At 29.5% G+C, this 144,179-nt stretch overlaps 9 protein-coding genes and 2 pseudogenes across 9 annotated transcripts; all 11 read left to right on the forward strand.

The window, feature by feature from the left end:
• The first annotated feature begins 8,761 nt into the window (after positions 1–8,761).
• LOC124922366 (cytochrome P450 78A5-like) lies at positions 8,762–10,848 on the forward strand. Its single transcript, XM_047463100.1, has 3 exons — positions 8,762–9,319; positions 9,404–9,805; positions 10,228–10,848. The coding sequence occupies exons 1-3, from the start codon at positions 8,777–8,779 to the stop codon at positions 10,825–10,827; spliced, it is 1,545 nt and encodes a 514-aa protein (XP_047319056.1). The 5' UTR covers positions 8,762–8,776; the 3' UTR covers positions 10,828–10,848.
• An 8,341-nt stretch (positions 10,849–19,189) lies between these two features.
• LOC124936902 (cytochrome P450 78A5-like) lies at positions 19,190–21,242 on the forward strand. The gene is made up of 3 exons (XM_047477434.1): positions 19,190–19,732; positions 19,818–20,219; positions 20,622–21,242. The coding sequence occupies exons 1-3, from the start codon at positions 19,190–19,192 to the stop codon at positions 21,219–21,221; spliced, it is 1,545 nt and encodes a 514-aa protein (XP_047333390.1). The 3' UTR covers positions 21,222–21,242.
• A 12,540-nt stretch (positions 21,243–33,782) lies between these two features.
• LOC124936908 (cytochrome P450 78A5-like) lies at positions 33,783–35,814 on the forward strand. The gene is made up of 3 exons (XM_047477442.1): positions 33,783–34,325; positions 34,410–34,811; positions 35,209–35,814. The coding sequence occupies exons 1-3, from the start codon at positions 33,783–33,785 to the stop codon at positions 35,812–35,814; spliced, it is 1,551 nt and encodes a 516-aa protein (XP_047333398.1).
• A 9,393-nt stretch (positions 35,815–45,207) lies between these two features.
• On the forward strand, positions 45,208–47,188 carry LOC124922367 (cytochrome P450 78A5-like). Its single transcript, XM_047463101.1, has 3 exons — positions 45,208–45,678; positions 45,764–46,165; positions 46,568–47,188. The coding sequence occupies exons 1-3, from the start codon at positions 45,349–45,351 to the stop codon at positions 47,165–47,167; spliced, it is 1,332 nt and encodes a 443-aa protein (XP_047319057.1). The 5' UTR covers positions 45,208–45,348; the 3' UTR covers positions 47,168–47,188.
• An 8,303-nt stretch (positions 47,189–55,491) lies between these two features.
• On the forward strand, positions 55,492–57,474 carry LOC124922368 (cytochrome P450 78A5-like). Its single transcript, XM_047463102.1, has 3 exons — positions 55,492–55,964; positions 56,050–56,451; positions 56,854–57,474. Exons 1-3 carry the CDS (start codon positions 55,635–55,637, stop codon positions 57,451–57,453), a joined length of 1,332 nt encoding a protein of 443 aa, XP_047319058.1. The 5' UTR covers positions 55,492–55,634; the 3' UTR covers positions 57,454–57,474.
• A 12,718-nt stretch (positions 57,475–70,192) lies between these two features.
• Positions 70,193–72,174, forward strand: LOC124922370 (cytochrome P450 78A5-like). Its single transcript, XM_047463103.1, has 3 exons — positions 70,193–70,664; positions 70,750–71,151; positions 71,554–72,174. Exons 1-3 carry the CDS (start codon positions 70,335–70,337, stop codon positions 72,151–72,153), a joined length of 1,332 nt encoding a protein of 443 aa, XP_047319059.1. The 5' UTR covers positions 70,193–70,334; the 3' UTR covers positions 72,154–72,174.
• A 9,328-nt stretch (positions 72,175–81,502) lies between these two features.
• Positions 81,503–83,573, forward strand: LOC124936918 (annotated as a pseudogene).
• A 9,374-nt stretch (positions 83,574–92,947) lies between these two features.
• On the forward strand, positions 92,948–94,887 carry LOC124922371 (annotated as a pseudogene).
• Positions 94,888–104,501: 9,614 nt separating this feature from the next.
• LOC124936929 (cytochrome P450 78A5-like) lies at positions 104,502–106,179 on the forward strand. Its single transcript, XM_047477462.1, has 4 exons — positions 104,502–104,736; positions 104,853–105,100; positions 105,652–105,783; positions 105,859–106,179. Exons 1-4 carry the CDS (start codon positions 104,502–104,504, stop codon positions 106,177–106,179), a joined length of 936 nt encoding a protein of 311 aa, XP_047333418.1.
• Positions 106,180–115,549: 9,370 nt separating this feature from the next.
• On the forward strand, positions 115,550–117,619 carry LOC124936940 (cytochrome P450 78A5-like). The gene is made up of 3 exons (XM_047477471.1): positions 115,550–116,110; positions 116,195–116,596; positions 116,999–117,619. Exons 1-3 carry the CDS (start codon positions 115,550–115,552, stop codon positions 117,596–117,598), a joined length of 1,563 nt encoding a protein of 520 aa, XP_047333427.1. The 3' UTR covers positions 117,599–117,619.
• An 8,241-nt stretch (positions 117,620–125,860) lies between these two features.
• On the forward strand, positions 125,861–127,913 carry LOC124936950 (cytochrome P450 78A5-like). Its single transcript, XM_047477478.1, has 3 exons — positions 125,861–126,403; positions 126,489–126,890; positions 127,293–127,913. The coding sequence occupies exons 1-3, from the start codon at positions 125,861–125,863 to the stop codon at positions 127,890–127,892; spliced, it is 1,545 nt and encodes a 514-aa protein (XP_047333434.1). The 3' UTR covers positions 127,893–127,913.
• The last annotated feature ends 16,266 nt before the right edge of the window (positions 127,914–144,179 follow it).

The raw sequence follows: 144,179 nt of genomic DNA on the forward strand, positions 1-144,179 counted from the left end.
AAATGTTCTTGACCTTATCATCACATCTAAACTCGTCTCACTCTACAAAATAGATACATAATCAAATATTAGATTCATGGAGAAGTTTGTTACCTTTAATATCGAACTAATTCTTAAATTTTATGTCATTTTTCTTTTTCTTTATGTTTCTTTCGTATTGATAGAAAAAATACTTAGAATATTATCTTATATTTAGTGGATAAAGAATTTAATTTGGCAATTTTCATATATTATTTTATTCCTTAATTTTATTTCATTAGTAGTTAAATATATTTATTCACCATCCTACTTAATCAATCTCCCTATTTTGTTTTATTTTTTTATTTAACACAAATAATTAATAAATTAATTAATCAACCATTTATTTTTATTTTTGTTATAAAATATTTTGAAGGAACTATATGATTGATTTAAAAAGTTTATTGTAAGGTGAAACATAAAATAATTATAACAACTTAATTATCAAACTTCCAAGTTAAGCCTCATTATCACACACATGATTAATAAATAAATTAATCGATCATTCATTTTTATGTGTGTTATAAAATATTTTGAAGAAATTCTATGGTTATTCAAATGGTTCATTATAAATCGTTATATAAAATATTTTGATAACTTGATTATCAAACCTTCATATTGAATCCCAATATTTTTTATAAACAAGATATGAATATATACGGAACCTTATGCTTGTATATATGATGAAAACATTATAGTTAAAGTGTGAGATAGTGTCTTATAAATAATTTTAGAAAGATTTTTCGCATTATTATACTTTTCTGATAATATCATAAATATAAAAAAAATTGTTTTTCTTATGAAAATAAGAAATAGACGATTAGATTGCTCCTACCGTTCATAAAGAAAACATTATTTTAAATATTAATTTATAAAGATAAAGATGGTTCCTCTTTTCTTAAGCATAATTAATGTTCATAAATTCCATAATCATAAATATTATTTTTTTATACTTTATAATTTTAATCTTTAGTTCCGAAATATCGCATTTAATATTAAATATATTTTAAATTTAATAAAAATGTGTATTACATTAATTATGAATCTACAAACATATCATGATTACCCATGTAAATCATGTTTAACAATAAATTTATTGACAAAAAAATGCATTAAGATTAAATTTTGTATTAAACCACGTTAATTTTTTTAACAAAATCATTTTTTAATAATAATTCTAACGACAAATACTTGCATTTGACCTAAATTCTTATTCAATTAAAATTAATTAACAAAACCATATCATATCATAAATTTAGTGATAAAGAATTTACATGTGGGAAAAATTCTCATTCAATAATATTTATTTAACAAAATCATATTTTAATAAAAAATAACAGCAAATTAATGCGAAGTTTGTTATATTTAATATTGAACAATTTCTTAAACTTTATGTATCTCTTTATGTTTCTCTTGTATTGATAAAAATAAACTTAGATTTTCTTATATTTAATCGATAAAGAATTTAATTTGTCAATTTTTATATATTTTATTCTATTCATTAATTTTATTTAATGAGTAGTCAAATAAGTTTGTTCATCATCCTACATAATCAACCTCCCTATTTTTATTTTTTTATTTATGTAAAATATTTTAAAGGAACTGTATAATTGATTTAAAAAGTTCATTGTATAGTGAAACATAAAATAATTTTAACAAATTAATTATAAAACTTTAAAGTTAAGTCTTAATATCTTTATGCACATTATATGATCATGTATGCCTCTTATCTAATTGAGTTTCACATATATCTTTCTTTTTATTTATTTTACCCACATAATTAATAAATTAATTAATCAATCATTTATCTTCATATGTGTTATAAATTATTTTGAAGAGATGTATGGTTATTCAAATGGTTCATTATAAATAGTTACATAAAATATTTTGATAACTTAATTATCAAACTTTCATATTAAATCCAATATTCTTTATACACATGATAGGCATATGTATTGCTTCTTATGCTTGTAGGATGAAAACTTTATAATTAAAGTGTGATATGGAGTCTAACAAATAATTTTTAAAGATTTTTTGCATCATTATACTTTTCCGAAAAACCCACAAATATTATAAAAAAATATATATTTTTTTGTTTTTATTAACCTAACAGAAAGACGATTAGATTGCTCTCACGATTCATAAAGAAAATATCACCTTCAATACTAGTTTATGAAGATAAAGATGATTTCTCATTTCTTATCATAATTAATGTTCATCAATCCCATAATCTTAAATAATCTGTCTTTCCTATTTTATAATTTTAATCTTTTAATTCGAAAATATCGTATTTAGTATCAAATATATTCACAAATTGAATAAAAATAGGAATGTTTATTACATTAATTAAGACCCTAAATACAATAGCATGATAACCAATATAAATCATGTTTAATAATAAATTTATTGACAAAAACATGAATTATGATTAAAGTTGTATTAAACCACGTTAATTTATACAACAAAATCATGTTTTAATAATAATTCTAAAGAGAAATACTTGCATTTGACCTAAATTCTTATTCAATTAAAATTAATTAACAAAATCATATCTTAACATAAATTTAGTGATAAAGAATTTACCTGTGGACAAAATTCTCATTCAATAAGAATTATTTAACAAAATCATACTTTAATAATAAATCTAACGACAAATTAATGCGAAGTCGTAACACACTATTAACTTCTTGAACATATTTTCATTCTTATTTTCTAAATATATATATATATATATATATATATTTGCTTTTTTATCTATGTTTTTGATTTACTTAATCATTAATATTTAAGTCTTTCCATCCAAAACACTCATATTTTATATAGAGCAATCAATCTTCGAATCAAATGATAAATAAATTAAAAAAAAGCTAGTTATTAGTTGTTAATTTTCCATTGATGTTAGTAATATCGCAATGGAAGAAAAATGGAAGCCATGATGGCACAGTACGAGTCATTTCATCTTTTTGATGCATCCGCATTCTAGTTTAGGTAATATTTTTATGTTAAATTGTTTAATATTTATATATATTAATTCGAAGTACAATATTTTTGTCATTAAAACTTGTAAATAGTTTTAAGATAATATAGATGAGGAAGAAGACTAAACATGTATTCTTTATAACTATATTCTTGTATTTGATTTGTGTAACGCTTAAAATCAAACTTTTTTTAAAAAAAAATATTCTCTATCGAACTCTTAGATCGAGGTCTGTTAGTACATTACCTTACTCTTGGATCTCGAGTGGGATATGAATGATTTGCATCCATTAATTTAATATGGAATGACTAAATTTGGATTAGAATACTATGAAGATAATTTAATCCAAGAAGTTGTAGTACTTTTCTAAAAGTTAACTATGATTAATAGAGTTGTATATATATTGTATTATAATTGGGTCATATGTGAGGCCCACGCTAATTGTTATATTAAATAAAATGAAATGATAATTGATTATTAATATATAATAAATTATTAATATCAAATAATATTATTTATTTATGAATTAAAATTATATTTAATTAAACGAATTTAATTATAGAATTAAGATTTACAAATCTTTTATTTATTTATAAAATAAATAATATATAATTAAATGTGTTAATTATGTACTTAATATTTTAAAGAATATATTTTTTATTTATGAAATAAATTATTATATATATAATCAAAAAGTTAATTTAGAGAAAAGTTATGATTTTTGTATCTTCTCTTCTTAAATATTTTAAGCTTATTTATAAGATAGATAGATAATAACATTTTTAGTGTAAAAAATAATTAATTTCTAAAAGTTATTAACTTAGATATACACTATACATTTCTTTCTCGAAGTTTTTGGGAGAGAACACAAATATTACTTTATTTAAATAATTATGAGTTAAGACTATAATTAATTTACATGAGATAATCTATCTTTTCAACAAAGCAATATTGAGATTGTACGTGTGAAAGTGTGAGGTTACGAGATGAGAGGTCGATTGAGATTGATAATTGGTTTACCAATGAATAAGAGGCCAGTGACATTGTAATTGATGGTTAGTTTACTGAGCGATAAGAGGTCGATTAAGGTTGTCTGCTGAGAGATAAGAGATGTGTGTGTATGTGTGATTGGGATTGACGATTGATTTGTCGAGAGATAAGAGTCGTATGAAATTGTGACATCATACTATGAAGAGGTTCATTGAGATTGGTGGTTGGTTTGGTGAGAGATAAGAAACGTGTGGAAATAATTATGTCATGAGATGAGAGGTCAATTAGAATTGGTAGTTGGTTTGCCGAGGGATAAGAGGTTGGTAACAAAGAATCGTAAAGTCACGAAATTAGAGGTTAAGTGTGGTTGATAGTTGGTTTGTCGAGGGATTAAAAACATGTAAAATTATGAGGTCACGAAAAGAGAGGTCGATGAGATTAGTGGTTTGTTTTCCAAGCGATAAAAGGTCATTAAGATTGAGATTGTTGTTTGGTTTGTTGAGAGATAAGAAATCGGTAAAACAATGATCGAAAGATCACGAGATTAGAGGTCGATTGTGATTGGTGGTTAAAAATATATGTAAATGAGATGTTGATGGACCGAAGTGTGAGGTCATAATACTAGAGATCGATTGAGATTGGTGGTTGATTTTTCGAGAAATAAGAGGCGTCTGAATGTGTGAGGTCACGAGATTAATATGTCAATTGAGATTTTGATGGTTGGTTTGTCGAAGGATAAAAGACGTGTGAAAGTGTGTGAGGTCATAATATTAGAAATAAGAGTTGTCCATTGGGAAAAAGAATACTGGTGGTTAAATGTGTGACTGTGACGGGTGGCTGACCGGAGTGTGAAAGTGAGGTCATAAGATTAAAGGTCAATTGGATTAGTGGTTGGTTTGCAGAAGTGAGGATAAAGAGGTCGTGGTAATGATATGAGATGGTTGAGGTACAAAATACTCGAAGTGAGGTCACAAGATTAGTATCAGATGTTCATTGGAGAACAAAAAATATCGGTGGTTAAATATATGAATGAATTTGTTGGTTTACCGAAAAAATGAGGGTAAAGAAGTTGGTGATACGATGAGATGGTTGGTTTGATAAAAGTGATGGTAAAAGATATTGGTACTGTTGAAATATTGAGTGCAATAGTGAGGTCACAAGATTAGTAATATGAGAAGTCTATTAGTTATAAATGATATTGTTGTTTAACCAAGTAATGAGAGTAAGAGGTCGGTGCTGATGAGAAAAAATTTAAATGAATGTCTTCTTATCAAATTTATTATCATTTTTTTATTATGAATAACACAAACAACGATGATTGAGAGGAGGAAGATGTTCACTAGGTTGTCTCAACAATTGAAGCCCCTCATGTACAGACTTATAGATGTTGACGACGAAGAGGATAATGAAGACGATGAAAATTGTTATAATATAAAGATAATATACCTGTAAGATATTATCACGAATAATAAGTTGTGATAATATCAATATTATATTATTATATTAGTTTCCTTATATATCTAATCTATTGTCTATATAATAGACCTATTTATTTAACTCAAAATATATCATTTAATACAATATTCTACTCTTTATTCTAACATAGTATAAGAGCCTAATTTTATTGTTGAGCTACAAAATCTACTATTCCGCTATCTCCATCAATGATTACTTTAGTTAAAGGTGTTCAATATTTGGTATGAACCAAATATCCGACAGAATTTGAATTCACCAAATTCGAAAAAATTGAATTCGAATTTTATTTTTTATTTTTTATTTTCGAATCGAATTTTAAACCTATTCGAATTTAAATTAGGTTTTCGATTTGGTTTTTGAGTTGAGATTTAAGCTCGAAAACCAAATCGAAAACTGAATTTATTTTTTATGATTTATTTTAATTATATATTTTTACTACATATTATATAATTTATTATATATTATTAAATAATTATATATTTTATTATTAATTAATTTAGGTCATCCGCTAGTCCTCCATAATCTTTAAAACTCTAATCTCTCACTTCAACCGTCCACTTTTGAGTCTTGACCTATCTCTCTTTCTTTCTCGTCGAAAACACTTACCGTCATCATAAACACCTCTCCACTATCATATCTGGTGGTCGTCAACATTGTTTTACTTTTACTTTCGTCGTTCATCTGCCAAACATTGACGGTCAATCACTAAGCATAGTTTAAATGATTTATATTTTTTTTATAATTTTAGTAGATAAAATATCAAATAACTTGTTTATTCTGATAACTCTCTTAAGAATATTTCTTTCATATTATGGGTATGGGGTGTTCAATATTTGGTCTAAATCGAATATCTGATCAAATTTGAATAAACTGAATTCGAATAAACCGAATTTGAATTTTTTCAAATCGGTTTGATTTTCAAATTTTCTTAAAAAATAAAAATTCGAAGAACTCAAACCGAAAACTCAAATAATCTAAAAACCGAACTAATGAACACCCCTAACTTTAGTCATTGATGAAGGGCACTAATAATGCTCTATTATTTATTATTATATTTTAATAGTAATTTTTTCTTTCAAATAATTTTGTTAATATTATTATTTTCTTCGATAATTATATTCTCTGAGTTTTATTTTCAGTTGTTGTTTTACCTTAATAGTCAATATCTATATTTTTATTAGTCTTAATTCAATTATATGTAAATCTTTACTAGCTATTTAGTCAACACATTTTGTTATCCTTTCGTTATGATGAGTTTCTTTTCAGGTGTTATTTCATCCCAAATGACGACCACAAAGAGGTAATTATTGTTTATTTTAACTTTGAAATTGTGATTTTTATTTATCTATTATGCTATTATATATATCTGAATCTTCCAAATCATAGTTGAATATGATCATAAACTTTATCTTTATCCAGAATTGACCTTATCTAAGCTTTTTTCACGAAAACTCTCTTGCGAGTTTTGACCTTTTTGAATTTCTCTAGTATAACATTTTTCCTAAAAGTCTTAATGACTATGTTTGGTTGTACCATCAAACTTTCTTTCACATTTATAAGTTTTTCATTGAGAAATTGTACATCCTTCTTGATACATCTTCAACAATTAATATTCAACAATTATTATCGGACTACATATTCTTTTATTTTAATCTCCAAATATATTCACAACATATAGAAGTGTCATTATTTTGTGAAGAGTGGAGAGTATTGATATTCTTTCGAAGTCATGAATGTCAAACCAAGTAGTCATAGAATTAGATGGCCATCACAATTCACATATCAATCCAAAAGTGCTCCAAGGATTCATCAAGATTCTTCCATGAACTATTTTTCTAGTCATTCTTCTTCTCTTAAGCTCTGAAACCAAATATTTTAAATTTTTTAGTTTGACCAAAATGCTTACAACTACTAAAGACTAGACCAAGGCTCCTTCACTACATCATCATCAGTTATAAATATTGTTCATACAATGAAATGCTCACTCAATTTGTATTTGCCTTCATTCTAAAACTCAAGAAGCTCGGGCTCTCGTTAGCCAAAACTATCTTTGTTGTGTCCACCTTGAGTTGAGTTGAGTTTCGCATAAGAGAGGATCTAGGGACTAAAGTTGTGTATACATAATGTTGCATTGTGTTAAATATTTATCATTAGAGTTATAGAGTTATAAGACTTATAATAATAAAAAACTAACATAACTATAAACAAATCAATATATGGCTTGGTTGAAAAAACTAAACTTTTTAAGTAGTTCTGTGTTTAATCATTTTTTTTTAATTCATTTAAAAATTATTTTTGTTTTAAATATCTTATTGGGGTATTTATTTAAATGAAATAATATTATGAAATACACTTTAGTTATGTATATATTAACCAATGTAATAAAATTTATTCGTTAACTACATTATAACTCTAAGCGTTTCCAAACATGCCCATAATTTCAAGTTTATCTCTTTAACTTCGACCAAGTAATTATGAAGCATATTTCAATCATATATATTTGTATGTAATAAAATTAGTCCGGATTAATTAATTAGTATATGGAAAATCTTTAAATTGGATATACACAATATTCCGTTGATTTGATTCTAGCAAAAACCAGTACTTCATCCAACCTTTGAAGCCTATACTATAGTTCAGTAAATTGACATCAATATAGACTCTTCAAATGTTATAATTGATTTCAATCAATAAAACCTCCAAACCATCTTTGGTAGAATTTGCACCACCCACCTAGAGCTGAATCCGCCCATGGTAAATTAATGTGTGGGCCACAGTACATGACAAATGTTGTCATGCATGAAGAAAATTAACTACGTGCATCCTTGCATGTCTCTGCATTTTCAATTCAATACGTGCATCCTTGCATGGCTCTGCATTTTCAGAAAAATATTAAAATATTTGTATCCATTGCATGGCTCTGCTTTTTTCAGAGCTTTTAGTGAGTCCAAATAATAACAACGTGGAGCTGACTAGACTCTTAAGATTTTAAAGGAAATGAAAAATCCTTAATTTGTTGTGTTAAGAGATGTTTTAGTATGTTAATTTTTTCTGGTGGGTCTTCCAAAATTAATATATGGGTTTTCTAAGTTTGCATTTTCTTGGGATTTAGTTAATCATGCAACTTTTGAGTCAGTTCTCTTTTTAATATTACCTATATATAATTAAAATGTTTAGTTTAATTTCATTTTAAATAGATTGAATGTTATAAAATTTATTTTGTATGTTCTGCTTGCCCTCCCTACAAATACGAACACTCCATTCCTTCTTTCATCACCACTTCCTACTTTCATATCTCTCTCTTAACAAAAAAAAATGTCTTCGGGAATAGGCCTCTTTGTTCTACCAGATGACTCCTCCTCCACCTTGCTCAGCATCCAACTTTTCCTCTTTCTCGCTATCTTAACCGCTGTTTTCAGATTCTGGCTAGTCCCGGGTGGTCTTGCATGGGCTCTTTCCAAAGCAAAAACCGGTGCCCCCATTCCCGGACCATCTGGATTTCCCCTTATCGGACTCATTTTCACTTTCATGAGTTCTTTGACTCATAGAAAACTTGCAAACCTTTCTCAGACCTTAAAGGCAGTTCCACTAATGGCCTTTTCGGTTGGGTTCACCCGTTTCGTTATTTCAAGTGATCCGGGTTCGGCTAAGGACATTCTCAGTAGTTCTGCCTTCGCTGATCGTCCCATTAAGGAATCCGCTTACGAGCTCTTGTTTAATCGGGCAATGGGATTTGCTCCCTTTGGAGAATACTGGAGAGAGCTAAGAAGGATTTCAGCTACTTACATGTTTAGCCCGAAGAAAATAGCTTGTGCTGAAGGATTCCGTAAGAACATCTGTCATCAGATGATCACTCAAGTAAGAATACTCTTTTCATTTTTACTTTTAAATGATAATGAGTATAAAAGACAATTAGTTATAAACGAGTGTTTCTTTACGCAGGTAAAAACACAAATGGATCTAAAAGGGGATGTTGAGATCAAGCAAGTTCTTCACTATGGTTCATTGAATAACATGATGATGACTGTTTTTGGAAAGTATTATGATTTTGGTGAAAATGGGGACGGTTTGGAATTAGAGGGATTTGTTAGTGAAGGATACAAGTTACTAGGGACATTCAATTGGAGCGATCATTTCCCGATTCTAGGTTGGCTTGATGTTCAAGGTGTGAGAAGGAGAAGTAGGAAACTAGTTTCTAAAGTGGATGGGTTTGTTAGAAAGATCATAGACGATCACATCATGGTTACTGATCAGGACAATAATCATGGATACTTTGTTGATGTTCTTCTTGATCTTGAGAGAGAGAACAAGATCACCCGATCTGATATGGTCGCTGTTCTATGGGTAATGTTTTTTTTATATCTTTTCAAAATTTTCTAATTTATATTTTCTTACTTAGAATCCTCTTTCTTGACTTCACTAGTCAACCTTATTATCTACAAGATATGAAAAATATGTAGAAAGGAAAAATAGTTAGAACATTTTCGTAAATGAATGTACATGTTAAACCTCCTTTGGTGCATGTTAAATTTTATTAAACAAAAAACTAATTTTATTTCATGTGTTACTTTTGTCATGTTGACTCTTAGTTTCTTGTGACTACTTTGTTTCTCATTTTAACAAATTATTAATTTCTTGAAAATATTTGTATTCTCATTTTTTAAAAGATATTTATTTCTTTGCTTCTATATATAAGTTTTTTGATTTACATAATAATAATTGATGATGAAAACATTTATATAAATACTCTTTATCAATGAATGCAGGAAATGATCTTCAGAGGAACAGATACTATTGCAATTCTATTAGAATGGATTCTAGCAAGACTAGTTCTTCATCCAGACATTCAAGCCAAAGCTCTCGCCGAAATTGAAACAACTATTGGCTCTTCAAGGGCGGTAATGGAATCTGATATCCCAAACCTGCCATACCTCCAAGCCATCGTAAAAGAGACTCTAAGAATGCACCCTCCAGGCCCCCTCCTTTCATGGGCTCGTCTTGCAATCCACGACACACATGTTGGGCAGTACTTTGTCCCTGCAGGGACCACGGCCATGGTGAATATGTGGGCCATAGCACATGACAAAGGAATTTGGCCGGAGCCAGAAGAGTTCAGGCCAGAGAGATTCATTGACCAGGATGTGTCTGTCATGGGGTCTGACATGAGGCTCGCCCCTTTTGGTTCAGGAAGGAGGGTATGTCCCGGGAAAACTATGGGTCTAGCTACCGTTCATATTTGGTTGGCTGTGCTTCTTCAGAACTTTGAGTGGACCTCTAAGGATGATGTGGATTTGACTGAGGTTCTCAAGATGTCCATGGAAATGAAGAATCCCTTGGTGTGTAAAGCTGTTGCAAGGGTTTTTTGAGCATGCTTGTTGGCTCCTTCTGAAGAGAACTCCTAAACTATGTTATGTTGTTGTGTTTGTTTGATGCATGTTTTCTATGTTTGTGTTTGTTATGTTTTTTCAAAAACTATGTTATCTTGTTGTGTTTGTTTGATGCTTGTTTTCTAAGCTTGTGTTTTCTATGTTTTTCAAAAACTATGTTATGTTGTTGTGTTTGTTTAATGCATGTTTCTAAGCTTGTGTTTTCTATGTTTTTCAAGTTTGTGTGTTTTGTTTTATAAAATCTCATATCTTATAACTTTAACTTTATGAGATAAACTATAAATCATAATCCATATAACTAAATAAAAAAAATGTAGAAGTTATTAGAAAAACTTGAAATAATAGGTCTTTTCAAATACAAAATAAAATTATTATTTTAAACCAAAATGCTCTTGACCTTATCATCACGTCTAAACTCGTCTCACTCTACAAAATAGATACATAATCAAATATTAGATTCATGTAGAAGTTTGTTACCTTTAATATCGAACTAATTCTTAAATTTTATGTCATTTTTCTTTATCTTTATGTTTCTTTGGTATCGATAGAAAAAAACACTTAGAATATTATCTTATATTTAGTGGATAAAGAATTTAATTTGGCATTCTTTATATATTTTATTTTATTCATTAATTTTATTTCATTAGTAGTTAAATATATTTATTCACCATCCTACGTAATCAATCTCCCTATTTTTTTTTTTTTATTTAACACAAATGATTAATAAATTAATTAATCATTTATTTTTGTTTTCGTTATAAAATATTTTCAATGTTCATTGTAAGGTGAAACATAAAATAATTATGATAACTTAATTATCAAACTTCCAAGTTAAGTGTCATTATCACACATAATTAATAAATTAATTAATCGGTCATTTATTTTTATGTGTGTTATAAAATATTTTGAAGAAATTGTATGCATGGTTATTCAAATGGTTCATTATAAATCGTTATATAAAATATTTTGATAACTTAATCATCAAACTTTCATATTGAATCCCAATATTTTTTATACACAAGATATGAATATATATGTTCCCTTATGCTTGTATATATGAGAAAAACTTCATAGTTAAAGTGTGAGATAGTGTCTTATAAATAATTTTAGAAAGATTTTTCGCATTATTATACTTTTCCGATAATATCATAAATATAAAAAAAATTGTTTTTCTAATGAAAATAAGAAATAGACGATTATATTGCTTCTACCGTTCATAAAAAAAACATTACCTTAAATATTAATTTATAAAGATAAAGATGGTTCCTCTTTTCTTAAGCATAATTAATGTTCATCAATCCCATAATCATAAATATTATTTTTTTATACTTTATAATTTTAATCTTTAGTTCCGAAATATCGCATTTAATATTAAATATATTTTAAATTTAATAAAAATGTGTATGACATTAATTATGAATCTAAAAACATATCATGATTACCCATGTAAATCATGTTTAACAATAAATTTATTGACAAAAAAATGCATTAAGATTAAATTTTGTATTAAACCACGTTAATTTTTTTAACAAAATCATTTTTTAATAATAATTCTAACGACAAATACTTGCATTTGACCTAAATTCTTATTCAATTAAAATTAATTAACAAAACCATATCATATTATAAATTTAGTGATAAAGAATTTACATGTGGGAAAAATTCTCATTCAATAATATTTATTTAACAAAATCATATTTTAATCAAAAATAACAGCAAATTAATGCGAAGTTTGTTATATTTAATATTGAACAATTTCTTAAACTTTATGTATCTCTTTATGTTTCTCTTGTATTGATAAAAATAAACTTAGATTTTCTTATATTTAATCGATAAAAAATTTAATTTGTCAATTTTTATATATTTTATTCTATTCATTAATTTTATTTAATGAGTAGTCAAATAAGTTTGTTCATCATCCTACATAATCAACCTCCCTATTTTTATTTTTTTATTTATGTAAAATATTTTAAAGGAACTGTATAATTGATTTAAAAAGTTCATTGTATAGTGAAACATAAAATAATTTTAACAAATTAATTATAAAACTTTAAAATTAAGTCTTAATATCTTTATGCACATGATATGATCATGTATGCCTCTTATCTAATTAAGTTTAACATATATCTTTCTTTTTATTTATTTTACCCACATAATTAATAAATTAATTAATCAATCATTTATCTTTATATGTGTTATAAAATATTTTGAAGAGATGTATGATTATTCAAATGGTTCATTATAAATAGTTACATAAAATATTTTGATAACTTAATTATCAAACTTTCATATTGAATCCCAAAATATTCTTTATACACATGATAGAATATTCTTTATACACATGATAGACATATGTATTGCTTCTTATGCTTGTAGGATGAAAACTTTATAATTAGTGTGATATGGAGTCGAACAAATAATTTTTAAAGATTTTTTTGCATCATTATACTTTTCCGAAAAACCCACAAATATTATAAAAAATATTTTTTATTATTAACCTAACAGAAAGACGATTAGATTGCTCTCACGGTTCATAAAGAAAATATGACCTTCAATACTAGTTTATGAAGATAAAGATGGTTTCTCATTCCTTATCATAATTAATGTTCATCAATCCCATAATCTTAAATAATCTGTCTTTCCTATTTTATAATTTTAATCTTTTAATTCGAAAATATCGTATTTAGTATCAAATATATTCACAAATTGAATAAAAATAGGAATGTTTATTACATTAATTAAGACCCTAAATACAATAGCATGATAACCAATATAAATCATGTTTAATAATAAATTTATTGACAAAAACATGAATTATGATTAAAGTTGTATTAAACCACGTTAATTTATACAACAAAATCATGTTTTAATAATAATTCTAAAGAGAAATACTTGCATTTGACCTAAATTCTTATTCAATTAAAATTAATTAACTAAATCATATCTTAACATAAATTTAGTGATAAAGAATTTACATGTGGACAAAATTCTCATTCAATAAGAATTATTTAACAAAATCATACTTTAATAATAAATCTAACGACAAATTAATGCGAAGTCATAACACACTATTAACTTCTTGAACATATTTTCATTCTTATTTTCATATATATATATATATATATATATATATATATATATATATATATATATATATATATATATATAAATATATATCTTTGCTTTTGTATCTATGTTTTTGATTTACTTCATCATTAATGTTTAAGTCTTTCCACCCATAACACTCATATTTTTTATATAGAGCAATCAATCTTCAAATCAAATGATAAATAAATTTAAAAAAAAAAGCTAGTTATTAGTTGTTAATTTTCCATTGATGTTAGTAATATCGCAATGGAAGAAAAAATGGAAGCTGTGAAGGCACAATACAAGTCATTTCATCTTTTTGATGCATCGCATTCTAATTTAGGTAATATTTTAATGTTAAATTGTTTAATATTTATATATATTAATTCGAAGTACAATATTTTTGTCATTAAAACTTGTAAATAGTATTAAGATAATATAGATGAGGAAGAAGACTAAACATGTATGCTGTATAACTATATTCTTGTATTTGATTTGTGTAATGCTTAAAATCGACCTTTTTTTTAAAAAAAAAATTCTCTATCGAACTCTTAGATCGAGGTCCGTTAGTACATTACCTTACTCTTGGATCTCGAGTGAGATATAAATGATTTGCATCCATTAATTTAATATGGAATGACTAAATTTGGATTAGAAAACAATGAAGATAATTTAATCCAAGAAGTCTTAGTACTTTTCTACTAAGTTAACTATGATTAATAGAGTTGTATATATATTGTATTATAATTGGGTCATGTGTGAGGCCACGCTAATTGTTATATTAAATAAAATGAAATGATAATTCATTATTAATATATGATAAATTATTAATATCAAATAATATTATTTATTTATGAATTAAAGTTATATTTAATTAAACGAATTTAATTATAGAATTAAGATTTACAAATCTTTTATTTATTTATAAAATAAATAATATATAATTAAATGTGTTAATTATGTACTTAATATTTTAAAGAATATATTTTTTATTTATGAAATAAATTATTATATATATAATCAAAAAGTTAATTTAGAGAAAAGTTATGATTTTTGTATCTTCTCTTCTTAAATATTTTAAGCTTATTTATATGATAGATAGATAATAACATTTTTAGTGTAAAAAATAATTAATTTCTAAAAGTTATTAACTTAGATATACACTATACATTTCTTTCTCGAAGTTTTTGGGAGAGAACACAAATATTACTTTATTTAAATAATTATGAGTTAAGACTATAATTAATTTACATGAGATAATCTATCTTTTCAACAAAGCAATATTGAGATTGTACGTGTGAAAGTGTGAGGTTACAGGATGAGAGGTCGATTGAGATTGATAATTGGTTTACCAATGAATAAGATGTCAGTGACATTGTAATTGATGGTTAGTTTACTGAGCGATAAGAGGTCGATTAAGGTTGTCTGCTGAGAGATAAGAGATGTGTGCGTATGTGTGATTGGGATTGACGGTTGATTTGTCAAGAGATAAGAGTCGTATGAAATTGTGACGTCATACTATGAAGAGGTTCATTGAGATTGGTGGTTGGTTTGGTGAGAGATAAGAAGCGCGTAGAAATAATTATGTCATGAGATGAGAGGTCAATTAAAATTGGTAGTTGGTTTGCCGAGGGATAAGAGGTTGGTAACAAAGAATCGTAAAGTCACGAAATTAAAGGTTAAGTGTGGTTGATAGTTGGTTTGTCGAGGGATTAAAAACATGTAAAATTATGAGGTCACGAAAAGAGAGGTCGATGAGATTAGTGGTTTGTTTTCCAAGCGATAAAAGGTCATTAAGATTGAGATTGTTGTTTGGATTGCTGAGAGATAAGAAATCGGTAAAACAATGATCGAAAGATCACGAGATTAGAGGTCGATTGTGATTGGTGGTTAAAAATATATGTAAATGAGATGTTGATGGACCGAAGTGTGAGGTCATAATACTAGAGATCGACTGAGATTGGTGGTTGATTTTTCGAGAAATAAGAGGCGTCTGAATGTGTGAGGTCACGAGATTAATATGTCAATTGGGATTTTGATGGTTGGTTTGTCGAAGGATAAAAGACATGTGAAAGTGTGTGAGGTCATAATATTAGAAATAAGAGTTGTCCATTGGGAAAAAGAATACCGGTAGTTAAATGTGTGACTGAGACGGGTGGTTGACCGGAGTGTGAAAGTGAGGTCATAAGATTAAAGGTCGATTGGATTAGTGGTTGGTTTGCAAAAGTGAGGATAAAGAGGTCGTGGTAATGATATGAGATGGTTGAGGTACAAAATACTCGAAGTGAGGTCACAAGATTAGTATCAGATGTTCATTGGAGAACAAAAAATATTGGTGGTTAAATATATGAATGAATTTGTTGGTTTACTGAAAAAGTGAGGGTAAAGAAGTTGGTGATACGATGAGATGGTTGGTTTGATAAAAGTGATGGTAAAAGATATTGGTACTGTTGAAATATTGAGTGCAATAGTGAGGTCACAAGATTAGTAATATGAGAGGTCTATTAGTTATAAATGATATTGTTGGTTAACCAAGTAATGAGAGTAAGAGGTCGGTGCTGATGAGAAAAAATTTAAATAAATGTCTTTTTATCAAATTTATTATCCTTTTTTTATTGTGAATAACACAAACAACGATGATTGAGAGGAGGAAGATGTTCACTAGGTTGTCTCAACAATTGAAACCCCTCATGTACAGACTTATAGATGTTGACGACGAAGAGGATAATGAAGACGATGAAAATTGTTATAATATAAAGATAATTTATATACCTGTAAGATATTATCACAAATAATAAGTTTTGATAATATCAATATTATATTAGTTTCCTTATATATATAATCTATTGTCTATATAATATACCTATTTATTTAACTCAAAATGTATCATTCAATACAATATTCTACTCTTTATTCTAACATAGTATAAGAGCCTAATTTTATTGTTGAGCTACAAAATCTACTATTCCGCTATCTTCATCAACGATTACTTTAACTAAAGGTGTTCAATATTTGGTATGAACCAAATATCCGACAGAATTTGAATTCACCAAATTCGAAAAAATCGAATTCGAATTTTATTTTTTATTTTTTATTTTCGAATCGAATTTTAAACCTATTCGAATTTAAATTAGGTTTTCGATTTGGTTGAGATTTAAGCTCGAAAACCAAATCGAAAACTGAATTTATTTTTTATGATTTATTTTAATTATATATTTTACTACATATTATATAATTTATTATATATTATTAAATAATTATACATTTTATTATTAATTAATTTAGGTCATCCGCTAGTCCTCTATAATCTCTAAAACTCTAATCCCTCACTTCAACCGTCCACTTTTGAGACTTGACCTATCTCTCTTTCTTTCTCGTCGAATACACTTACCATCATCATAAACACCTTTCCACTATCATATCTGGTGGTCGTCAACATTGTTTTACTTTTACTTCCGCCGTTTATCTGTCGAACATTAACGGTCAATCACTAAGCATAGTTTAAATGATTTATATATTTTTTTATAATTTTAGTAGATAAGATATCAAATAACTTGTTTATTCTGATAACTCTCTTAAGAATATTTCTTTCATATTATGGGTATGGGGTGTTCAATATTTGGTCTAAATCGAATATCTGATCAAATTTGAATAAACTGAATTCTCTTTCTTTCTCGTCGAATACACTTACCATCATCATAAACACCTTTCCACCTATCAGTCCAAAAGTGCTCCAAGGATTCATCAAGATTCTTCCATGAACTAATTTTCTAGTCATTCTTCTTCTCTTAAGCTCTGAAACCAAATATTTTGAATTTTTTTAGTTTGACCAAAATGCTTACAACTACTAAAGACTAGACCAAGGCTCCTTCACTACATCATCATTAGTTATAAATACTGTTCATACAGTGAAATGCTCACTCAATTTGTATCTGCCTTCATTTTAAAATTCAAGAAGCTCGGGCTTTCGTTTGCCAAAACTATCTTTGTTGTGTCCACCTTGAGTTGAGTTTTGCATAAGAGAGGATCTAGAGACTAAAGTTGTGTATACATAATGTTGCATTGTGTTAAATATTTATCATTAGAGTTATAGAGTTATAAGACTTATAATAATATAAAAACTAACATAACTATAAATAAATCAATATATGGCTTGGTTGAAAAAACTAAACTTTTTAAGTATTGTTGTGTTTAATCATTTTTTTTAATTTATTTAAAAATTATTTTTGTTTTAGATATCTTAATGGGGTATTTATTTAAATGAAATAATATTATGAAATACACTTTAATTATGTATATATTAACCAATGTAATTAAATTTATTCGTTAACTACATTATAGCTCTAAGCGTTTCCAAACATGCTCATAATTTCAAGTATATCTCTTTGTCTTCGACCAAGTAATTATGAAGAATATTTCAATCATATATATATATATTTGTATGTAATAAAATTAGTCCTGATTAATTAGTATATGGAAAATCTTTAAATTGGATATGCACAATATTCCGTTGATTTGATTGTAGCAAAAACTAGTACTTCATCCAACCTTTTAAGCCTATACTATAGTTCAGTAAATTGACATCAATATAGACTCTTCAAATGTTATAATTGATTTCAATCAATAAAACCTCCAAACCATCTTTGGTAGAATTTGCACCACCCACCTAGAGCAGAATCCGCCCATGGTAAATTAATGTGTGGGCCACAGCACATGACAAATGTTGTCATGCATGAAGAAAATTAACTACGTGCATCCTTGCATGTCTCTGCATTTTCAATTCAATACGTGCATCCTTGCATGGCTCTGCATTTTCAGAAAAATATTAAAATATTTGTATCCATTGCATGGCTCTGCTTTTTTCAGAGCTTTTAGTGAGTCCAAATAATAACAACGTGGAGCTGACTAGACTCTTAAGATTTTAAAGGAAATGAAAAATCCTTAATTTGTTGTGTTAAGAGATGTTTTAGTATGTTAATTCTTTCTGGTGGGTCTTCCAAAATTAATATATGGGTTTTCTAAGTTTGCATTTTCTTGGGATTTAGTTAATCATGCAACTTTTGAGTCAGTTCTCTTTTTAATATTACCTATATATAATTAAAATGTTTAGTTTAATTTCATTTTAAATAGATTGAATGTTATAAAATTTATTTTGTATGTTTCTTCTTGCCCTCCCTACAAATACGAACACTCCATTCCTTCTTTCATCACCACTTCCTACTTTCATATCTCTCTCTTAACAAAAAAAAAAAAAATGTCTTCGGGAATAGGCCTCTTTGTTCTACCAGATGACTCCTCCTCCACCTTGCTCAGCATCCAACTTTTCCTCTTTCTCGCTATCTTAACCGCTGTTTTCAGATTCTGGCTAGTCCCGGGTGGTCTTGCATGGGCTCTTTCCAAAGCAAAAACCGGTGCCCCCATTCCCGGACCATCTGGATTTCCCCTTATCGGACTCATTTTCACTTTCATGAGTTCTTTGACTCATAGAAAACTTGCAAACCTTTCTCAGACCTTAAAGGCAGGTCCACTAATGGCCTTTTCGGTTGGGTTCACCCGTTTCGTTGTATCAAGTGATCCGGGTTCGGCTAAGGACATTCTCAGTAGTTCTGCCTTCGCTGATCGTCCCATTAAGGAATCCGCTTACGAGCTCTTGTTTAATCGGGCAATGGGATTTGCTCCCTTTGGAGAATACTGGAGAGAGCTAAGAAGGATTTCAGCTACTTACATGTTTAGCCCGAAGAAAATAGCTTGTGCTGAAGGATTCCGTAAGAACATCTGTCATCAGATGATCACACAAGTAAGAATACTCTTTTTTATTTTTACTTTTAAATGATAATGAGTATAAAAGACAATTAGTTATAAATGAGTGTTTCTTTACGCAGGTAAAAACACAAATGGATCTAAAAGGGGATGTTGAGATCAAGCAAGTTCTTCACTATGGTTCATTGAATAACATGATGATGACTGTTTTTGGAAAGTATTATGATTTTGGTGAAAATGGGGACGGTTTGGAATTAGAGGGATTTGTTAGTGAAGGATACAAGTTACTAGGGACATTCAATTGGAGCGATCATTTCCCGATTCTAGGTTGGCTTGATGTTCAAGGTGTGAGAAGGAGAAGTAGGAAACTAGTTTCTAAAGTGGATGGGTTTGTTAGAAAGATCATAGACGATCACAGCATGGTTACTGATCAGGACAATAATCATGGATACTTTGTTGATGTTCTTCTTGATCTTGAGAGAGAGAACAAGATCACCCGATCTGATATGGTCGTTGTTCTATGGGTAATGTTTTTTCTTATATCTTTTCAAAATTTTCTAATTTGTATTTTCTTACTTAGAATCCTCTTTCTTGACTTCACTAGCCAACCTTATTATCTACAAGATATGAAAAATATGTAGAAAGGAAAAATAGTTAGAACATTTTCGTAAATGAATGTACATGTTAAATTTTATTAAACAAAAAACTAATTTTATTTCATGTGTTACTTTTATCATGTCCGCCCTTAGTTTCCTGTGACTACTTTGTTTCTCATTTTAACAAATTATTAATTTCTTGAAAATATTTGTATTCTCATTTTTTAAAAGATATTTATTTCCTTGCTTCTATATATAAGTTTTTTGATTTACATAATAATAATTGATGATGAAAACATTTATATAAATACTCTTTATCAATGAATGCAGGAAATGATCTTCAGAGGAACAGATACTGTTGCAATTCTATTAGAATGGATTCTAGCAAGACTAGTTCTTCATCCAGACATTCAAGCCAAAGCTCTCGCCGAAATTGAAACAACTATTGGCTCTTCAAGGGCGGTAATGGAATCTGATATCCCAAACCTGCCATACCTCCAAGCCATCGTAAAAGAGACTCTAAGAATGCACCCTCCAGGCCCCCTCCTTTCATGGGCTCGTCTTGCAATCCACGACACACATGTTGGGCAGTACTTTGTCCCTGCAGGGACCACGGCCATGGTGAATATGTGGGCCATAGCACATGACAAAGGAATTTGGTCGGAGCCAGAAGAGTTCAGGCCAGAGAGATTCATTGAACAGGATGTGTCTGTCATGGGGTCTGACATGAGGCTCGCCCCTTTTGGTTCAGGAAGGAGGGTATGTCCCGGGAAAACTATGGGTCTAGCTACCGTTCATATTTGGTTGGCTGTGCTTCTTCAGAACTTTGAGTGGACCTCTAAGGATGATGTGGATTTGACTGAGGTTCTCAAGATGTCCATGGAAATGAAGAATCCCTTGGTGTGTAAAGCTGTTGCAAGGGTTTTTTGAGCATGCTTGTTGGCTCCTTCTGAAGAGAACTCCTAAACTATGTTATGTTGTTTGTGTTTGTTTGATGCATGTTTTCTATGTTTGTGTTTGTTATGTTTTTCAAAAACTATGTTATGTTGTTGTGTTTGTTTGATGCTTGTTTTCTAACCTTGTGTTTTCTATGTTTTTCAAAAACTATGTTATGTTTTTGTGTTTGTTTAATGCATGTTTCTAAGCTTGTGTTTTCTATGTTTTTCAATTTGTGTGTTTTGTTTTATAAAATCTCATATCTGATAACTTTAACTTTATGAGATAAACTATAAATCATAATCCGTTTATTAGAAAAACTTGAAATAATACGTATAAAATTATTATTTTAAACCAAAATGTTCTTGACCTTATCATCACATCTAAACTCGTCTCACTCTACAAAATAGATACATAATCAAATATTAGATTCATGTAGAAGTTTGTTACCTTTAATATCGAACTAATTCTTAAATTTTATGTCATTTTTCTTTTTCTTTATGTTTCTTTGGTATTGATAGAAAAAACACTTAGAAGATTATCTTATATTTAGTGGATAAAGAATTTAATTTGGCAATTTTCATATATTATTTTATTCCTTAATTTTATTTCATTAGTAGTTAAATATATTTATTCACCATCCTACTTAATCAATCTCCCTATTTTGTTTTATTTTTTTTATTTAACACAAATAATTGATAAATTAATTAATCAACCATTTATTTTTATTTTTGTTATAAAATATTTTGAAGGAACTATATGATTGATTTAAAAAGTTTATTGTAAGGTGAAACATAAAATAATTATAACAACTTAATTATCAAACTTCCAAGTTAAGCCTCAATATCACACACATGATTAATAAATAAATTAATCGATCATTCATTTTTATGTGTGTTATAAAATATTTTGAAGAAATTCTATGGTTATTCAAATGGTTCATTATAAATCGTTATATAAAATATTTTGATAACTTGATTATCAAACTTTCATATTGAATCCCAATATTTTTTATATACAAGATATGAATATATACGGACCCTTATGCTTGTATATATGATGAAAACTTTATAGTTAAAGTGTGAGATAGTGTCTTATAAATAATTTTAGAAAAGATTTTTCGCATTATTATACTTTTCCGATAATATCATAAATATAAAAATAAAATTGTTTTTTTTCTTATGAAAATAAGAAATAGACGATTAGATTGCTCCTACCCTTCATAAAGAAAACATTACCTTAAATATTAATTTATAAAGATAAAGATGGTTCCTCTTTTCTTAAGCATAATTAATGTTCATCAATCCCATAATCATAAATATTATTTTTTTATACTTTATAATTTTAATCTTTAGTTCCGAAATATCGCATTTAATATTAAATATATTTTAAATTTAATAAAAATGTGTATTACATTAATTATGAATCTAAAAACATATCATGATTACCCATGTTTAACAATAAATTTATTGACAAAAAAATGCATTAAGATTAAATTTTGTATTAAACCACGTTAATTTTTTTAACAAAATCATTTTTTAATAATAATTCTAACGACAAATACTTGCATTTGACCTAAATTCTTATTCAATTAAAATTAATTAACAAAACCATATCATATCATAAATTTAATGATAAAGAATTTACATGTGGGAAAAATTCTCATTCAATAATATTTATTTAACAAAATCATATTTTAATCAAAAATAACAGCAAATTAATGCGAAGTTTGTTATATTTAATATTGAACAATTTCTTAAACTTTATGTATCTCTTTATGTTTCTCTTGTATTGATAAAAATAAACTTAGATTTTCTTATATTTAATCGATAAAGAATTTAATTTGTCAATTTTTATATATTTTATTCTATTCATTAATTTTATTTAATAAGTAGTCAAATAAGTTTGTTCACCATCCTACATACTCAACCTCCCTATTTTTATTTTATTTATTTATTTATTTTTGTAAAATATTTTAAAGGAACTGTATAATTGATTTAAAAAGTTCATTGTATAGTGAAACATAAAATAATTTTAACAAATTAATTATAAAACTTTAAAATTAAGTCTTAATATCTTTATGCACATGATATGATCATGTATGCCTCTTATCTAATTAAGTTTAACATATATCTTTCTTTTTATTTATTTTACTCACATAATTAATAAATTAATTAATCAATCATTTATCTTTATATGTGTTATAAAATATTTTGAAGAGATGTATGGTTATTCAAATGGTTCATTATAAATAGTTACATAAAATATTTTGATAACTTAATTATCAAACTTTCATATTGAATCCCAAAATATTCTTTATACACATGATAGACATATGTATTGCTTCTTATGCTTGTAGGATGAAAACTTTATAATTAAAGTGTGATATGGAGTCGAACAAATAATTTTTAAAGATTTTTTTGCATCATTATACTTTTCCGAAAAACCCACAAATATTATAAAAAATATTTTTTATTATTAACCTAACAGAAAGACGATTAGATTGCTCTCACGGTTCATAAAGAAAATATGACCTTCAATACTAGTTTATGAAGATAAAGATGGTTTCTCATTCCTTATCATAATTAATGTTCATCAATCCCATAATCTTAAATAATCTGTCTTTCCTATTTTATAATTTTAATCTTTTAATTCGAAAAAATATCGTATTTAGTATCAAATATATTCACAAATTGAATAAAAATAGGAATGTTTATTACATTAATTAAGACCCTAAATACAATAGCATGATAACCAATATAAATCATGTTTAATAATAAATTTATTGACAAAAACATGAATTATGATTAAAGTTGTATTAAACCACGTTAATTTATACAACAAAATCATGTTTTAATAATAATTCTAAAGAGAAATACTTGCATTTGACCTAAATTCTTATTCAATTAAAATTAATTAACAAAATCATATCTTAACATAAATTTAGTGATAAAGAATTTACATGTGGACAAAATTCTCATTCAATAAGATTATTTAACAAAATCATACTTTAATAATAAATCTAACGACAAATTAATGCGAAGTCATAACACACTATTAACTTCTTGAACATATTTTCATTCTTATTTTCATATATATATATATATATATATATATATATATATATATATATATATATATATATATATATATTATATATATATATATAGATATATATATATATATATATATATATATATATATATATATATCTTTGCTTTTGTATCTATGTTTTTGATTTACTTAATCATTAATGTTTAAGTCTTTCCACCCAAAACACTCATATTTTATATAGAGCACTCAATCTTCAAATCAAATGATAAATAAATTAAAAAAAAAAGCTAGTTATTAGTTGTTAATTTTCCATTGATGTTAGTAATATCGCAATGGAAGAAAAAATGGAAGCCATGATGGCACAATACAAGTCATTTCATCTTTTTGAAGCATCGCATTCTAATTTAGGTAATATTTTATGTTAAATTGTTTAATATTTATATATATTAATTCGAAGTACAATATTTTTGTCATTAAAACTTATAAATAGTTTAAAGATAATATATATGAGGAAGAAGACTAAACATGTATTCTTTATAACTATATTCTTGTATTTGATTTGTGTAACGTTTAAAATCGACCTTTTTTTTAAAAAAAAAATTCTCTATCGAACTCTTAGATCGAGGTCCGTTAGTACATTACCTTACTCTTGGATCTCGAGTGGGATATAAATTAATTTAATATGGAATGACTAAACTTGGATTAGAAAACAATGAAGATAATTTAATCCAAGAAGTCTTAGTACTTTTCTACTAAGTTAACTATGATTAATAGAGTTGTATATATATTGTATTATAATTGGGTCATGTGTGAGGCCACACTAATTGTTATATTAATAAAATGAAATGATAATTCATTATTAATATATGATAAATTATTAATATCAATAATATTATTTATTTATGAATTAAAGTATATGTAATTAAACGAATTTAATTATAGAATTAAAATTTACAAATCTTTTATTTATTTATAAAATAAATAATATATAATTAAATGTGTTAATTATGTACTTAATATTTTAAAGAATATATTTTTTATTTATGAAATAAATTATTATATATATAATCAAAAGTTAATTTAGAGAAAAGTTATGATTTTTGTATCTTCTCTTCTTAAATATTTTAAGCTTATTTATATGATAGATAGATAATAACATTTTTAGTGTAAAAAATAATTAATTTCTAAAAGTTATTAACTTAGATATACACTATACATTTCTTTCTTCGAAGTTTTTGGGAGAGAACACAAATATTACTTTATTTAAATAATTATGAGTTAAGACTATAATTAATTTACATGAGATAATCTATCTTTTCAACAAAGCAATATTGAGATTGTACGTGTGAAGTGTGAGGTTACAGGATGAAAGGTCGATTGAGATTGATAATTGGTTTACCAATGAATAAGATGTCAGTGACATTGTAATTGATTGGTTTAGTTTACTGAGCGATAAGAGGTCGATTAGGTTGTCTGCTGAGAGATAAGAGATGTGTGCGTATGTGTGATTGGGATTGACGGTTGATTTGTCAAGAGATAAGAGTCGTATGAAATTGTGACGTCATACTATGAAGAGGTTCATTGAGATTGGTGGTTGGTTTGGTGAGAGATAAGAAGCGCGTGGAATAATTATGTCATGAGATGAGAGGTCATTAAAATTGGTAGTTGGTTTGCCGAGGGATAAGAGGTTGGTAACAAAGAATCGTAAAGTCACGAAATTAAAGGTTAAGTGTGGTTGATAGTTGGTTTGTCGAGGGATTAAAACATGTAAAATTATGAGGTCACGAAAAGAGAGGTCGATGAGATTAGTGGTTTGTTTTCCAAGCGATAAAAGGTCATTAAGATTGAGATTGTTGTTTGGATTGCTGAGAGATAAGAAATCGGTAAAACAATGATCGAAAGATCACGAGATTAGAGGTCGATTGTGATTGGTGGTTAAAAATATATGTAAATGAGATGTTGATGGACCGAAGTGTGAGGTCATAATACTAGAGATCGACTGAGATTGGTGGTTGATTTTTCGAGAAATAAGAGGCGTCTGAATGTGTGAGGTCACGAGATTAATATGTCAATTGGGATTTTGATGGTTGGTTTGTCGAAGGATAAAAGACATGTGAAAGTGTGTGAGGTCATAATATTAGAAATAAGAGTTGTCCATTGGGAAAAAGAATACCGGTAGTTAAATGTGTGACTGAGACGGGTGGTTGACCGGAGTGTGAAAGTGAGGTCCTAAGATTAAAGGTCGATTGGATTAGTGGTTGGTTTGCAAAAGTGAGGATAAAGAGGTCGTGGTAATGATATGAGATGGTTGAGGTACAAAATACTCGAAGTGAGGTCACAAGATTAGTATCAGATGTTCATGGGAGAACAAAAAATATCGGTGGTTAAATATATGAATGAATTTGTTGGTTTACCGAAAAAGTGAGGGTAAAGAAGTTGGTGATACGATGAGATGGTTGGTTTGATAAAAGTGATGGTAAAAGATATTGGTACTGTTGAAATATTGAGTGCAATAGTGAGGTCACAAGATAGTAATATGAGAGCTCTATTAGTTATAATGATATTGTGGTTAACCAAGTAAAGAGAGTAAGAGGTTGGTGCTGATGAAAAAAAATTTAAATGAATGTCTTCTTATCAAATTTATTATCCTTTTTTATTATGAATAACACAAACAACGATGATTGAGAGGAGGAAGATGTTCACTAGGTTGTCTCAACAATTGAAGCCCCTCATGTACAGACTTATAGATGTTGACGACGAAGAGGATAATGAAGACGATGAAAATTGTTATAATATAAAGAGTAATATACCTGTAAGATATTACACAAATAATAAGTTGTGATAATATCAATATTATATTCTTATATTAGTTTCCTTATATATCTAATCTATTGTCTATATAATAGACCTATTTATTTAACTCAAAATATATCATTCAATACAATATTCTACTCTTTATTCTAACATAGTATAAGAGCCTAATTTTATTGTTGAGCTACAAAATCTACCATTCCGCTATCTCCATCAATGATTACTTTAACTAAAAGTGTTCAATATTTGGTATGAACCAAATATCCGACAGAATTTGAATTCACCAAATTCGAAAAAAATCGAATTTGAATTTTATTTTTTATTTTTTATTTTCGAATAGAATTTTAAACCTATTCGAATTAAATTAGGTTTTCGATTTGGTTTTTGAGTTGAGATTTCAAGCTCGAAACCGTAAATCGAAAACTAAATTTATTTTTTATGATTTATTTAATTATATATTTTACTACATATTATATAATTTATTATATATTATTAAAAAATTATATATTTTTTTATTAATTAATTTAGGTCATCCGCTAGTCCTCCATAATCTCTAAAAACTCTAATCCCCTCACTTCAACCGCTCCACTTTTTGAGTCTTGGACCTATCTCTCTTCTTTCTTGTCGAAAACACTTACCATCATCATAAACACTCTCCACTATCATATCTGGTGGTCGTCAACATTGTTTTACTTTTACTTACGTCGTTCATCTGCCGAACATTGACGGTCAGCACTAAGCATAGTTTAAATGATTTTATATTTTTTTTATAATTTTAAGTAGATAAGATATCAAATAACTTGTTTATTCTGATAACTCTCTTAAGAATATTTCTTTCATATTATGGGTATGGGGTGTTCAATATTGTGGTCTAAATCGAATATCTGATCAAATTTGAATAAACTGAATTCGAATAAACCGAATTCGAATTTTTCAAATCGGTTTTGATTTTCAAATTTTTCTTAAAAATAAAAATTCGAAGAACTCAAACCGGAAAACTTAAATAATCTAAAAACCGAACTAATTAACACCCCTAACTTTAGTCATTGATGAAGGGCACTAATAATGCTCTATAATTATTATTATATGTCAATAGTAATTTTTTCTTTCAAATAATTTTGTTAATATATTATTTATTCTTCGATAATTATATTCTCTGAATTTTATTTTTCAGTTGTTGTTTTACCTTAGTAGTCAATATCTATATGTTTATTAGTCTTAATTCAATATATGTAAATCTTTACTAGTTATTTAGTCAACACATTTTGTAATCCTTTCGTAATGATGAGGTTTCTTTTCAGGTGTTATTTCATTCTAAATAACGACCACAAAGAGGTAATTATGTTTATTTTAACTTATAAATTGTGATTTTTATTTATCTATTATGCTATTATATATATATAATATATATATATATATATATATATATATATATATATATATATATATATAAAATTACTAGATCTAGATTAATGAGTGCTTTTAAAAAAAATAAAGGAAAATCTGAATCTTCCAAATCATAGTTGAATGATCAAAACTTTATCTGTATCCAGAATGGACATTATCTAAGCTTTTTTCACGAAGACTCTCTTGCCAGTTTTGACCTTTTTGAATTTCTCTAGTATAACATTTTTTCCTAAAGTCTTAATGAACTATGTTTGGTTGTACCATCAAACTCTCTTTCACATTTATAAGTTATCATTGAGAAATTGTACATCCTTCTTGATACATCTTCAACAATTAATATTCAACAATTATTATCGGACTACATATTCTTTTATTTTAATCTCCAAATATATTCACAACATATAGAAGTGTCATTATTTTGTGAAGAGTGGAGAGTATTGATAGTCTTTCGAAGTCATGACTGTCAAACCAAGTAGTCATAGAATTAGATGGCCATCACAAATTCACCTATCAGTCCAAAAGTGCTCCAAAGATTCATCAAGATTCTTCCATGAACTATTTTCTAGTCATTCTTCTCTCTAAGCTCTGAAAACCAAATATTTGAATTTTTTTTAGTTTGACCAAAATGCTTACAAACTACTAAAGACTAGACCAAGGCTCCTTCACTACATCATCATTAGTTCTAAATACTGTTCATACAATGAAATGAAATGCTCACTCAATTTGTATTCTATCTGCCTTCATTTTAAAATTCAAGAAGCTCGGGCTTTCGTTTGCCCAAAACTATCATTGTTGTGTCCACCTTGAGTGAGTTTTTGCATAAGAGAGGATCTAGAGACTAAAGTTGTGTATACATAATGTTGCATTGTGTTACATATTTATCATTAGAGTTATAGAGTTATAATGACTTATAATAATATAAAAACTAACATAACTATAAACAAATCAATATATGACTTGGTTGAAAAAACTAAACTTTTTTAAGTATTGTTGTGTTTAATCAGTTTTTTTAATTCATTTAAAATTATTTTTGTTTTAGATATCTTAATGGGTATTTATTTAAATGAAATCAATATTATGAATACACTTTAATTATGTATATGTTAACCAATGTAATTAAATTTATTCGTTAACTACATTATAGCTCTAAGCGTTTCCAACATGCTCATAATTTCAAGTATATCTCTTTGTCTTCGACCAAGTAATATGAAGAATATTTCAATCATATATATATATATTTGTATGTAATAAAATTAGTCCTGATTAATTAGTATATGGAAAATCTTTAAATTGGATATGCACCAATATTCCGTTGATTTGATTCTAGCAAAAACTAGTACTTCATCCAACCTTTTAAGCCTATACTATAGTTCAGTAAATTGACATCAATATAGCTCTTCAAATGTTATAATTGATTTCAATCAATAAAACCTCCAAACCATCTTTGGGAGAATTTGCACCACCCACCTAGAGCAGAATCCGCCCATGGTAAATTAATGTGTGGGTCACAGCACATGACAAAATGTTGTCATGCATGAAGAAAATTAACTACGTGCATCCTTGCATGTCTCTGTGATGCAGCGTGCGTGGCTAGGATGAATCTTTATCAAGATTCGTTGATTCTTACGAATACCGAAATTGATAGATATTGAGGAAAACCTCGTTTTCTGATTAATAATCTTCTTCTTCCTTACAATGGAATACCTTCAGGGTATTTATAGGACTTACACGTATTAAATTAGGAATTACGTCTAATTACAATTTAATTACACTAATTTAGGATATTCCTTCCATAACAAGAATATCCCTACCTAATTTAGAATATCCCTTGTAATCTCTTCCTTAATTAGAATATATATTATATCCTTTCCTTGATTAGAATATATCTTCCAATCCCTTCCTTAATTAGATTATCTTCCAATCTCTTCGACTCGCACCGCATCATTCCCCCCAGGGTAGAAAAGATTCGTCCTCGAATCTGGAACCGCATCATCCTCATCAGAAGAAGACTCACCCACAAAAGGAACAAGATGCTTCACATTGAACACATCAGAGGTACGCACATGGCTGGGAAGGCGTAAACGATAAGCATTGGGGTTGATCTTCTCCACAATCTCAACAGGACCAATCTTCTTAGCAGCAAGCTTGCTATATTCATGAGCTGGAAAACGATCCTTAGTCAGAATAGCCCACACAAAGTCACCAACTTCAAAATCAACAGCACGCCTTCTCGAATCAGCCTTCTCCTTGTACTTGGCAGTAGCAGCAACCAAGCGGTCATGAGTGGTCTGATGAACCTGAGCCAACTGACCAACAAATCCGCAGCAGTGGAATGAGGACGCACCTTGCTGGGCAGCGCTAACAAATCAAGAGGAGCACGCGGAGACAGCCCGTAAATCACATGGAAAGGGCTGAAACCAGTGGAGCGATTAACAGCATGATTGTGAGCAAACTCGGCCTGAGGCAGCTTCAGATCCCAAGCCTTAGGATGATCCCCAATTAAACTGCGCAGAAGGTTCCCCAAAGACCTATTAACAACTTCAGTTTGGCCATCAGTTTGCGGGTGATAGGCACTGCTAAAATTCAGCTGAGTATTAACCAAACGCCAAAGACTCCTCCAAAAGTGACTCACAAAGCGAGTGTCCCGATCAGAAACTATGGAGGCAGGAAGTCCATGAAGGCGATACACATCCCTGAAATAAAGTTGTGCAACAGCCACAACATCAGAGGTTTTCTTGCAGGGAATGAAATGAACCATCTTCGAGAATCGGTCAACCACCACAAAAATCGAATCAGAACCACGCTGGGTACGTGGCAGCCCAAGGACAAAATCCATACTGACATCAGACCATGGTTGAGTGGGGGCAGCACCCTTCTTGGGCTGATTTGGCATCAACACAATCTTGGTACCATGAAATAAGAACGTGTAGGTATTAGCACGCCCATCATGTATAACAGAATGATCAAACTGCCAAGGTCGACCAAGTAAAAGGTGACAAGCATCCATAGGAACCACATCACAATATACAGCATCACGATAATGGGAACCAATGGAAAAATTAACAAGTACGCGCTTGGAAACTGTAACATCCGTACCTTGACTCAGCCAGGACAGGCGATAAGGCTTGGGGTGAGGTTCAGTGGACAGACCCAGCTTCGAAACTGCAACCTCAGAAATCACATTCTCACAACTCCCAGCATCAATGATGAAGGTGCAAACTTTGCCACCGATGGTACAAGTGGAATGGAACAGATTATTGCGTAACCACTCGTTGTCAGGAGCACGAGGGGTTAAACATGATCGACGAATCACCAAAAGGGGGCCAACATCACCAGAAACATACTCCTCCGTTGCCTCATCATCATAAACATCATACACTGGGGCTGAATCTGAAGGAAGAGTAGAGTCAGGATCATCCACCTCAGTAAAAAGACCACGATTGGTGGACTTTGGGTTGCGACACTCTGCTTGGCGATGGCCAACTTCACCACAATTGAAACAACGCAAGCCCCCGGGACGTCCCTGCGGGGGGGCTGTAGTGCCGCGGGGGGGGGCTGGGGTGGGATGGGCCGACGGGAAGAAGAACCAATGCCACTAGTGGGGACAACCTGTTTTCCAAAGCTACCCGAACCGCGCCTGGCTAGCTGTTTCTCAGCCTGTGAAGCACGCTGATGTGCCTCAGAAACAGTCAAGGGATCAAACATATTCAAAATATCCTGCAACTGGAGGCGAAGGCCACCAATATAGCGAGAAACCAACTGGAGAGGGGACTCAGACAGGTCAACACGAGCCACAAAGGTGTAAAACTCAGTGGAATAGTCATCCACGGAACGAGAACCCTGACGAAGATTCTGGAACCGCTGGTACAGGTTACGTTCGTAATTATATGGTAGAAACGCAGCCCTAATATGCTTCCTGAATTTGTCCCAATTCGTGAGCTTTGCCTTACCATGACGAACACGTGTCTGTTTCAACTGCTGCCACCATGCTTGTGCACGACCATGTAAGCGGATCGTAACAAGGGGTACACGACGATCTGCAGGAACTTCCTTGAAATCCAAAATCTCTTCAACCTGAGAAAGCCAATCAATAAACTCTTCCGGTGATAGACTACCATCGAACTTAGGGATGTCCACCCTGAAAGCCTGCTCCCAACGATGATTGGGGCGTTCAGGGGATCGATTCCGAAGACCACCGAGAGGGTTTTCATCTGTCATCGTAACATCATCTTCAGGGTGGTGCATGTGCATAGATGCATCCATCCGTTGCGTCAACCATTCAACCTGCCGCCTCAAATCGTCGTTATCACGGCGAAATTCAGCGTTTTCACGTCGCAACTCAGCAAGGTCACCATCATCAGCACCAGGGTAGGGTTGCGGCTGTTCGGGGCGGCATACCTCAGGGTCGACTGGAAACTGATACCAACTGATGCAGCGTGCGTGGCTAGGATGAATCTTTATCAAGATTCGTTGATTCTTACGAATACCGAAATTGATAGATATTGAGGAAAACCTCGTTTTCTGATTAATAATCTTCTTCTTCCTTACAATGGAATACCTTCAGGGTATTTATAGGACTTACACGTATTAAATTAGGAATTACGTCTAATTACAATTTAATTACACTAATTTAGGATATTCCTTCCATAACAAGAATATCCCTACTTAATTTAGAATATCCCTTGTAATCTCTTCCTTAATTAGAATATATTTATAATCCTTTCCTTGATTAGAATATATCTTCCAATCCCTTCCTTAATTAGATTATCTTCCAATCTCTTCGACTCGCACCGCATCACTCTGCATTTTCAATTCAATACGTGCATCCTTGCATGGCTCTGCATTTTCAGAAAAATATTAAAATATTTGTATCCATTGCATGGCTCTGCTTTTTTCAGAGCTTTTAGTGAGTCCAAATAATAACAACGTGGAGCTGACTAGACTCTTAAGATTTTAAAGGAAATGAAAAATCCTTAATTTGTTGTGTTAAGAGATGTTTTAGTATGTTAATTCTTTCTGGTGGGTCTTCCAAAATTAATATATGGGTTTTCTAAGTTTGCATTTTCTTGGGATTTAGTTAATCATGCAACTTTTGAGTCAGTTCTCTTTTTAATATTACCTATATATAATTAAAATGTTTAGTTTAATTTCATTTTAAATAGATTGAATGTTATAAAATTTATTTTGTATGTTTCTTCTTGCCCTCCCTACAAATACGAACACTCCATTCCTTCTTTCATCACCACTTCCTACTTTCATATCTCTCTCTTAACAAAAAAAAAAATGTCTTCGGGAATAGGCCTCTTTGTTCTACCAGATGACTCCTCCTCCACCTTGCTCAGCATCCAACTTTTCCTCTTTCTCGCTATCTTAACCGCTGTTTTCAGATTCTGGCTAGTCCCGGGTGGTCTTGCATGGGCTCTTTCCAAAGCAAAAACCGGTGCCCCCATTCCCGGACCATCTGGATTTCCCCTTATCGGACTCATTTTCACTTTCATGAGTTCTTTGACTCATAGAAAACTTGCAAACCTTTCTCAGACCTTAAAGGCAGGTCCACTAATGGCCTTTTCGGTTGGGTTCACCCGTTTCGTTATTTCAAGTGATCCGGGTTCGGCTAAGGACATTCTCAGTAGTTCTGCCTTCGCTGATCGTCCCATTAAGGAATCCGCTTACGAGCTCTTGTTTAATCGGGCAATGGGATTTGCTCCCTTTGGAGAATACTGGAGAGAGCTAAGAAGGATTTCAGCTACTTACATGTTTAGCCCGAAGAAAATAGCTTGTGCTGAAGGATTCCGTAAGAACATCTGTCATCAGATGATCACACAAGTAAGAATACTCTTTTTATTTTTACTTTTAAATGATAATGAGTATAAAAGACAATTAGTTATAAATGAGTGTTTCTTTACGCAGGTAAAAACACAAATGGATCTAAAAGGGGATGTTGAGATCAAGCAAGTTCTTCACTATGGTTCATTGAATAACATGATGATGACTGTTTTTGGAAAGTATTATGATTTTGGTGAAAATGGGGACGGTTTGGAATTAGAGGGATTTGTTAGTGAAGGATACAAGTTACTAGGGACATTCAATTGGAGCGATCATTTCCCGATTCTAGGTTGGCTTGATGTTCAAGGTGTGAGAAGGAGAAGTAGGAAACTAGTTTCTAAAGTGGATGGGTTTGTTAGAAAGATCATAGACGATCACAGCATGGTTACTGATCAGGACAATAATCATGGATACTTTGTTGATGTTCTTCTTGATCTTGAGAGAGAGAACAAGATCACCCGATCTGATATGGTCGCTGTTCTATGGGTAATGTTTTTTCTTATATCTTTTCAAAATTTTCTAATTTGTATTTTCTTACTTAGAATCTCTTTCTTGACTTCACTAGCCAACCTTATTATCTACAAGATATGAAAAATATGTAGAAAGGAAAAATAGTTAGAACATTTTCGTAAATGAATGTACATGTTAAATTTTATTAAACAAAAAACTAATTTTATTTCATGTGTTACTTTTATCATGTCGGCCCTTAGTTTCCTGTGACTACTTTGTTTCTCATTTTAACAAATTATTAATTTCTTGAAAATATTTGTATTCTCATTTTTAAAAGATATTTATTTCCTTGCTTCTATATATAAGTTTTTGATTTACATAATAATAATTGATGATGAAAACATTTATAAATACTCTTTATCAATGAATGCAGGAAATGATCTTCAGAGGAACAGATACTGTTGCAATTCTATTAGAATGGATTCTAGCAAGACTAGTTCTTCATCCAGACATTCAAGCCAAAGCTCTCGCCGAAATTGAAACAACTATTGGCTCTTCAAGGGCGGTAATGGAATCTGATATCCCAAACCTGCCATACCTCCAAGCCATCGTAAAAGAGACTCTAAGAATGCACCCTCCAGGCCCCCTCCTTTCATGGGCTCGTCTTGCAATCCACGACACACATGTTGGGCAGTACTTTGTCCCTGCAGGGACCACGGCCATGGTGAATATGTGGGCCATAGCACATGACAAAGGAATTTGGTCGGAGCCAGAAGAGTTCAGGCCAGAGAGATTCATTGAACAGGATGTGTCTGTCATGGGGTCTGACATGAGGCTCGCCCCTTTTGGTTCAGGAAGGAGGGTATGTCCCGGGAAAACTATGGGTCTAGCTACCGTTCATATTTGGTTGGCTGTGCTTCTTCAGAACTTTGAGTGGACCTCTAAGGATGATGTGGATTTGACTGAGGTTCTCAAGATGTCCATGGAAATGAAGAATCCCTTGGTGTGTAAAGCGGTTGCAAGGGGTGTTTTTTCTTGAGCATAGGCTTGTTGCTCCGTCTGAAGAGAACTACCTAACTATGTTATGTTTGTTGTGTGTCTGTTTGCTGCAGGTCTTGTCGATGTGTGTGTTTGTTATATGTTTTTCAAAAATACTAATGTTATGTTGTTGTGTTTGTTTGAATGCTTGTTTCTAACCTTTGTGTTTTCTATGTTTTCAAAAACTATGTTATGTTTTTGTGTTTGTTTAATGCATCAGTTTCTAAGCTTGTGTTTTTCTATGTTTTTTCAATTTGTGTGGTTTGTTTTTATAAAATCTCATATCTGATAACTTTAACTTTATGAGAGGATAAACATAAATCATAATCCGTTTATTAGAAAAACTTGAAATAATACGTATAAAATTATTATTTTAAACCAAAATGTTCTTGACCTTATCATCACATCTAAACTCGTCTCACTCTACAAAATAGATACATAATCAAATATTAGATTCATGTAGAAGTTTGTTACCTTTAATATCGAACTAATTCTTAAATTTTATGTCATTTTTCTTTTCTTTATGTTTCTTTGGTATTGATAGAAAAAACACTTAGAAGATTATCTTATATTTAGTGGATAAAGAATTTAATTTGGCAATTTTCATATATTATTTTATTCCTTAATTTTATTTCATTAGTAGTTAAATATATTTATTCACCATCCTACTTAATCAATCTCCCTATTTTGTTTATTTTTGTTATTTAACACAATAATTAGATAAATTAATTAATCAACCCATTTATTTTATTTTTGTTATAAATATTTTGAAGGAACTATAAGATGATTTAAAAGTTTATTGTACAGGTGAAACATAAAATAATTATAACAACTTAATTATCTAACTTCCAAGTTAAGCCTCATATCACACACATGATAATACATAAATTAATCGATCATTCATTTTTATGGTGTTATAAAATATTTTGAAGAAATTCTATGGTTATTCAAATGGTTCATTATAAATCGTTATATAAAATATTTTGATAACTTGATTATCAAACGTTCATATTGAATCCAATATTTTTTATAAACAAGATATGAATATATACGGACCCTTATGCTTTGTATATATGATGAAAACTTTATAGTTAAAGTGTGAGATGTGTCTTATAAATAATTTTAGAAAAAATTCGCATTAATTATACTTTTCTGATAATATCATAAATATAAAAAAAAAATTATTTTTCCTTATGAAAATAGAATAGACGATTAGATTGCTCTCACGTTCATAAAGAAAACATTACCTTAAATATAATTTATAAAGATAAAGATGGTTCCTCTTTTCTTAAGCATAATTAATGTTCATCAATCCATATCATAAATATTATTTTTTTATACTTTATAATTTTAATCTTTAGTTCCGAATATCGCATTTAATATTAAATATATTTTAAATTTAATAAAAATGTGTATGACATTAATTATGAATCTAAAAACATATCATGATTACCCATGTAATCATGTTTAACAATAATTTATTGACAAAAAAATGCATTAAGATTAAATTTTGTATTAAACCACGTTAATATTTTTAACAAAATCATTTTTTAATAATAATTCTAACGACAAATACTTGCATTTGACCTAAATTCTTATTCAATTAAAATTAATTAACAAAACCATATCATATCATAAATTTAGTGATAAAGAATTTACATGTGGGAAAAATTCTCATTCAATAATATTATTTAACAAAATCATATTTAATCACAAATAACAGCAAATTAATGCGAAGTTTGTATATTTAATATTGAACAATTTCTTAAACTTTATGTATCTCTTTATGTTTCTCTTGTATTGATAAAAATAAACTTAGATTTTCTTATATTTAATCGATAAAGAATTTAATTTGTCAATTTTTATATATTTTATTCTATTCATTAATTTTATTTAATGAGTAGTCAAATAAGTTGTTCACCATCCTATATAATCAACCTCCCTATTTTTATTTTTTATTTATGTAAAATATTTTAAAGGAACTGTATAATTGATTAAAAAGTTCATTGTATAGTGAAACATAAAATAATTTTAACAAATTAATTATAAAACTTTAAAATTAAGTCTTAATATCTTTATGCACATGATATGATCATGTATGCCTCTTATCTAATTAAGTTTAACATATATCTTTCTTTTTATTTATTTTACTCACATAATTAATAAATTAATTAATCAATCATTTATCTTCATATGTGTTATAAATTATTTTGAAGAGATGTATGGTTATTCAAATGGTTCATTATAAATAGTTACATAAAATATTTTGATAACTTAATTATCAAACTTTCATATTAAATCCAATATTCTTAATATTCTTTATACACATGATAGGCATATGTATTGCTTCTTATGCTTGTAGGATGAAAACTTTATAATTAAAGTGTGATATGGAGTCTAACAAATAATTTTTAAAGATTTTTTGCATCATTATACTTTTCCGAAAAACCCACAAATATTATAAAAAAATATTTTTTATTATTAACCTAACAGAAAGACGATTAGATTGCTCTCACGGTTCATAAAGAAAATATGACCTTCAATACTAGTTTATGAAGATAAAGATGGTTTCTCATTCCTTATCATAATTAATGTTCATCAATCCCATAATCTTAAATAATCTGTCTTTCCTATTTTATAATTTTAATCTTTTAATTCGAAAAAATATCGTATTTAGTATCAAATATATTCACAAATTGAATAAAAATAGGAATGTTTATTACATTAATTAAGACCCTAAAAATACAATAGCATGATAACCAATATAAATCATGTTTAATAATAAATTTATTGACAAAAACATGAATTATGATTAAAGTTGTATTAAACCACGTTAATTTATACAACAAAATCATGTTTTAATAATAATTCTAAAGAGAAATACTTGCATTTGACCTAAATTCTTATTCAATTAAAATTAATTAACAAAATCATATCTTAACATAAATTTAGTGATAAAGAATTTACATGTGGACAAAATTCTCATTCAATAAGAATTATTTAACAAAATCATACTTTAATAATAAATCTAACGACAAATTAATGCGAAGTCATAACACACTATTAACTTCTTGAACATATTTTCATTCTTATTTTCATATATATATATATATATATATATATATATATATATATATATATATATATATATATATATATATATATATATATATATATATATATATATATATATATATATATATATATATATATCTTTGCTTTTGTATCTATGTTTTTGATTTACTTCATCATTAATGTTTAAGTCTTTCCACCCATAACACTCATATTTTTTATATAGAGCAATCAATCTTCAAATCAAATGATAAATAAATTTTAAAAAAAAAAGCTAGTTATTAGTTGTTAATTTTCCATTGATGTTAGTAATATCGCAATGGAAGAAAAAATGGAAGCCGTGAAGGCACAATACAAGTCATTTCATCTTTTTGATGCATCGCATTCTAATTTAGGTAATATTTTTATGTTAAATTGTTTAATATTTATATATATTAATTCGAAGTACAATATTTTTGTCATTAAAACTTGTAAATAGTATTAAGATAATATAGATGAGGAAGAAGACTAAACATGTATTCTGTATAACTATATTCTTGTATTTGATTTGTGTAATGCTTAAAATTGACCTTTTTTTTAAAAAAAAAATTCTCTATCGAACTCTTAGATCGAGGTCCGTTAGTACATTACCTTACTCTTGGATCTCGAGTGGGATATAAATTAATTTAATATGGAATGACTAAACTTGGATTAGAAAACAATGAAGATAATTTAATCCAAGAAGTCTTAGTACTTTTCTACTAAGTTAACTATGATTAATAGAGTTGTATATATATTGTATTATAATTGGGTCATGTGTGAGGCCACACTAATTGTTATATTAAATAAAATGAAATGATAATTCATTATTAATATATGATAAATTATTAATATCAAATAATATTATTTATTTATGAATTAAAGTTATATTTAATTAAACGAATTTAATTATAGAATTAAAATTTACAAATCTTTTATTTATTTATAAAATAAATAATATATAATTAAATGTGTTAATTATGTACTTAATATTTTAAAGAATATATTTTTTATTTATGAAATAAATTATTATATATATAATCAAAAAGTTAATTTAGAGAAAAGTTATGATTTTTGTATCTTCTCTTCTTAAATATTTTAAGCTTATTTATATGATAGATAGATAATAACATTTTTAGTGTAAAAAATAATTAATTTCTAAAAGTTATTAACTTAGATATACACTATACATTTCTTTCTCGAAGTTTTTGGGAGAGAACACAAATATTACTTTATTTAAATAATTATGAGTTAAGACTATAATTAATTTACATGAGATAATCTATCTTTTCAACAAAGCAATATTGAGATTGTACGTGTGAAAGTGTGAGGTTACAGGATGAGAGGTCGATTGAGATTGATAATTGGTTTACCAATGAATAAGATGTCAGTGACATTGTAATTGATGGTTAGTTTACTGAGCGATAAGAGGTCGATTAAGGTTGTCTGCTGAGAGATAAGAGATGTGTGCGTATGTGTGATTGGGATTGACGGTTGATTTGTCAAGAGATAAGAGTCGTATGAAATTGTGACGTCATACTATGAAGAGGTTCATTGAGATTGGTGGTTGGTTTGGTGAGAGATAAGAAGCGCGTGGAAATAATTATGTCATGAGATGAGAGGTCAATTAAAATTGGTAGTTGGTTTGCCGAGGGATAAGAGGTTGGTAACAAAGAATCGTAAAGTCACGAAATTAAAGGTTAAGTGTGGTTGATAGTTGGTTTGTCGAGGGATTAAAAACATGTAAAATTATGAGGTCACGAAAAGAGAGGTCGATGAGATTAGTGGTTTGTTTTCCAAGCGATAAAAGGTCATTAAGATTGAGATTGTTGTTTGGTTTGTTGAGAGATAAGAAATCGGTAAAACAATGATCGAAAGATCACGAGATTAGAGGTCGATTGTGATTGGTGGTTAAAATATATGTAAATGAGATGTTGATGGACCGAAGTGTGAGGTCATAATACTAGAGATCGATTGAGATTGGTGGTTGATTTTTCGAGAAATAAGAGGCGTCTGAATGTGTGAGGTCACGAGATTAATATGTCAATTGGGATTTTGATGGTTGGTTTGTCGAAGGATAAAAGACGTGTGAAAGTGTGTGAGGTCATAATATTAGAAATAAGAGTTGTCCATTGGGAAAAAGAATACCGGTAGTTAAATGTGTGACTGAGACGGGTGGTTGACCGGAGTGTGAAAGTGAGGTCATAAGATTAAAGGTCGATTGGATTAGTGGTTGGTTTGCAAAAGTGAGGATAAAGAGGTCGTGGTAATGATATGAGATGGTTGAGGTACAAAATACTCGAAGTGAGGTCACAAGATTAGTATCAGATGTTCATTGGAGAACAAAAAATATCGGTGGTTAAATATATGAATGAATTTGTTGGTTTACCGAAAAAGTGAGGGTAAAGAAGTTGGTGATACGATGAGATGGTTGGTTTGATAAAAGTGATGGTAAAAGATATTGGTACTGTTGAAATATTGAGTGCAATAGTGAGGTCACAAGATTAGTAATATGAGAGCTCTATTAGTTATAAATGATATTGTTGGTTAACCAAGTAAAGAGAGTAAGAGGTTGGTGCTGATGAAAAAAAATTTAAATGAATGTCTTCTTATCAAATTTATTATCCTTTTTTTATTATGAATAACACAAACAACGATGATTGAGAGGAGGAAGATGTTCACTAGGTTGTCTCAACAATTGAAGCCCCTCATGTACAGACTTATAGATGTTGACGACGAAGAGGATAATGAAGACGATGAAAATTGTTATAATATAAAGATAATATACCTGTAAGATATTACACAAATAATAAGTTGTGATAATATCAATATTATATTATTATATTAGTTTCCTTATATATCTAATCTATTGTCTATATAATAGACCTATTTATTTAACTCAAAATATATCATTCAATACAATATTCTACTCTTTATTCTAACATAGTATAAGAGCCTAATTTTATTGTTGAGCTACAAAATCTACCATTCCGCTATCTCCATCAATGATTACTTTAACTAAAAGTGTTCAATATTTGGTATGAACCAAATATCCGACAGAATTTGAATTCACCAAATTCGAAAAAATCGAATTTGAATTTTATTTTTTATTTTTTATTTTCGAATAGAATTTTAAACCTATTCGAATTTAAATTAGGTTTTCGATTTGGTTTTTGAGTTGAGATTTAAGCTCGAAAACTAAATCGAAAACTAAATTTATTTTTTATGATTTATTTTAATTATATATTTTACTACATATTATATAATTTATTATATATTATTAAAAAATTATATATTTTTTTATTAATTAATTTAGGTCATCCGCTAGTCCTCCATAATCTCTAAAACTCTAATCCCTCACTTCAACCGTCCACTTTTGAGTCTTGACCTATCTCTCTTTCTTTCTTGTCGAAAACACTTACCATCATCATAAACACCTCTCCACTATCATATCTGGTGGTCGTCAACATTGTTTTACTTTTACTTACGTCGTTCATCTGCCGAACATTGACGGTCAATCACTAAGCATAGTTTAAATGATTTATATTTTTTTTATAATTTTAGTAGATAAGATATCAAATAACTTGTTTATTCTGATAACTCTCTTAAGAATATTTCTTTCATATTATGGGTATGGGGTGTTCAATATTTGGTCTAAATCGAATATCTGATCAAATTTGAATAAACTGAATTCGAATAAACCGAATTCGAATTTTTCAAATCGGTTTGATTTTCAAATTTTCTTAAAAAATAAAAATTCGAAGAACTCAAACCGAAAACTTAAATAATCTAAAAACCGAACTAATTAACACCCCTAACTTTAGTCATTGATGAAGGGCACTAATAATGCTCTATTAATTATTATTATATTTCAATAGTAATTTTTTCTTTCAAATAATTTTGTTAATATTATTATTTTCTTCGATAATTATATTCTCTGAATTTTATTTTCAGTTGTTGTTTTACCTTAGTAGTCAATATCTATATTTTTATTAGTCTTAATTCAATTATATGTAAATCTTTACTAGTTATTTAGTCAACACATTTTGTAATCCTTTCGTAATGATGAGTTTCTTTTCAGGTGTTATTTCATTCTAAATAACGACCACAAAGAGGTAATTATTGTTTATTTTAACTTATAAATTGTGATTTTTATTTATCTATTATGCTATTATATATATATATATATATATATATATATATATATATATATATATATATATATATATAAAATTACTAGATCTAGATTAATGAGTGCTTTTAAAAAAAATAAAGGAAAATCTGAATCTTCCAAATCATAGTTGAATGATCATAAACTTTATCTGTATCCAGAATGGACATTATCTAAGCTTTTTTCACGAAGACTCTCTTGCCAGTTTTGACCTTTTTGAATTTCTCTAGTATAACATTTTTCCTAAAAGTCTTAATGACTATGTTTGGTTGTACCATCAAACTCTCTTTCACATTTATAAGTTTATCATTGAGAAATTGTACATCCTTCTTGATACATCTTCAACAATTAATATTCAACAATTATTATCGGACTACATATTCTTTTATTTTAATCTCCAAATATATTCACAACATATAGAAGTGTCATTATTTTGTGAAGAGTGGAGAGTATTGATAGTCTTTCGAAGTCATGAATGTCAAACCAAGTAGTCATAGAATTAGATGGCCATCACAATTCACCTATCAGTCCAAAAGTGCTCCAAAGATTCATCAAGATTCTTCCATGAACTAATTTTCTAGTCATTCTTCTTCTCTTAAGCTCTGAAACCAAATATTTTGAATTTTTTTAGTTTGACCAAAATGCTTACAACTACTAAAGACTAGACCAAGGCTCCTTCACTACATCATCATTAGTTATAAATACTGTTCATACAATGAAATGCTCACTCAATTTGTATCTATCTGCCTTCATTTTAAAATTCAAGAAGCTCGGGCTTTCGTTTGCCAAAACTATCATTGTTGTGTCCACCTTGAGTTGAGTTTTGCATAAGAGAGGATCTAGAGACTAAAGTTGTGTATACATAATGTTGCATTGTGTTAAATATTTATCATTAGAGTTATAGAGTTATAAGACTTATAATAATATAAAAACTAACATAACTATAAACAAATCAATATATGACTTGGTTGAAAAAACTAAACTTTTTAAGTATTGTTGTGTTTAATCATTTTTTTTAATTCATTTAAAAATTATTTTTGTTTTAGATATCTTAATGGGGTATTTATTTAAATGAAATAATATTATGAAATACACTTTAATTATGTATATGTTAACCAATGTAATTAAATTTATTCGTTAACTACATTATAGCTCTAAGCGTTTCCAAACATGCTCATAATTTCAAGTATATCTCTTTGTCTTCGACCAAGTAATTATGAAGAATATTTCAATCATATATATATATATTTGTATGTAATAAAATTAGTCCTGATTAATTAGTATATGGAAAATCTTTAAATTGGATATGCACAATATTCCGTTGATTTGATTCTAGCAAAAACTAGTACTTCATCCAACCTTTTAAGCCTATACTATAGTTCAGTAAATTGACATCAATATAGACTCTTCAAATGTTATAATTGATTTCAATCAATAAAACCTCCAAACCATCTTTGGGAGAATTTGCACCACCCACCTAGAGCAGAATCCGCCCATGGTAAATTAATGTGTGGGTCACAGCACATGACAAATGTTGTCATGCATGAAGAAAATTAACTACGTGCATCCTTGCATGTCTCTGCATTTTCAATTCAATACGTGTATCCTTGCATGGCTCTGCATTTTCAGAAAAATATTAAAATATTTGTATCCATTGCATGGCTCTGCTTTTTTCAGAGCTTTTAGTGAGTCCAAATAATAACAACGTGGAGCTGACTAGACTCTTAAGATTTTAAAGGAAATGAAAAATCCTTAATTTGTTGTGTTAAGAGATGTTTTAGTATGTTAATTCTTTCTGGTGGGTCTTCCAAAATTAATATATGGGTTTTCTAAGTTTGCATTTTCTTGGGATTTAGTTAATCATGCAACTTTTGAGTCAGTTCTCTTTTTAATATTACCTATATATAATTAAAATGTTTAGTTTAATTTCATTTTAAATAGATTGAATGTTATAAAATTTATTTTGTATGTTTCTTCTTGCCCTCCCTACAAATACGAACACTCCATTCCTTCTTTCATCACCACTTCCTACTTTCATATCTCTCTCTTAACAAAAAAAAAATGTCTTCGGGAATAGGCCTCTTTGTTCTACCAGATGACTCCTCCTCCACCTTGCTCAGCATCCAACTTTTCCTCTATCTCGCTATCTTAACCGCTGTTTTCAGATTCTGGCTAGTCCCGGGTGGTCTTGCATGGGCTCTTTCCAAAGCAAAAACCGGTGCCCCCATTCCCGGACCATCTGGATTTCCCCTTATCGGACTCATTTTCACTTTCATGAGTTCTTTGACTCATAGAAAACTTGCAAACCTTTCTCAGACCTTAAAGGCAGGTCCACTAATGGCCTTTTCGGTTGGGTTCACCCGTTTCGTTATTTCAAGTGATCCGGGTTCGGCTAAGGACATTCTCAGTAGTTCTGCCTTCGCTGATCGTCCCATTAAGGAATCCGCTTACGAGCTCTTGTTTAATCGGGCAATGGGATTTGCTCCCTTTGGAGAATACTGGAGAGAGCTAAGAAGGATTTCAGCTACTTACATGTTTAGCCCGAAGAAAATAGCTTGTGCTGAAGGATTCCGTAAGAACATCTGTCATCAGATGATCACACAAGTAAGAATACTCTTTTTTATTTTTACTTTTAAATGATAATGAGTATAAAAGACAATTAGTTATAAATGAGTGTTTCTTTACGCAGGTAAAAACACAAATGGATCTAAAAGGGGATGTTGAGATCAAGCAAGTTCTTCACTATGGTTCATTGAATAACATGATGATGACTGTTTTTGGAAAGTATTATGATTTTGGTGAAAATGGGGACGGTTTGGAATTAGAGGGATTTGTTAGTGAAGGATACAAGTTACTAGGGACATTCAATTGGAGCGATCATTTCCCGATTCTAGGTTGGCTTGATGTTCAAGGTGTGAGAAGGAGAAGTAGGAAACTAGTTTCTAAAGTGGATGGGTTTGTTAGAAAGATCATAGACGATCACAGCATGGTTACTGATCAGGACAATAATCATGGATACTTTGTTGATGTTCTTCTTGATCTTGAGAGAGAGAACAAGATCACCCGATCTGATATGGTCGCTGTTCTATGGGTAATGTTTTTTCTTATATCTTTTCAAAATTTTCTAATTTGTATTTTCTTACTTAGAATCCTCTTTCTTGACTTCACTAGCCAACCTTATTATCTACAAGATATGAAAAATATGTAGAAAGGAAAAATAGTTAGAACATTTTCGTAAATGAATGTACATGTTAAATTTTATTAAACAAAAAACTAATTTTATTTCATGTGTTACTTTTATCATGTCCGCCCTTAGTTTCCTGTGACTACTTTGTTTCTCATTTTAACAAATTATTAATTTCTTGAAAATATTTGTATTCTCATTTTTTAAAAGATATTTATTTCCTTGCTTCTATATATAAGTTTTTTGATTTACATAATAATAATTGATGATGAAAACATTTATATAAATACTCTTTATCAATGAATGCAGGAAATGATCTTCAGAGGAACAGATACTGTTGCAATTCTATTAGAATGGATTCTAGCAAGACTAGTTCTTCATCCAGACATTCAAGCCAAAGCTCTCGCCGAAATTGAAACAACTATTGGCTCTTCAAGGGCGGTAATGGAATCTGATATCCCAAACCTGCCATACCTCCAAGCCATCGTAAAAGAGACTCTAAGAATGCACCCTCCAGGCCCCCTCCTTTCATGGGCTCGTCTTGCAATCCACGACACACATGTTGGGCAGTACTTTGTCCCTGCAGGGACCACGGCCATGGTGAATATGTGGGCCATAGCACATGACAAAGGAATTTGGTCGGAGCCAGAAGAGTTCAGGCCAGAGAGATTCATTGAACAGGATGTGTCTGTCATGGGGTCTGACATGAGGCTCGCCCCTTTTGGTTCAGGAAGGAGGGTATGTCCCGGGAAAACTATGGGTCTAGCTACCGTTCATATTTGGTTGGCTGTGCTTCTTCAGAACTTTGAGTGGACCTCTAAGGATGATGTGGATTTGACTGAGGTTCTCAAGATGTCCATGGAAATGAAGAATCCCTTGGTGTGTAAAGCTGTTGCAAGGGTTTTTTGAGCATGCTTGTTGGCTCCTTCTGAAGAGAACTCCTAAACTATGTTATGTTGTTTGTGTTTGTTTGATGCATGTTTTCTATGTTTGTGTTTGTTATGTTTTTCAAAAACTATGTTATGTTGTTGTGTTTGTTTGATGCTTGTTTTCTAACCTTGTGTTTTCTATGTTTTTCAAAAACTATGTTATGTTTTTGTGTTTGTTTAATGCATGTTTCTAAGCTTGTGTTTTCTATGTTTTTCAATTTGTGTGTTTTGTTTTATAAAATCTCATATCTGATAACTTTAACTTTATGAGATAAACTATAAATCAATAATCCGTTTATTAGAAAAACTTGAAATAATACGTATAAAATTATTATTTTAAACCAAAATGTTCTTGACCTTATCATCACATCTAAACTCGTCTCACTCTACAAAATAGATACATAATCAAATATTAGATTCATGTAGAAGTTTGTTACCTTTAATATCGAACTAATTCTTAAATTTTATGTCATTTTTCTTTTTCTTTATGTTTCTTTGGTATTGATAGAAAAAACACTTAGAAGATTATCTTATATTTAGTGGATAAAGAATTTAATTTGGCAATTTTCATATATTATTTTATTCCTTAATTTTATTTCATTAGTAGTTAAATATATTTATTCACCATCCTACTTAATCAATCTCCCTATTTTGTTTTATTTTTTTTATTTAACACAAATAATTGATAAATTAATTAATCAACCATTTATTTTTATTTTTGTTATAAAATATTTTGAAGGAACTATATGATTGATTTAAAAAGTTTATTGTAAGGTGAAACATAAAATAATTATAACAACTTAATTATCTAACTTCCAAGTTAAGCCTCAGTATCACACACATGATTAATAAATAAATTAATCGATCATTCATTTTTATGTGTGTTATAAAATATTTTGAAGAAATTCTATGGTTATTCAAATGGTTCATTATAAATCGTTATATAAAATATTTTGATAACTTGATTATCAAACTTTCATATTGAATCCCAATATTTTTTATAAACAAGATATGAATATATACGGACCCTTATGCTTGTATATATGATGAAAACTTTATAGTTAAAGTGTGAGATAGTGTCTTATAAATAATTTTAGAAAGATTTTTCGCATTATTATACTTTTCTGATAATATCATAAATATAAAAAAAATTATTTTTCTTATGAAAATAAGAAATAGATGATTAGATTGCTCTCACCGTTCATAAAGAAAACATTACCTTAAATATTAATTTATAAAGATAAAGATGGTTCCTCTTTTCTTAAACATAATTAATGTTCATCAATCCCATAATCATAAATATTATTTTTTTATACTTTATAATTTTAATCTTTAGTTCCGAAATATCGCATTTAATATTAAATATATTTTAAATTTAATAAAAATGTGTATTACATTAATTATGAATCTAAAAACATATCATGATTACCCATGTAAATCATGTTTAACAATAAATTTATTGACAAAAAAATGCATTAAGATTAAATTTTGTATTAAACCACGTTAATTTTTTTAACAAAATCATTTTTTAATAATAATTCTAACGACAAATACTTGCATTTGACTTAAATTCTTATTCAATTAAAATTAATTAACAAAACCATATCATATCATAAATTTAGTGATAAAGAATTTACATGTGGGAAAAATTCTCATTCAATAATATTTATTTAGCAAAATCATATTTTAATCAAAAATAACAGCAAATTAATGCGAAGTTTGTTATATTTAATATTGAACAATTTCTTAAACTTTATGTATCTCTTTATGTTTCTCTTGTATTGATAAAAATAAACTTAGATTTTCTTATATTTAATCGATAAAGAATTTAATTTGTCAATTTTTATATATTTTATTCTATTCATTAATTTTATTTAATGAGTAGTCAAATAAGTTTGTTCACCATCCTACATAATCAACCTCCCTATTTTTATTTTTTTATTTATGTAAAATATTTTAAAGGAACTGTATAATTGATTTAAAAAGTTCATTGTATAGTGAAACATAAAATAATTTTAACAAATTAATTATAAAACTTTAAAATTAAGTCTTAATATCTTTATGCACATGATATGATCATGTATGCCTCTTATCTAATTAAGTTTAACATATATCTTTCTTTTTATTTATTTTACCCACATAATTAATAAATTAATTAATCAATCATTTATCTTTATATGTGTTATAAAATATTTTGAAGAGATGTATGGTTATTCAAATGGTTCATTATAAATAGTTACATAAAATATTTTGATAACTTAATTATCAAACTTTCATATTGAATCCCAAAATATTCTTTATACACATGATAGACATATGTATTGCTTCTTATGCTTGTAGGATGAAAACTTTATAATTAAAGTGTGATATGGAGTCGAACAAATAATTTTTAAAGATTTTTTTGCATCATTATACTTTTCCGAAAAACCCACAAATATTATAAAAAATATTTTTTATTATTAACCTAACAGAAAGACGATTAGATTGCTCTCACGGTTCATAAAGAAAATATGACCTTCAATACTAGTTTATGAAGATAAAGATGGTTTCTCATTCCTTATCATAATTAATGTTCATCAATCCCATAATCTTAAATAATCTGTCTTTCCTATTTTATAATTTTAATCTTTTAATTCGAAAATATCGTATTTAGTATCAAATATATTCACAAATTGAATAAAAATAGGAATGTTTATTACATTAATTAAGACCCTAAATACAATAGCATGATAACCAATATAAATCATGTTTAATAATAAATTTATTGACAAAAACATGAATTATGATTAAAGTTGTATTAAACCACGTTAATTTATACAACAAAATCATGTTTTAATAATAATTCTAAAGAGAAATATTTGCATTTGACCTAAATTCTTATTCAATTAAAATTAATTAATAAAATCATATCTTAACATAAATTTAGTGATAAAGAATTTACATGTGGACAAAATTCTCATTCAATAAGAATTATTTAACAAAATCATACTTTAATAATAAATCTAACGACAAATTAATGCGAAGTCGTAACACACTATTAACTTCTTGAACATATTTTCATTCTTATTTTCTAAATATATATATATATATATAAATATATATATCTTTGCTTTTGTATCTATGTTTTTGATTTACTTCATCATTAATGTTTAAGTCTTTCCACCAAAAACACTCATATTTTATATAGAGCAATCAATCTTCAAATCAAATGATAAATAAATTTAAAAAAAAGCTAGTTATTAGTTGTTAATTTTCCATTGATGTTAGTAATATCGCAATGGAAGAAAAAATGGAAGCCATGAAGGCACAATACAAGTCATTTCATCTTTTTGATGCATCGCATTCTAATTTAGGTAATATTTTTATGTTAAATTGTTTAATATTTATATATATTAATTCGAAGTACAATATTTTTGTCATTAAAACTTGTAAATAGTATTAAGATAATATAGATGAGGAAGAAGACTAAACATGTATTCTTTATAACTATATTCTTGTATTTGATTAAAAAAAATTCTCTATCGAACTCTTAGATCGAGGTCCGTTAGTACATTACCTTACTCTTGGATCTCGAGTGGGATATAAATGATTTGCATCCATTAATTTAATATGGAATGACTAAATTTGGATTAGAAAACTATGAAGATAATTTAATCCAATAAGTCTTAGTACTTTTCTACTAAGTTAACTATGATTAATAGAGTTGTAAATATATTGTATTATAATTGGGTAATGTGTGAGGCCACGCTAATTGTTATATTAAATAAAATGAAATGATAATTCATTATTAATATATGATAAATTATTAATATCAAATAATATTATTTATTTATGAATTAAAGTTATATTTAATTAAACGAATTTAATTATAGAATTAAGATTTACAAATCTTTTATTTATTTATAAAATAAATAATATATAATTAAATGTGTTAATTATGTACTTAATATTTTAAAGAATATATTTTTTATTTATGAAATAAATTATTATATATATAATCAAAAAGTTAATTTAGAGAAAAGTTATGATTTTTGTATTTCTCTTCTTAAATATTTTAAGCTTATTTATATGATAGATAGATAATAACATTTTAGTGTAAAAAATAATTAATTTCTAAAAGTTATTAACTTAGATATACACTATACATTTCTTTCTCGAAGTTTTTGGGAGAGAACACAAATATTACTTTATTTAAATAATTATGAGTGAAAACTATAATTAATTTACATGAGATAATCTATCTTTTCAACAAAGCAATATTGAGATTGTACGTGTGAAAGTGTGAGGTTACAGGATGAGAGGTCGATTGAGATTGAGATTGATAATTGGTTTACCAATGAATAAGATGTCAGTGACATTGTAATTAATGGTTAGTTTACTGAGCGATAAGAGGTCGATTAAGGTTGTCTGCTGAAAGATAAGAGATGTGTGCGTATGTGTGATTGGGATTGACGGTTGATTTGTCAAGAGATAAGAGTCGTATGAAATTGTGACGTCATACTATGAAGAGGTTCATTGAGATTGGTGGTTGGTTTGGTGAGAGATAAGAAGCGCGTGGAAATAATTATGTCATGAGATGAGAGGTCAATTAAAATTGGTAGTTGGTTTGCCGAGGGATAAGAGGTTGGTAACAAAGAATCGTAAAGTCACGAAATTAAAGGTTAAGTGTGGTTGATAGTTGGTTTGTCGAGGGATTAAAAACATGTAAAATTATGAGGTCACGAAAAGAGAGGTCGATGAGATTAGTGGTTTGTTTTCCAAGCGATAAAAGGTCATTAAGATTGAGATTGTTGTTTGGTTTGCTGAGAGATAAGAAATCGGTAAAACAATGATCGAAAGATCACGAGATTAAAGGTCGATTGTGATTGGTGGTTAAAAATATATGTAAATGAGATGTTGATGGACCGAAGTGTGAGGTCATAATACTAGAGATCGACTGAGATTGGTGGTTGATTTTTCGAGAAATAAGAGGCGTCTGAATGTGTGAGGTCACGAGATTAATATGTCGATTGGAATTTTAATGGTTGGTTTGTCGAAGGATAAAAGACGTGTGAAAGTGTGTGAGGTCATAATATTAGAAATAAGAGTTGTTCATTGGGAAAAAGAATACTGGTGGTTAAATGTGTGACTGAGACGAGTGGCTGACCGGAGTGTGAAAGTGAGGTCATAAGATTAAATGTCGATTGGATTAGTGGTTGGTTTGCAAAAGTGAGGATAAAGAGGTCGTGGTAATGATATGAGATGGTTGAGGTACAAAATACTCGAAGTGAGGTCACAAGATTTGTATTAGATGTTCATTGGAGAACAAAAAATATTGGTGGTTAAATATATGAATGAATTTGTTGGTTTACTGAAAAAGTGAGGGTAAAGAAGTTGGTGATACGATGAGATGATTGGTTTGATAAAAGTGATGGTAAAAGATATTGGTACTGTTGAAATATTGAGTGCAATAGTGAGGTCACAAGATTAGTAATATGAGAGGTCTATTAGTTATAAATGATATTGTTGGTTAACCAAGTAATGAGAGTAAGAGGTCGGTGCTGATGAGAAAAAATTTAAATAAATGTCTTTTTATCAAATTTATTATCCTTTTTTTATTGTGAATAACACAAACAACGATGATTGAGAGGAGGAAGATGTTCACTAGGTTGTCTCAACAATTGAAACCCCTCATGTACAGACTTATAGATGTTGACGACGAAGAGGATAATGAAGACGATGAAAATTGTTATAATATAAAGATAATTTATATACCTGTAAGATATTATCACAAATAATAAGTTTTGATAATATCAATATTATATTAGTTTCCTTATATATATAATCTATTGTCTATATAATATACCTATTTATTTAACTCAAAATGTATCATTCAATACAATATTCTACTCTTTATTCTAACATAGTATAAGAGCCTAATTTTATTGTTGAGCTACAAAATCTACTATTCCGCTATCTTCATCAACGATTACTTTAACTAAAGGTGTTCAATATTTGGTATGAACCAAATATCCGACAGAATTTGAATTCACCAAATTCGAAAAAATTGAATTCGAATTTTATTTTTTATTTTTATTTTCGAATCGAATTTTAAACCTATTCGAATTTAAATTAGGTTTTCGATTTGGTTGAGATTTAAGTTCGAAAACCAAATCGAAAACTGAATTTATTTTTTATGATTTATTTTAATTATATATTTTACTACATATTATATAATTTATTATATATTATTAAATAATTATACATTTTATTATTAATTAATTTAGGTCATCCGCTAGTCCTCTATAATCTCTAAAACTCTAATCCCTCACTTCAACCGTCCACTTTTGAGTCTTGACCTATCTCTCTTTCTTTCTCGTCGAATACACTTACCATCATCATAAACACCTTTCCACTATCATATCTGGTGGTCGTCAACATTGTTTTACTTTTACTTCCGCCGTTTATCTGTCGAACATTAACGGTCAATCACTAAGCATAGTTTAAATGATTTATATATTTTTTTATAATTTTAGTAGATAAGATATCAAATAACTTGTTTATTCTGATAACTCTCTTAAGAATATTTCTTTCATATTATGGGTATGGGGTGTTCAATATTTGGTCTAAATCGAATATCTGATAAAATTTGAATAAACTGAATTCTCTTTCTTTCTCGTCGAATACACTTACCATCATCATAAACACCTTTCCACCTATCAGTCCAAAAGTGCTCCAAGGATTCATCAAGATTCTTCCATGAACTAATTTTCTAGTCATTCTTCTTCTCTTAAGCTCTGAAACCAAATATTTTGAATTTTTTTAGTTTGACCAAAATGCTTACAACTACTAAAGACTAGACCAAGGCTCCTTCACTACATCATCATTAGTTATAAATACTGTTCATACAGTGAAATGCTCACTCAATTTGTATCTGCCTTCATTTTAAAATTCAAGAAGCTCGGGCTTTCGTTTGCCAAAACTATCTTTGTTGTGTCCACCTTGAGTTGAGTTTTGCATAAGAGAGGATCTAGAGACTAAAGTTGTGTATACATAATGTTGCATTGTGTTAAATATTTATCATTAGAGTTATAGAGTTATAAGACTTATAATAATATAAAAACTAACATAACTATAAATAAATCAATATATGGCTTGGTTGAAAAAACTAAACTTTTTAAGTATTGTTGTGTTTAATCATTTTTTTTAATTCATTTAAAAATTATTTTTGTTTTAGATATCTTAATGGGGTATTTATTTAAATGAAATAATATTATGAAATACACTTTAATTATGTATATATTAACCAATGTAATTAAATTTATTCGTTAACTACATTATAGCTCTAAGCGTTTCCAAACATGCTCATAATTTCAAGTATATCTCTTTGTCTTCGACCAAGTAATTATGAAGAATATTTCAATCATATATATATATATTTGTATGTAATAAAATTAGTCCTGATTAATTAGTATATGGAAAATCTTTAAATTGGATATGCACAATATTCCGTTGATTTGATTCTAGCAAAAACTAGTACTTCATCCAACCTTTTAAGCCTATACTATAGTTCAGTAAATTGACATCAATATAGACTCTTCAAATGTTATAATTGATTTCAATCAATAAAACCTCCAAACCATCTTTGGTAGAATTTGCACCACCCACCTAGAGCAGAATCCGCCCATGGTAAATTAATGTGTGGGCCACAGCACATGACAAATGTTGTCATGCATGAAGAAAATTAACTACGTGCATCCTTGCATGTCTCTGCATTTTCAATTCAATACGTGTATCCTTGCATGGCTCTGCATTTTCAGAAAAATATTAAAATATTTGTATCCATTGCATGGCTCTGCTTTTTTCAGAGCTTTTAGTGAGTCCAAATAATAACAACGTGGAGCTGACTAGACTCTTAAGATTTTAAAGGAAATGAAAAATCCTTAATTTGTTGTGTTAAGAGATGTTTTAGTATGTTAATTCTTTCTGGTGGGTCTTCCAAAATTAATATATGGGTTTTCTAAGTTTGCATTTTCTTGGGATTTAGTTAATCATGCAACTTTTGAGTCAGTTCTCTTTTTAATATTACCTATATATAATTAAAATGTTTAGTTTAATTTCATTTTAAATAGATTGAATGTTATAAAATTTATTTTGTATGTTTCTTCTTGCCCTCCCTACAAATACGAACACTCCATTCCTTCTTTCATCACCACTTCCTACTTTCATATCTCTCTCTTAACAAAAAAAAAAAAATGTCTTCGGGAATAGGCCTCTTTGTTCTACCAGATGACTCCTCCTCCACCTTGCTCAGCATCCAACTTTTCCTCTTTCTCGCTATCTTAACCGCTGTTTTCAGATTCTGGCTAGTCCCGGGTGGTCTTGCATGGGCTCTTTCCAAAGCAAAAACCGGTGCCCCCATTCCCGGACCATCTGGATTTCCCCTTATCGGACTCATTTTCACTTTCATGAGTTCTTTGACTCATAGAAAACTTGCAAACCTTTCTCAGACCTTAAAGGCAGGTCCACTAATGGCCTTTTCGGTTGGGTTCACCCGTTTCGTTATTTCAAGTGATCCGGGTTCGGCTAAGGACATTCTCAGTAGTTCTGCCTTCGCTGATCGTCCCATTAAGGAATCCGCTTACGAGCTCTTGTTTAATCGGGCAATGGGATTTGCTCCCTTTGGAGAATACTGGAGAGAGCTAAGAAGGATTTCAGCTACTTACATGTTTAGCCCGAAGAAAATAGCTTGTGCTGAAGGATTCCGTAAGAACATCTGTCATCAGATGATCACACAAGTAAGAATACTCTTTTTTATTTTTACTTTTAAATGATAATGAGTATAAAAGACAATTAGTTATAAATGAGTGTTTCTTTACGCAGGTAAAAACACAAATGGATCTAAAAGGGGATGTTGAGATCAAGCAAGTTCTTCACTATGGTTCATTGAATAACATGATGATGACTGTTTTTGGAAAGTATTATGATTTTGGTGAAAATGGGGACGGTTTGGAATTAGAGGGATTTGTTAGTGAAGGATACAAGTTACTAGGGACATTCAATTGGAGCGATCATTTCCCGATTCTAGGTTGGCTTGATGTTCAAGGTGTGAGAAGGAGAAGTAGGAAACTAGTTTCTAAAGTGGATGGGTTTGTTAGAAAGATCATAGACGATCACAGCATGGTTACTGATCAGGACAATAATCATGGATACTTTGTTGATGTTCTTCTTGATCTTGAGAGAGAGAACAAGATCACCCGATCTGATATGGTCGCTGTTCTATGGGTAATGTTTTTTCTTATATCTTTTCAAAATTTTCTAATTTGTATTTTCTTACTTAGAATCCTCTTTCTTGACTTCACTAGCCAACCTTATTATCTACAAGATAAGAAAAATATGTAGAAAGGAAAAATAGTTAGAACATTTTCGTAAATGAATGTACATGTTAAATTTTATTAAACAAAAAACTAATTTTATTTCATGTGTTACTTTTATCATGTCGGCCCTTAGTTTCCTGTGACTACTTTGTTTCTCATTTTAACAAATTATTAATTTCTTGAAAATATTTGTATTCTCATTTTTTAAAAGATATTTATTTCCTTGCTTCTATATATAAGTTTTTTGATTTACATAATAATAATTGATGATGAAAACATTTATATAAATACTCTTTATCAATGAATGCAGGAAATGATCTTCAGAGGAACAGATACTGTTGCAATTCTATTAGAATGGATTCTAGCAAGACTAGTTCTTCATCCAGACATTCAAGCCAAAGCTCTCGCCGAAATTGAAACAACTATTGGCTCTTCAAGGGCGGTAATGGAATCTGATATCCCAAACCTGCCATACCTCCAAGCCATCGTAAAAGAGACTCTAAGAATGCACCCTCCAGGCCCCCTCCTTTCATGGGCTCGTCTTGCAATCCACGACACACATGTTGGGCAGTACTTTGTCCCTGCAGGGACCACGGCCATGGTGAATATGTGGGCCATAGCACATGACAAAGGAATTTGGTCGGAGCCAGAAGAGTTCAGGCCAGAGAGATTCATTGAACAGGATGTGTCTGTCATGGGGTCTGACATGAGGCTCGCCCCTTTTGGTTCAGGAAGGAGGGTATGTCCCGGGAAAACTATGGGTCTAGCTACCGTTCATATTTGGTTGGCTGTGCTTCTTCAGAACTTTGAGTGGACCTCTAAGGATGATGTGGATTTGACTGAGGTTCTCAAGATGTCCATGGAAATGAAGAATCCCTTGGTGTGTAAAGCTGTTGCAAGGGTTTTTTGAGCATGCTTGTTGGCTCCTTCTGAAGAGAACTCCTAAACTATGTTATGTTGTTTGTGTTTGTTTGATGCATGTTTTCTATGTTTGTGTTTGTTATGTTTTTCAAAAACTATGTTATGTTGTTGTGTTTGTTTGATGCTTGTTTTCTAACCTTGTGTTTTCTATGTTTTTCAAAAACTATGTTATGTTTTTGTGTTTGTTTAATGCATGTTTCTAAGCTTGTGTTTTCTATGTTTTTCAATTTGTGTGTTTTGTTTTATAAAATCTCATATCTGATAACTTTAACTTTATGAGATAAACTATAAATCATAATCCGTTTATTAGAAAAACTTGAAATAATACGTATAAAATTATTATTTTAAACCAAAATGTTCTTGACCTTATCATCACATCTAAACTCGTCTCACTCTACAAAATAGATACATAATCAAATATTAGATTCATGTAGAAGTTTGTTACCTTTAATATCGAACTAATTCTTAAATTTTATGTCATTTTTCTTTTTCTTTATGTTTCTTTGGTATTGATAGAAAAAACACTTAGAAGATTATCTTATATTTAGTGGATAAAGAATTTAATTTGGCAATTTTCATATATTATTTTATTCCTTAATTTTATTTCATTAGTAGTTAAATATATTTATTCACCATCCTACTTAATCAATCTCCCTATTTTGTTTTATTTTTTTTATTTAACACAAATAATTAATAAATTAATTAATCAACCATTTATTTTTATTTTTGTTATAAAATATTTTGAAGGAACTATAAGATTGATTTAAAAAGTTTATTGTAAGGTGAAACATAAAATAATTATAACAACTTAATTATCTAACTTCCAAGTTAAGCCTCAGTATCACACACATGATTAATAAATAAATTAATCGATCATTCATTTTTATGTGTGTTATAAAATATTTTGAAGAAATTCTATGGTTATTCAAATGGTTCATTATAAATCGTTATATAAAATATTTTGATAACTTGATTATCAAACTTTCATATTGAATCCCAATATTTTTTATAAACAAGATATGAATATATACGGACCCTTATGCTTGTATATATGATGAAAACTTTATAGTTAAAGTGTGAGATAGTGTCTTATAAATAATTTTAGAAAGATTTTTCGCATTATTATACTTTTCTGATAATATCATAAATATAAAAAAAATTATTTTTCTTATGAAAATAAGAAATAGACGATTAGATTGCTCTCACCGTTCATAAAGAAAACATTACCTTAAATATTAATTTATAAAGATAAAGATGGTTCCTCTTTTCTTAAGCATAATTAATGTTCATCAATCCCATAATCATAAATATTATTTTTTTATACTTTATAATTTTAATCTTTAGTTCCGAAATATCGCATTTAATATTAAATATATTTTAAATTTAATAAAAATGTGTATGACATTAATTATGAATCTAAAAACATATCATGATTACCCATGTAAATCATGTTTAACAATAAATTTATTGACAAAAAAATGCATTAAGATTAAATTTTGTATTAAACCACGTTAATTTTTTTAACAAAATCATTTTTTAATAATAATTCTAACGACAAATACTTGCATTTGACCTAAATTCTTATTCAATTAAAATTAATTAACAAAACCATATCTTATCATAAATTTAGTGATAAAGAATTTACATGTGGGAAAAATTCTCATTCAATAAGATTTATTTAACAAAATCATATTTTAATCAAAAATCTAACAGCAAATTAATGCAAAGTTTGTTAGATTTAATATTGAACAATTTCTTAAACTTTATGTATCTCTTTATGTTTCTCCCGTATTGATAAAAAAAACTTAGATTTTCTTATATTTAATCGATAAAGAATTTAATTTGTCAATTTTTATATATTTTATTCTATTCATTAATTTTATTTAATGAGTAGTCAAATAAGTTTGTTCACCATCCTACATAATCAACCTCCCTATTTTTATTTTTATATTTATGTAAAATATTTTAAAGGAACTGTATAATTGATTTAAAAAGTTCATTGTATAGTGAAACATAAAATAATTTTAACAAATTAATTATAAAACTTTAAAATTAAGTCTTAATATCTTTATGCACATGATATGATCATGTATGCCTCTTATCTAATTAATTTTAACATATATCTTTCTTTTTATTTATTTTACCCACATAATTAATAAATTAATTAATCAATCATTTATCTTTATATGTGTTATAAAATATTTTGAAGAGATGTATGGTTATTCAAATGGTTCATTATAAATAGTTACATAAAATATTTTGATAACTTAATTATCAAACTTTCATATTGAATCCCAAAATATTCTTTATACACATGATAGACATATGTATTGCTTATTATGCTTGTAGGATGAAAACTTTATAATTAAAGTGTGATATGGAGTCGAACAAATAATTTTTAAAGATTTTTTTGCATCATTATACTTTTCCGAAAAACCCACAAATATTATAAAAAATATTTTTTATTATTAACCTAACAGAAAGACGATTAGATTGCTCTCACGGTTCATAAAGAAAATATGACCTTCAATACTAGTTTATGAAGATAAAGATGGTTTCTCATTCCTTATCATAATTAATGTTCATCAATCCCATAATCTTAAATAATCTGTCTTTCCTATTTTATAATTTTAATCTTTTAATTCGAAAAAATATCGTATTTAGTATCAAATATATTCACAAATTGAATAAAAATAGGAATGTTTATTACATTAATTAAGACCCTAAATACAATAGCATGATAACCAATATAAATCATGTTTAATAATAAATTTATTGACAAAAACATGAATTATGATTAAAGTTGTATTAAACCACGTTAATTTATACAACAAAATCATGTTTTAATAATAATTCTAAAGAGAAATACTTGCATTTGACCTAAATTCTTATTCAATTAAAATTAATTAACAAAATCATATCTTAACATAAATTTAGTGATAAAGAATTTACATGTGGACAAAATTCTCATTCAATAAGAATTATTTAACAAAATCATACTTTAATAATAAATCTAACGACAAATTAATGCGAAGTCATAACACACTATTAACTTCTTGAACATATTTTCATTCTTATTTTCATATATATATATATATATATATATATATATATATATATATATATATATATATATATATATATATATAAATATATATCTTTGCTTTTGTATCTATGTTTTTGATTTACTTCATCATTAATGTTTAAGTCTTTCCACCCATAACACTCATATTTTTTATATAGAGCAATCAATCTTCAAATCAAATGATAAATAAATTTTAAAAAAAAAAGCTAGTTATTAGTTGTTAATTTTCCATTGATGTTAGTAATATCGCAATGGAAGAAAAAATGGAAGCCGTGAAGGCACAATACAAGTCATTTCATCTTTTTGATGCATCGCATTCTAATTTAGGTAATATTTTTATGTTAAATTGTTTAATATTTATATATATTAATTCGAAGTACAATATTTTTGTCATTAAAACTTGTAAATAGTATTAAGATAATATAGATGAGGAAGAAGACTAAACATGTATTCTGTATAACTATATTCTTGTATTTGATTTGTGTAATGCTTAAAATCGACCTTTTTTTTAAAAAAAAAATTCTCTATCGAACTCTTAGATCGAGGTCCGTTAGTACATTACCTTACTCTTGGATCTCGAGTGGGATATAAATGATTTGCATCCATTAATTTAATATGGAATGACTAAATTTGGATTAGAAAACAATGAAGATAATTTAATCCAAGAAGTCTTAGTACTTTTCTACTAAGTTAACTATGATTAATAGAGTTGTATATATATTGTATTATAATTAGGTCATGTGTGAGGCCACACTAATTGTTATATTAAATAAAATGAAATGATAATTCATTATTAATATATGATAAATTATTAATATCAAATAATATTATTTATTTATGAATTAAAGTTATATTTAATTAAACGAATTTAATTATAGAATTAAAATTTACAAATCTTTTATTTATTTATAAAATAAATAATATATAATTAAATGTGTTAATTATGTACTTAATATTTTAAAGAATATATTTTTTATTTATGAAATAAATTATTATATATATAATCAAAAAGTTAATTTAGAGAAAAGTTATGATTTTTGTATCTTCTCTTCTTAAATATTTTAAGCTTATTTATATGATAGATAGATAATAACATTTTTAGTGTAAAAAATAATTAATTTCTAAAAGTTATTAACTTAGATATACACTATACATTTCTTTCTCGAAGTTTTTGGGAGAGAACACAAATATTACTTTATTTAAATAATTATGAGTTAAGACTATAATTAATTTACATGAGATAATCTATCTTTTCAACAAAGCAATATTGAGATTGTACGTGTGAAAGTGTGAGGTTACAGGATGAGAGGTCGATTGAGATTGATAATTGGTTTACCAATGAATAAGATGTCAGTGACATTGTAATTGATGGTTAGTTTACTGAGCGATAAGAGGTCGATTAAGGTTGTCTGCTGAGAGATAAGAGATGTGTGCGTATGTGTGATTGGGATTGACGGTTGATTTGTCAAGAGATAAGAGTCGTATGAAATTGTGACGTCATACTATGAAAAGGTTCATTGAGATTGGTGGTTGGTTTGGTGAGAGATAAGAAGCGCGTGGAAATAATTATGTCATGAGATGAGAGGTCAATTAAAATTGGTAGTTGGTTTGCCGAGGGATAAGAGGTTGGTAACAAAGAATCGTAAAGTCACGAAATTAAAGGTTAAGTGTGGTTGATAGTTGGTTTGTCGAGGGATTAAAAACATGTAAAATTATGAGGTCACGAAAAGAGAGGTCGATGAGATTAGTGGTTTGTTTTCCAAGCGATAAAAGGTCATTAAGATTGAGATTGTTGTTTGGATTGCTGAGAGATAAGAAATCGGTAAAACAATGATCGAAAGATCACGAGATTAGAGGTCGATTGTGATTGGTGGTTAAAAATATATGTAAATGAGATGTTGATGGACCGAAGTGTGAGGTCATAATACTAGAGATCGACTGAGATTGGTGGTTGATTTTTCGAGAAATAAGAGGCGTCTGAATGTGTGAGGTCACGAGATTAATATGTCAATTGGGATTTTGATGGTTGGTTTGTCGAAGGATAAAAGACATGTGAAAGTGTGTGAGGTCATAATATTAGAAATAAGAGTTGTCCATTGGGAAAAAGAATACCGGTAGTTAAATGTGTGACTGAGACGGGTGGTTGACCGGAGTGTGAAAGTGAGGTCATAAGATTAAAGGTCGATTGAATTAGTGGTTGGTTTGCAAAAGTGAGGATAAAGAGGTCGTGGTAATGATATGAGATGGTTGAGGTACAAAATACTCGAAGTGAGGTCACAAGATTAGTATCAGATGTTCATTGGAGAACAAAAAATATCGGTGGTTAAATATATGAATGAATTTGTTGGTTTACCGAAAAAGTGAGGGTAAAGAAGTTGGTGATACGATGAGATGGTTGGTTTGATAAAAGTGATGGTAAAAGATATTGGTACTGTTGAAATATTGAGTGCAATAGTGAGGTCACAAGATTAGTAATATGAGAGCTCTATTAGTTATAAATGATATTGTTGGTTAACCAAGTAAAGAGAGTAAGAGGTTGGTGCTGATGAAAAAAAATTTAAATGAATGTCTTCTTATCAAATTTATTATCCTTTTTTTATTATGAATAACACAAACAACGATGATTGAGAGGAGGAAGATGTTCACTAGGTTGTCTCAACAATTGAAGCCCCTCATGTACAGACTTATAGATGTTGACGACGAAGAGGATAATGAAGACGATGAAAATTGTTATAATATAAAGATAATATACCTGTAAGATATTACACAAATAATAAGTTGTGATAATATCAATATTATATTATTATATTAGTTTCCTTATATATCTAATCTATTGTCTATATAATAGACCTATTTATTTAACTCAAAATATATCATTCAATACAATATTCTACTCTTTATTCTAACATAGTATAAGAGCCTAATTTTATTGTTGAGCTACAAAATCTACCATTCCGCTATCTCCATCAATGATTACTTTAGCTAAAAGTGTTCAATATTTGGTATGAACCAAATATCCGACAGAATTTGAATTCACCAAATTCGAAAAAATCGAATTTGAATTTTATTTTTTATTTTTTATTTTCGAATAGAATTTTAAACCTATTCGAATTTAAATTAGGTTTTCGATTTGGTTTTTGAGTTGAGATTTAAGCTCGAAAACTAAATCGAAAACTAAATTTATTTTTTATGATTTATTTTAATTATATATTTTACTACATATTATATAATTTATTATATATTATTAAATAATTATATATTTTATTATTAATTAATTTAGGTCATCCGCTAGTCCTCCATAATCTCTAAAACTCTAATCCCTCACTTCAACCGTCCACTTTTGAGTCTTGACCTATCTCTCTTTCTTTCTTGTCGAAAACACTTACCATCATCATAAACACCTCTCCACTATCATATCTGGTGGTCGTCAACATTGTTTTACTTTTACTTACGTCGTTCATCTGCCGAACATTGACGGTCAATCACTAAGCATAGTTTAAATGATTTATATTTTTTTTATAATTTTAGTAGATAAGATATCAAATAACTTGTTTATTCTGATAACTCTCTTAAGAATATTTCTTTCATATTATGGGTATGGGGTGTTCAATATTTGGTCTAAATCGAATATCTGATCAAATTTGAATAAACTGAATTCGAATAAACCGAATTCGAATTTTTCAAATCGGTTTGATTTTCAAATTTTCTTAAAAAATAAAAATTCGAAGAACTCAAACCGAAAACTTAAATAATCTAAAAACCGAACTAATTAACACCCCTAACTTTAGTCATTGATGAAGGGCACTAATAATGCTCTATTAATTATTATTATATTTCAATAGTAATTTTTTCTTTCAAATAATTTTGTTAATATTATTATTTTCTTCGATAATTATATTCTCTGAATTTTATTTTCAGTTGTTGTTTTACCTTAGTAGTCAATATCTATATTTTTATTAGTCTTAATTCAATTATATGTAAATCTTTACTAGTTATTTAGTCAACACATTTTGTAATCCTTTCGTAATGATGAGTTTCTTTTCAGGTGTTATTTCATTCTAAATAACGACCACAAAGAGGTAATTATTGTTTATTTTAACTTAGAAATTGTGATTTTTATTTATCTATTATGCTATTATATTTATATATATATATATATATATATATATATATATATATATATATATATATTTATATATATATATATATATATATATATATATATATATATATATATAATTACTAGATCTAGATTAATGAGTGCTTTTAAAAAAAATAAAGGAAAATCTGAATCTTCCAAATCATAGTTGAATGATCATAAACTTTATCTTTATCCAGAATGGACATTATCTAAGCTTTTTTCACGAAGACTCTCTTGCCAGTTTTGACCTTTTTGAATTTCTCTAGTATAACATTTTTCCTAAAAGTCTTAATGACTATGTTTGGTTGTACCATCAAACTCTCTTTCACATTTATAAGTTTATCATTGAGAAATTGTACATCCTTCTTGATACATCTTCAACAATTAATATTCAACAATTATTATCGGACTACATATTCTTTTATTTTAATCTCCAAATATATTCACAACATATAGAAGTGTCATTATTTTGTGAAGAGTGGAGAGTATTGATAGTCTTTCGAAGTCATGAATGTCAAACCAAGTAGTCATAGAATTAGATGGCCATCACAATTCACCTATCAGTCCAAAAGTGCTCCAAGGATTCATCAAGATTCTTCCATGAACTAATTTTCTAGTCATTCTTCTTCTCTTAAGCTCTGAAACCAAATATTTTGAATTTTTTTAGTTTGACCAAAATGCTTACAACTACTAAAGACTAGACCAAGGCTCCTTCACTACATCATCATTAGTTATAAATACTGTTCATACAGTGAAATGCTCACTCAATTTGTATCTGCCTTCATTTTAAAATTCAAGAAGCTCGGGCTTTCGTTTGCCAAAACTATCTTTGTTGTGTCCACCTTGAGTTGAGTTTTGCACTCAATTTGTATCTGCCTTCATTTTAAAATTCAAGAAGCTCGGGCTTTCGTTTGCCAAAACTATCTTTGTTGTGTCCACCTTGAGTTGAGTTTTGCATAAGAGAGGATCTAGAGACTAAAGTTGTGTATACATAATGTTGCATTGTGTTAAATATTTATCATTAGAGTTATAGAGTTATAAGACTTATAATAATATAAAAACTAACATAACTATAAACAAATCAATATATGGCTTGGTTGAAAAAACTAAACTTTTTAAGTATTGTTGTGTTTAATCATTTTTTTTAATTCATTTAAAAATTATTTTTGTTTTAGATATCTTAATGGGGTATTTATTTTAATGAAATAATATTATGAAATACACTTTAATTATGTATATATTAACCAATGTAATTAAATTTTTTCGTTATCTACATTATAGCTCTAAGCGTTTCCAAACATGCTCATAATTTCAAGTATATCTCTTTGTCTTCGACCAAGTAATTATGAAGAATATTTCAATCATATATATATATATTTGTATGTAATAAAATTAGTCCCGATTAATTAGTATATGGAAAATCTTTAAATTGGATATGCACAATATTCCGTTGATTTGATTCTAGCAAAAACTAGTACTTCATCCAACCTTTGAAGCCTATACTATAGTTCAGTAAATTGACATCAATATAGACTCTTCAAATGTTATAATTGATTTCAATCAATAAAACCTCCAAACCATCTTTGGTAGAATTTGCACCACCCACCTAGAGCAGAATCCGCCCATGGTAAATTAATGTGTGGGCCACAGCACATGACAAATGTTGTCATGCATGAAGAAAATTAACTACGTGCATCCTTGCATGTCTCTGTGATGCAGCGTGCGTGGCTAGGATGAATCTTTATCAAGATTCGTTGATTCTTACGAATACCGAAATTGATAGATATTGAGGAAAACCTCGTTTTCTGATTAATAATCTTCTTCTTCCTTACAATGGAATACCTTCAGGGTATTTATAGGACTTACACGTATTAAATTAGGAATTACGTCTAATTACAATTTAATTACACTAATTTAGGATATTCCTTCCATAACAAGAATATCCCTACTTAATTTAGAATATCCCTTGTAATCTCTTCCTTAATTAGAATATATATTATAATCCTTTCCTTGATTAGAATATATCTTCCAATCCCTTCCTTAATTAGATTATCTTCCAATCTCTTCGACTCGCACCGCATCATTCCCCCCAGGGTAGAAAAGATTCGTCCTCGAATCTGGAACCGCATCATCCTCATCAGAAGAAGACTCACCCACAAAAGGAACAAGATGCTTCACATTGAACACATCAGAGGTACGCACATGGCTGGGAAGGCGTAAACGATAAGCATTGGGGTTGATCTTCTCCACAATCTCAACAGGACCAATCTTCTTAGCAGCAAGCTTGCTATATTCATGAGCTGGAAAACGATCCTTAGTCAGAATAGCCCACACAAAGTCACCAACTTCAAAATCAACAGCACGCCTTCTCGAATCAGCCTTCTCCTTGTACTTGGCAGTAGCAGCAACCAAGCGGTCATGAGTGGTCTGATGAACCTGAGCCAACTGACCAACAAAATCCGCAGTAGTGGAATGAGGACGCACCTTGCTGGGCAGCGCTAACAAATCAAGAGGAGCACGCGGAGACAGCCCGTAAATCACATGGAAAGGGCTGAAACCAGTGGAGCGATTAACAGCATGATTGTGAGCAAACTCGGCCTGAGGCAGCTTCAGATCCCAAGCCTTAGGATGATCCCCAATTAAACTGCGCAGAAGGTTCCCCAAAGACCTATTAACAACTTCAGTTTGGCCATCAGTTTGCGGGTGATAGGCACTGCTAAAATTCAGCTGAGTATTAACCAAACGCCAAAGACTCCTCCAAAAGTGACTCACAAAGCGAGTGTCCCGATCAGAAACTATGGAGGCAGGAAGTCCATGAAGGCGATACACATCCCTGAAATAAAGTTGTGCAACAGCCACAACATCAGAGGTTTTCTTGCAGGGAATGAAATGAACCATCTTCGAGAATCGGTCAACCACCACAAAAATCGAATCAGAACCACGCTGGGTACGTGGCAGCCCAAGGACAAAATCCATACTGACATCAGACCATGGTTGAGTGGGGGCAGCACCCTTCTTGGGCTGATTTGGCATCAACACAATCTTGGTACCATGAAATAAGAACGTGTAGGTATTAGCACGCCCATCATGTATAACAGAATGATCAAACTGCCAAGGTCGACCAAGTAAAAGGTGACAAGCATCCATAGGAACCACATCACAATATACAGCATCACGATAATGGGAACCAATGGAAAAATTAACAAGTACGCGCTTGGAAACTGTAACATCCGTACCTTGACTCAGCCAGGACAGGCGATAAGGCTTGGGGTGAGGTTCAGTGGACAGACCCAGCTTCGAAACTGCAACCTCAGAAATCACATTCTCACAACTCCCAGCATCAATGATGAAGGTGCAAACTTTGCCACCGATGGTACAAGTGGAATGGAACAGATTATTGCGTAACCACTCGTTGTCAGGAGCACGAGGGGTTAAACATGATCGACGAATCACCAAAAGGGGGCCAACATCACCAGAAACATACTCCTCCGTTGCCTCATCATCATAAACATCATACACTGGGGCTGAATCTGAAGGAAGAGTAGAGTCAGGATCATCCACCTCAGTAAAAAGACCACGATTGGTGGACTTTGGGTTGCGACACTCTGCTTGGCGATGGCCAACTTCACCACAATTGAAACAACGCAAGCCACCGGGACGTCCCTGCGGGGGGGCTGTAGTGCCGCGAGGGGGGGCTGGGGTGGGATGGGCCGACTGGGAAGAAGAACCAATGCCACTAGTGGGGACAACCTGTTTTCCAAAGCTACCCGAACCGCGCCTGGCTAGCTGTTTCTCAGCCTGTGAAGCACGCTGATGTGCCTCAGAAACAGTCAAGGGATCAAACATATTCAAAATATCCTGCAACTGGAGGCGAAGGCCACCAATATAGCGAGAAACCAACTGGAGAGGGGACTCAGACAGGTCAACACGAGCCACAAAGGTGTAAAACTCAGTGGAATAGTCATCCACGGAACGAGAACCCTGACGAAGATTCTGGAACCGCTGGTACAGGTTACGTTCGTAATTATATGGTAGAAACGCAGCCCTAATATGCTTCCTGAATTTGTCCCAATTCGTGAGCTTTGCCTTACCATGACGAACACGTGTCTGTTTCAACTGCTGCCACCATGCTTGTGCACGACCATGTAAGCGGATCGTAACAAGGGGTACACGACGATCTGCAGGAACTTCCTTGAAATCCAAAATCTCTTCAACCTGAGAAAGCCAATCAATAAACTCTTCCGGTGATAGACTACCATCGAACTTAGGGATGTCCACCCTGAAAGCCTGCTCCCAACGATGATTGGGGCGTTCAGGGGATCGATTCCGAAGACCACCGAGAGGGTTTTCATCTGTCATCGTAACATCATCTTCAGGGTGGTGCATGTGCATAGATGCATCCATCCGTTGCGTCAACCATTCAACCTGCCGCCTCAAATCGTCGTTATCACGGCGAAATTCAGCGTTTTCACGTCGCAACTCAGCAAGGTCACCATCATCAGCACCAGGGGTAGGGTTGCGCGGCTGTCTTCGGGGCGGCATACCTCAGGGTCGACTGGAAACTGATACCAACTGATGCAGCGTGCGTGGCTAGGATGAATCTTTATCAAGATTCGTTGATTCTTACGAATACCGAAATTGATAGATATTGAGGAAAACCTCGTTTTCTGATTAATAATCTTCTTCTTCCTTACAATGGAATACCTTCAGGGTATTTATAGGACTTACACGTATTAAATTAGGAATTACGTCTAATTACAATTTAATTACACTAATTTAGGATATTCCTTCCATAACAAGAATATCCCTACTTAATTTAGAATATCCCTTGTAATCTCTTCCTTAATTAGAATATATATTATAATCCTTTCCTTGATTAGAATATATCTTCCAATCCCTTCCTTAATTAGATTATCTTCCAATCTCTTCGACTCGCACCGCATCACTCTGCATTTTCAATTCAATACGTGCATCCTTGCATGGCTCTGCATTTTCAGAAAAATATTAAAATATTTGTATCCATTGCATGGCTCTGCTTTTTTCAGAGCTTTTAGTGAGTCCAAATAATAACAACGTGGAGCTGACTAGACTCTTAAGATTTTAAAGGAAATGAAAAATCCTTAATTTGTTGTGTTAAGAGATGTTTTAGTATGTTAATTCTTTCTGGTGGGTCTTCCAAAATTAATATATGGGTTTTCTAAGTTTGCATTTTCTTGGGATTTAGTTAATCATGCAACTTTTGAGTCAGTTCTCTTTTTAATATTACCTATATATAATTAAAATGTTTAGTTTAATTTCATTTTAAATAGATTGAATGTTATAAAATTTATTTTGTATGTTTCTTCTTGCCCTCCCTACAAATACGAACACTCCATTCCTTCTTTCATCACCACTTCCTACTTTCATATCTCTCTCTTAACAAAAAAAAAAAATGTCTTCGGGAATAGGCCTCTTTGTTCTACCAGATGACTCCTCCTCCACCTTGCTCAGCATCCAACTTTTCCTCTTTCTCGCTATCTTAACCGCTGTTTTCAGATTCTGGCTAGTCCCGGGTGGTCTTGCATGGGCTCTTTCCAAAGCAAAAACCGGTGCCCCCATTCCCGGACCATCTGGATTTCCCCTTATCGGACTCATTTTCACTTTCATGAGTTCTTTGACTCATAGAAAACTTGCAAACCTTTCTCAGACCTTAAAGGCAGGTCCACTAATGGCCTTTTCGGTTGGGTTCACCCGTTTCGTTATTTCAAGTGATCCGGGTTCGGCTAAGGACATTCTCAGTAGTTCTGCCTTCGCTGATCGTCCCATTAAGGAATCCGCTTACGAGCTCTTGTTTAATCGGGCAATGGGATTTGCTCCCTTTGGAGAATACTGGAGAGAGCTAAGAAGGATTTCAGCTACTTACATGTTTAGCCCGAAGAAAATAGCTTGTGCTGAAGGATTCCGTAAGAACATCTGTCATCAGATGATCACACAAGTAAGAATACTCTTTTTTATTTTTACTTTTAAATGATAATGAGTATAAAAGACAATTAGTTATAAATGAGTGTTTCTTTACGCAGGTAAAAACACAAATGGATCTAAAAGGGGATGTTGAGATCAAGCAAGTTCTTCACTATGGTTCATTGAATAACATGATGATGACTGTTTTTGGAAAGTATTATGATTTTGGTGAAAATGGGGACGGTTTGGAATTAGAGGGATTTGTTAGTGAAGGATACAAGTTACTAGGGACATTCAATTGGAGCGATCATTTCCCGATTCTAGGTTGGCTTGATGTTCAAGGTGTGAGAAGGAGAAGTAGGAAACTAGTTTCTAAAGTGGATGGGTTTGTTAGAAAGATCATAGACGATCACAGCATGGTTACTGATCAGGACAATAATCATGGATACTTTGTTGATGTTCTTCTTGATCTTGAGAGAGAGAACAAGATCACCCGATCTGATATGGTCGCTGTTCTATGGGTAATGTTTTTTCTTATATCTTTTCAAAATTTTCTAATTTGTATTTTCTTACTTAGAATCCTCTTTCTTGACTTCAAGAGCCAACCTTATTATCTACAAGATATGAAAAATATGTAGAAAGGAAAAATAGTTAGAACATTTTCGTAAATGAATGTACATGTTAAATTTTATTAAACAAAAAACTAATTTTATTTCATGTGTTACTTTTATCATGTCGGCCCTTAGTTTCCTGTGACTACTTTGTTTCTCATTTTAACAAATTATTAATTTCTTGAAAATATTTGTATTCTCATTTTTTAAAAGATATTTATTTCCTTGCTTCTATATATAAGTTTTTTGATTTACATAATAATAATTGATGATGAAAACATTTATATAAATACTCTTTATCAATGAATGCAGGAAATGATCTTCAGAGGAACAGATACTGTTGCAATTCTATTAGAATGGATTCTAGCAAGACTAGTTCTTCATCCAGACATTCAAGCCAAAGCTCTCGCCGAAATTGAAACAACTATTGGCTCTTCAAGGGCGGTAATGGAATCTGATATCCCAAACCTGCCATACCTCCAAGCCATCGTAAAAGAGACTCTAAGAATGCACCCTCCAGGCCCCCTCCTTTCATGGGCTCGTCTTGCAATCCACGACACACATGTTGGGCAGTACTTTGTCCCTGCAGGGACCACGGCCATGGTGAATATGTGGGCCATAGCACATGACAAAGGAATTTGGTCGGAGCCAGAAGAGTTCAGGCCAGAGAGATTCATTGAACAGGATGTGTCTGTCATGGGGTCTGACATGAGGCTCGCCCCTTTTGGTTCAGGAAGGAGGGTATGTCCCGGGAAAACTATGGGTCTAGTTACCGTTCATATTTGGTTGGCTGTGCTTCTTCAGAACTTTGAGTGGACCTCTAAGGATGATGTGGATTTGACTGAGGTTCTCAAGATGTCCATGGAAATGAAGAATCCCTTGGTGTGTAAAGCTGTTGCAAGGGTTTTTTGAGCATGCTTGTTGGCTCCTTCTGAAGAGAACTCCTAAACTATGTTATGTTGTTTGTGTTTGTTTGATGCATGTTTTCTATGTTTGTGTTTGTTATGTTTTTCAAAAACTATGTTATGTTGTTGTGTTTGTTTGATGCTTGTTTTCTAACCTTGTGTTTTCTATGTTTTTCAAAAACTATGTTATGTTTTTGTGTTTGTTTAATGCATGTTTCTAAGTTTGTGTTTTCTATGTTTTTCAATTTGTGTGTTTTGTTTTATAAAATCTCATATCTGATAACTTTAACTTTATGAGATAAACTATAAATCAATAATCCGTTTATTAGAAAAACTCGAAATAATACGTATAAAATTATTATTTTAAATCAAAATGTTCTTGACCTTATCATCACATCTAAACTCGTCTCACTCTACAAAATAGATACATAATCAAATATTAGATTCATGTAGAAGTTTGTTACCTTTAATATTGAACTAATTCTTAAATTTTATGTCATTTTTCTTTTTCTTTATGTTTCTTTGGTATTGATAGAAAAAACACTTAGAATATTATCTTATATTTAGTGGATAAAGAATTTAATTTGGCAATTTTTATATATTATTTTATTCCTTAATTTTATTTCATTAGTAGTTAAATATATTTATTCATCATCCTACTTAATCAATCTCCCTATTTTGTTTTATTTTTTTATTTAACACAAATGATTAATAAATTAATTAATCAACCATTTATTTTTATTTTTGTTATAAAATATTTTGAAGGAATTATATGATTGATTTAAAAAGTTTATTGTAAGGTGAAACATAAAATAATTATAACAACTTAAGTATCAAACTTCCAAGTTAAGCCTTAGTATCACACAAATGATTAATAAATAAATTAATCGATCATTCAATTTTATGTGTGTTATAAAATATTTTGAAGAAATTCTATGGTTATTCAAATGGTTCATTATAAATCGTTATATAAAATATTTTGATAACTTGATTATCAAACTTTCATATTGAATCCCAATATTTTTTATAAACAAGATATGAATATATACGGACCCTTATGCTTGTATATATGATGAAAACTTTATAGTTAAAGTGTGAGATAGTGTCTTATAAATAATTTTAGAAAGATTTTTCGCATTATTATACTTTTCTGATAATATCATAAATATAAAAAAAAATTATTTTTCTTATGAAAATAAGAAATAGATGATTAGATTGCTCTCACCGTTCATAAAGAAAACATTACCTTAAATATTAATTTATAAAGATAAAGATGGTTCCTCTTTTCTTAAACATAATTAATGTTCATCAATCCCATAATCATAAATATTATTTTTTTATACTTTATAATTTTAATCTTTAGTTCCGAAATATCGCATTTAATATTAAATATATTTTAAATTTAATAAAAATGTGTATTACATTAATTATGAATCTAAAAACATATCATGATTACCCATGTAAATCATGTTTAACAATAAATTTATTGACAAAAAAATGCATTAAGATTAAATTTTGTATTAAACCACGTTAATTTTTTTAACAAAATCATTTTTTAATAATAATTCTAACGACAAATACTTGCATTTGACCTAAATTCTTATTCAATTAAAATTAATTAACAAAACCATATCATATCATAAATTTAGTGATAAAGAATTTACATGTGGGAAAAATTCTCATTCAATAATATTTATTTAACAAAATCATATTTTAATCAAAAATAACAGCAAATTAATGCGAAGTTTGTTATATTTAATATTGAACAATTTCTTAAACTTTATGTATCTCTTTATGTTTCTCTTGTATTGATAAAAATAAACTTAGATTTTCTTATATTTAATCGATAAAGAATTTAATTTGTCAATTTTTATATATTTTATTCTATTCATTAATTTTATTTAATGAGTAGTCAAATAAGTTTGTTCACCATCCTACATAATCAACCTCCCTATTTTTATTTTATTTATTTATTTATTTTTGTAAAATATTTTAAAGGAACTGTATAATTGATTTAAAAAGTTCATTGTATAGTGAAACATAAAATAATTTTAACAAATTAATTATAAAACTTTAAAATTAAGTCTTAATATCTTTATGCACATGATATGATCATGTATGCCTCTTATCTAATTAAGTTTAACATATATCTTTCTTTTTATTTATTTTACCCACATAATTAATAAATTAATTAATCAATCATTTATCTTTATATGTGTTATAAAATATTTTGAAGAGATGTATGGTTATTCAAATGGTTCATTATAAATAGTTACATAAAATATTTTGATAACTTAATTATCAAACTTTCATATTGAATCCCAAAATATTCTTTATACACATGATAGACATATGTATTGCTTCTTATGCTTGTAGGATGAAAACTTTATAATTAAAGTGTGATATGGAGTCGAACAAATAATTTTTAAAGATTTTTTTGCATCATTATACTTTTTCCGAAAAACCCACAAATATTATAAAAAATATTTTTTATTATTAACCTAACAGAAAGACGATTAGATTGCTCTCACGATTCATAAAGAAAATATCACCTTCAATACTAGTTTATGAAGATAAAGATGATTTCTCATTTCTTATCATAATTAATGTTCATCAATCCCATAATCATAAAGAATCTTTCTTTCATATTTTATAATTTTAATCTTTTAATTCGAAAATATCGTATTTAGTATCAAATATATTCACAAATTGAATAAAAATAGGAATGTTTATTACATTAATTAAGACCCTAAATACAATAGCATGATAACCAATATAAATCATGTTTAATAATAAATTTATTGACAAAAACATGAATTATGATTAAAGTTGTATTAAACCACGTTAATTTATACAACAAAATCATGTTTTAATAATAATTCTAAAGAGAAATACTTGCATTTGACCTAAATTCTTATTCAATTAAAATTAATTAACAAAATCATATCTTAACATAAATTTAGTGATAAAGAATTTACATGTGGACAAAATTCTCATTCAATAAGAATTATTTAACAAAATCATACTTTAATAATAAATCTAACGACAAATTAATGCGAAGTCATAACACACTATTAACTTCTTGAACATATTTTCATTCTTATTTTCATATATATATATATATATATATATATATAAATATATATCTTTGCTTTTGTATCTATGTTTTTGATTTACTTCATCATTAATGTTTAAGTCTTTCCACCCATAACACTCATATTTTTTATATAGAGCAATCAATCTTCAAATCAAATGATAAATAAATTTAAAAAAAAAAAAGCTAGTTATTAGTTGTTAATTTTCCATTGATGTTAGTAATATCGCAATGGAAGAAAAATGGAATCCATGATGGCACAGTACGAGTCATTTCATCTTTTTGATGCATCCGCATTCTAGTTTAGGTAATATTTTTATGTTAAATTGTTTAATATTTATATATATTAATTCGAAGTACAATATTTTTGTCATTAAAACTTGTAAATAGTATTAAGATAATATAGATGAGGAAGAAGACTAAACATGTATTCTGTATAACTATATTCTTGTATTTGATTTGTGTAATGCTTAAAATCGACCTTTTTTTTTAAAAAAAAAATTCTCTATCGAACTCTTAGATCGAGGTCCGTTAGTACATTACCTTACTCTTGGATCTCGAGTGGGATATAAATGATTTGCATCCATTAATTTAATATGGAATGACTAAATTTGGATTAGAAAACAATGAAGATAATTTAATCCAAGAAGTCTTAGTACTTTTCTACTAAGTTAACTATGATTAATAGAGTTGTATATATATTGTATTATAATTGGGTCATGTGTGAGGCCACGCTAATTGTTATATTAAATAAAATGAAATGATAATTCATTATTAATATATGATAAATTATTAATATCAAATAATATTATTTATTTATGAATTAAAGTTATATTTAATTAAACGAATTTAATTATAGAATTAAGATTTACAAATCTTTTATTTATTTATAAAATAAATAATATATAATTAAATGTGTTAATTATGTACTTAATATTTTAAAGAATATATTTTTTATTTATGAAATAAATTATTATATATATAATTAAAAAGTTAATTTAGAGAAAAGTTATGATTTTTGTATCTTCTCTTCTTAAATATTTATTTAAGCTTATTTATATGATAGATAGATAATAACATTTTTAGTGTAAAAAATAATTAATTTCTAAAAGTTATTAACTTAGATATACACTATACATTTCTTTCTCGAAGTTTTTGGGAGAGAACACAAATATTACTTTATTTAAATAATTATGAGTTAAGACTATAATTAATTTACATGAGATAATCTATCTTTTCAACAAAGCAATATTGAGATTGTACGTGTGAAAGTGTGAGGTTACAGGATGAGAGGTCGATTGAGATTGATAATTGGTTTACCAATGAATAAGATGTCAGTGACATTGTAATTGATGGTTAGTTTACTGAGCGATAAGAGGTCGATTAAGGTTGTCTGCTGAGAGATAAGAGATGTGTGCGTATGTGTGATTGGGATTGACGGTTGATTTGTCAAGAGATAAGAGTCGTATGAAATTGTGACGTCATACTATGAAGAGGTTCATTGAGATTGGTGGTTGGTTTGGTGAGAGATAAGAAGCGCGTGGAAATAATTATGTCATGAGATGAGAGGTCAATTAAAATTGGTAGTTGGTTTGCCGAGGGATAAGAGGTTGGTAACAAAGAATCGTAAAGTCACGAAATTAAAGGTTAAGTGTGGTTGATAGTTGGTTTGTCGAGGGATTAAAAACATGTAAAATTATGAGGTCACGAAAAGAGAGGTCGATGAGATTAGTGGTTTGTTTTCCAAGCGATAAAAGGTCATTAAGATTGAGATTGTTGTTTGGATTGCTGAGAGATAAGAAATCGGTAAAACAATGATCGAAAGATCACGAGATTAGAGGTCGATTGTGATTGGTGGTTAAAAATATATGTAAATGAGATGTTGATGGACCGAAGTGTGAGGTCATAATACTAGAGATCGACTGAGATTGGTGGTTGATTTTTCGAGAAATAAGAGGCGTCTGAATGTGTGAGGTCACGAGATTAATATGTCAATTGGGATTTTGATGGTTGGTTTGTCGAAGGATAAAAGACATGTGAAAGTGTGTGAGGTCATAATATTAGAAATAAGAGTTGTCCATTGGGAAAAAGAATATCGGTAGTTAAATGTGTGACTGAGACGGGTGGTTGACCGGAGTGTGAAAGTGAGGTCATAAGATTAAAGGTCGATTGGATTAGTGGTTGGTTTGCAAAAGTGAGGATAAAGAGGTCGTGGTAATGATATGAGATGGTTGAGGTACAAAATACTCGAAGTGAGGTCACAAGATTAGTATCAGATGTTCATTGGAGAACAAAAAATATCGGTGGTTAAATATATGAATGAATTTGTTGGTTTACCGAAAAAGTGAGGGTAAGAAGTTGGTGATACGATGAGATGGTTGGTTTGATAAAAGTGATGGTAAAAGATATTGGTATTGTTGAAATATTGAGTGCAATAGTGAGGTCACAAGATTAGTAATATGAGAGCTCTATTAGTTATAAATGATATTGTTGGTTAACCAAGTAAAGAGAGTAAGAGGTTGGTGCTGATGAAAAAAAAATTTAAATGAATGTCTTCTTACCAAATTTATTATCCTTTTTTTATTATGAATGACACAAACAACGATGATTGAGAGGAGGAAGATGTTCACTAGGTTGTCTCAACAATTGAAGCCCCTCATGTACAGACTTATAGATGTTGACGACGAAGAGGATAATGAAGACGATGAAAATTGTTATAATATAAAGATAATATACTTGTAAGATATTACACAAATAATAAGTTGTGATAATATCAATATTATATTATTATATTAGTTTCCTTATATATCTAATCTATTGTCTATATAATAGACCTATTTATTTAACTCAAAATATATCATTCAATACAATATTCTACTCTTTATTCTAACATAGTATAAGAGCCTAATTTTATTGTTGAGCTACAAAATCTACCATTCCGCTATCTCCATCAATGATTACTTTAGCTAAAAGTGTTCAATATTTGGTATGAACCAAATATCCGACAGAATTTGAATTCACCAAATTCGAAAAAATCGAATTTGAATTTTATTTTTTATTTTTATTTTCGAATAGAATTTTAAACCTATTCGAATTTAAATTAGGTTTTCGATTTGGTTTTTGAGTTGAGATTTAAGCTCGAAAACCAAATCGAAAACTAAATTTATTTTTTATGATTTATTTTAATTATATATTTTACTACATATTATATAATTTATTATATATTATTAAAAAATTATATATTTTTTTATTAATTAATTTAGGTCATCCGCTAGTCCTCCATAATCTCTAAAACTCTAATCCCTCACTTCAACCGTCCACTTTTGAGTCTTGACCTATCTCTCTTTCTTTCTTGTCGAAAACACTTACCATCATCATAAACACCTCTCCACTATCATATCTGGTGGTCGTCAACATTGTTTTACTTTTACTTACGTCGTTCATCTGCCGAACATTGACGGTCAATCACTAAGCATAGTTTAAATGATTTATATTTTTTTTATAATTTTAGTAGATAAGATATCAAATAACTTGTTTATTCTGATAACTCTCTTAAGAATATTTCTTTCATATTATGGGTATGGGGTGTTCAATATTTGGTCTAAATCGAATATCTGATCAAATTTGAATAAACTGAATTCGAATAAATCGAATTCGAATTTTTCAAATCGGTTTGATTTTCAAATTTTCTTAAAAAATAAAAATTCGAAGAACTCAAACCGAAAACTTAAATAATCTAAAAACCGAACTAATTAACACCCCTAACTTTAGTCATTGATGAAGGGCACTAATAATGCTCTATTAATTATTATTATATTTCAATAGTAATTTTTTCTTTCAAATAATTTTGTTAATATTATTATTTTCTTCGATAATTATATTCTCTGAATTTTATTTTCAGTTGTTGTTTTACCTTAGTAGTCAATATCTATATTTTTATTAGTCTTAATTCAATTATATGTAAATCTTTACTAGTTATTTAGTCAACACATTTTGTAATCCTTTCGTAATGATGAGTTTCTTTTCAGGTGTTATTTCATTCTAAATAACGACCACAAAGAGGTAATTATTGTTTATTTTAACTTAGAAATTGTGATTTTTATTTATCTATTATGCTATTATATTTATATATATATATATATATATATATATATATATATATATATAATTACTAGATCTAGATTAATGAGTGCTTTTAAAAAAAATAAAGGAAAATCTGAATCTTCCAAATCATAGTTGAATGATCATAAACTTTATCTTTATCCAGAATGGACATTATCTAAGCTTTTTTCACGAAGACTCTCTTGCCAGTTTTGACCTTTTTGAATTTCTCTAGTATAACATTTTTCCTAAAAGTCTTAATGACTATGTTTGGTTGTACCATCAAACTCTCTTTCACATTTATAAGTTTATCATTGAGAAATTGTACATCCTTCTTGATACATCTTCAACAATTAATATTCAACAATTATTATCGGACTACATATTCTTTTATTTTAATCTCCAAATATATTCACAACATATAGAAGTGTCATTATTTTGTGAAGAGTGGAGAGTATTGATAGTCTTTCGAAGTCATGAATGTCAAACCAAGTAGTCATAGAATTTGATGGCCATCACAATTCACCTATCAGTCCAAAAGTGCTCCAAGGATTCATCAAGATTCTTCCATGAACTAATTTTCTAGTCATTCTTCTTCTCTTAAGCTCTGAAACCAAATATTTTGAATTTTTTTAGTTTGACCAAAATGCTTACAACTACTAAAGACTAGACCAAGGCTCCTTCACTACATCATCATTAGTTATAAATACTGTTCATACAGTGAAATGCTCACTCAATTTGTATCTATCTGCCTTCATTTTAAAATTCAAGAAGCTCGGGCTTTCGTTTGCCAAAACTATCTTTGTTGTGTCCACCTTGAGTTGAGTTTTGCACTCAATTTGTATCTGCCTTCATTTTAAAATTCAAGAAGCTCGGGCTTTCGTTTGCCAAAACTATCTTTGTTGTGTCCACCTTGAGTTGAGTTTTGCATAAGAGAGGATCTAGAGACTAAAGTTGTGTATACATAATGTTGCATTGTGTTAAATATTTATCATTAGAGTTATAGAGTTATAAGACTTATAATAATATAAAAACTAACATAACTATAAACAAATCAATATATGGCTTGGTTGAAAAAACTAAACTTTTTAAGTATTGTTGTGTTTAATCATTTTTTTTAATTCATTTAAAAATTAATTTTGTTTTAGATATCTTAATGGGGTATTTATTTAAATGAAATAATATTATGAAATACACTTAATTATGTATATATTAACCAATGTAATTAAATTTATTCGTTAACTACATTATAGCTCTAAGCGTTTCCAAACATGCTCATAATTTCAAGTATATCTCTTTGTCTTCGACCAAGTAATTATGAAGAATATTTCAATCATATATATATATTTGTATGTAATAAAATTAGTCCTGATTAATTAGTATATGGAAAATCTTTAAATTGGATATGCACAATATTCCGTTGATTTGATTCTAGCAAAAACTAGTACTTCATCCAACCTTTTAAGCCTATACTATAGTTCAGTAAATTGACATCAATATAGACTCTTCAAATGTTATAATTGATTTCAATCAATAAAACCTCCAAACCATCTTTGGTAGAATTTGCACCACCCACCTAGAGCAGAATCCGCCCATGGTAAATTAATGTGTGGGCCACAGCACATGACAAATGTTGTCATGCATGAAGAAAATTAACTACGTGCATCCTTGCATGTCTCTGCATTTTCAATTCAATACGTGCATCCTTGCATGGCTCTGCATTTTCAGAAAAATATTAAAATATTTGTATCCATTGCATGGCTCTGCTTTTTTCAGAGCTTTTAGTGAGTCCAAATAATAACAACGTGGAGCTGACTAGACTCTTAAGATTTTAAAGGAAATGAAAAATCCTTAATTTGTTGTGTTAAGAGATGTTTTAGTATGTTAATTCTTTCTGGTGGGTCTTCCAAAATTAATATATGGGTTTTCTAAGTTTGCATTTTCTTGGGATTTAGTTAATCATGCAACTTTTGAGTCAGTTCTCTTTTTAATATTACCTATATATAATTAAAATGTTTAGTTTAATTTCATTTTAAATAGATTGAATGTTATAAAATTTATTTTGTATGTTTCTTCTTGCCCTCCCTACAAATACGAACACTCCATTCCTTCTTTCATCACCACTTCCTACTTTCATATCTCTCTCTTAACAAAAAAAAAAATGTCTTCGGGAATAGGCCTCTTTGTTCTACCAGATGACTCCTCCTCCACCTTGCTCAGCATCCAACTTTTCCTCTTTCTCGCTATCTTAACCGCTGTTTTCAGATTCTGGCTAGTCCCGGGTGGTCTTGCATGGGCTCTTTCCAAAGCAAAAACCGGTGCCCCCATTCCCGGACCATCTGGATTTCCCCTTATCGGACTCATTTTCACTTTCGGACTCATTTTCACTTTCATGAGTTCTTTGACTCATAGAAAACTTGCAAACCTTTCTCAGACCTTAAAGGCAGGTCCACTAATGGCCTTTTCGGTTGGGTTCACCCGTTTCGTTATTTCAAGTGATCCGGGTTCGGCTAAGGACATTCTCAGTAGTTCTGCCTTCGCTGATCGTCCCATTAAGGAATCCGCTTACGAGCTCTTGTTTAATCGGGCAATGGGATTTGCTCCCTTTGGAGAATACTGGAGAGAGCTAAGAAGGATTTCAGCTACTTACATGTTTAGCCCGAAGAAAATAGCTTGTGCTGAAGGATTCCGTAAGAACATCTGTCATCAGATGATCACACAAGTAAGAATACTCTTTTTATTTTTTATTTTTAAATGATAATGAGTATAAAAGACAATTAGTTATAAATGAGTGTATCTTTACGCAGGTAAAAACACAAATGGATCTAAAAGGGGATGTTGAGATCAAGCAAGTTCTTAACTATGGTTCATTGAATAACATGATGATGACTGTTTTTGGAAAGTATTATGATTTTGGTGAAAATTGGGGACGATTTGGAATTAGAGGGATTTGTTAGTGAAGGATACAAGTTACTAGGGACATTCAATTGGAGCGATCATTTCCCGATTCTAGGTTGGCTTGATGTTCAAGGTGTGAGAAGGAGAAGTAGGAAACTAGTTTCTAAGTGGATGGGTTTGTTAGAAAGATCATAGACGATCACAGCATGGTTACTGATCAGGACAATAATCATGGATACTTTGTTGATGTTCTTCTTGATCTTGAGAGAGAGAACAAGATCACCCGATCTGATATGGTCGTTGTTCTATGGGTAATGTTTTTTCTTATATCTTTTCAAAATTTTCTAATTTGTATTTTCTTACTTAGAATCCTCTTTCTTGACTTCACTAGCCAACCTTATTATCTACAAGATATGAAAAATATGTAGAAAGGAAAAATAGTTAGAACATTTTCGTAAATGAATGTACATGTTAAATTTTATTAAACAAAAAACTAATTTTATTTCATGTGTTACTTTTATCATGTCGGCCCTTAGTTTCCTGTGACTACTTTGTTTCTCATTTTAACAAATTATTAATTTCTTGAAAATATTTGTATTCTCATTTTTTAAAAGATATTTATTTCCTTGCTTCTATATATAAGTTTTTTGATTTACATAATAATAATTGATGATGAAAACATTTATATAAATACTCTTTATCAATGAATGCAGGAAATGATCTTCAGAGGAACAGATACTGTTGCAATTCTATTAGAATGGATTCTAGCAAGACTAGTTCTTCATCCAGACATTCAAGCCAAAGCTCTCGCCGAAATTGAAACAACTATTGGCTCTTCAAGGGCGGTAATGGAATCTGATATCCCAAACCTGCCATACCTCCAAGCCATCGTAAAAGAGACTCTAAGAATGCACCCTCCAGGCCCCCTCCTTTCATGGGCTCGTCTTGCAATCCACGACACACATGTTGGGCAGTACTTTGTCCCTGCAGGGACCACGGCCATGGTGAATATGTGGGCCATAGCACATGACAAAGGAATTTGGTCGGAGCCAGAAGAGTTCAGGCCAGAGAGATTCATTGAACAGGATGTGTCTGTCATGGGGTCTGACATGAGGCTCGCCCCTTTTGGTTCAGGAAGGAGGGTATGTCCCGGGAAAACTATGGGTCTAGTTACCGTTCATATTTGGTTGGCTGTGCTTCTTCAGAACTTTGAGTGGACCTCTAAGGATGATGTGGATTTGACTGAGGTTCTCAAGATGTCCATGGAAATGAAGAATCCCTTGGTGTGTAAAGCTGTTGCAAGGGTTTTTTGAGCATGCTTGTTGGCTCCTTCTGAAGAGAACTCCTAAACTATGTTATGTTGTTTGTGTTTGTTTGATGCATGTTTTCTATGTTTGTGTTTGTTATGTTTTTCAAAAACTATGTTATGTTGTTGTGTTTGTTGATGCTTGTTTTCTAACCTTGTGTTTTCTATGTTTTTCAAAAACTATGTTATGTTTTTGTGTTTGTTTAATGCATGTTTCTAAGTTTGTGTTTTCTATGTTTTTCAATTTGTGTGTTTTGTTTTATAAAATCTCATATCTGATAACTTTAACTTTATGAGATAAACTATAAATCAATAATCCGTTTATTAGAAAAACTTGAAATAATACGTATAAAATTATTATTTTAAACCAAAATGTTCTTGACCTTATCATCACATCTAAACTCGTCTCACTCTACAAAATAGATACATAATCAAATATTAGATTCATGTAGAAGTTTGTTACCTTTAATATCGAACTAATTCTTAAATTTTATGTCATTTTTCTTTTTCTTTATGTTTCTTTGGTATTGATAGAAAAAACACTTAGAAGATTATCTTATATTTAGTGGATAAAGAATTTAATTTGGCAATTTTCATATATTATTTTATTTTTTAATTTTATTTCATTAGTAGTTAAATATATTTATTCACCATCCTACTTAATCAATCTCCCTATTTTGTTTTATTTTTTTTATTTAACACAAATAATTGATAAATTAATTAATCAACCATTTATTTTTATTTTTGTTATAAAATATTTTGAAGGAACTATATGATTGATTTAAAAAGTTTATTGTAAGGTGAAACATAAAATAATTATAACAACTTAATTATCAAACTTCCAAGTTAAGCCTCAGTATCACACACATGATTAATAAATAAATTAATCGATCATTCATTTTTATGTGTGTTATAAAATATTTTGAAGAAATTCTATGGTTATTCAAATGGTTCATTATAAATCGTTATATAAAATATTTTGATAACTTGATTATCAAACTTTCATATTGAATCCCAATATTTTTTATAAACAAGATATGAATATATACGGACCCTTATGCTTGTATATATGATGAAAACTTTATAGTTAAAGTGTGAGATAGTGTCTTATAAATAATTTTAGAAAGATTTTTCGCATTATTATACTTTTCTGATAATATCATAAATATAAAAAAAAATTATTTTTCTTATGAAAATAAGAAATAGATGATTAGATTGCTCTCACCGTTCATAAAGAAAACATTACCTTAAATATTAATTTATAAAGATAAAGATGGTTCCTCTTTTCTTAAGCATAATTAATGTTCATCAATCCCATAATCATAAATATTATTTTTTTATACTTTATAATTTTAATCTTTAGTTCCGAAATGTCGCATTTAATATTAAATATATTTTAAATTTAATAAAAATATGTATTACATTAATTATTAATCTGAAAACATATCATGATTACCCATGTAAATCATGTTTAACAATAAATTTATTGACAAAAAAATGCATTAAGATTAAATTTTGTATTAAATCAATTTTATTTATTTAACAAAATCATTTTTTAATAATAATTCTAACGACAAATATTTGCATTTGACTTAAATTCTTATTCAATTAAATTAATTAACAAAACCATATCATATCATAAATTTAGTGATAAAGAATTTACATGTGGGAAAAATTCTCATTCAATAATATTTATTTAACAAAATCATATTTTAATCAAAATAACAGCAAATTAATGCGAAGTTTGTTATATTTAATATTGAACAATTTCTTAAACTTTATGTATCTCTTTATGTTTCTCTTGTATTGATAAAAATAAACTTAGATTTTCTTATATTTAATCGATAAAGAATTTAATTTGTCAATTTTTATATATTTTATTCTATTCATTAATTTTATTTAATGAGTAGTCAAATAAGTTTGTTCACAATCCTACATAATCAACCTCCCTATTTTTATTTTATTTATTTATTTATTTTTGTAAAATATTTTAAAGTAACTGTATAATTGATTTAAAAAGTTCATTGTATAGTGAAACATAAAATAATTTTAACAAATTAATTATAAAACTTTAAAATTAAGTCTTAATATCTTTATGCACATGATATGATCATGTATGCCTCTTATCTAATTAAGTTTAACATATATCTTTCTTTTTATTTATTTTACCCACATAATTAATAAATTAATTAATCAATCATTTATCTTTATATGTGTTATAAAATATTTTGAAGAGATGTATGGTTATTCAAATGGTTCATTATAAATAGTTACATAAAATATTTTGATAACTTAATTATCAAACTTTCATATTGAATCCCAAAATATTCTTTATACACATGATAGACATATGTATTGCTTCTTATGCTTGTAGGATGAAAACTTTATAATTAAAGTGTGATATGGAGTCTAACAAATAATTTTTAAAGATTTTTTGCATCATTATACTTTTCCGAAAAACCCACAAATATTATAAAAAAATATTTTTTATTATTAACCTAACAGAAAGACGATTAGATTGCTAGTTTATGAAGATAAAAGATGGTTTCTCATTCCTTATCATAATCAATGTTCATCAATCCCATAATCTTAAATAATCTTTCTTTCCTATTTTATAATTTTAATCTTTTAGTTCGAAAATATCGTATTTAGTATCAAATATATTCACAAATTGAATAAAAATAGGAATGTTTATTACATTAATTAAGACCCTAAAAATACAATAGCATGATAACCAATATAAATCATGTTTAATAATAAATTTATTGACAAAAACATGAATTATGATTAAAGTTGTATTAAACCACATTAATTTATACAACAAAATCATGTTTTAATAATAATTCTAAAGAGAAATACTTGCATTTGACCTAAATTCTTATTCAATTAAAATTAATTAACAAAATCATATCTTAACATAAATTTAGTGATAAAGAATTTACATGTGGACAAAATTCTCATTCAATAAGAATTATTTAACAAAATCATACTTTAATAATAAATCTAACGACAAATTAATGCGAAGTCATAACACACTATTAACTTCTTGAACATATTTTCATTCTTATTTTCATATATATATATATATATATATATAAATATATATCTTTGCTTTTGTATCTATGTTTTTGATTTACTTCATCATTAATGTTTAAGTCTTTCCACCCATAACACTCATATTTTTTATATAGAGCAATCAATCTTCAAATCAAATGATAAATAAATTTAAAAAAAAAAAAAGCTAGTTATTAGTTGTTAATTTTCCATTGATGTTAGTAATATCGCAATGGAAGAAAAAATGGAAGCCGTGAAGGCACAATACAAGTCATTTCATCTTTTTGATGCATCGCATTCTAATTTAGGTAATATTTTTATGTTAAATTGTTTAATATTTATATATATTAATTCGAAGTACAATATTTTTGTCATTAAACTTGTAAATAGTATTAAGATAATATAGATAAGGAAGAAGACTAAACATGTATTCTGTATAACTATATTCTTGTATTTGATTTGTGTAATGCTTAAAATCGACCTTTTTTTTAAAAAAAAAATTCTCTATCGAACTCTTAGATCGAGGTCCGTTAGTACATTACCTTACTCTTGGATCTCGAGTGGGATATGAATGATTTGCATCCATTAATTTAATATGGAATGACTAAATTTGGATTAGAATACTATGAAGATAATTTAATCCCAAGAAGTCGGGGTACTTTTCTATAAGTTATCATAATAGAGTTGTATATATATTGTATTATAATTGGGTCATGTGTGAGGCCACGCTAATTGTTATATTAAATAAAATGAAATGATAATTCATTATTAATATATGATAAATTATTAATATCAAATAATATTATTTATTTATGAATTAAAGTTATATTTAATTAAACGAATTTAATTATAGAATTAAGATTTACAAATCTTTTATTTATTTATAAAATAAATAATATATAATTAAATGTGTTAATTATGTACTTAATATTTTAAAGAATATATTTTTTATTTATGAAATAAATTATTATATATATAATTAAAAAGTTAATTTAGAGAAAAGTTATGATTTTTGTATCTTCTCTTCTTAAATATTTATTTAAGCTTATTTATATGATAGATAGATAATAACATTTTTAGTGTAAAAAATAATTAATTTCTAAAAGTTATTAACTTAGATATACACTATACATTTCTTTCTCGAAGTTTTTGGGAGAGAACACAAATATTACTTTATTTAAATAATTATGAGTTAAGACTATAATTAATTTACATGAGATAATCTATCTTTTCAACAAAGCAATATTGAGATTGTACGTGTGAAAGTGTGAGTGTGAAAGTGTGAGGTTACAGGATGAAAGGTCGATTGAGATTGATAATTGGTTTACCAATGAATAAGATGTCAGTGACATTGTAATTGATGGTTAGTTTTACTGAGCGATAAGAGGTCGATTAAGGTTGTCTGCTGAGAGATAAGAGATGTGTGCGTATGTGTGATTGGGATTGACGGTTTGATTTGTCAAGAGATAAGAGTCGTATGAAATTGTGACGTCATACTATGAAGAGGTTCATTGAGATTGGTGGTTGGTTTGGTGAGAGATAAGAAGCGCGTGGAAATAATTATGTCATGAGATGAGAGGTCAATTAAAATTGGTAGTTGGTTTGCCGAGGGATAAGAGGTTGGTAACAAAGAATCGTAAAGTCACGAAATTAAAGGTTAAGTGTGGTTGATAGTTGGTTTGTCGAGGGATTAAAAACATGTAAAATTATGAGGTCACGAAAAGAGAGGTCGATGAGATTAGTGGTTTGTTTTCCAAGCGATAAAAGGTCATTAAGATTGAGATTGTTGTTTGGATTGCTGAGAGATAAGAAATCGGTAAAACAATGATCGAAAGATCACGAGATTAGAGGTCGATTGTGATTGGTGGTTAAAAATATATGTAAATGAGATGTTGATGGACCGAAGTGTGAGGTCATAATACTAGAGATCGACTGAGATTGGTGGTTGATTTTTTGAGAAATAAGAGGCGTCTGAATGTGTGAGGTCACGAGATTAATATGTCAATTGGGATTTTGATGGTTGGTTTGTCGAAGGATAAAAGACATGTGAAAGTGTGTGAGGTCATAATATTAGAAATAAGAGTTGTCCATTGGGAAAAAGAATATCGGTAGTTAAATGTGTGACTGAGACGGGTGGTTGACCGGAGTGTGAAAGTGAGGTCATAAGATTAAAGGTCGATTGGATTAGTGGTTGGTTTGCAAAAGTGAGGATAAAGAGGTCGTGGTAATGATATGAGATGGTTGAGGTACAAAATACTCGAAGTGAGGTCACAAGATTAGTATCAGATGTTCATTGGAGAACAAAAAATATCGGTGGTTAAATATATGAATGAATTTGTTGGTTTACCGAAAAAGTGAGGGTAAAGAAGTTGGTGATACGATGAGATGGTTGGTTTGATAAAAGTGATGGTAAAAGATATTGGTATTGTTGAAATATTGAGTGCAATAGTGAGGTCACAAGATTAGTAATATGAGAGCTCTATTAGTTATAAATGATATTGTTGGTTAACCAAGTAAAGAGAGTAAGAGGTTGGTGCTGATGAAAAAAAATTTAAATGAATGTCTTCTTACCAAATTTATTATCCTTTTTTTATTATGAATGACACAAACAACGATGATTGAGAGGAGGAAGATGTTCACTAGGTTGTCTCAACAATTGAAGCCCCTCATGTACAGACTTATAGATGTTGACGACGAAGAGGATAATGAAGACGATGAAAATTGTTATAATATAAAGATAATATACTTGTAAGATATTACACAAATAATAAGTTGTGATAATATCAATATTATATTATTATATTAGTTTCCTTATATATCTAATCTATTGTCTATATAATAGACCTATTTATTTAACTCAAAATATATCATTCAATACAATATTCTACTCTTTATTCTAACATAGTATAAGAGCCTAATTTTATTGTTGAGCTACAAAATCTACCATTCCGCTATCTCCATCAATGATTACTTTAGCTAAAAGTGTTCAATATTTGGTATGAACCAAATATCCGACAGAATTTGAATTCACCAAATTCGAAAAAATCGAATTTGAATTTTATTTTTTATTTTTATTTTCGAATAGAATTTTAAACCTATTCGAATTTAATTAGGTTTCGATTTGGTTTTTGAGTTGAGATTTAAGCTCGAAAACTAAATCGAAAACTAAATTTATTTTTTATGATTTATTTTAATTATATATTTACTACATATTATATAATTTATTATATATTATTAAAAATTATATATTTTTTTATTAATTAATTTAGGTCATCCGCTAGTCCTCCATAATCTCTAAAACTCTAATCCCTCACTTCCAACCGTCCACTTTTGAGTCTTGACCTATCTCTCTTTCTTCTTGTCGAAAACACTTACCATCATCATAAACACCTCTCCACTATCATATCTGGTGGTCGTCAACATTGTTTTACTTTTACTTACGTCGTTCATCTGCCGAACATTGACGGTCAATCACTAAGCATAGTTTAAATGATTTATATTTTTTTTATAATTTTAGTAGATAAGATATCAAATAACTTGTTTATTCTGATAACTCTCTTAAGAATATTTCTTTCATATTATGGGTATGGGGTGTTCAATATTTGGTCTAAATCGAATATCTGATCAAATTTGAATAAACTGAATTCGAATAAACCGAATTCGAATTTTTCAAATCGGTTTGATTTTCAAATTTTCTTAAAAAATAAAAATTCGAAGAACTCAAACCGAAAACTTAAATAATCTAAAAACCGAACTAATTAACACCCCTAACTTTAGTCATTGATGAAGGGCACTAATAATGCTCTATTAATTATTATTATATTTCAATAGTAATTTTTTCTTTCAAATAATTTTGTTAATATTATTATTTTCTTCGATAATTATATTCTCTGAATTTTATTTTCAGTTGTTGTTTTACCTTAGTAGTCAATATCTATATTTTTATTAGTCTTAATTCAATTATATGTAAATCTTTACTAGTTATTTAGTCAACACATTTTGTAATCCTTTCGTAATGATGAGTTTCTTTTCAGGTGTTATTTCATTCTAAATAACGACCACAAAGAGGTAATTATGTTTATTTTAACTTAGAAATTGTGATTTTTATTTATCTATTATGCTATTATATTTATATATATATATATATATAATTACTAGATCTAGATTAATGAGTGCTTTTAAAAAAATAAAGGAAAATCTGAATCTTCCAAATCATAGTTGAATGATCATAAACTTTATCTTATCCAGAATGGACATTATCTAAGCTTTTTTCACGAAGACTCTCTTGCCAGTTTTGACATTTTTGAATTTCTCTAGTATAACATTTTTCCTAAAAGTCTTAATGACTATGTTTGGTTGTACCATCAAACTCTCTTTCACATTTATAAGTTTATCATTGAGAAATTGTACATCCTTCTTGATACATCTTCAACAATTAATATTCAACAATTATTATCGGACTACATGTTCTTTTATTTTAATCTCCAAATATATTCACAACATATAGAAGTGTCATTATTTTGTGAAGAGTGGAGAGTATTGATAGTCTTTCGAAGTCATGAATGTCAAACCAAGTAGTCATAGAATTAGATGGCCATCACAATTCACCTATCAGTCCAAAAGTGCTCCAAGGATTCATCAAGATTCTTCCATGAACTAATTTTCTAGTCATTCTTCTTCTCTTAAGCTCTGAAACCAAAATTTTTGAATTTTTTAGTTTGACCAAAATGCTTACAACTACTAAAGACTAGACCAAGGCTCCTTCACTACATCATCATTAGTTATAAATACTGTTCATACAGTGAAATGCTCACTCAATTTGTATCTATCTGCCTTCATTTTAAAATTCAAGAAGCTCGGGCTTTCGTTTGCCAAAACTATCTTTGTTGTGTCCACCTTGAGTTGAGTTTTGCACTCAATTTGTATCTGCTTCATTTTAAAATTCAAGAAGCTCGGCTTTCGTTTGCCAAAACTATCTTGTTGTGTCCACCTTGAGTTGAGTTTTGCATAAGAGAGGATCTAGAGGACTAAAGGTTGTGTATACATAATGTTGCATTGTGTTAAATATTTATCATTAGAGTTATAGAGTTATAAGACTTATAATAATATAAAAACTAACATAACTATAAACAATCAATATATGGCTTGGTTGAAAAAACTAAACTTTTTAAGTATTGTTGTGTTTAATCATTTTTTTTAATTCATTTAAAAATTAATTTTGTTTTAGATATCTTAATGGGGTATTTATTTAAATGAAATAATATTATGAAATACACTTTAATTATGTATATATTAACCAATGTAATTAAATTTATTCGTTAACTACATTATAGCTCTAAGCGTTTCCAAACATGCTCATAATTTCAAGTTTATCTCTTTGTCTTCGACCAAGTAATTATGAAGCATATTTCAATCATATATATATATTTGTATGTAATAAAATTAGTCCTGATTAATTAGTATATGGAAAATCTTTAAATTGGATATGCACAATATTCCGTTGATTTGATTCTAGCAAAAACTAGTACTTCATCCAACCTTTGAAGCCTATACTATAGTTCAGTAAATTGACATCAATATAGACTCTTCAAATGTTATAATTGATTTCAATCAATAAAACCTCCAAACCATCTTTGGTAGAATTTGCACCACCCACCTAGAGCAGAATCCGCCCATGGTAAATTAATGTGTGGGCCACAGCACATGACAAATGTTGTCATGCATGAAGAAAATTAACTACGTGCATCCTTGCATGTCTCTGCATTTTCAATTCAATACGTGCATCCTTGCATGGCTCTGCATTTTCAGAAAAATATTAAAATATTTGTATCCATTGCATGGCTCTGCTTTTTTCAGAGCTTTTAGTGAGTCCAAATAATAACAACGTGGAGCTGACTAGACTCTTAAGATTTTAAAGGAAATGAAAAATCCTTAATTTGTTGTGTTAAGAGATGTTTTAGTATGTTAATTCTTTCTGGTGGGTCTTCCAAATTAATATATGGGTTTTCTAAGTTTGCATTTTCTTGGGATTTAGTTAATCATGCAACTTTTGAGTCAGTTCTCTTTTTAATATTACCTATATATAATTAAAATGTTTAGTTTAATTTCATTTTAAATAGATTGAATGTTATAAAATTTATTTTGTATGTTTCTTCTTGCCCTCCCTACAAATACGAACACTCCATTCCTTCTTTCATCACCACTTCCTACTTTCATATCTCTCTCTTAACAAAAAAAAAAAAAAATGTCTTCGGGAATAGGCCTCTTTGTTCTACCAGATGACTCCTCCTCCACCTTGCTCAGCATCCAACTTTTCCTCTTTCTCGCTATCTTAACCGCTGTTTTTCAGATTCTGGCTAGTCCCGGGTGGTCTTGCATGGGCTCTTTCCAAAGCAAAAACCGGTGCCCCCATTCCCGGACCATCTGGATTTCCCCTTACCATTTCGGACTCATTTTCACTTTCATGAGTTCTTTGACTCATAGAAAACTTGCAAACCTTTCTCAGACCTTAAAGGCAGGTCCACTAATGGCCTTTTCGGTTGGGTTCACCCGTTTCGTTATTTCAAGTGATCCGGGTTCGGCTAAGGACATTCTCAGTAGTTCTGCCTTCGCTGATCGTCCCATTAAGGAATCCGCTTACGAGCTCTTGTTTAATCGGGCAATGGGATTTGCTCCCTTTGGAGAATACTGGAGAGAGCTAAGAAGGATTTCAGCTACTTACATGTTTAGCCCGAAGAAAATAGCTTGTGCTGAAGGATTCCGTAAGAACATCTGTCATCAGATGATCACACAAGTAAGAATACTCTTTTTATTTTTACTTTTAAATGATAATGAGTATAAAAGACAATTAGTTATAAATGAGTGTTTCTTTACGCAGGTAAAAACACAAATGGATCTAAAAGGGGATGTTGAGATCAAGCAAGTTCTTCACTATGGTTCATTGAATAACATGATGATGACTGTTTTTGGAAAGTATTATGATTTTGGTGAAAATGGGGACGGTTTGGAATTAGAGGGATTTGTTAGTGAAGGATACAAGTTACTAGGGACATTCAATTGGAGCGATCATTTCCCGATTCTAGGTTGGCTTGATGTTCAAGGTGTGAGAAGGAGAAGTAGGAACTAGTTTCTAAAGTGGATGGGTTTGTTAGAAAGATCATAGACGATCACAGCATGGTTACTGATCAGGACAATAATCATGGATACTTTGTTGATGTTCTTCTTGATCTTGAGAGAGAGAACAAGATCACCCGATCTGATATGGTCGCTGTTCTATGGGTAATGTTTTTTCTTATATCTTTTCAAAATTTTCTAATTTGTATTTTCTTACTTAGAATCCTCTTTCTTGACTTCACTAGCCAACCTTATTATCTACAAGATATGAAAAATATGTAGAAAGGAAAAATAGTTAGAACATTTTCGTAAATGAATGTACATGTTAAATTTTATTAAACAAAAAAACTAATTTTATTTCATGTGTTACTTTTATCATGTCGGCCCTTAGTTTCCTGTGACTACTTTGTTTCTCATTTTAACAAATTATTAATTTCTTGAAATATTTGTATTCTCATTTTTAAAAGATATTTATTTCCTTGCTTCTATATATAAGTTTTTTGATTTACATAATAATAATTGATGATGAAAACATTTATATAAATACTCTTTATCAATGAATGCAGGAAATGATCTTCAGAGGAACAGATACTGTTGCAATTCTATTAGAATGGATTCTAGCAAGACTAGTTCTTCATCCAGACATTCAAGCCAAAGCTCTCGCCGAAATTGAAACAACTATTGGCTCTTCAAGGGCGGTAATGGAATCTGATATCCCAAACCTGCCATACCTCCAAGCCATCGTAAAAGAGACTCTAAGAATGCACCCTCCAGGCCCCCTCCTTTCATGGGCTCGTCTTGCAATCCACGACACACATGTTGGGCAGTACTTTGTCCCTGCAGGGACCACGGCCATGGTGAATATGTGGGCCATAGCACATGACAAAGGAATTTGGTCGGAGCCAGAAGAGTTCAGGCCAGAGAGATTCATTGAACATGATGTGTCTGTCATGGGGTCTGACATGAGGCTCGCCCCTTTTGGTTCAGGAAGGAGGGTATGTCCCGGGAAAACTATGGGTCTAGCTACCGTTCATATTTGGTTGGCTGTGCTTCTTCAGAACTTTGAGTGGACCTCTAAGGATGATGTGGATTTGACTGAGGTTCTCAAGATGTCCATGGAAATGAAGAATCCCTTGGTGTGTAAAGCTGTTGCAAGGGTTTTTTGAGCATGCTTGTTGGCTCCTTCTGAAGAGAACCTCCTAACTATGTTATGTTGTTTGTGTTTGTTTGATGCATGTTTTCTATGTTTGTGTTTGTTATGTTTTTCAAAAACTATGTTATGTTGTTGTGTTTGTTTGATGCTTGTTTTCTAACCTTGTGTTTTCTATGTTTTTCAAAAACTATGTTATGTTTTTGTGTTTGTTTAATGCATGTTTCTAAGCTTGTGTTTTCTATGTTTTTCAATTTGTGTGTTTTGTTTTATAAAATCTCATATCTGATAACTTTAACTTTATGAGATAAACTATAAATCATAATCCGTGTTATTAGAAAAACTTGAAATAATACGTATAAAATTATTATTTAAACCAAAATGTTCTTGACCTTATCATCACATCTAAACTCGTCTCACTCTACAAAATAGATACATAATCAAATATTAGATTCATGTAGAAGTTTGTTACCTTTAATATCGAACTAATTCTTAAATTTTATGTCATTTTTCTTTTCTTTATGGTTCTTTGGTATTGATAGAAAAAACACTTAGAAGATTATCTTATATTTAGTGGATAAAGAATTTAATTTGGCAATTTTCATATATTATTTTATTCCTTAATTTTATTCATTAGTAGTTAAATATATTTATTCACCATCCTACTTAATCAATCTCCCTATTTTGTTTTATTTTTTTTATTTAACACAAATAATTAATAAATTAATTAATCAACCATTTATTTTTATTTTTGTTATAAAATATTTTGAAGGAACTATAAGATTGATTTAAAAAGTTTATTGTAAGGTGAAACATAAAATAATTATAACAACTTAATTATCTAAACTTCCAAGTTAAGCCTCAGTATCACACACATGATTAATAATAAATTAATCGATCATTCATTTTTATGTGTGTTATAAAATATTTTGAAGAAATTCTATGGTTATTCAAATGGTTCATTATAAATCGTTATATAAAATATTTTGATAACTTGATTATCAAACTTTCATATTGAATCCCAATATTTTTTATAAACAAGATATGAATATATACGGACCCTTATGCTTGTATATATGATGAAAACTTTATAGTTAAAGTGTGAGATAGTGTCTTATAAATAATTTTAGAAAAAATTTTCGCATTATTATACTTTTCTGATAATATCATAAATATAAAAAAAAAATTATTTTTCTTATGAAAATAAGAAATAGACGATTAGATTGCTCTCACCGTTCATAAAGAAAACATTACCTTAAATATTAATTTATAAAGATAAAGAATGGTTCCTCTTTTCTTAAGCATAATTAATGTTCATCAATCCCATAATCATAATATTATTTTTTATACTTTATAATTTTAATCTTTAGTTCCGAAATATCGCATTTAATATTAAATATATTTTAATTTAATAAAATGTGTATGACATTAATTATGAATCTAAAAACATATCATGATTACCCATGTAAATCATGTTTAACAATAAATTTATTGACAAAAAAATGCATTAAGATTAAATTTTGTATTAAACCACGTTAATATTTTTAACAAAATCATTTTTTAATAATAATTCTAACGACAAATACTTGCATTTGACCTAAATTCTTATTCAATTAAAATTAATTAACAAAACCATATCATATCATAAATTTAGTGATAAAGAATTTACATGTGGGAAAATTCTCATTCAATAATATTTATTTAACAAAATCATATTTTAATCAAAAATAACAGCAAATTAATGCGAAGTTTGTTATATTTAATATTGAACAATTTCTTAAACTTTATGTATCTCTTTATGTTTCTCCTGTATTGATAAAAAAAACTTAGATTTTCTTATATTTAATCGATAAAGAATTTAATTTGTCAATTTTTATATATTTTATTATATTCATTAATTTTATTTAATGAGTAGTCAAATAAGTTTGTTCACCATCCTACATAATCAACCTCCCTATTTTTATTTTATTTATTTATTTATTTTTGTAAAATATTTTAAAGTAACTGTATAATTGATTTAAAAAGTTCATTGTATAGTGAAACATAAAATAATTTTAACAAATTAATTATAAAACTTTAAAGTTAAGTCTTAATATCTTTATGCACATTATATGATCATGTATGCCTCTTATCTAATTAAGTTTAACATATATCTTTCTTTTATTTATTTTACCACATAATTAATAAATTAATTAATCAATCATTTATCTTTATATGTGTTATAAAATATTTTGAAGAGATGTAGGTTATTCAAATGGTTCATTATAAATAGTTACATAAAATATTTTGATAACTTAATTATCAAACTTTCATATTGAATCCCAAAATATTCTTTATACACATGATAGACATATGTATTGCTTCTTAGGCTTGTAGGATGAAAACTTTATAATTAAAGTGTGATATGGAGTCGAACAAATAATTTTTAAAGATTTTTTTGCATCATTATACTTTTCCCGAAAAACCCACAAATATTATAAAAAATATTTTTATTATTAACCTAACAGAAAGACGATTAGATTGCTCTCACGGTTCATAAAGAAAATATGACCTTCAATACTAGTTTATGAAGATAAAGATGTTTCTCATTCCTTATCATAATTAATGTTCATCAATCCCATAATCTTAAATAATCTGTCTTTCCTATTTTATAATTTTATCTTTTATTCGAAAAATATCGTATTTAGTATCAAATATATTCACAAATTGAATAAAAATAGGAATGTTTATTACATTAATTAAGACCCCTAAATACAATAGCATGATAACCAATATAAATCATGTTTAATAATAAATTTATTGACAAAAACATGAATTATGATTAAAGTTGTATTAAACCACGTTAATTTATACAACAAAATCATGTTTTAATAATAATTCTAAAGAGAAATACTTGCATTTGACCTAAATTCTTATTCAATTAAAATTAATTAACAAATCATATCTTTAACATAAATTTAGTGATAAAGAATTTACATGTGGACAAATTCTCATTCAATAAGAATTATTTAACAAAATCATACTTTAATAATAAATCTAACGACAAATTAATGCGAAGTCATAACACACTATTAACTTCTTGAACAATATTTTCATTCTTATTTTCATATATATATATATATATATATATATATATATATATATATATATATATATATATATATATAATATATATATAATATATATATATATATATATATTATATATATATATATATATACTCTTTGCTTTTGTATCTATGTTTTTGATTTACTTCATCATTAATGTTTAAGTCTTTCCACCCATAACACTCATATTTTTATATAGAGCAATCAATCTTCAAATCAAATGATAATAAATTTTAAAAAAAAAAGCTAGTTATTAGTTGTTAATTTTCCATTGATGTTAGTAATATCGCAATGGAAAGAAAAAATGGAAGCCGTGAAGGCACAATACAAGTCATTTCATCTTTTTGATGCATCGCATTCTAATTTAGGTAATATTTTTATGTTAAATTGTTTAATATTTATATATATTAATTCGAAGTACAATATTTTTGTCATTAAAACTTGTAAATAGTATTAAGATAATATAGATGAGGAAGAAGACTAAACATGTATTCTGTATAACTATATTCTTGTATTTGATTTGTGTAATGCTTAAAATTCGACCTTTTTTTTAAAAAAAAAATTCTCTATCGAACTCTTAGATCGAGGTCCGTTAGTACATTACCTTACTCTTGGATCTCGAGTGGGATATAATGATTTGCATCCATTAATTTAATATGGAATGACTAAACTTGGATTAGAAAACAATGAAGATAATTTAATCCAAGAAGTCTTAGTACTTTTCTACTAAGTTAACTATGATTAATAGAGTTGTATATATATTGTATTATAATTGGGTCATGTGTGAGGCCACACTAATTGTTATATTAAATAAAATGAAATGATAATTCATTATTAATATATGATAAATTATTAATATCAAATAATATTATTTATTTATGAATTAAAGTTATATTTAATTAAACGAATTTAATTATAGAATTAAGATTTACAAATCTTTATTTATTTATAAAATAATAATATATATTAAATGTGTTAATTATGTACTTAATATTTTAAAGAATATATTTTTTATTTATGAAATAAATTATTATATATATAATCAAAAAGTAATTTAGAGAAAAGTTATGATTTTTGTATCTTCTCTTCTTAAATATTTTAAGCTTATTTATATGATAGATAGATAATAACATTTTAGTGTAAAAAATAATTAATTTCTAAAAGTTATTAACTTAGATATACACTATACATTTCTTTCTCGAAGTTTTTGGGAGAGAACACAAATATTACTTTATTTAAATAATTATGAGTTAAGACTATAATTAATTTACATGAGATAATCTATCTTTTCAACAAAGCAATATTGAGATTGTACGTGTGAAAGTGTGAGGTTACAGGATGAGAGGTCGATTGAGATTGATAATTGGTTTACCAATGAATAAGATGTCAGTGACATTGTAATTGAATGGTTAGTTTACTGAGCGATAAGAGGTCGATTAAGGTTTGTCTGCTGAGAGATAAGAGATGTGTGCGTATGTGTGATTGGGATTGACGGTTGATTTGTCAAGAGATAAGAGTCGTATGAAATTGTGACGTCATACTATGAAGAGGTTCATTGAGATTGGTGGTTGGTTTGGTGAGAGATAAGAAGCGCGTGGAATAATTATGTCATGAGATGAGAGGTCAATTAAAATTGGTAGGTGGTTTTGCCGAGGGATAAGAGGTTGGTAACAAAGAATCGTAAAGTCACGAAATTAAAAGGTTAAGTGTGGTTGATAGTTGGTTTGTCGAGGGAATTAAAAACATGTAAAATTATGAGGTCACGAAAGAAGAGGTCGATGAGATTAGTGGTTTGTTTTCCAAGCGATAAAAGGTCATTAAGATTGAGATTGTTGTTTTGGATTGCTGAGAGATAAGAAATCGGTAAAACAATGATCGAAAGATCACGAGATTAGAGGCGATTGTGATGGGTGGTTAAAAATATATGTACAATGAGATGTTGATGGACCGAAGTGTGAGGTCATAATACTAGAGATCGACTGAGATTGGTGGTTGATTTTTCGAGAAATAAGAGGCGTCTGAATGTGTGAGGTCACGAGATTAATATGTCAATTGGGATTTTGATGGTTGGTTGTCGAAGGATAAAGACATGTGAAAGTGTGTGAGGGTCATAATATTAGAAATAAGAGTTGTCCCTTGGGAAAAGAATACCGGTAGTTAAATGTGTGACTGAGACCGGGTGGTTGACCGGAGTTGTGAAAGTGAGGTCATAAGATAAAGGTCGATTGGATTAGTGGTTGGTTTGCAAAAGTGAGGATAAAGAGGTCGTGGTAATGATATGAGATGGTTGAGGTTACAAATACTCGAAGTGAGGTCACAAGATTAGTATCAGATGTTCATTGGAGAACAAAAAATATCGGTGGTTAAATATATGAATGAATTTGTTGGTTTACCGAAAAAGTGAGGGTAAAGAAGTTGGTGATACGATGAGATGGTTGGTTTGATAAAAGTGATGGTAAAAGATATTGGTATGTTGAAATATTGAGTGCAATAGTGAGGTCACAAGATTAGTAATATGAGAGCTCTATTAGTTATAATGATATTGTTGGTTAACCAAGTAAAGAGAGTAAGAGGTTGGTGCTGATGAAAAAAATTTAAATGCATGTCTTCTTATCAAATTATTATCCTTTTTTTATTATGAATAACACAAACAACGATGATTGAGAGGAGGAAGATGTTCACTAGGTTGTCTCAACAATTGAAGCCCCATCATGTACAGACTTATAGATGTTGACGACGAAGAGGATAATGAAGACGATGAAAATTGTTATAATATAAAGATAATATACCTGTAAGATATTACACAAATAATAAGTTGTGATAATATCAATATTATATTATTATATTAGTTTCCTTATATATCTAATCTATTGTCTATATAATAGACCTATTTATTTAACTCAAAATATATCATTCAATACAATATTCTACTCTTTATTCTAACATAGTATAAGAGCCTAATTTTATTGTTGAGCTACAAAATCTACCATTTCCGCTATCTCCATCAATGATTACTTTAACTAAAAGTGTTCAATATTTGGTATGAACCAAATATCCGACAGAATTTGAATTCACCAAATTCGAAAAAATTCGAATTTGAATTTATTTTTTATTTTTTATTTTCGAATAGAATTTTAAAACCTATTCGAATTTAAATTAGGTTTCGATTGGTTTTTGAGTTGAGATTTAAGCTCGAAAACTAAATCGAAAACTAAATTTATTTTTTATGATTTATTTTAATTATATATTTTACTACATATTATATAATTTATATATATTATTAAAAAATTATATATTTTTTTATTAATTAATTTAGGTCATCCGCTAGTCCTCCATAATCTCTAAAACTCTAATCCCTCACTTCAACCGTCCACTTTTGAGTCTTGACCTATCTCTCTTTCTTTCTTGTCGAAAACACTTACCATCATCATAAACCACTCTCCACTATCATATCTGGTGGTCGTCAACATTGTTTACTTTTACTTACGTCGTTCATCTGCCGAACATTGACGGTCAATCACTAGCATAGTTAAATGATTTATATTTTTTTTATAATTTTAGTAGATAAGATATCAAATAACTTGTTTATTCTGATAACTCTCTTAAGAATATTTCTTTCATATTATGGGTATGGGGTGTTCAATAATTTGGTCTAAATCGAATATCTGATCAAATTTGAATAAACTGAATTCGAATAAACCGAATTCGAATTTTTCAAATCGGTTTGATTTTCAAATTTTCTTAAAAAATAAAAAATTCGAAGAAACTCAAACCGAAAACTTAAATAATCTAAAAACCGAACTAATTAACACCCCTAACTTTAGTCATTGATGAAGGGCACTAATAATGCTCTATTAATTATTATTATATTTCAATAGTAAGTTTTTCTTTCAAATAATTTTGTTAATATTATTATTTTTCTTCGATAATTATATTCTCTGAATTTATTTTCAGTTGTGGTTTTACCTTAGTAGTCAATATCTATATTTTTATTAGTCTTAATTCAATTATATGTAAATCTTTACTAGTTATTTAGTCAACACATTTTGTAATCCTTTCGTAATGATGAGTTTCTTTTCAGGTGTTATTTCATTCTAAATAACGACCACAAAGAGGTAATTATTGTTTATTTTAACTTATAAATTGTGATTTTTATTTATCTATTATGCTATTATATATATATATATATATATATATATATATATATATATATATATATATATATATATAAAATTACTAGATCTAGATTAATGAGTGCTTTTAAAAAAAATAAAGGAAAAATCTGAATCTTCCAAATCATAGTTGAATGATCATAACTTTATCTGTATCCAGAATGGACATTATCTAAGCTTTTTTTCACGAAGACTCTCTTGCCAGTTTTGACCTTTTGAATTTCTCTAGTATAACATTTTTACCTAAAAGTCTTAATGACTATGTTTGGTTGTACCATCAAACTCTCTTTCACATTTATAAGTTTATCATTGAGAAATTGTACATCCTTCTTGATACATCTTCAACAATTAATATTCAACAATTATTATCGGGACTACATATTCTTTTATTTAATCTCCAATATATTCACAACATATAGAAGTGTCATTATTTTGTGAAGAGTGGAGAGTATTGATAGTCTTTCGAAGTCATGAATGTCAAACCAAGTAGTCATAGAATTAGATGGCCATCACAATTCACCTATCAGTTCCAAAAGTGCTCCAAAGATTCATCAAGATTCTTCCATGAACTAATTTTCTAGTCATTCTTCTTCTCTTAAGCTCTGAAACCAATATTTTGAATTTTTTTATAGTTTGACCAAAATGCTTAACAACTACTAAAGACCTAGACCAAGGCTCCTTCACTACATCATCATTAGTTATAAATACTGTTCATACAATGAAATGCTCACTCAATTTGTATCTATCTGCCTTCATTTTAAAATTCAAGGAAGCTCGGGCTTTCGTTTGCCCAAAACTATCATTGTTGTGTCCACCTTGAGGTGAGTTTTGCATAAGAGAGGATCTAGAGACTAAAGTTGTGTATACTAATGTTGCATTGTGTTAAATATTTATCATTAGAGTTATAGAGTTATAAGAATTATAATAATATAAAAACTAACATAACTATAAACAAATCAAATATATGACTTGGTTGAAAAACTAAACTTTTTAAGTATTGTTGTGTTTAATCAGTTTTTTTTAATTCATTTAAAAATTATTTTTGTTTTAGATCCTTAATGGGGTATTTATTTAAATGAAATAATATTATGAAATACACTTTAATTATGTATATGTTAACCAATGTAATTAAATTTATTCGTTAACTACATTATAGCTCTAAGCGTTTCCAAACATGCTCATAATTTCAAGTATATCTCTTTGTCTTCGACCAAGTAATTATGAAGGAATATTTCAATCATATATATATATATTGTATGTAATAAAATTAGTCCTGATTAATTAGTATATGGAAAATCTTTAAATTGGATATGGCACAATATCCGTTGATTTGATTCTAGCAAAAACTAGTACTTCATCCAACCTTTTAAGCCTATACTATAGTTCAGTAAATTGAGCATCAATATAGACTCTTCAAATGTTATAATTGATTTCAATCAATAAAACCTCCAAACCATCTTTGGGAGAATTTGCACCACCCACCTAGAGCAGAATCCGCCCCATGGTAAATTAATGTGTGGGTCACAGCACATGACAAATGTTGTCATGCATGAAGAAAATTAACTACGTGCATCCTTGCATGTCTCTGCATTTTCAATTCAATACGTGTATCCTTGCATGGCTCTGCATTTTCAGAAAAATATTAAAATATTTGTATCCATTGCATGGCTCTGCTTTTTTCAGAGCTTTTAGTGAGTCCAAATAATAACAACGTGGAGCTGACTAGACTCTTAAGATTTTAAAGGAAATGAAAACTCCTTAATTTGTTGTGTTAAGAGATGTTTTAGTATGTTAATTCTTTCTGGTGGGTCTTCCAAAATTAATATATGGGTTTTCTAAGTTTGCATTTTCTTGGGATTTAGTTAATCATGCAACTTTTGAGTCAGTTCTCTTTTAATATTACCTATATATAATTAAAATGTTTAGTTTAATTTCATTTTAAATAGATTGAATGTTATAAAATTTATTTTGTATGTTTCTTCTTGCCCTCCCTACAAATACGAACACTCCATTCCTTCTTTCATCACCACTTCCTACTTTCATATCTCTCTCTTAACAAAAAAAAAAATGTCTTCGGGAATAGGCCTCTTTGTTCTACCAGATGACTCCTCCTCCACCTTGCTCAGCATCCAACTTTTCCTCTATCTCGCTATCTTAACCGCTGTTTTCAGATTCTGGCTAGTCCCGGGTGGTCTTGCATGGGCTCTTTCCAAAGCAAAAACCGGTGCCCCCATTCCCGGACCATCTGGATTTCCCCTTATCGGACTCATTTCACTTTCGGACTCATTTTCACTTTCATGAGTTCTTTGACTCATAGAAAACTTGCAAACCTTTCTCAGACCTTAAAGGCAGGTCCACTAATGGCCTTTTCGGTTGGGTTCACCCGTTTCGTTATTTCAAGTGATCCGGGTTCGGCTAAGGACATTCTCAGTAGTTCTGCCTTCGCTGATCGTCCCATTAAGGAATCCGCTTACGAGCTCTTGTTTAATCGGGCAATGGGATTTGCTCCCTTTGGAGAATACTGGAGAGAGCTAAGAAGGATTTCAGCTACTTACATGTTTAGCCCGAAGAAAATAGCTTGTGCTGAAGGATTCCGTAAGAACATCTGTCATCAGATGATCACACAAGTAAGAATACTCTTTTTATTTTTACTTTTAAATGATAATGAGTATAAAAGACAATTAGTTATAAATGAGTGTTTCTTTACGCAGGTAAAAACACAAATGGATCTAAAGGGGATGTTGAGATCAAGCAAGTTCTTCACTATGGTTCATTGAATAACATGATGATGACTGTTTTTGGAAAGTATTATGATTTTGGTGAAAATGGGGACGGTTTGGAATTAGAGGGATTTGTTAGTGAAGGATACAAGTTACTAGGGACATTCAATTGGAGCGATCATTTCCCGATTCTAGGTTGGCTTGATGTTCAAGGTGTGAGAAGGAGAAGTAGGAAACTAGTTCTAAAGTGGATGGGTTTGTTAGAAAGATCATAGACGATCACAGCATGGTTACTGATCAGGACAATAATCATGGATACTTTGTGATGTTCTTCTTGATCTTGAGAGAGAGAACAAGATCACCCGATCTGATATGGTCGCTGTTCTATGGGTAATGTTTTTTCTTATATCTTTTCAAAATTTTCTAATTTGTATTTTCTTACTTAGAATCCTCTTTCTTGACTTCACTAGCCAACCTTATTATCTACAAGATATGAAAAATATGTAGAAAGGAAAAATAGTTAGAACATTTTCGTAAATGAATGTACATGTTAAATTTTATTAAACAAAAAACTAATTTTATTTCATGTGTTACTTTTATCATGTCGGCCCTTAGTTTCCTGTGACTACTTTGTTTCTCATTTTAACAAATTATTAATTTCTTGAAAATATTTGTATTCTCATTTTTAAAAGATATTTATTTCCTTGCTTCTATATATAAGTTTTTGATTTACATAATAATAATTGATGATGAAAACATTTATATAAATACTCTTTATCAATGAATGCAGGAAATGATCTTCAGAGGAACAGATACTGTTGCAATTCTATTAGAATGGATTCTAGCAAGACTAGTTCTTCATCCAGACATTCAAGCCAAAGCTCTCGCCGAAATTGAAACAACTATTGGCTCTTCAAGGGCGGTAATGGAATCTGATATCCCAAACCTGCCATACCTCAAGCCATCGTAAAAGAGACTCTAAGAATGCACCCTCCAGGCCCCCTCCTTTCATGGGCTCGTCTTGCAATCCACGACACACATGTTGGGCCAGTACTTTGTCCCTGCAGGGACCACGGCCATGGTGAATATGTGGGCCATAGCACATGACAAAGGAATTTGGTCGGAGCCAGAAGAGTTCAGGCCAGAGAGATTCATTGAACAGGATGTGTCTGTCATGGGGTCTGACATGAGGCTCGCCCCTTTTGGTTCAGGAAGGAGGGTATGTCCCGGGAAAACTATGGGTCTAGTTACCGTTCATATTTGGTTGGCTGTGCTTCTTCAGAACTTGAGTGGACCTCTAAGGATGATGTGGATTTGACTGAGGTTCTCAAGATGTCCATGGAAATGAAGAATCCATTGGTGTGTAAAGCTGTTGCAAGGGTTTTTGAGCATGCTTGTTGGCTCCTTCTGAAGAGAACTCCTAAACTATGTTATGTTGTTTGTGTTTGTTTGATGCATGTTTTCTATGTTTGTGTTTGTTATGTTTTTCAAAAACTATGTTATGTTGTTGTGTTTGTTTGATGCTTGTTTTCTAACCTTGTGTTTTCTATGTTTTTCAAAAACTATGTTATGTTTTTGTGTTTGTTTAATGCATGTTTCTAAGTTTGTGTTTTCTATGTTTTTCAATTTGTGTGTTTTGTTTTATAAAATCTCATATCTGATAACTTTAACTTTATGAGATAAACTATAAATCAATAATCCGTTTATTAGAAAAACTTGAAATAATACGTATAAATTATTATTTTAAACCAAATGTTCTTGACCTTATCATCACGTCTAAACTCGTCTCACTCTACAAAATAGATACATAATCAAATATTAGATTCATGTAGAAGTTTGTTACCTTTAATATCGAACTAATTCTTAAATTTTATGTCATTTTTCTTTTTCTTTATGTTTCTTTGGTATTGATAGAAAAAAACACTTAGAATATTATCTTATATTTAGTGGATAAAGAATTTAATTTGGCAATTTTCATATATTATTTTATTCCTTAATTTTATTTCATTAGTAGTTAAATATATTTATTCACCATCCTACTTAATCAATCTCCCTATTTTGTTTTATTTTTTTTATTTAACACAAATAATTGATAAATTAATTAATCAACCATTTATTTTTATTTTGTTATAAAATATTTTGAAGGAACTATATGATTGATTTACAAAGTTATTGTAAGGTGAAACATAAAATAATTATAACAACTTAATTATCAAACTTCCAAGTTAGCCTCAGTATCACACACATGATTAATAAATAAATTAATCGATCATTCATTTTTATGTGTGTTATAAAATATTTTGAAGAAATTCTATGGTTATTCAAATGGTTCATTATAAATCGTTATATAAAATATTTTGATAACTTGATTATCAAACTTTCATATTGAATCCCAATATTTTTTATAAACAAGATATGAATATATACGGACCCTTATGTTTATATATATGATGAAAACTTTATAGTTAAAGTGTGAGATAGTGTCTTATAAATAATTTTAGAAAGATTTTTCGCAATATTATACTTTTCCCATAATATCATAAATACTAAAAAAAATTATTTTTCTTATGAAAATAAGAAATAGACTATTCAATTGCTCCTACGGTTTATAAAGAAAATATTACCTTAAATACTAATTTATGAAGATAAAGACGGTTCCTCTTTTCTTAAGCATAATCAGTGTTCATCAATCCCATAATCATAAATATAATTTTTTTTATACATAATAGTTTTAATCTTTAGTTCCGAAATATCGCATTTAATATTAAATATATTCACAAATTGAATAAAAATAGGAATGTGCATTACATTAATTAAGACTCTAAAAACATATCATGATTACCAATGTAAATCATGTTTAATAATAAATTTATTGACAAAAAAAGGCATTAAGATTAAATTTGTATTAAACCACGTTAATTTATTTAACAAAATCATGTTTTAATAATAATTCTAACGACAAATACATACATTTGACCTAAATTCTTATTCAATTAAAATTAATTAACAAAATCATGTCTTAACATAAATTTAGTGATAAAAAATTTACATGTGGGAAAAATTCTCATTCAATAAGATTTATTTAACAAAATCATATTTTAATCAAAAATAACAGCAAATTAATGCGAAGTTTGTTAGATTTAATATTGAACAATTTCTTAAACTTTATGTATCTCTTTATGTTTCTCTTGTATTGATAAAAATAAACTTAGATTTTCTTATATTTAATCGATAAAGAATTTAATTTGTCAATTTTTATATATTTTATTCTATTCATTAATTTTATTTAATGAGTAGTCAAATAAGTTTGTTCACCATCCTACATAATCAACCTCCCTATTTTTATTTTTTTTATTTATGTAAAATATTTTAAAGGAACTGTATAATTGATTTAAAAAGTTCATTGTATAGTGAAACATAAAATAATTTTAACAAATTAATTATAAAACTTTAAAATTAAGTCTTAATATCTTTATGCACATGATATGATCATGTATGCCTCTTATCTAATTAAGTTTAACATATATCTTTCTTTTTTATTTATTTTACCCACATAATTAATAAATTAATTAATCAATCATTTATCTTTATATGTGTTATAAAATATTTTGAAGAGATGTATGGTTATTCAAATGGTTCATTATAAATAGTTACATAAAATATTTTGATAACTTAATTATCAAACTTTCATATTGAATCCCAAAATATTCTTTATACACATGATAGACATATGTATTGCTTCTTATGCTTGTAGGATGAAAACTTTATAATTAAAGTGTGATATGGAGTCGAACAAATAATTTTTAAAGATTTTTTTGCATCATTATACTTTCCGAAAAACCCACAAATATTATAAAAAATATTTTTTATTATTAACCTAACAGAAGACGATTAGATTGCTCTCACGGTTCATAAAGAAAATATGACCTTCAATACTAGTTTATGAAGATAAAGATGGTTTCTCATTCCTTATCATAATTAATGTTCATCAATCCCATAATCTTAAATAATCTGTCTTTCCTATTTTATAATTTTAATCTTTTAATTCGAAAATATCGTATTTAGTATCAAATATATTCACAATTGAATAAAAATAGGAATGTTTATTACATTAATTAAGACCCTAAATACAATAGCATGATAACCAATATAAATCATGTTTAATAATAATTTATTGACAAAAACATGAATTATGATTAAAGTTGTATTAAACCACGTTAATTTATACAACAAAATCATGTTTTAATAATAATTCTAAAGAGAAATACTTGCATTTGACCTAAATTCTTATTCAATTAAAATTAATTAACAAAATCATATCTTAACATAAATTTAGTGATAAAGAATTTACATGTGGACAAAATTCTCATTCAATAAGAATTATTTAACAAAATCATACTTTAATAATAAATCTAACGACAAATTAATGCGAAGTCATAACACACTATTAACTTCTTGAACATATTTTCATTCTTATTTTCATATATATATATATATATATATATAAATATATCTTTGCTTTTGTATCTATGTTTTTGATTTACTTCATCATTAATGTTTAAGTCTTTTCCACCCATAACACTCATATTTTTTTATATAGAGCAATCAATCTTCAATCAAATGATAAATAAATTTAAAAAAAAAAAAGCTAGTTATTAGTTGTTAATTTTCCATTGATGTTAGTAATATCGCAATGGAAGAAAAAATGGAAGCCGTTGAAGGCACAATACAAGTCATTTCATCTTTTTGATGCATCGCATTCTAATTTAGGTACTATTTTTATGTTAATTGTTTAATATTTATATATATAATTCGAAGTACAATATTTTTGTCATTAAACTTGTAAATAGTATTAAGATAATATTAGATAAGGAAGAAGACTAAACATGTATTCTGTATAACTATATTCTTGTATTTGATTTGTGTAATGCTTAAAATCGACCTTTTTTTTTAAAAAAAAATTCTCTATCGAACTCTTAGATCGAGGTCCGTTAGTACATTACCTTACTCTTGGATCTCGAGTGGGATATAAATGATTTGCATCCATTAATTTAATATGGAATGACTAAATTTGGATTAGAAACAATGAAGATAATTTAATCCAAGAAGTCTTAGTACTTTTCTACTAAGTTAACTATGATTAATAGAGTTGTATATATATTGTATTATAATTGGGTCATGTGTGAGGCCACGCTAATTGTTATATTAAATAAAATGAAATGATAATTCATTATTAATATATGATAAATTATTAATATCAAATAATATTATTTATTTATGAATTAAAGTTATATTTAATTAAACGAATTTAATTATAGAATTAAGATTTACAAATCTTTTATTTATTTATAAAATAAATAATATATAATTAAATGTGTTAATTATGTACTTAATATTTTAAAGAATATATTTTTTATTTATGAAATAAATTATTATATATATAATTAAAAAGTTAATTTAGAGAAAGTTATGATTTTTGTATCTTCTCTTCTTAAATATTTATTTAAGCTTATTTATATGATAGATAGATAATAACATTTTTAGTGTAAAAAATCATTAATTTCTAAAAGTTATTAACTTAGATATACACTATACATTTCTTTCTCGAAGTTTTTTGGGAGAGAACACAAATATTACTTTATTTAAATAATTATGAGTTAAGACTATAATTAATTTACATGAGATAATCTATCTTTTCAACAAAGCAATATTGAGATTGTACGTGTGAAAGTGTGAGGTTACAGGATGAGAGGTCGATTGAGATTGATAATTGGTTTACCAATGAATAAGATGTCAGTGACATTGTAATGATGGTTAGTTTACTGAGCGATAAGAGGTCGATTAAGGTTGTCTGCTGAGAGATAAGAGATGTGTGCGTATGTGTGATTGGGATTGACGGTTGATTTGTCAAGAGATAAGAGTCGTATGAAATTGTGACGTCATACTATGAAGAGGTTCATTGAGATTGGTGGTTGGTTTGGTGAGAGATAAGAAGCGCGTGGAAATAATTATGTCATGAGATGAGAGGTCAATTAAAATTGGTAGTTGGTTTGCCGAGGGATAAGAGGTTGGTAACAAAGAATCGTAAAGTCACGAAATTAAAGGTTAAGTGTGGTTGATAGTTGGTTTGTCGAGGGATTAAAACATGTAAAATTATGAGGTCACGAAAAGAGAGGTCGATGAGATTAGTGGTTTGTTTTCCAAGCGATAAAAGGTCATTAAGATTGAGATTGTTGTTTGGATTGCTGAGAGATAAGAAATCGGTAAAACAATGATCGAAAGATCACGAGATTAGAGGTCGATTGTGATTGGTGGTTAAAAATATATGTAAATGAGATGTTGATGGACCGAAGTGTGAGGTCATAATACTAGAGATCGACTGAGATGGTGGTTGATTTTTTGAGAAATAAGAGGCGTCTGAATGTGTGAGGTCACGAGATTAATATGTCAATTGGGATTTTGATGGTTGGTTTGTCGAAGGATAAAGACATGTGAAAGTGTGTGAGGTCATAATATTAGAAATAAGAGTTGTCCATTGGGAAAAAGAATATCGGTAGTTAAATGTGTGACTGAGACGGGTGGTTGACCGGAGTGTGAAAGTGAGGTCATAAGATTAAAGGTCGATTGGATTAGTGGTTGGTTTGCAAAAGTGAGGATAAAGAGGTCGTGGTAATGATATGAGATGGTTGAGGTACAAAATACTCGAAGTGAGGTCACAAGATTAGTATCAGATGTTCATTGGAGAACAAAAAATATCGGTGGTTAAATATATGAATGAATTTGTTGGTTTACCGAAAAAGTGAGGGTAAAGAAGTTGGTGATACGATGAGATGGTGGTTTGATAAAAGTGATGGTAAAAGATATTGGTATTGTTGAAATATTGAGTGCAATAGTGAGGTCACAAGATTAGTAATATGAGAGCTCTATTAGTTATAAATGATATTGTTGGTTAACCAAGTAAAGAGAGTAAGAGGTTGGTGCTGATGAAAAAAAATTAAATGAATGTCTTCTTACCAAATTTATTATCCTTTTTTTATTATGAATGACACAAACAACGATGATTGAGAGGAGGAAGATGTTCACTAGGTTGTCTCAACAATTGAAGCCCCTCATGTACAGACTTATAGATGTTGACGACGAAGAGGATAATGAAGACGATGAAAATTGTTATAATATAAAGATAATATACTTGTAAGATATTACACAAATAATAAGTTGTGATAATATCAATATTATATTATTATATTAGTTTCCTTATATATCTAATCTATTGTCTATATAATAGACCTATTTATTTAACTCAAAATATATCATTCAATACATATTCTACTCTTTATTCTAACATAGTATAAGAGCCTAATTTTATTGTTGAGCTACAAAATCTACCATTCCGCTATCTCCATCAATGATTACTTTAGCTAAAAGTGTTCAATATTTGGTATGAACCAAATATCCGACAGAATTTGAATTCACCAAATTCGAAAAATCGAATTTGAATTTTATTTTTTATTTTTTATTTTCGAATAGAATTTTAAACCTATTCGAATTTAAATTAGGTTTTCGATTTGGTTTTTGAGTTGAGATTTAAGCTCGAAAACTAAATCGAAAACTAAATTTATTTTTTATGATTTATTTTAATTATATATTTTACTACATATTATATAATTTATTATATATTATTAAAAAATTATATATTTTTTTATTAATTAATTTAGGTCATCCGCTAGTCCTCCATAATCTCTAAAACTCTAATCCCTCACTTCAACCGTCCACTTTTGAGTCTTGACCTATCTCTCTTTCTTTCTTGTCGAAAACACTTACCATCATCATAAACACCTCTCCACTATCATATCTGGTGGTCGTCAACATTGTTTTACTTTTACTTACGTCGTTCATCTGCCGAACATTGACGGTCAATCACTAAGCATAGTTTAAATGATTTATATTTTTTTTATAATTTTAGTAGATAAGATATCAAATAACTTGTTTATTCTGATAACTCTTTTAAGAATATTTCTTTCATATTATGGGTATGGGGTGTTCAATATTTGGTCTAAATCGAATATCTGATCAAATTTGAATAAACTGAATTCGAATAAACCGAATTCGAATTTTTTCAAATCGGTTTGATTTTCAAATTTTCTTAAAAATAAAATTCGAAGAACTCAAACCGAAAACTTAAATAATCTAAAAACCGAACTAATTAACACCCCTTACTTTAGTCATTGATGAAGGGCACTAATAATGCTCTATTAATTATTATTATATTTCAATAGTAATTTTTTCTTTCAAATAATTTTGTTAATATTATTATTTTCTTCGATAATTATATTCTCTGAATTTTATTTTCAGTTGTTGTTTTACCTTAGTAGTCAATATCTATATTTTATTAGTCTTAATTCAATTATATGTAAATCTTTACTAGTTATTTAGTCAACACATTTTGTAATCCTTTCGTAATGATGAGTTTCTTTTCAGGTGTTATTTCATTCTAAATAACGACCACAAAGAGGTAATTATTGTTTATTTTAACTTAGAAATTGTGATTTTTATTTATCTATTATGCTATTATATTTATATATATATATATATATAATTACTAGATCTAGATTAATGAGTGCTTTTAAAAAAAATAAAGGAAAATCTGAATCTTCCAAATCATAGTTGAATGATCATAAACTTTATCTTTATCCAGAATGGACATTATCTAAGCTTTTTTCACGAAGACTCTCTTGCCAGTTTTGACCTTTTTGAATTTCTCTAGTATAACATTTTTCCTAAAAGTCTTAATGACTATGTTTGGTTGTACCATCAAACTCTCTTTCACATTTATAAGTTTATCATTGAGAAATTGTACATCCTTCTTGATACATCTTCAACAATTAATATTCAACAATTATTATCGGACTACATGTTCTTTTATTTTAATCTCCAAATATATTCACAACATATAGAAGTGTCATTATTTTGTGAAGAGTGGAGAGTATTATAGTCTTTCGAAGTCATGAATGTCAAACCAAGTAGTCATAGAATTAGATGGCCATCACAATTCACCTATCAGTCCAAAAGTGCTCCAAGGATTCATCAAGATTCTTCCATGAACTAATTTTCTAGTCATTCTTCTTCTCTTAAGCTCTGAAACCAAATATTTTGAATTTTTTAGTTTGACCAAAATGCTTACAACTACTAAAGACTAGACCAAGGCTCCTTCACTACATCATCATTAGTTATAAATACTGTTCATACAGTGAAATGCTCACTCAATTTGTATCTATCTGCCTTCATTTTAAAATTCAAGAAGCTCGGGCTTTCGTTTGCCAAAACTATCTTTGTTGTGTCCACCTTGAGTTGAGTTTTGCACTCAATTTGTATCTGCCTTCATTTTAAAATTCAAGAAGCTCGGGCTTTCGTTTGCCAAAACTATCTTTGTTGTGTCCACCTTGAGTTGAGTTTTGCATAAGAGAGGATCTAGAGACTAAAGTTGTGTATACATAATGTTGCATTGTGTTAAATATTTATCATTAGAGTTATAGAGTTATAAGACTTATAATAATATAAAAACTAACATAACTATAAACAAATCAATATATGGCTTGGTTGAAAAAACTAAACTTTTTAAGTATTGTTGTGTTTAATCATTTTTTTTAATTCATTTAAAAATTAATTTTGTTTTAGATATCTTAATGGGGTATTTATTTAAATGAAATAATATTATGAAATACACTTTAATTATGTATATATTAACCAATGTAATTAAATTTATTCGTTAACTACATTATAGCTCTAAGCGTTTCCAAACATGCTCATAATTTCAAGTATATCTCTTTGTCTTCGACCAAGTAATTATGAAGAATATTTCAATCATATATATATATTTGTATGTAATAAAATTAGTCCTGATTAATTAGTATATGGAAAATCTTTAAATTGGATATGCACAATATTCCGTTGATTTGATTCTAGCAAAAACTAGTACTTCATCCAACCTTTTAAGCCTATACTATAGTTCAGTAAATTGACATCAATATAGACTCTTCAAATGTTATAATTGATTTCAATCAATAAAACCTCCAAACCATCTTTGGTAGAATTTGCACCACCCACCTAGAGCAGAATCCGCCCATGGTAAATTAATGTGTGGGCCACAGCACATGACAAATGTTGTCATGCATGAAGAAAATTAACTACGTGCATCCTTGCATGTCTCTGCATTTTCAATTCAATACGTGCATCCTTGCATGGCTCTGCATTTTCAGAAAAATATTAAAATATTTGTATCCATTGCATGGCTCTGCTTTTTTCAGAGCTTTTAGTGAGTCCAAATAATAACAACGTGGAGCTGACTAGACTCTTAAGATTTTAAAGGAAATGAAAAATCCTTAATTTGTTGTGTTAAGAGATGTTTTAGTATGTTAATTCTTTCTGGTGGGTCTTCCAAAATTAATATATGGGTTTTCTAAGTTTGCATTTTCTTGGGATTTAGTTAATCATGCAACTTTTGAGTCAGTTCTCTTTTTAATATTACCTATATATAATTAAAATGTTTAGTTTAATTTCATTTTAAATAGATTGAATGTTATAAAATTTATTTTGTATGTTTCTTCTTGCCCTCCCTACAAATACGAACACTCCATTCCTTCTTTCATCACCACTTCCTACTTTCATATCTCTCTCTTAACAAAAAAAAAATGTCTTCGGGAATAGGCCTCTTTGTTCTACCAGATGACTCCTCCTCCACCTTGCTCAGCATCCAACTTTTCCTCTTTCTCGCTATCTTAACCGCTGTTTTCAGATTCTGGCTAGTCCCGGGTGGTCTTGCATGGGCTCTTTCCAAAGCAAAAACCGGTGCCCCCATTCCCGGACCATCTGGATTTCCCCTTATCGGACTCATTTTCACTTTCGGACTCATTTTCACTTTCATGAGTTCTTTGACTCATAGAAAACTTGCAAACCTTTCTCAGACCTTAAAGGCAGGTCCACTAATGGCCTTTTCGGTTGGGTTCACCCGTTTCGTTATTTCAAGTGATCCGGGTTCGGCTAAGGACATTCTCAGTAGTTCTGCCTTCGCTGATCGTCCCATTAAGGAATCCGCTTACGAGCTCTTGTTTAATCGGGCAATGGGATTTGTTCCCTTTGGAGAATACTGGAGAGAGCTAAGAAGGATTTCAGCTACTTACATGTTTAGCCCGAAGAAAATAGCTTGTGCTGAAGGATTCCGTAAGAACATCTGTCATCAGATGATCACACAAGTAAGAATACTCTTTTTATTTTTACTTTTAAATGATAATGAGTATAAAAGACAATTAGTTATAAATGAGTGTTTCTTTACGCAGGTAAAAACACAAATGGATCTAAAAGGGGATGTTGAGATCAAGCAAGTTCTTCACTATGGTTCATTGAATAACATGATGATGACTGTTTTTGGAAAGTATTATGATTTTGGTGAAAATGGGGACGGTTTGGAATTAGAGGGATTTGTTAGTGAAGGATACAAGTTACTAGGGACATTCAATTGGAGCGATCATTTCCCGATTCTAGGTTGGCTTGATGTTCAAGGTGTGAGAAGGAGAAGTAGGAAACTAGTTTCTAAAGTGGATGGGTTTGTTAGAAAGATCATAGACGATCACAGCATGGTTACTGATCAGGACAATAATCATGGATACTTTGTTGATGTTCTTCTTGATCTTGAGAGAGAGAACAAGATCACCCGATCTGATATGGTCGCTGTTCTATGGGTAATGTTTTTTCTTATATCTTTTCAAAATTTTCTAATTTGTATTTTCTTACTTAGAATCCTCTTTCTTGACTTCACTAGCCAACCTTATTATCTACAAGATATGAAAAATATGTAGAAAGGAAAAATAGTTAGAACATTTTCGTAAATGAATGTACATGTTAAATTTTATTAAACAAAAAACTAATTTTATTTCATGTGTTACTTTTATCATGTCGGCCCTTAGTTTCCTGTGACTACTTTGTTTCTCATTTTAACAAATTATTAATTTCTTGAAAATATTTGTATTCTCATTTTTTAAAAGATATTTATTTCCTTGCTTCTATATATAAGTTTTTTGATTTACATAATAATAATTGATGATGAAAACATTTATATAAATACTCTTTATCAATGAATGCAGGAAATGATCTTCAGAGGAACAGATACTGTTGCAATTCTATTAGAATGGATTCTAGCAAGACTAGTTCTTCATCCAGACATTCAAGCCAAAGCTCTCGCCGAAATTGAAACAACTATTGGCTCTTCAAGGGCGGTAATGGAATCTGATATCCCAAACCTGCCATACCTCCAAGCCATCGTAAAAGAGACTCTAAGAATGCACCCTCCAGGCCCCCTCCTTTCATGGGCTCGTCTTGCAATCCACGACACACATGTTGGGCAGTACTTTGTCCCTGCAGGGACCACGGCCATGGTGAATATGTGGGCCATAGCACATGACAAAGGAATTTGGTCGGAGCCAGAAGAGTTCAGGCCAGAGAGATTCATTGAACATGATGTGTCTGTCATGGGGTCTGACATGAGGCTCGCCCCTTTTGGTTCAGGAAGGAGGGTATGTCCCGGGAAAACTATGGGTCTAGCTACCGTTCATATTTGGTTGGCTGTGCTTCTTCAGAACTTTGAGTGGACCTCTAAGGATGATGTGGATTTGACTGAGGTTCTCAAGATGTCCATGGAAATGAAGAATCCCTTGGTGTGTAAAGCTGTTGCAAGGGTTTTTTGAGCATGCTTGTTGGCTCCTTCTGAAGAGAACTCCTAAACTATGTTATGTTGTTTGTGTTTGTTTGATGCATGTTTTCTATGTTTGTGTTTGTTATGTTTTTCAAAAACTATGTTATGTTGTTGTGTTTGTTTGATGCTTGTTTTCTAACCTTGTGTTTTCTATGTTTTTCAAAAACTATGTTATGTTTTTGTGTTTGTTTAATGCATGTTTCTAAGCTTGTGTTTTCTATGTTTTTCAATTTGTGTGTTTTGTTTTATAAAATCTCATATCTGATAACTTTAACTTTATGAGATAAACTATAAATCAATAATCCGTTTATTAGAAAAACTTGAAATAATACGTATAAAATTATTATTTTAAACCAAAATGTTCTTGACCTTATCATCACATCTAAACTCGTCTCACTCTACAAAATAGATACATAATCAAATATTAGATTCATGTAGAAGTTTGTTACCTTTAATATCGAACTAATTCTTAAATTTTATGTCATTTTTCTTTTTCTTTATGTTTCTTTGGTATTGATAGAAAAAACACTTAGAAGATTATCTTATATTTAGTGGATAAAGAATTTAATTTGGCAATTTTCATATATTATTTTATTCCTTAATTTTATTTCATTAGTAGTTAAATATATTTATTCACCATCCTACTTAATCAATCTCCCTATTTTGTTTTATTTTTTTTATTTAACACAAATAATTGATAAATTAATTAATCAACCATTTATTTTTATTTTTGTTATAAAATATTTTGAAGGAACTATATGATTGATTTAAAAAGTTTATTGTAAGGTGAAACATAAAATAATTATAACAACTTAATTATCAAACTTCCAAGTTAAGCCTCAGTATCACACACATGATTAATAAATAAATTAATCGATCATTCATTTTTATGTGTGTTATAAAATATTTTGAAGAAATTCTATGGTTATTCAAATGGTTCATTATAAATCGTTATATAAAATATTTTGATAACTTGATTATCAAACTTTCATATTGAATCCCAATATTTTTTATAAACAAGATATGAATATATACGGACCCTTATGCTTGTATATATGATGAAAACTTTATAGTTAAAGTGTGAGATAGTGTCTTATAAATAATTTTAGAAAGATTTTTCGCATTATTATACTTTTCTGATAATATCATAAATATAAAAAAAATTATTTTTCTTATGAAAATAAGAAATAGACGATTAGATTGCTCTCACCGTTCATAAAGAAAACATTACCTTAAATATTAATTTATAAAGATAAAGATGGTTCCTCTTTTCTTAAACATAATTAATGTTCATCAATCCCATAATCATAAATATTATTTTTTTATACTTTATAATTTTAATCTTTAGTTCCGAAATATCGCATTTAATATTAAATATATTTTAAATTTAATAAAAATGTGTATTACATTAATTATGAATCTAAAAACATATCATGATTACCCATGTAAATCATGTTTAACAATAAATTTATTGACAAAAGAAAATGCATTAAGATTAAATTTTGTATTAAATCACGTTAATTTATTTAATAAAATCATTTTTTAATAATAATTCTAACGACAAATACTTGCATTTGACCTAAATTCTTATTCAATTAAAATTAATTAACAAAACCATATCATATCATAAATTTAGTGATAAAGAATTTACATGTGGGAAAAATTCTCATTCAATAATATTTATTTAACAAAATCATATTTTAATCAAAAATAACAGCAAATTAATGCGAAGTTTGTTATATTTAATATTGAACAATTTCTTAAACTTTATGTATCTCTTTATGTTTCTCTTGTATTGATAAAAATAAACTTAGATTTTCTTATATTTAATCGATAAAGAATTTAATTTGTCAATTTTTATATATTTTATAATATTCATTAATTTTATTTAATGAGTAGTCAAATAAGTTTGTTCACCATCCTACATAATCAACCTCCCTATTTTTATTTTTTTATTTATGTAAAATATTTTAAAGGAACTGTATAATTGATTTAAAAAGTTCATTGTATAGTGAAACATAAAATAATTTTAACAAATTAATTATAAAACTTTAAAATTAAGTCTTAATATCTTTATGCACATGATATGATCATGTATGCCTCTTATCTAATTAAGTTTAACATATATCTTTCTTTTTATTTATTTTACCCACATAATTAATAAATTAATTAATCAATCATTTATCTTTATATGTGTTATAAAATATTTTGAAGAGATGTATGGTTATTCAAATGGTTCATTATAAATAGTTACATAAAATATTTTGATAACTTAATTATCAAACTTTCATATTGAATCCCAAAATATTCTTTATACACATGATAGACATATGTATTGCTTCTTATGCTTGTAGGATGAAAACTTTATAATTAAAGTGTGATATGGAGTCGAACAAATAATTTTTAAAGATTTTTTTGCATCATTATACTTTTCCGAAAAACCCACAAATATTATAAAAAACATTTTTTATTATTAACCTAACAGAAAGACGATTAGATTGCTCTCACGGTTCATAAAGAAAATATGACCTTCAATACTAGTTTATGAAGATAAAGATGGTTTCTCATTCCTTATCATAATTAATGTTCATCAATCCCATAATCTTAAATAATCTGTCTTTCCTATTTTATAATTTTAATCTTTTAATTCGAAAATATCGTATTTAGTATCAAATATATTCACAAATTGAATAAAAATAGGAATGTTTATTACATTAATTAAGACCCTAAATACAATAGCATGATAACCAATATAAATCATGTTTAATAATAAATTTATTGACAAAAACATGAATTATGATTAAAGTTGTATTAAACCACGTTAATTTATACAACAAAATCATGTTTTAATAATAATTCTAAAGAGAAATACTTGCATTTGATCTAAATTCTTATTCAATTAAAATTAATTAACAAAATCATATCTTAACATAAATTTAGTGATAAAGAATTTACATGTGGACAAAATTCTCATTCAATAAGAATTATTTAACAAAATCATACTTTAATAATAAATCTAACGACAAATTAATGCGAAGTCATAACACACTATTAACTTCTTGAACATATTTTCATTCTTATTTTCATATATATATATATATATATATATATAAATATATATCTTTGCTTTTGTATCTATGTTTTTGATTTACTTCATCATTAATGTTTAAGTCTTTCCACCCATAACACTCATATTTTTTATATAGAGCAATCAATCTTCAAATCAAATGATAAATAAATTTAAAAAAAAAGCTAGTTATTAGTTGTTAATTTTCCATTGATGTTAGTAATATCGCAATGGAAGAAAAAATGGAAGCCGTGAAGGCACAATACAAGTCATTTCATCTTTTTGATGCATCGCATTCTAATTTAGGTAATATTTTTATGTTAAATTGTTTAATATTTATATATATTAATTCGAAGTACAATATTTTTGTCATTAAAACTTGTAAATAGTATTAAGATAATATAGATGAGGAAGAAGACTAAACATGTATTCTTTATAACTATATTCTTGTATTTGATTTGTGTAATGCTTAAAATCGACCTTTTTTTTAAAAAAAAAATTCTCTGTCTACCTTACTCTTGGATCTCGAGTGAGATATGAATGATTTGCATCCATTAATTTAATATGGAATGACTAAATTTGGATTAGAAAACTATGAAGATAATTTAATCCCAAGAAGTCGGGGTACTTTTCTATAAGTTATCATAATAGAGTTGTATATATATTGTATTATAATTGGGTCATGTGTGAGGCCACGCTAATTGTTATATTAAATAAAATGAAATGATAATTCATTATTAATATATGATAAATTATTAATATCAAATAATATTATTTATTTATGAATTAAAGTTATATTTAATTAAACGAATTTAATTATAGAATTAAGATTTACAAATCTTTTATTTATTTATAAAATAAATAATATATAATTAAATGTGTTAATTATGTACTTAATATTTTAAAGAATATATTTTTTATTTATGAAATAAATTATTATATATATAATTAAAAAGTTAATTTAGAGAAAAGTTATGATTTTTGTATCTTCTCTTCTTAAATATTTATTTAAGCTTATTTATATGATAGATAGATAATAACATTTTTAGTGTAAAAAATAATTAATTTCTAAAAGTTATTAACTTAGATATACACTATACATTTCTTTCTCGAAGTTTTTGGGAGAGAACACAAATATTACTTTATTTAAATAATTATGAGTTAAGACTATAATTAATTTACATGAGATAATCTATCTTTTCAACAAAGCAATATTGAGATTGTACGTGTGAAAGTGTGAGGTTACAGGATGAGAGGTCGATTGAGATTGATAATTGGTTTACCAATGAATAAGATGTCAGTGACATTGTAATTGATGGTTAGTTTACTGAGCGATAAGAGGTCGATTAAGGTTGTCTGCTGAGAGATAAGAGATGTGTGCGTATGTGTGATTGGGATTGACGGTTGATTTGTCAAGAGATAAGAGTCGTATGAAATTGTGACGTCATACTATGAAGAGGTTCATTGAGATTGGTGGTTGGTTTGGTGAGAGATAAGAAGCGCGTGGAAATAATTATGTCATGAGATGAGAGGTCAATTAAAATTGGTAGTTGGTTTGCCGAGGGATAAGAGGTTGGTAACAAAGAATCGTAAAGTCACGAAATTAAAGGTTAAGTGTGGTTGATAGTTGGTTTGTCGAGGGATTAAAAACATGTAAAATTATGAGGTCACGAAAAGAGAGGTCGATGAGATTAGTGGTTTGTTTTCCAAGCGATAAAAGGTCATTAAGATTGAGATTGTTGTTTGGATTGCTGAGAGATAAGAAATCGGTAAAACAATGATCGAAAGATCACGAGATTAGAGGTCGATTGTGATTGGTGGTTAAAAATATATGTAAATGAGATGTTGATGGACCGAAGTGTGAGGTCATAATACTAGAGATCGACTGAGATTGGTGGTTGATTTTTCGAGAAATAAGAGGCGTCTGAATGTGTGAGGTCACGAGATTAATATGTCAATTGGGATTTTGATGGTTGGTTTGTCGAAGGATAAAAGACATGTGAAAGTGTGTGAGGTCATAATATTAGAAATAAGAGTTGTCCATTGGGAAAAAGAATATCGGTAGTTAAATGTGTGACTGAGACGGGTGGTTGACCGGAGTGTGAAAGTGAGGTCATAAGATTAAAGGTCGATTGGATTAGTGGTTGGTTTGCAAAAGTGAGGATAAAGAGGTCGTGGTAATGATATGAGATGGTTGAGGTACAAAATACTCGAAGTGAGGTCACAAGATTAGTATCAGATGTTCATTGGAGAACAAAAAATATCGGTGGTTAAATATATGAATGAATTTGTTGGTTTACCGAAAAAGTGAGGGTAAAGAAGTTGGTGATACGATGAGATGGTTGGTTTGATAAAAGTGATGGTAAAAGATATTGGTACTGTTGAAATATTGAGTGCAATAGTGAGGTCACAAGATTAGTAATATGAGAGGTCTATTAGTTATAAATGATATTGTTGGTTAACCAAGTAATGAGAGTAAGAGGTCGGTGCTGATGAGAAAAAATTTAAATGAATGTCTTTTTATCAAATTTATTATCCTTTTTTTATTGTGAATAACACAAACAACGATGATTGAGAGGAGGAAGATGTTCACTAGGTTGTCTCAACAATTGAAACCCCTCATGTACAGACTTATAGATGTTGACGACGAAGAGGATAATGAAGACGATGAAAATTGTTATAATATAAAGATAATTTATATACCTGTAAGATATTATCACAAATAATAAGTTTTGATAATATCAATATTATATTAGTTTCCTTATATATATAATCTATTGTCTATATAATATACCTATTTATTTAACTCAAAATGTATCATTCAATACAATATTCTACTCTTTATTCTAACATAGTATAAGAGCCTAATTTTATTGCTGAGCTACAAAATCTACTATTCCGCTATCTTCATCAACGATTACTTTAACTAAAGGTGTTCAATATTTGGTATGAACCAAATATCCGACAGAATTTGAATTCACCAAATTCGAAAAAATCGAATTCGAATTTTATTTTTTATTTTTTATTTTCGAATCGAATTTTAAACCTATTCGAATTTAAATTAGGTTTTCGATTTGGTTGAGATTTAAGCTCGAAAACCAAATCGAAAACTGAATTTATTTTTTATGATTTATTTTAATTATATATTTTACTACATATTATATAATTTATTATATATTATTAAATAATTATACATTTTATTATTAATTAATTTAGGTCATCCGCTAGTCCTCTATAATCTCTAAAACTCTAATCCCTCACTTCAACCGTCCACTTTTGAGTCTTGACCTATCTCTCTTTCTTTCTCGTCGAATACACTTACCATCATCATAAACACCTTTCCACTATCATATCTGGTGGTCGTCAACATTGTTTTACTTTTACTTCCTCCGTTTATCTGTCGAACATTAACGGTCAATCACTAAGCATAGTTTAAATGATTTATATATTTTTTTTATAATTTTAGTAGATAAGATATCAAATAACTTGTTTATTCTGATAACTCTCTTAAGAATATTTCTTTCATATTATGGGTATGGGGTGTTCAATATTTGGTCTAAATCGAATATCTGATCAAATTTGAATAAACTGAATTCTCTTTCTTTCTCGTCGAATACACTTACCATCATCATAAACACCTTTCCACCTATCAGTCCAAAAGTGCTCCAAGGATTCATCAAGATTCTTCCATGAACTAATTTTCTAGTCATTCTTCTTCTCTTAAGCTCTGAAACCAAATATTTTGAATTTTTTTAGTTTGACCAAAATGCTTACAACTACTAAAGACTAGACCAAGGCTCCTTCACTACATCATCATTAGTTATAAATATTGTTCATACAATGAAATGCTCACTCAATTTATATCTGCCTTCATTTTAAAATTCAAGAAGCTCGGGCTTTCGTTTGCCAAAACTATCATTATTGTGTCCACCTTGAGTTGAGTTTTGCATAAGAGAGGATCTAGAGACTAAAGTTGTGTATACATAATGTTGCATTGTGTTAAATATTTATCATTAGAGTTATAGAGTTATAAGACTTATAATAATATAAAAACTAACATAACTATAAACAAATCAATATATGGCTTGGTTGAAAAAACTAAACTTTTTAAGTATTGTTGTGTTTAATCATTTTTTTTAATTCATTTAAAAATTATTTTTGTTTTAGATATCTTAATGGGGTATTTATTTAAATGAAATAATATTATGAAATACACTTTAATTATGTATATGTTAACCAATGTAATTAAATTTATTCGTTAACTACATTATAGCTCTAAGCGTTTCCAAACATGCTCATAATTTCAAGTATATCTCTTTGTCTTCGACCAAGTAATTATGAAGAATATTTCAATCATATATATATATATATATTTGTATGTAATAAAATTAGTCCTGATTAATTAGTATATGGAAAATCTTTAAATTGGATATGCACAATATTCCGTTGATTTGATTCTAGCAAAAACTAGTACTTCATCCAACCTTTTAAGCCTATACTATAGTTCAGTAAATTGACATCAATATAGACTCTTCAAATGTTATAATTGATTTCAATCAATAAAACCTCCAAACCATCTTTGGTAGAATTTGCACCACCCACCTAGAGCAGAATCCGCCCATGGTAAATTAATGTGTGGGCCACAGCACATGACAAATGTTGTCATGCATGAAGAAAATTAACTACGTGCATCCTTGCATGTCTCTGCATTTTCAATTCAATACGTGTATCCTTGCATGGCTCTGCATTTTCAGAAAAATATTAAAATATTTGTATCCATTGCATGGCTCTGCTTTTTTCAGAGCTTTTAGTGAGTCCAAATAATAACAACGTGGAGCTGACTAGACTCTTAAGATTTTAAAGGAAATGAAAAATCCTTAATTTGTTGTGTTAAGAGATGTTTTAGTATGTTAATTCTTTCTGGTGGGTCTTCCAAAATTAATATATGGGTTTTCTAAGTTTGCATTTTCTTGGGATTTAGTTAATCATGCAACTTTTGAGTCAGTTCTCTTTTTAATATTATCTATATATAATTAAAATGTTTAGTTTAATTTCATTTTAAATAGATTGAATGTTATAAAATTTATTTTGTATGTTTCTTCTTGCCCTCCCTACAAATACGAACACTCCATTCCTTCTTTCATCACCACTTCCTACTTTCATATCTCTCTCTTAACAACAAAAAAAATGTCTTCGGGAATAGGCCTCTTTGTTCTACCAGATGACTCCTCCTCCACCTTGCTCAGCATCCAACTTTTCCTCTTTCTCGCTATCTTAACCGCTGTTTTCAGATTCTGGCTAGTCCCGGGTGGTCTTGCATGGGCTCTTTCCAAAGCAAAAACCGGTGCCCCCATTCCCGGACCATCTGGATTTCCCCTTATCGGACTCATTTTCACTTTCATGAGTTCTTTGACTCATAGAAAACTTGCAAACCTTTCTCAGACCTTAAAGGCAGGTCCACTAATGGCCTTTTCGGTTGGGTTCACCCGTTTCGTTATTTCAAGTGATCCGGGTTCGGCTAAGGACATTCTCAGTAGTTCTGCCTTCGCTGATCGTCCCATTAAGGAATCCGCTTACGAGCTCTTGTTTAATCGGGCAATGGGATTTGCTCCCTTTGGAGAATACTGGAGAGAGCTAAGAAGGATTTCAGCTACTTACATGTTTAGCCCGAAGAAAATAGCTTGTGCTGAAGGATTCCGTAAGAACATCTGTCATCAGATGATCACACAAGTAAGAATACTCTTTTTTATTTTTACTTTTAAATGATAATGAGTATAAAAGACAATTAGTTATAAATGAGTGTTTCTTTACGCAGGTAAAAACACAAATGGATCTAAAAGGGGATGTTGAGATCAAGCAAGTTCTTCACTATGGTTCATTGAATAACATGATGATGACTGTTTTTGGAAAGTATTATGATTTTGGTGAAAATGGGGACGGTTTGGAATTAGAGGGATTTGTTAGTGAAGGATACAAGTTACTAGGGACATTCAATTGGAGCGATCATTTCCCGATTCTAGGTTGGCTTGATGTTCAAGGTGTGAGAAGGAGAAGTAGGAAACTAGTTTCTAAAGTGGATGGGTTTGTTAGAAAGATCATAGACGATCACAGCATGGTTACTGATCAGGACAATAATCATGGATACTTTGTTGATGTTCTTCTTGATCTTGAGAGAGAGAACAAGATCACCCGATCTGATATGGTCGCTGTTCTATGGGTAATGTTTTTTCTTATATCTTTTCAAAATTTTCTAATTTGTATTTTCTTACTTAGAATCCTCTTTCTTGACTTCACTAGCCAACCTTATTATCTACAAGATATGAAAAATATGTAGAAAGGAAAAATAGTTAGAACATTTTCGTAAATGAATGTACATGTTAAATTTTATTAAACAAAAAACTAATTTTATTTCATGTGTTACTTTTATCATGTCGGCCCTTAGTTTCCTGTGACTACTTTGTTTCTCATTTTAACAAATTATTAATTTCTTGAAAATATTTGTATTCTCATTTTTTAAAAGATATTTATTTCCTTGCTTCTATATATAAGTTTTTTGATTTACATAATAATAATTGATGATGAAAACATTTATATAAATACTCTTTATCAATGAATGCAGGAAATGATCTTCAGAGGAACAGATACTGTTGCAATTCTATTAGAATGGATTCTAGCAAGACTAGTTCTTCATCCAGACATTCAAGCCAAAGCTCTCGCCGAAATTGAAACAACTATTGGCTCTTCAAGGGCGGTAATGGAATCTGATATCCCAAACCTGCCATACCTCCAAGCCATCGTAAAAGAGACTCTAAGAATGCACCCTCCAGGCCCCCTCCTTTCATGGGCTCGTCTTGCAATCCACGACACACATGTTGGGCAGTACTTTGTCCCTGCAGGGACCACGGCCATGGTGAATATGTGGGCCATAGCACATGACAAAGGAATTTGGTCGGAGCCAGAAGAGTTCAGGCCAGAGAGATTCATTGAACAGGATGTGTCTGTCATGGGGTCTGACATGAGGCTCGACCCTTTTGGTTCAGGAAGGAGGGTATGTCCCGGGAAAACTATGGGTCTAGCTACCGTTCATATTTGGTTGGCTGTGCTTCTTCAGAACTTTGAGTGGACCTCTAAGGATGATGTGGATTTGACTGAGGTTCTCAAGATGTCCATGGAAATGAAGAATCCCTTGGTGTGTAAAGCTGTTGCAAGGGTTTTTTGAGCATGCTTGTTGGCTCCTTCTGAAGAGAACTCCTAAACTATGTTATGTTGTTTGTGTTTGTTTGATGCATGTTTTCTATGTTTGTGTTTGTTATGTTTTTCAAAAACTATGTTATGTTGTTGTGTTTGTTTGATGCTTGTTTTCTAACCTTGTGTTTTCTATGTTTTTCAAAAACTATGTTATGTTTTTGTGTTTGTTTAATGCATGTTTCTAAGCTTGTGTTTTCTATGTTTTTCAATTTGTGTGTTTTGTTTTATAAAATCTCATATCTGATAACGAGATAAACTATAAATCATAATCCGTTTATTAGAAAAACTTGAAATAATACGTATAAAATTATTATTTTAAACCAAAATACTCTTGACCTTGTCATCACGTCTAAACTTGTCTCACTCTACAAAATAGATACATAATCAAATATTAGATTCATGTAGAAGTTTGTTACTTTTACTATCGAACTAATTCTTTAATTTTATGTCATTTTTTTTTTGTTTATGTTTCTTTGGTATTGATAGAAAAAACACTTTGAATATTATCTTATATTTAGTGGATAAAGAATTTAATTTGGCAATTTTCATATATTATTTTATTCCTTAATTTTATTTCATTAGTAGTTAAATATATTTATTCACTATCCTACTTAATCAATTTCCCTATTTTGTTTTATTTATTTTTTATTTAACATAAACGATTAATAAATTATTTAATCAACCATTTATTTTTATTTTCGTTATAAAATATTTTGAAAGAACTATATGGTTGATTTAAAAAGTTCATTGTAAGGTGAAACATAAAATAATTATGACAACTTAATTATCAAACTTCCAAGTTAAGCCTCATTATCACACATAATTAATTTATAGTTAAGGTGTGAGATAGTGTCTTATAAATAATTTTAGAAAGATTTTTCGCATTATTATACTTTTCCGATAATATCATAAATATAAAAAAAAATTGTTTTTCTTATGAAAATAAGAAATAGACGATTAGATTGCTCCTACCGTTCATAAAGAAAACATTACCTTAAATATTAATTTATAAAGATAAAGATAGTTCCTCTTTTCTTAAACATAATTAATGTTCATCAATCCCATAATCATAAATATTATTTTTTTATACTTTATAATTTTAATCTTTAGTTCCGAAATATCGCATTTAATATTAAATATATTTTAAATTGAATAAAAATGTGTATTACATTAATTATGAATCTAAAAACATATCATGATTACCCATGTAAATCATGTTTAACAATAAATTTATTGACAAAAAAATGCATTAAGATTAAATTTTGTATTAAATCACGTTAATTTATTTAACAAAATTAAGTTTTAATAATAATTCTAATATCAAATACTTGTATTTGACCTAAATTCTTATTCTATTTAAATTAATTAACAAAATCATATCTTAACATAAATTTAGTGATAAGCTATTTACATGTGGGCAAAATTCTCGTTCAATAAAATTTATTTAACAAAATCATACTTTAATAATAAATTTAACGACAAATTATACTATTAATTTCTTGAAAATATTTTAATTCTTATTTCCTAAAAATATATATTTCAATTAGATAAAGAATTTTTCCACGCCTAGTGAGAGAATGCGAAATTTTTTGGCGCCATTTTCACTCCGGTCTCCCTCGGTTCTTCAATTTTGGTGAAAGAATCGACCGGAATCGCGAAATCTAGAATCGGGCTGAAATTCCAAAAATCGCCCTCGGTCACGGCCTTGCTCCCTCGCTGGGAGCGGGTCTGGAATCTCCATCTCCTTTGGTTTGAATGTTTGTGCATCTCTGTGGATCGCTAAAGTGTGTTGCATACCGCAATCGGTTGTCACTTTGCTGATTTGTTGGAAAATAGGGTCATCAACCTCGGTCTAGACTGGCTGCTCCTTGTAGCTCATCGAACCTCGCTCCTCGTCAATCATTTTCAGTTTTGGCTAAACACTTCGGTCCTCACCGCTGCGGTCGCGGGTTGGACTCATGTGCTACTTCTGCATCGCTTTTTGAATCAGTGACTGCTCCGGTGGAAGCTGTCCTAGCTACGGATCGGTCCAAGGAAGTTCAGACCCGTTCTTGTCTGATTTTTCATACTCAAGCCCTCGCTTAGGTGCAGTAGGAATCCCTACTGTGTCTTATGTCCTACCGTAACTGCTGCAATACTCACCCTACTATGGTTCCTTTGTAGGCTTGCCTAATCCGTGGTTAGTCTATCCTATGGCCAGCTCTCGCTCGTCCGGTATTGTAACTTGGGCAAGAGGGGCTCTTCGAAGTCACTCCACTAGCCTAGACAAGGTGCCAAGAGGTCCCATGACCGGAAGCAAACCGGGAAGGGACAAAGCTTCACTGAAATCCCATATTTTGCAAGGGAAGTAGGGCCAGATGATCAAAGATTGTTCAACAGGTGATGGGGGAAAGAGCTCTATTAATTTGAAGTCTAAACTACCCTCACGTAAGTCCTCTTCTTTCCATGACCCGCATGTAGTAGATAGCTGTGTGATAAGTCCTTCTGGGGATATGTATATCGATGAAAGCCTAGGGAATACTAGAAGTATCTATGCTGATTTGAATGATAATGTGGACATAGGAATTGATAGATCTTTGCTGTCCAGGAATGATAGTAATTGCATGATTAGGAATGATAGCAATTCACTTTCTGTTGATTATTTATTGTCTATAAATGCCTTGGGGAACATTGTTGCACAGGTGGGTTTAAATTCTTCAAGGTCTAGTGTTAGTACCCTAGATCAAATGTGTCATTCTGAAATTTTAGTGAAACACCCCCTGTATCGTGTCACGGTGTGTTTTCGGGTGCTGATGCAATTCGAAGTCAATTCGGGCTTGATTTGTATGTTGATCTGGATTTTGCTAGAAAATCAATCTGCCCTGCTGATTTTGGTGCTATCAGGTCTATAGGTGCTGCCACTTGGATAATCTTGCTGCTGGATTTGATGATGTTAGCACTGTTCCTGAATTGAGGTCAATTGGTTCAGAATGCAGTATGGCTTTAGGTTCTGCTAAGCGTTCAGGTCATGGTGGGGCTTTTGATGTTATCGGGTCCACTGTTGGTGCAGCATTGGGAATTTTGGATGCTAAGTCCGATTTGTGTGAATCTGCTGGTAAATCATTCTTCCCTACCAGTTTTGGCACTATCGAGTCCAAGGGTACTGGTTCTTTAGTTTTGCTGCTAGAATGGATGATGTTGATAACGCTGGAATTTTGAAATCAAATGTTTGGGAGGTTGGGGGTCCTGCTGATTCTCCGGGTGCTATTGCAAGTGGTTTTATTTCCGGGTTGGCCAATGTTGGTTGTTTGAAGACTTTAGCTGCTGAACTTGATGAGTCTAAAGATGCTGGAAATCTGGGGTCTGATGTTATGGTGGCAAAAAGTAATGGGTCGGGGTCTGAAGCTGATGATGGCAGATTAGGGGTTGTGGTTTCTGGACTTGAGGCTGTTGGGGTTATTAGAATATTGTCTGGGTCTGGTTCTGGTGATGATGTTGATGCAGGAAATGATTCAGGTCTGGGTGATAAGGATGTGGTCTTAGTTCTGAGTTCAGCTAAAGGTAGTATATTGAGTTCAGTATTTGAGCTATATGGGTCTGGAGTGCAGTAGGTTCAGGATGTTGTTTCAGTTTTGAATTCTGTTGAAGATGGGATTATTCCTAACGAAATTCTCAACACTGAAGTTGTGTGTCTGGCTAATGATTTCTCTGAGTTAAGGGTTGGTCATGTGACTCAGGGTCTTATCCCTGATCATTCTGAAGTTGTGTTGTCTTCTGATCTTGGATTGGGGATGACTTGGGTTGATTCAGATGCGGGCACTGATCTTGAGTTATCGCCAAGGTCCGGGTCTTGTGATGATGACAGGCTGAGCTTTGAGGCTTTGATTCTGGCCCGTGATATGAGTCTGACCGAGCTTGACAAGTCTGCTGTTATTAAATCATGTGCGCAGAAGATGGATCCTGATTTTATTGATGGGTCTGTAGTATGTCAAGCTGATGATACTGTTAAGTCTGGTGCTAGATCGAAGAAGATGGCTAAGAAATTGAGAAGAAAGCTGAAAGGGCAGAACCCTAGTTCTAATTGTTTTTCCCGGTCGGATGGTTCTGTTCTTGCTGGAAGCTTGGGACTTAATTCTAGGCGGCAGCAATCTGGGACCGATGTTAATCCTCGGTCTTTTAGTCCTAATTCTTCTGATAGCCTGGGCCTTCAAGCAGAATCTAGTGAGTCTAGGTCTTTAGATTCCTCTAATAGCAAGTCTAAAGCAAGGAGGAGGAATTTGAACAAGAATTCAAAGCCTGATCTGAGAAATGAAGTTAAAGACGCTCTTGCCTCAATCAACCTGGACTTCAATCCCTCTGTCTGTGAGCGTGTAGAATTTGATTCTGACTCTAATTGTGACGAAAATATTATTTGTGATGCTGAATTCCATTCCTCCAAGTTGCAATCTAATGATCTGGTCCATGATTTATGCAGCAATTCTAGAGCTAAAGTGATCTTGAACCGATTCAAAAATGATTTCCCAGTAGTTCAGGTTAATTGTTCTCTAAATCAGGTTGAATATTCTAGAGCTGCTATCTCATAACCTTTTGAAGTGGATCATAGTAATGATTTAATAGCTAAAATCAGCCTGATTAACAATAAACATAATCTTAATTCTCGGTCTCCTATTTCAGAAGTGAACACTGAATCAGCAAAATTTCATGAAATTTCAGACAGTGCAATTTTGGCTTTTGAACTGCAGAACTTGGGCTCTGATTATGTGGGAGTTTTTCCGCCGCTGTTTGAAGTTGACCCTGAATCAAGGGTTCATGATGGGCGAACTATCCAGAGATCGGAGGCCAGAGCTTTAAGGAGAAATGGAAGCCAAAGTTTGGAAGTTGATGTAAGCTAGTCTGCTGGGAAGAAAATATTTAATGCTGAAAGGGTCAAACCTCATTCTGAAGAGGCGGATCCTACTGCAGATATCCTAAGGAGGGTTGGGTCTGCCAACAACAGGTTTGCTGGAAGTAAACGGGTTAGATGGGTTGAAAAGATTACTCCAGTGCAAAAGGAAGGATCCATTTCCCAAGCAAACATTGTTATTAATCCCCCTAATGTCAGTAATAACGTTTCCAATGTCAGCGAACATTGGGGTCATAATCGACCTAATATTACTGAAATCCCTTCAACCTGGATGACGCAGAAGAATGAGATTGCGAATTTAGCAGGGCTTAGAAATCAAATTAGGAAATTATTGTTTCATGTCAAGAAACAAGAAATCATCCTGGCTAAAGATCGAAGTGAGCAGCTGAAAATCCAGTTTAATGTTCATTATTTGCAGGATTGGAACTTGTTTACAAGGGTCAGTATGATGAGATTGTCAACTGGTCGATCAACTTGATTAAGGAGATCTCTAAATGTCCTAAGACCAAAGTCTACTCTGTAATAAACAACCCCGGTAGGTCTTGGAAGAAAGGTAGAGAGTTTGGAACAGATCTGCTGTGCCTGATCCAAAAAAAGGGAAGTTTAATGTTGATACTGCTTCTTTGGTAGCGATCACCCTTGATCATCCGCACAAATTCAAACTCCCACATGAAATAGAGGAGAAATGTGTCAAAGCATGGGAATTTGTGATTGTTGGTCACGTCATGGATAACACTAAGATGCCGTTCAATGTTGTGAGAAATGCCCTGTTGGGAAATTGGAAGAATATTGGTCTTGAAAAAATTACTGTCAATGATCATGGGTTTTATTTCCTATTCTTCCGAAATGACAGCGAGATTCAAGGGTTATTAATGCTGAGTATACATTCATCAGGAATTAGAGGTTTAAGCTTTATAAATGGAGTGAAGAACTCAATACAAATCATAAACCACCTGAGCTTGAACAAATCTGGGTTGACCTCAAGAACATCCCTCCACATATATGCAATCCAATTGGGCTTGCATACATTGCAAGCATGATTGGGAAACCTTTAATGTTTGACACAGCAATGGATGGTTATGAAAGAGCGTCAATTGCTAAGGTAAGTGTTGAGATTCACCCGACCAGCTACCTTCCTTTAAAGCTTGAATTAAATGATAGGCTAGGAAATTCTTTCAACATTGGGGTGCAATACGAGTGGAGGCCGAATCGATGTGCTAGGTGTAGTACATTCACTCATTCCATTAAAAATTTCCCAGCTAACAATGTTCGCGTATCTAATCCTATCAATGAAACCAGTTCTTCAATTCCTAATACAGACGCTGGTCTGGTCAAAGGGAATGCAGTTGCTAACAATGTGGATGTGGCCCAGCAGATTGGGCAGGGTCTAAACAAACAGGTTCAGGTTGATGGAATTTGTCAGGATAGAATCAAGGCTCAGGAAACTCAAAAGACTTTCAGTCATTTTGGAAGCCCGAGAGCTGGAAAGTCTGGGTGGAATAATGCTATGAGCAAGGGAAAATTAAGGGGGAAAAGGCAGAAAAATATAGCTGGGTCAAAGCTGATAAAATTATTTTCATAATCTTTATTTTATATTCCTAATATAAAGATTATTCTCATAATCTATCAAAAGCTCAGAAGAAGATTGTGAAGCAAGTATGGAATCGAAACAGGATTAAGGGTCAGGGAAGAGCTATAAACAGAAGTCGGAATGTTGATGAGTTGATTCTTGTTTCAAGTCAGAATGTGTTGTGTAAGACTCAGGATCGGAAGGATGAAATTCTGGATCAGAATGCTGGTAATACAAATCAGGTGCAGGTGAACAATAAAAACAGAGGTAGGAATTTGAGGAAGATGAAGTGGATTTGGGTGCAGAAAAGGGCTGAGTCGCAGAAGCATAGCCGTGGTCAGGGAAAAGAACAGGGTCTGGATCAGGGAAAATCAAATCATGAAAGTCATGAACAGGGTCCGGACCGAGAAAAGATGTAGATTGCGAATTCGGTTGATCAGGGTCAGTCTTAGGGTGAATTTGATCAGAATCATAATGGGCTGGTTTAGATTGTTAGTCAAAAAGCTGATGGCTTGAGCCTGGTTCAGAATGGTATAAAGGAAAAGCATAGGTTGAGAATTCAAAAGCAAGGCTAGAAGCCTGAGTCATGGCAGAATCCTAATCGGGACCGTTTGATTGGCAACCGTGGAAACCAGGGCATTGTGGATATTGAGTGTTTATTCAGTAACCGAGGATATATTCTATGAATGCTAATGATCTTGCAAGTGATTGTGAAGCTCAGGAATTCAGTAGTGCTGCGAAGTCAGGAAGTTTCTATAAAATTCAGAATCTTAGGGCGGATCAGAATTTTGGGTGCGACCGGCAAAATAAATCTTCTAAGGGTGCTAGTTGTTCTGAGGGGGACGAAGTAATTGAACCAATTGGGTATTAATAAATTCGGTCATGTTTTTGCAAGCATCCAAGACTGGATTCTCTTCAAAGGACCGTGAAATTTCTAAGTAGAACCGCAGGTTATCTAGGCAGGACCGTGGGTTCTCTGAGCTGGACCGAGAATCTGTTGGACAGGACCGAACTATTTGGGACCGTGATTCTCGAATCAATCAGAGTGCTGGAGGATTGAGTCTTGACCAAAGGTCTGAACAAAGAAGGAATTAAACCTTAGTTGTGAGCTTTTGGTTATCAATGATGAAGTAACTTTGAACTGCGACCGATCCCATCGACAAAATGATGGAAAGGGAACCCTGATTGTGAATCAGTGGGTCTTATTAATAGGCAATGGCTGAATATTCTTGGGTACTAGCACTGCCTCAAATGATAATGTTGGAGATCTGAATTTCAGAAATGACTCAGATAATTTCAAACTCAGTCTTGTGGTTCCGGGATCTGATAAAGCACCGAACCCAAGACTCATCCGTGAAACTCAAGGGACTGAAGAAGTTCTAAGAATGGGTCGCAATCTTGGTTTTAATGAATTTCAAAATATCCCTCACATGAATTGCAATTAGATTAATCAAGTTGGTTGTGATCCAAAAGAGAAGGCTGTTTGTGAATAGGGAGTTATGGATTTCTGTGGTGATATACATATAGGTCTTGATCCTCGGTCTGAAATTGGAACTCGGTCTGGGGCTGATTCAATTGGGCATGAGTTGTTGGATAATGCAGGGAAGATTAATCAGAAAGGCAGGGTTGGTTTGCAGCAAGTTCTAGGTAGTAGCAATAATATTGTGATGACGTCAAGTGAACATTTCGCGGTTGAACCTGGGTTTGAAGAGTCTGGGTCGAATGGGTCTAGATTGGCTGATTTTGGGTTGATATCCTCCAAGGCAGTTATACTTGGGTCAATTGTTTCTGGTCCTGCAAGCCTTTGTGATGTTAAGTCTGGATTGGTTGAGAATTGTAGTGCAGCAGTTGATAAAGACAAATGGATGGTCAAAGCCAAATTGTTAGAATTTCTGTTGACAGTTGTGAGCGCTCACAACGCTGTGGAATTGTTGGACTGACAGACCTGTGATTCAAATGAGACTGTTCCAATTTCAAATGGCAGTCTTGATCAAAAACATGCAGGTTTCGTCATTCAGCAATCCTAAGCATAAATCATTGGCATTATATGCGCCAGTAGTAACCCAATCTCTTCAAACTCCCACGGGTCTAACCAATCAGTTGCTATTGAAGATAGCCAAGACAGCGATGCTTATGAGTATTCCGATGACAATTATAGCATTGGCTGCAAACTTGAAGTAGCTGGGCAGCATGCTAACCATGATGAAACTGACATGCAGGAGCCTAACTCATACGTCCATTCATGAACATTATTACGTGGAATATTCATGGACTCAATGACCCCATTAAAAGCAAGGAAATTAGAAGGGTCATTGATGAGAAAAAGTTGACTATCATCGGAATTCTTGAGACTAAGGTGAAAGATCGAAACGTGGATAGCATTAAAAACCTTTGTATGGACAGCAATTGGGACTTGGTGCATAATTCAAATAATAGAACTCGTAGGATAGATTAATGGAAAATTATACATTTTGTTATTTTTTCCATTGTGGACAAATTCACTAACTCGATTTTATTCTTGGGATTCACCCATTCAATTTTATTTTTGAATTCTCATTTCCATTCATATAATGAAAACTATCTACATAGTCTAAAATCCAACAATCCCCACATGAATGGAAATTGAAAGATTAACCCGGTGAAAGGTTCAACAGTTGAATTCTACATATGATAGGTAGGTGTAACCCTTTGAATCTTCCCTTGTGAAAACATATAACTTTATTAGCTGATTAGTAGACTCAATGTCCTTGAACTATTCTGCCTTTTGTGTAAACGATTACACACTTTCACAAAGAATTCTCCCTGATACATGTCAAGCTCTCATGATTGTGTCCATTTTGGCCATGGAACACGCGCCTGGTTCTATGAGAGGGTCTAGAATTGAGCCGTACAATTCCTTCAAAGCGGTCCCACTTCTCCCTCACATAGGTGATCTATTTTCTCACAAAGAATCATTAAAAGCGATATGTTTATCCTCGTCAAAATATATATTGTTTTGTTATAGGATTAATTCTCACAATAACTTTCCAAGTTAGTACAATTAGGTTGTCCCATTGAATCTAGTTTTTGGGATCTTTAGTCTGCATAAATTGAGTTTTCCTTCATACCAACTTATAGTAGGTTAACGTCTCAAAAGACTTCAAACTAACTCTCTATTAAATAATTTAATTAGTGGATCCACAATGTTATCTTTGACTTACATAGTCAAATTTGATAACTCCATTAGAGAGTATAGTCTAATGACATAATGTCTAAGACGTGTATGTCTAGACTTGTCATTGACTTTAAGTTTGTTCAATTTTAAATTACTATCACAATAATTAAAAATTTCCGTTGATACATTCTTAGATAACCTTGGAATATCTTCTAATAAGAAGCATTGTAACTCGTACATGCTTACCATTTAAACATTTTTTTATTAAAATATTGTTTACTTGGCTAACTAGTAGATAAAATGTCTTTGAACTATTCTGAATTCGTGTAAACATTTATATATTTTGCATAAAAAATTTTATTTTTCGACATAAATCAAAATTATTTTAATCTATCCATCATAATTTTTTAGAAGATTTCCATACGTAGATTGCACTTCTAAGTGTAATGATATTTCGTGTAGTGCAATTCACATCCTTAATGGATTTAATCATTTTTATCGTAATTTTCAAGGATAAAATATCTTATAAAAGACACGTAATGAAACACTTTTAATTGTCTTCGTGATATATATAATTGACATATCCACTTTTTCATAAAAGTATGATCAAATATTTTATATCATCATTAAAAAATTTGTTATATGTCATATCAAGACTTTATAAATTTTCTTTTTCATTTATTTCATAAAATCCTTTTGAAGACATTGGTTCTTCAAAATTTCCTGAAAATAATATCAAAATATGACACGTTTCTTGATTTTAAAATTTTCAAATCTAAAATATTGATTTGAACAACAACTCATCAAATATAAACAAGACGTTTTCTTGTTATTTTATTTCTTTTTGTAAAGTTGTGTAACTTTATCTTTTATAGAGAACATATTTCTCTAACAACAAATTATTTTTACATAATATACAATTATTTTTGTGTTATTATCAATAAAAATATTTGCTCCCACATTCGTGTTGGTACCATTTATTTTTTTTAAATCACATATTTATGATTTAAATTAATGATTTTCTAATTAAGAAATTGTCACACAATTCTTTTACAATTTTCTTTTATTATACTTATCATACAATATGAATAAGATAACTATATTATAAATATTTAATTAAATAAAACATAATTTCTATAAAAGAGATTAGAATGTTTATTCATATATAAATCATTATTCACATAATCTCTACATAAGAAATTATAATATTTAATCAATTAAAATATTTATTTCATCACATTATTTCTATAAAAGAAATTAGAATATTTAATCAAATAAATATTCACCATGTCATAATGTTTCAAATATCTTTGGCCGAAGCCGTTTAAACATTTATATTGGTTACACGTTTGCATCCCATAATATCGGCACGTTTTCCATATTTTTCTATGAAGAAATTGAACCATGTATATCAAATATATAATCTAATAACATAATCAAATGATATGTCATATATATTATAATTAATTTATATATCTTTAAGCAAATATCTTTCTAAAGTACATCAATAATTGACCATTTATCTTAAATTAATTATAGAATAACTAATTATTATAAATAATTATTCATGTCATTAATTCGTCAATTTCTTAATTAATAATGACTTTTAACTTTCCACGTGAGTTATTGTATATGAAAAGACACAATAATTTTATAAAAAATTTAGTATTTTCTATTAAAATAATATTTATTCACGTGTGTATATAAATAACAAGTTAATCATACATATTATGAATTAGCACAAATTATCATATTATTAACTAATATGCATGTTATATATATAAGCAATCACTTAGAAACACAATATATAACAACAAATGTACTTCATGTCTTACTCGAAATAATTATATTATCGTTATTTGATCGATAATCCATGTGAAGCAACAATGCTCAAACCAAATCTCGATAGATCGTTCTCACCAATATAATTTTTACGAAGATAATTTCGACTCACATAGTCGCCTCTTTGAACGCATTAATATAATGATCTCTAACACAAATGACATTCATTTTATGTCATCAAATGATTAATCACACAAGTTCTATAAGGCCTTGTTCTCTTGGATTATTTGAAAAACCCAAACAAAATCAATTTTTCAATCAATCACATCACTCATTTCATTAACAAAAATACTAAAATACCCTCTATTTTAAATTATTATATTTTTATTTTATTTATATATATCAATACACTTTAAGTCATTTTACCAAAAATAATCATCATTTTCTCAAAATCATCACCAATCATAATTATTTTCTCCCTCTAGGTTTTTAAAAAACCCCAATCCGAACAAGCCCTAAAAGAAACTCTAACACAAATGACATTCATTTTATGTCATCAAATGATTAATCACACAAGTTCTATAAAAGAAATGAAAATGCTTCAAAATATAAATGACAAAGTCATTTTAGCAAATTAAATTTCTACACAAGAAATCGGTTAAGTGCTCCAATTTATTCCATAATTTTTACACAAGAAATTAGAATGATTCTAACATCTAGGGTTAAAATTATTTTGACAAATGACTTTATCACGTCCGATTTCTACAAAAGAAATCAACGTAAATGACTAATGTCATTTTATCACGTCCGATTTCTACAAAAGAAATCATCTCATCAGCTGGATTTGAACAAGGAATCTCCCTTCCACCACACACCATTACATTTAAACTTTGAACCACTGCGCCAATGCGCCCTTTCATTGTTATACTGCTTTTATGACATTTTATCTTCTTTACGGAGACAACTTATACTTCATATTTGACTAAATTCTGTCAACAAATGAATATATACACATTTAAAACGATAACTTATTAACATAATAAAATGTAATATATAAAACAATGTATAAATAAATATATATATCTCTTTATTTAGTAAATCATCGTACCATATTCTTATTAATTACATTGCTTAATTAATTTAAGAAGGTATATATTATAATTAATTATTTTAAAACTGAAATCATATGTTTCAATTATAATTAATTTTAACACCATAAATTTTATGAAAATTGAAAGCTAACATATTAGTTACTTTCTTATTTTTTCATTCATTATTATTAATAATTTTAATAACCAAACAAATCTTTAAATAAAACAAGAACAAATTAAATTATTCTGTTCTAATTTATTTTCTATATAATATTTGTATAATGAATATACATATTAATGTTTCTTCAGATTTTTTTTGTATCAAAATATATTAGCTTATAAAATTAAACTTTAACAACATAAGAACATATGTGTTAATAATCAACATTTTTATATACAATAAAGACTTGTCTTTATTTGTTGATTTTGTTTTCCTTAAAATGAATCTTTTTCATTTTTTTTTAAATAAGCATCATCTCTTTCGCAACACCGCAACTCGTATTTCTGAAACAACAAAAACAAAAAAGAATCCGATGGCGCAAGCTCTTAAATAGCATAGCACAAAGAAACTGTTTTAAGATTGTTAGTATTCTTGTCTTGAAATAACATAATATAAATATATATATATATATATAATGGTGTTACAAATAAATAAAAATAAAATAAGATATACAAAGAACGAAATCATCGATTGAGATGTTGATTCGAGACATGTGCTTGGAACATTTCTCTTAAAACAGTTTCACCGTCTCCCGTTTGTGCTGGGCTTATCGTAGATGACTGTCTCCCAGGGTACAATGAATCTAGTAGTGATTCAGCACCAGAATCACTACACAACGAACTTGACCAACGTACCTAAACTATCACCGGGATCAAAGCAGAATTGTGTGAAACCACAATTAAAATGATCAATGAAAGGTTTTTCTGAAAAACTAAGAAGTAGCTAGCTTCTTGTGATGTTGAAAATAAAAACTAATAAAGTTCATTTAAGGTGATTGAAGGATAAAAAACTATGTAATTCTGCAATTGTTATTGTCTCTTCGACAACGTTGGATCTATTGAGATATTATATAAAGATAAATTAGACAATTAACATAATTTCTTTAACGTATGAATAAAATCATTTAATGCAATCAATTGCATTTACATCAATTGTATTTGAAAGGTTTCAACGTATGCATTTATCATTGCATTTCAATGAAAATTTCTCATTTACATATTGATATTAATACCACATTTAATTGACTCATTCAATTAATATTTAATCCACATATATTAATTTATTTTTATGCAATAAAATACATTTTACAAATAAATTAAACCCCACTTGGATTAATGGAAAATTATACATTTTGTTATTTTTCCATTGTGGACAAATTTACTAACTCGATTTTATTCTTGGGATTCACCCATTCAATTTTATTTTTGAATTCTCATTTCCATTCATATAATGGAAACCGTCTAAATAGTCTAAATTCCAACAAATTTATTGACCCAACTTTGTGACAGAAGGCAGATCCTTACTTTTTTTTCTCCTTGCTTTGATTGAAAGTGTTTAAATGCCCAATTCAATTCAATCATAATCATCTTCAAATTCATCTCTTCTTCTTCGTGGTTTGGAGTTTTGTTTGGTGGGAAGAGAATGTAATAGTTTGCATTAACGCAATGTATAGTTTGCGTCGACGCAATATATAGTTTGTGTCACGCCTAGTTTGATAGAAACAAAATAATAGGTTGAAATATTAATCAAAGTAGTTGTAACATAGTGACCAGTGTTCGATCCCAGGAAGCTTTTTTTATATTGCGTCAACACAAACTATACTTTGCGTCGACACAATGTAAAAAAAACAAAGTTGTCTAGGATCAAACCCTAGTCACTTCTATGACATGCATAAATAATTACCACTATATACTACAACTACTTGGATACATATTGTTGAGTTATGGAGCCTACACTTATAAAAAACTCTACATTGTTAATTAGAGTTTATTGGGTTTTCTTTTTGGTTTTGGGCTTGGGTCTAACCAAAGTTATTTAGGTTTATTACCTGAATGTTTACCCTATAAATATGTGATTATTAAGGGTTTACATTGTGTAGACAGAATTCTAGAGAGATAAAGTGTGAGGCAAAAAACTCTGTATTTCTTCTTCTTCTTCATAGTGAAATCTGGTGGTGGCTGAAGTGGACGTAACTCAATTTGAGTGAACCACTATAAATCTGTGTCTTCTTGTGTTCTTCTTTCTTGCATTTTTACAGATTGTTTCAAGCTGGTCGGATTTGGAAGATACAAATTCTAACAACTGTTATCAGAGAAGTTAGGCTAAATCTGAGCATTAGAAACAATGACAAGTGAGAACAGTATAGGACATGGGATTAGAAGATTTAATGGGACATATTATGTCTTCTAGAGAATGCAGATTGAAGATTATCTCTATGGAAAGAAGCTTCATGTTCCTTTGAGTGAGAAACCAGAGAAGATGGATGAAGTTGAATGGAAACTCCTTGTTAGACATGTTTTGGGAGTTGTCCGATTGACGCTAACCAAGACGGTTGCTCACAATGTAGCAAAGGAGAAGACCACCATGAGTCTGATGAAAGCTCTTTCTGATATGTATGAGAAACCATCTGCTAACAACAAGGTACACTTAATGAAAAGACTTTTTTACTTAAAAATGATTGATGGTACTTCTGTCACTACTCATTTGAATGAATTCAATACAATTGTGAATCAATTGCTATATGTTGAGATTGATTTTGGGGATGAAGTTAGTGGCCTGATTTTGTTAGCATCTCTACCAAATAGTTGGGAACCTATGTGGGCAACAATTAATAATTCAGTTGGAAATGCTAAACTGAAATTTGTTGAAGTTAGAGATCGTATTCTTGCTGAAGAGGTTCGTAAAATTGATTATGGTGAAACATTTAAAGGTTCTGCTCTGAATGTGGAAAACAGGGGTAGAGGTAATGATAAAAAATTCAACCGAGGTAAGAGCAGATCTATGTCAAGGAGAAGGAGGAGTCAGTCCAAGTCTGGGCGGACATTTGAGTGTTGGAATTGTGGTAAACAGGGTCATTTGAAGAGGAATTGCAAAGCACCGAAGAGAAATAGTGATGATAAAAATGATGCAGCCAACGTTGTTACAGAAACTATCACTGATGCGTTACTTCTTTATGTTGATAGCCCGATAGATTCATGGGTTTTGGACTCGGGAGCGTCTTTCCACACCTCTGCCCACAAAGAATTAATGGAAAATTATGTGGCTGGAAATTGTGGGAAAGTTTATCTCGCAGATGGTGAGCCACTGGATATTGTTGGCATCGGGGGCATCAAATTGAAGATGGCAAATGACTCTGTTTGAAAGATTAATAAGGTGAGACACATTCCATATTTAATGCGCAATCTGATTTCTGTTACACAGCTTGATGAAGTAGGTCACAATTTCATTTGTGGAAATGGTGCATGAAAGGTGACTAAAGGAGCAATAGTTGTAGCTCGAGGTCACAAAACTGGAACGTTATACACGACTTCAACTTACAGAAAAACGATTGCTATTGTAGTTGATGACTCAAAGAATAGTGAGTTGTGGCATTACAGGTTGGGCCATATGAGCGAAAAAGGGATGAAAATTATTTTGAAGAATGGACAGATTCTAGAACTGAAGTCTGTTGAACATCAGTTATGTAAAAACTGCATTCTTGGAAAACAGAAACGGGTGAGTTTCTTAAAGATTGGGAAGGAGCTCAAGAAAGAAAGGCTACAGTTGGTACACACTAATG

The sequence above is a fragment of the Impatiens glandulifera genome, chromosome 1 (assembly GCF_907164915.1).
Source record: "Impatiens glandulifera chromosome 1, dImpGla2.1, whole genome shotgun sequence".
Classification (NCBI taxonomy): domain Eukaryota; kingdom Viridiplantae; phylum Streptophyta; class Magnoliopsida; order Ericales; family Balsaminaceae; genus Impatiens; species Impatiens glandulifera.

Bases quoted from the DNA above. Each gene is read 5' to 3' on its own strand.
- LOC124922368 (XM_047463102.1), top strand. From the start codon at position 55,635: ATGAGTTCTTTGACTCATAGAAAACTTGCAAACCTTTCTCAGACCTTA. The intron at 55,965-56,049 runs GTAAGAATACTC...TTCTTTACGCAG, and splicing joins GTCATCAGATGATCACACAA to GTAAAAACACAAATGGATCT. The intron at 56,452-56,853 runs GTAATGTTTTTT...CAATGAATGCAG, and splicing joins ATATGGTCGCTGTTCTATGG to GAAATGATCTTCAGAGGAAC.
- LOC124936908 (XM_047477442.1), top strand. From the start codon at position 33,783: ATGTCTTCGGGAATAGGCCTCTTTGTTCTACCAGATGACTCCTCCTCC. The intron at 34,326-34,409 runs GTAAGAATACTC...TTCTTTACGCAG, and splicing joins GTCATCAGATGATCACACAA to GTAAAAACACAAATGGATCT. The intron at 34,812-35,208 runs GTAATGTTTTTT...CAATGAATGCAG, and splicing joins ATATGGTCGCTGTTCTATGG to GAAATGATCTTCAGAGGAAC.
- LOC124936940 (XM_047477471.1), top strand. From the start codon at position 115,550: ATGTCTTCGGGAATAGGCCTCTTTGTTCTACCAGATGACTCCTCCTCC. The intron at 116,111-116,194 runs GTAAGAATACTC...TTCTTTACGCAG, and splicing joins GTCATCAGATGATCACACAA to GTAAAAACACAAATGGATCT. The intron at 116,597-116,998 runs GTAATGTTTTTT...CAATGAATGCAG, and splicing joins ATATGGTCGCTGTTCTATGG to GAAATGATCTTCAGAGGAAC.
- LOC124936902 (XM_047477434.1), top strand. From the start codon at position 19,190: ATGTCTTCGGGAATAGGCCTCTTTGTTCTACCAGATGACTCCTCCTCC. The intron at 19,733-19,817 runs GTAAGAATACTC...TTCTTTACGCAG, and splicing joins GTCATCAGATGATCACACAA to GTAAAAACACAAATGGATCT. The intron at 20,220-20,621 runs GTAATGTTTTTT...CAATGAATGCAG, and splicing joins ATATGGTCGTTGTTCTATGG to GAAATGATCTTCAGAGGAAC.
- LOC124922370 (XM_047463103.1), top strand. From the start codon at position 70,335: ATGAGTTCTTTGACTCATAGAAAACTTGCAAACCTTTCTCAGACCTTA. The intron at 70,665-70,749 runs GTAAGAATACTC...TTCTTTACGCAG, and splicing joins GTCATCAGATGATCACACAA to GTAAAAACACAAATGGATCT. The intron at 71,152-71,553 runs GTAATGTTTTTT...CAATGAATGCAG, and splicing joins ATATGGTCGCTGTTCTATGG to GAAATGATCTTCAGAGGAAC.
- LOC124936950 (XM_047477478.1), top strand. From the start codon at position 125,861: ATGTCTTCGGGAATAGGCCTCTTTGTTCTACCAGATGACTCCTCCTCC. The intron at 126,404-126,488 runs GTAAGAATACTC...TTCTTTACGCAG, and splicing joins GTCATCAGATGATCACACAA to GTAAAAACACAAATGGATCT. The intron at 126,891-127,292 runs GTAATGTTTTTT...CAATGAATGCAG, and splicing joins ATATGGTCGCTGTTCTATGG to GAAATGATCTTCAGAGGAAC.
- LOC124922366 (XM_047463100.1), top strand. From the start codon at position 8,777: ATGTCTTCGGGAATAGGCCTCTTTGTTCTACCAGATGACTCCTCCTCC. The intron at 9,320-9,403 runs GTAAGAATACTC...TTCTTTACGCAG, and splicing joins GTCATCAGATGATCACTCAA to GTAAAAACACAAATGGATCT. The intron at 9,806-10,227 runs GTAATGTTTTTT...CAATGAATGCAG, and splicing joins ATATGGTCGCTGTTCTATGG to GAAATGATCTTCAGAGGAAC.
- LOC124922367 (XM_047463101.1), top strand. From the start codon at position 45,349: ATGAGTTCTTTGACTCATAGAAAACTTGCAAACCTTTCTCAGACCTTA. The intron at 45,679-45,763 runs GTAAGAATACTC...TTCTTTACGCAG, and splicing joins GTCATCAGATGATCACACAA to GTAAAAACACAAATGGATCT. The intron at 46,166-46,567 runs GTAATGTTTTTT...CAATGAATGCAG, and splicing joins ATATGGTCGCTGTTCTATGG to GAAATGATCTTCAGAGGAAC.
- LOC124936929 (XM_047477462.1), top strand. From the start codon at position 104,502: ATGGCCTTTTCGGTTGGGTTCACCCGTTTCGTTATTTCAAGTGATCCG. The intron at 105,101-105,651 runs GTTCTAAAGTGG...CAATGAATGCAG, and splicing joins GAAGGAGAAGTAGGAAACTA to GAAATGATCTTCAGAGGAAC. The intron at 105,784-105,858 runs GTAATGGAATCT...TGCACCCTCCAG, and splicing joins CTATTGGCTCTTCAAGGGCG to GCCCCCTCCTTTCATGGGCT.